The sequence below is a fragment of the Corvus moneduloides genome, chromosome 23 (assembly GCF_009650955.1).
Source record: "Corvus moneduloides isolate bCorMon1 chromosome 23, bCorMon1.pri, whole genome shotgun sequence".
Taxonomy (NCBI): domain Eukaryota; kingdom Metazoa; phylum Chordata; class Aves; order Passeriformes; family Corvidae; genus Corvus; species Corvus moneduloides.
In genome coordinates, this window is record NC_045498.1 from 3,414,119 (window position 1) to 3,544,829 (window position 130,711).

The 130,711-nt window shown below is 51.8% G+C and overlaps 4 protein-coding genes across 13 annotated transcripts; 3 read left to right on the forward strand and 1 right to left on the reverse strand.

The window, feature by feature from the left end:
* The first annotated feature begins 4,824 nt into the window (after positions 1 to 4,824).
* EPHA10 (EPH receptor A10) lies at positions 4,825 to 32,549 on the forward strand. Of its 2 annotated transcripts, XM_032132393.1 has the most exons (18): positions 4,825 to 4,948; positions 6,011 to 6,075; positions 7,368 to 8,037; positions 8,449 to 8,508; positions 14,991 to 15,146; positions 15,892 to 16,233; positions 20,691 to 20,815; positions 23,485 to 23,647; positions 24,742 to 24,850; positions 24,942 to 24,997; positions 25,751 to 25,876; positions 27,021 to 27,206; positions 27,894 to 27,955; positions 28,043 to 28,246; positions 28,723 to 28,872; positions 29,057 to 29,265; positions 29,350 to 29,514; positions 29,865 to 32,549. In XM_032132393.1, the coding sequence occupies exons 1-18, from the start codon at positions 4,846 to 4,848 to the stop codon at positions 29,977 to 29,979; spliced, it is 3,066 nt and encodes a 1,021-aa protein (XP_031988284.1). In that variant the 5' UTR covers positions 4,825 to 4,845; the 3' UTR covers positions 29,980 to 32,549. The 2 variants fall into 2 exon arrangements, with proteins under 2 accessions (XP_031988284.1, XP_031988285.1); XM_032132394.1 differs by lacking the exon at positions 8,449 to 8,508.
* Positions 32,550 to 45,731: 13,182 nt separating this feature from the next.
* Positions 45,732 to 49,635, reverse strand: CDCA8 (cell division cycle associated 8). Its single transcript, XM_032132695.1, has 10 exons — positions 49,506 to 49,635; positions 49,272 to 49,400; positions 48,964 to 49,004; positions 48,363 to 48,438; positions 47,892 to 48,028; positions 47,554 to 47,627; positions 47,132 to 47,230; positions 46,816 to 46,942; positions 46,291 to 46,377; positions 45,732 to 45,957 (listed from the first exon to the last, which is right to left on the reverse strand). Exons 1-10 carry the CDS (start codon positions 49,585 to 49,587, stop codon positions 45,901 to 45,903), a joined length of 909 nt encoding a protein of 302 aa, XP_031988586.1. The 5' UTR covers positions 49,588 to 49,635; the 3' UTR covers positions 45,732 to 45,900.
* A 57-nt stretch (positions 49,636 to 49,692) lies between these two features.
* On the forward strand, positions 49,693 to 51,643 carry C23H1orf109 (chromosome 23 C1orf109 homolog). Of its 4 annotated transcripts, XM_032132604.1 has the most exons (4): positions 49,693 to 49,956; positions 50,023 to 50,202; positions 50,295 to 50,413; positions 50,791 to 51,643. In XM_032132604.1, the coding sequence occupies exons 1-4, from the start codon at positions 49,694 to 49,696 to the stop codon at positions 50,856 to 50,858; spliced, it is 630 nt and encodes a 209-aa protein (XP_031988495.1). In that variant the 5' UTR covers position 49,693; the 3' UTR covers positions 50,859 to 51,643. The 4 variants fall into 4 exon arrangements, with proteins under 4 accessions (XP_031988495.1, XP_031988494.1, XP_031988493.1 ...); XM_032132603.1 differs by having other exon boundaries at positions 49,699 to 49,956; positions 50,023 to 50,413; positions 50,791 to 50,899; XM_032132602.1 differs by having other exon boundaries at positions 49,699 to 49,956; positions 50,295 to 50,883.
* A 51,435-nt stretch (positions 51,644 to 103,078) lies between these two features.
* RSPO1 (R-spondin 1) lies at positions 103,079 to 127,537 on the forward strand. 6 transcript variants are annotated; one of them, XM_032132506.1, is made up of 8 exons: positions 111,951 to 112,439; positions 112,564 to 112,639; positions 112,770 to 112,888; positions 120,317 to 120,415; positions 122,334 to 122,525; positions 123,335 to 123,484; positions 123,855 to 124,043; positions 124,590 to 127,537. In XM_032132506.1, exons 4-8 carry the CDS (start codon positions 120,373 to 120,375, stop codon positions 124,739 to 124,741), a joined length of 726 nt encoding a protein of 241 aa, XP_031988397.1. In that variant the 5' UTR covers positions 111,951 to 112,439; positions 112,564 to 112,639; positions 112,770 to 112,888; positions 120,317 to 120,372; the 3' UTR covers positions 124,742 to 127,537. The 6 variants fall into 6 exon arrangements, with proteins under 6 accessions (XP_031988399.1, XP_031988391.1, XP_031988397.1 ...); XM_032132505.1 differs by having other exon boundaries at positions 112,564 to 112,888; XM_032132508.1 differs by lacking the exons at positions 111,951 to 112,439; positions 112,564 to 112,639; positions 112,770 to 112,888 and adding an exon at positions 103,079 to 103,216.
* Positions 127,538 to 130,711: the final 3,174 nt, after the last annotated feature.

The window sequence follows — 130,711 nt, forward strand, 5'->3', positions numbered from 1 at the left end:
ACGCTCTGACTCCTGAGCTCAGTGTGTGCTTCCACGTGTCCTTCAGGCTCTGTCACCAGATTGCGACACCTGGATCCCTCCTGTCTGGTTCTAATTAATAGTATGTGGTAATTTGTCTCTGGTTGAGTTGGAGCTTAACACCAAGTGGATCCATGCCCCAGCCAGAGGCAGGGTTCATACTGGTGATGACAGAATGGGGTATGACTTATGTAAGTGTAATGCTACTATGCTGCCTGGAGCTCAGGATTTTCTCAGTATATGATGAATGTGAGGCGTTTAAAAAAATTAGACACTCTATTTTACATTGTTTGCTAGAACGTGGATATCTGTGGGCTCTCTGGAAATCCATTAGCAAGAAATGTAAAGATGCTTGAAGGCATTTACCCAGATTAGCTGCGTTTATGCAGTCAAGGGTCTTTTATGTGATTACCTTAAAAGCTAAAGAACTGCTGCAAAACATTTATAGTGCAGACATCCTGAAGCAAAGAGTACAGATCTGACAGAAAGACAGAGCTGTTAAAAAGCAAGTGCACAGCTCTGGTTGCTTTGTATTTGCAGACAAACAACCCAGAAGGTAGAAGGGTTTTCTCTTTGCAGCACTGAGGCTGGGCTATGCAGCTTTGAGCATGAGATTTATGGGGAAGCTTTACAGTAACTTTCATTTTCACTGTGATTTCTGCCAGTTAGCAGGAGGGGATGAGCAGGGATGGGCCAGCACTGGCTGTGATGGAGTGTTGTGCCCCTGGGAAGTGGTGTCTGAGCCCTGCAATCAGCTAGGGGTGGCAGACTGGTGAGGTGCCATTGGGACGGGATTGCCTGAGCCGCTTTTCTCTGTGGGATATTCCCTAATGCCAGGCACACTTGTGGTGTATTGCTGCGACTTCCTCTGCTCTGGCTCTGCCCTTGTCACAGCAGAAGTCCTGGAGCATGTTTGTGTGACATGCCCAAAACAGTACAAAATTGCAGAAATCCTTTGTTTTTCATTGTATGAAAATAGTTTCACATGTGGAAGAGAAAGAGAAATGCAAAAACTTCCATGAGGTTTCTGCCTACTCCATCTTTTGTTAAGGGTTGCTCTTTCAGGTGTACATTGAGGCCTGCATTCTCATGGCTCCTTTGTCCTTTAGCATAAAAAGTAATTTGTCAGCAAAAGAAGAAAAGTTTTGTTTTTCAGTACAGATCTGGCTGTCCTCCCGCTGAGACTTTCAACTCTTCATCTCAGGAATTGATGGTCTTGGTTTCTGATTCTCTTTCCTTGGTGTTTGTATTGATTTTTTTTTTTCCAGGAGGGTTATTTTCACTGTGGTGTCAAAACTGTATTTCTGTCTCCATTTACAGCAGGTAATAGCTCAGCTCAGCCAATTATACATTTTCTGGGCTGGCCCCACTCTTTGTAGAAGTTCACCTGACAGTCTGGGGCCTGGATGACCTGACGTCTTTGCTTTCCCTTTGCTGTTGTCTCTATAGGCACCTTCTGCAGCTGCGGCAGCAGTCAGGAGTAGGTAAGGGCAGCAGCCCCAGAGCTGGATGTGAACAGCAAAGGTGACCAGACAAACTGGGTATTCCTCTTCCTCCACCTGCAGATACTGGTCCCTTGTTGTGCTGCTCAAGGAGCTGGTCGGCTGTACCATCCCAGGGACAGCATCCCTCTGTCCTGTCCCTGGCTTGGCCTTGGGCTCGTGAAGAAATCCAGTAGTGTCCATTAAAGGCTGCTCTGTTTTCTTCACTCCAGCAATGGCTTTTACAGTTATCTGCTGTTGCTGAAACAAAATTCATGAGATTATTTCCCCAAAACCTGATACTTAAAATCTTAATTAAAATACCTCTGGCTGTTCTAGTACCAAGATTTTATAAGTGCTTGGAATAATATTTCAGATAAATGGAAAAGCTGTGTACTTTTAACATGACAGACCCTTCTTCTAGTAAAACATACCTAACATCAAATCCTCCATATACTTCCAAAATCCTCTTCCCTGCTTGGCTCCTCAGTGACAGGAAAGTGTACACGCCTGTGGAGCTTGGTGGTGAATGGAGCTGTCCCAGGGGTCTGGACTGATTTGCTTCATGACATTGATACCTTCTACTGTCCCAGCAGTGAGACCCAGTGCGTGGATACTAAAAGGAAGCTGCTGTGCCTGGAGGCAGGCAAGCGAGATCCTGTATATTACACTGTGAGAGTTGTGTGTCATATTAGAGCAATCTGGCTTTAATGGGCATCTTTCAAGCACAAGCTAGCTTTTTCCCACACTTGACTGATCACACAAATAACTGTGATTAAAGGTCAAGTGCCTGGGTTTTTCTATTTTCTATGCGAAAGAAAACCTAGAAGTTAACATAGCATGAAATTGTTATGCAGTTCTGAGCCTTTAACGACAACTAAATATCACTTTTCTTCCTGGGTGGCTTGAGAAATCTTCAGTAACAACGGGTCACTTCTTTTGGTTTCCACTTGAGGAAGATTATAAATAAACCCTGTCTTTTGCTTCCCTGCTCCGTAACATGATGGAGGGAGGGTTTTGACTGTATGAACTTGTGCCCCCAGTCAGCGTGGCTGTTCCTGGTCTCACTGGGAGCTCCTGAGCTGCAGGTGTATGGCAGGAGGGGCAGCTGGGCTCCAGTGCTGGTGCAGCAGCACACAAAGCACTGACCCATGCTGAGCTCTCCTGGATGGGAAGAACATTGTTAAATAGATGGGAACTTCCTCACTAGTAAAGTTAACACAGAGAGAAAAGGCAATGACCATGTTTGCAAAAGAGCTGAGAAATGAAGGGAGAGTTGGAAACATCCTCTAGCTCCAAGTGCCCAGCTGGGCTTGGTCTGTGGACCAAGTACCAACCCCCACGAGCAGGGGCTGGCCATGGGGTACCATAGCCTGGCTGGGCTGTGCTAGATGGAGGCTCAATGTTTTTACTTCAGACTTGCAATATTTTACATTTGACACATAATCACAGCAAAGGGAACATCCCACAGGAACAAATGTTTGCTTTGGTATCATGGTATCCGCCACTGCGGGAAAACTGGCGGGCGTTCAGCCTGACTAAACTTTGCAGGTACCAGCAACACCTAAAATTAGTAATCATCAAACCTTGTTGAGTTTCTCCCCCGATGCAGGAGGCTGTGGGCCTGGTGGCAAATACCTCAGCTTCAGTGAGCCAAGAATTGCCTCCCCCAGCCCAGGCAGCCCCCCTGCAGCCTCATGGTGCTGTGCCTGCTGCCACAGCACTGTCCTGAGTGTGGGTGTCATGATCCAGTTATTAAAAGGCTATTAGAAATGCCTCTGCCCAAATTAAGGTGCAAACAAGACTATATGCCAATGTCAATAGTATGGGTTTTATTTGATAGTAAATATGAAAGAGAGTGAGGAAAGAAGAGAAAGAAATAGAAAATAGGTGGGGGAGACAAAGAGGGCGACAGAGAATATCACCACTCCGTGGATCCCAATGGTGTTCCATTGATCCTCTCCAGCTGGTCTTCTTAGTGGTGAAGGTCCCCCTGGAAGGCATAGAATCTGAAGGCTTAATATACGCTCAGGCTAGGTAGGAAAACTCAGGCACTTTCTTGGGGGGCGAGTTTGCCATTGTCTCATACAACAGACTCCAGGTTTGTTGCATCACATGCAGTCCTGCAGTGCAAGGCCTCAGGAATAGCTCTGGGGGGCACTTCGGGAGGTCCTTGATGGATTATGACACCCCCTCTGCTGCCTCTCATGTGACTGTCCCCTGGATGTGGCCTCTGGGGTTGGGGGTTCCACAGCTGGGCCACTTTGTGTAAGGGAGGATGGGTGTTCACTGTCCCTGAGCAGAGGTTATGGCAGACTGAAACTTCCTCCCCCCACCTCGGCTGGGGGAAATCTGCAAACCTGCTCCCAGCAAATGGGTCTGTGGGCTATGGCCTCCCCCACCGTGAAGAAAGCCAGAGATGATTCTTGGCACGGCTGCCGGGTTTGGCTCACATTCTCTTCCTTGTTTACTTGTTTGTTTCTCCCCGGGCCTGAGGTTGATTAAAGAAGAGTTTTCCCGTTATCTAATCTCAGTAGTTTGACTTAAAGTCCGAAGTTCTTCAAGGAGGTTTCTGTGGTTGTAGCTTCTTTATACAGTTTTTGCTATAATGAGCAAAACTTTGTATCAATATTTGAGGCATGAACTGTTTCAGTCTCTGACAGTGGGTCTGGCAGGACCCACCCTACCTGGGGCTGCCTTTTCCTGGGGTTTCTGTCTGGGCATTTTTGCTTTCACAGCAGTTGCTGGGCTTGGAGGACCTCGACATGAAGCTGGGAATAAAATTTCGACCCAGAAAGGCAGGACAGAGGGCTCGACAAAACTGACATTCCTGGGCATCACTTGCAGGCCAGGGCAGGGATGAGACCGGCCCCACTCCTGTCCTGGGCCCTGTGCTGCGGGAAGGAGGCTCTAACCCAACACTCTTGCTCGCTATCGGCAGCAGGAAGCAAACATCATCTGGGCATGGGGGCGGCACAGCACTGCTGATTATGGCCGCAGCATCTCGGCAACACCGAGGGCTGCCCGTGCCCCAGCAGCCCTTTGGCTTCCATGGGGAGGGCAGCAGTTCCAGGCAGCCCAAAGGTCAGCACCGCCGCGTGCAGCCGCTTCCCTCAGGAGCCAGCCCCGTCACCGAGCCCGGCCCGCGCCGGCCCGGGGCCGCCCTCAGTCGGCTCCAGAGTGACCGCCCGCCCCCGCTCGCCCCGCCCGGGCTCGCCCCGCCCCTGCCGCCGATTGGCTGCGCGGGCCGAGGCCACGCCCCGGCGGTAGCGGTTGGCGCGCCGTGGCGGGGGCGGGGCGCGGAGCCAGAGCGCGGCGGCGGCGCGGGGCGCGGAGTCGGGGCGCCATGGAGACGGCGCAGCCGCCGCTGCTGCTGCTGCTGCTGCTGCTGCTGCCGCCGCTGCTGCCGGTGCTGCTGCCTCTGCTGCCCCGCGCTGCCGCCGAGCAGGGTGAGCCGGGTGGGGCGGCGGCGACTGCTCCCGGTGCTCCGGCAGCTCCCGGTTCTTCGGCGCCCCCGCGCCCCCAGCCGCGCCGTGTCCCCGGTGCTCCGGCACCGCCGTGTCCCCCGTGCCCGGCTGCCTCGGCGCGCGGTGTCGCCGCATCGGTCCCGACGTTGGTTGCCCGCGGCGGGTCGGGCTGCGCGTTGCGGTACCGGGAGCGGCCGGCTCGGCGGGTCGCTGCGGGGCTGGCCGGACGGGTTGTGAGGCGGATGTGCCGCTCTCCAGGGCGCGCCCTGCCGGAGGAGCGGGAGAGGAGGGACGGGTCCTTGTGGAGTGACCGGGTCAGCCCGGGGTGTCCCGGTCCCCGCGATCACCGGAGGCACTAGGCAGCGCGCTGCCGGTACCACGACAGGGAGACGGTTCGAGCCGTGGGGTCCGTGTTCGTGGAGTATGCGCTGCCACGGACGGATCCGACTGGTCTCGGAGCATCCCGGAGCGCTCCGAGCGGAACGGTCGTCAGGGATGTGCCCGCCGGGGATGCGCCGCCGCGCCCCTTGTTACCGGTGTTTGAGCCCGAGAGGAGGCTCAACCTGCCGGTCGGGAGCTGTGGCTGTTTGCTGGTTGTGGAAGGATCGTGAAGCTGTGAACTGAGGGAAATAGCTCTTCCTGTCAAAGATAGAATTGGCTGTTTTGTGGAAAAAGGGCGTCGTTTGCCAGGGAAATCCCTCTTTCGAAGCAGCTGCTGGTACCTTTCATTTCCAGTATCCGGACGCTATGGGCATGGTACAGTGGCAGTGTTGCCTGTGGTGTCAGAGGGATCGTCCCTGGGATGGCACAGTCGTTAGGGCACTGATCAGGTACCTGCGAGGTTGTTCTGGGTGTGCAGTGAGAGCTTCGTGGTGCATGGTGCTCACACGGTGATGCCATGGCTGGTGGAGCCAGGGTGGGAGCTGCTCCCACGCCCTGGCAGCTGGCACAGCGTGGCACTAAGCTTCCCAATGCAGGGACTGTGTGGGTTTTACTAGCATTTGCTGTGTCAGTGGTTTTCCTAACATGCTATCTTCCCTGCAGTTGTCCTGCTGGACTCAAAGGAATCGCAGGTGGAGCTGGGATGGACCTCACACCCATCGAACGGGGTAAGCATGGAGGTGGGACTGTCCCTCTGCACCACTGGAAAGGGTGAAAGGGTCTGTCAGCCTCTTGGTGCTCAGCAGCATTTGAAGTCCTGCGGTATGAGTGCTTTGCTTACCACGGAACTGGGGTGGGGGCTGGCAGCCACAGGACCTCCTCATTCAAGGTTGGTGAGTAGCTTGGCATGATCAGTGCCGGGAGCCGCTGGGAGCAGAGCGGGAAGTGAGGCATTGGCTATGTGAGCACTGTGACTGGTGTGGAGTCCCTCCTCAAAATGATTTTACACTACTAAAACAAGCAAATAAACACTGGGTAGTTAAGGCTTTGTGTTGTGGTTTGCACACCAGCATGAGCACCAAGGGTCAGTCAAGCCCTTAAAATCCGAGGGCTGTGGCTGGGGAAGTCATTGGGAGCTGCGTCATGTAGCACTGTTTGATCAGCCCCTGGCTTTGCTGCTGGTGTTGGTCTAAAGCTGCCTTCAGAAAGCTTGGAGTTGTGCTCCTTTCAGCTTTGGGTTCATTTTCCTGAATGGAAACAAAGCATTCAGGGGGAAGAGAGATAGGTCCTAGAGTCATCTGTGTGGCACAGCTGTTTGTTTGCAGAAGAAACCCTGTTTTCAGTATGTTTTGACTATTTTGCATAAATTTACCCCCAGAAAGAATTGCTTTGGGAAATTGCCAGGTCGTCATTCAGGCTGTGAGGGTTGAATCATCATTTCACTGATCAGAATCTCTGCTGATAGCTTTGGGGAAACGCTGTTTCACTTGCAGTCAGAGGATTTGTCCTGTTGCAGCTAAAACTTCTCCTGGCAGAGAAGCTGCTGCTGCTGTTCGTGAAGGCATTTGATGTCCTTGTGCAATGGTGTGACTGGTGTCACATCTCCTTAGACATCTTGGATTTCTCTGGGTGGCCGAACCCCATCCAGCATTACACTGTGTGGTAACACTGTGTGGATGCATCTTCCCGGGGATAGAAAATCTGAGGAGTATGTGGGAGACGAAGGCTCTGGCTCCTGAGTGGATGATGTGTCCAGAGTCAGGCTTTGTTTTCCAAGATCTGCTGCCAGTGCTGCCTTTCTGGTTGCATCTTCATGTTTGCACCTCTGCAGAGAGCTCAGGTGTTAGGTGGTCCAGGAGCAGGGTTACTGCAGCTGGTGGTTTGGTGGTCTGAGGACTCCGGTGCCTACGACATAATGCCCTGTGGTGGGGAGGCTTGTGGTAGTGACATTTATACTGGTTGGTGTGTCTCTGCTGGGGCAGCTCCTGAGCTGTTACAGCCCTTTGTGTTCTCTCCCCAGTGGGAAGAGATCAGTGGCGTGGATGAAACCTACAAGCCAATACGCACATACCAGGTCTGCAACGTCATGGAGCCGAACCAGAACAACTGGCTGCAGACAGGCTGGATCGCCAGGCGTGACGGTCAGAGGATCTTCATTGAGCTGAAGTTCACCCTGAGGGACTGCAACAGCATCCCTGGTGTGACGAGCACTTGCAAGGAGACTTTCAACTTGTACTATGTTGAATCTGACTCTGACTTGGGCCAGAGTGTCCGTGAGAGCAAGCACACCAAGATCGACACCATTGCTGCTGATGAGAGCTTCACCCAGGGGGACCTGGGCGAGCGCAAGATGAAGCTGAACACTGAGCTGAGGGAGATTGGGCACCTGAGCAAGAGAGGCTTCCACCTGGTCTTTCAGGACGTAGGCGCCTGTGTGGCGCTGGTCTCCGTGCGGGTCTATTACAAGAAGTGTCTCACCACTGTGCAGAACTTGGCCATGTTCCCAGACACAGTGGCGGAGACGGCCTTTGTGACATTGGTGGAAGTTAAGGGCACTTGTGTTGCTCATGCTGAAGTGGACGTGGATAATCCCCCCCGGATGCATTGCAGCGCAGAGGGCGAGTGGCTGGTCCCCATAGGGAAATGCATGTGCGGCCCTGGATTTGAGGAGAAGGACGGGGGATGCAGAGGTAAAAGTGGCCATTGGTGTCCTGGCAGTTTTTGTCTGTGTCAGTCCGTGCTGCTGCCGGAGCTCTCTGGTGCCTGAGCACAGTTTGGACAAATGGAATTGTCTTTTGTCAGCAATATGTTTCTTTAGGTGATGGCAGCTCCCCAGTGAACCACCAGACCTTTGTTTGGAGGGTGGCAGTTGGAGGGCATGGGGCTGCTCTGCAGCGTGGTGCTTGTTGGGCAGACATGTCAGAGCTCTGGATGCTGGCAGGCATTTCCCACAGCTTTATCTGTAATGTTAAAATTACTCTAGAACATTAATATCCCTGTTGATATGCTTTGGACACAGTTTAATAATTCGGTGGCTTTACAGCTCACAAGGTTATATTTAAGGACAGCTGCAAAAACGGATGTACCCTCTGCCTTAACAGGTATCCATCCCACTAATGAACCTGGGGCTGGGACCACTTCTATCTCGCTTTCAAAGGCAGGTGAGACCCAGATGTGGGATGCTGGCTGTCATGCTCTTCCTCAGAGTGTGTGACCCTCCGAATGGAAAGAGTTGCTGGGCTAATGCCACCCCTGGGCACCTTCTTGCCAGCCAAGACCTGGGAAAGGGGATGCATTCTTCAGTAAAACACATCTGAAAAGACCCTTTGCTACCCATGCCTGGTGTCCAGATGATGCCTTGGTTCTCTCCCTTTTCACCTCAAAAACAGATTGACAGGAAAACAGCTAAATAACTCCCAGGCAGGTAGATTTCCCCCACACTGGAGGCAAGTGGTGCAGTAGGACGAGTGAGCTTTTCCCACGGAATTGGATCTGCCCTCCAGGCTTTTCAGTTTTACACTGTGCTGATGGTGCTGCCTTCCTCCAGGTGGTGGGATGCCCTTCCAGGTGCTCTGGGCAGTGGCTTCTCCTTAAGAAGACCTTATTAAAGCTATCAAATTGAAATCTCAGTGCTGTTGATTGCTTCAGTGGCTGCATGGCAGCTTGCCATGCTTTCCACATCTGTTTGGAGTAGAGATTTACATAGTGAGTCCCAGAAGGCTTTTGCTAATGTTTCAGGTTTCTCTGTGCTGAGTTTAAATAGTTCATATTCTCTGAGGAAAAATATTTGAAGTAATTTAATGGACATAATTAAGTTTTTCTCCCCTCTCACAGAAAGCCGGTCATTAGTCATTCTCTGTGGAGCAGCGTCTGATGTCTGGTCAAATATCAGAAAATAGTTTTTAAGGGTTGAAAGTTTTGGGTTTGTTTGCAGCCCTGCATTAGCATAGTGCTAAGTGAATAGCTTTAAAAGATTTCTGATGAAAGCAGCCAGGGCTGTGGAAATTCTTCAGTGAGGACAAAAGCCCTTGAGCTGGAGGCAGGTGGATACTTTAGGAGTTTGGGGATGCTAAACCAGCCAGGTGATGGCACAACACACCTGGCTCCACCACTATGATCCTGTGGTGGTGGCTTTGGAGGGCTCAGTGGGTGTGAATCTGTGGGATCCTGCTGGCCCATGAAACTTCTTGGCCACAGTCTCTGTTGCAGCTCTTGTGGGCCTGAGAGGTCTAGGTGGTGGACTTGGGGTGGTGGGGGCTCTGCTGCTGGTGCCTGTGGGGTGGCATGGGGGCCAGGGTCGTGCTTGCGGGTGGTGGTGGCAGCAGGACTGTGGCACTGGTGACAGCTGCAGCACAGCTGGAGGATGCAGGAGATGAACTGGCAAAGGTGTTTAAACTTCGTTGCAGAGCTGTTGTCCCTGTAACCCTGATTTAGCTACTGAAAGCATCCTGTGCCAAGAGAAGGTTTGTGTCCTCTGAAATTAGGAGAGATGAAAAAGGCCAACAGGACTTATGACTCTGCTAATTCTGGCTGCAGGAAAGCTAAGTCTTTCCATGTCCATCCTCCTGTCTTGCACCACTGCTCCAGAGGCACCCCAGCACTCCTGATAACTTTGCATGTTTCTGATGAATCGCTTTAGTGTTTGGTGGAGTGCAGCCATCTCTGGGGTGGGACTGCACAACTTTAGTTCTGTTTAACATCCACTCACAAAGAACAGAAGAGTTTGTCACTGAAAATGCACTCAGACTGCTTGTCTTGTCTGATGTATCTCTGTAGCCAGATGCTGCTCTGTGCTTACTCTGACCATAAAACCCATTCCCAGAAGATGCACGGCCGGCAAGTGGGCAGTCCTGTGCTCTGTGGATGATCCCTTGCCCCTCCCTGTTTTGTTTTCACTTGGCTTCTCACCTTTGATGTCTTTTTACCATTAATTTTGTCAGGCGTGAGCTATAGCCCCTTTGTGCCATTTGTTTTGTGATGTGTAGCAATAGCTTTTGTGTAAATGAAGCCATGGTAAGGGGGATCTGCCTGACATTTTCCTTCAAAGTTGTCTCCTGCTTCATCTTTTCTATCCAATCCCTAGTAATATCTGCAAGGAGAATTTCAACAAAGCTCAAGGTTAATATTTACCCTCCAGATTTGCTGCAAATGAGACAACTTAAACCAGACATTGAACTAATATGATGGAGACCAGTTACCAAAAATAGCTGCCAGCCACTCTTCTTTGACAGAAACGTAAATTTGTGCTCTGATGAAGTTTCCTCCTCAATTCATTTTCCTCCACTTCTGACAGCAGTGGCAAGAGCCAGCTCTGCACTGCTGCTGTGTCCCATGCTCTGCTCTCCCTCACCAGCACCTGGAGCCCTGCTCGGTCTGGTCAGTGATGGTCTAATTAGTGGCCATGTCCTTTGTCTGAAAACAGTTTTAGAGTTGAAATAGTTTCTAGTGCTTTGTCAGGATTTTTAAATGACCTTTTAAAGAGACAAGTGTTGCTGCTTTTCTGGGGAGGAAAACCTCGCACAGGAGGTGGCTTCAGTGACAGCCTTGTGGCAGCATGGGGAGCAGCTGCTGGTGTCCACGGTTGCTGTTTGAAATGGGGAATAACAGAAATTCCCCCTCCTTTTCTGCATTACTGGATGGATTTTTGAGCAGCATGTTGAATTCAACCTGCTATGGACAAGACACAAGGAAGATTTTTTTGTATCTCTCTTTGGGAAAAAGCAAAGGTTTAAGGTGGGGGTGGGATGTGGGGTGAGTAAGATGCTCTTCTGTCCATTGGGTATGTCCCACCACATCATTGGGTCACTGCAGTCTCCTTGAGTGGAAAAGAAATAGTTCAATTGAAAGTTAGAGAAATTTAAAATAATAAATTACAGTATTTTGTCATTTACTGCAAAGATACTTCCTGAAGCCCGAGGTCTGCTTTTCTGTTTAAATACAAAAAAGATGGATCCAAATGTACAGCACTTGGAGCTTTTGATTTGTTTAATCTTTTATACATTAGCTTGCAAACCTGTAAGTGCTCCCGGAGTGTGTTTTATGTGCTGACTGATGCTGGAGGATTATGCATACGTTTATTTTTCCTCCTGGGACTCTGTAAGTTGCACAAAGCACCAGGTTTTACTTTCATCACAGATGCAGCCACAGGCATCCCACAGTCAGGCCCTGCACTCATGGGGCCAGCACTGCTGTGTGGAATTGACCCTTGGTAGGGCTGGAGCTGGGGACATTGCAGGGGGGTTGTGAGGTGCGATCGGCCATAGTGCTGGATGGTGGGTGCTGCTTCCCATCAGCTGTGCACATAGAGCACCCATGTAAAATGAGCTCTCTTTTCAGTCTCTCTGGAGTAATGACCAGGCTTGGAGGTATTTATCATTTGGGATTGCATGTTACATTGCTGGTTCATAGTGTGTCTGAAATAATTATGGCTATGGAAGTTGTGACAGATTCAGACACAAATCGCTCCATGACATTTAATTTCAGAGCAAACTACTCTGACAATTACAAGATCACAAGTTGTTTGGAGAATTCCTGTGAGGTTAAGGTCATGGATATCTGGCTGCTGGATGAACGTGTTGGATAGGCTGTTGAAATGCGGAGAGGACGTGTCTTGCCCACAGCTAAGGGGGTTTGTGTGAACTGAAGTGCTCGGCAGGCACGGGGTGCCCTGGAGAGGCCAGTCAGCCAGTCCTTCACCGGGAACTGTTTGGTGGATCCATTAGGGAACTGAGAGAGACAACAGTAAATTGCAGTTGGCTCAGCGGATGTGCCTGCTTCAGTGTGTCCTTGAGGAACATTCTGGCATAAATAGCAATGAGGTTCTGTCAGTCCTGGCTGGATTAATCAAATGCACTCTGTTAGATATTTCATGACTGTCTTTCTTCTGGACTAAATCACTAAATTTAATTTCAGCTGTTAAGAGCTCATTGTTGGGGATGCACAAAGATCTTGCCCTTAGACACAGGTTTTTGTTTTAGTACTCTTCAAATTATTTAACAAGGACAGAAATGACAGAGTAGCATTGTCTAGAGGTGTCGGAATTGCTGGGAATGTGTTGGATCATAGGCTGCTTGTTAAAAACCAGTTATTAAAACACTCCAAACTGTGTGGAAGGCAAGGTGCTTTTGAATTCTCTCAAGTGGTGCAGCCCAGAGTTCCCATCCTGGCAGACATGGAACCAAGGTGAGAGGAGCCACAGCCCTATTCAGTGCTTGCACTGATCCCTCCTCATGCTGACTTTGTCCCTTTCACACTGTCACGGAGACTGGACACGATTGCTGTCCCTTCTCTCTGCCTGCAGTATTGATTAGAGCTGGTGCGGTAAGGCAAGGCGAGATCGCAACCTCAGTGTGGAGGGGGCAGGAGCCTCTCTGCTACCCAAGGACATTTGTTGACAAGGCTCTTTGGCCACCTCAGTACACCACTGAAACTCTATTCCATCGATGATTTACACAAGGTGCCCTGTCTGGTTTGGGCAGTGCATCCTTGTCCATGGGCACTGCTGGCAGCGTCTGTCTCTCCGTGGGGCTGCTGCCCCCTTCTTTCCCACTGCGCTGGCCTGAGGCACTTTGCCTTGGAAGCACTGATGAAATGTTTGGAACATCATAAACAGTGACTTTCTTGGCTTGATAATGGGATTAAGATAGATGGGGTATGGCTGTGCCGGCGAAGTCCAGTGGGGGGTCAGAAGGAGCAAGAGCTCCTGGGAAAGATGCACTGGTAACAGCTTGGATGATGGTGATGAGATTGCTGGTTTGAGTGTTGCTCAGGGAGGGCTGGATGCATGTCTAAGGGCTTGAGGGGCCCAGTGCTCCCAGTCTGTCCTTTGCTGGGAGGGACTGTCAGGCTGCTGGGGTGCCTCAACCCATGGTGCTGTCCTGCTTCTTGCTGTGGCACCCCCAGTGCCAGCTGTGTGTTTCCCCAGCTGTGGCTTTCCTAAAGAGCATTTTTATGAATGTCTGCTTCAACAGAGAAAATTAACACACATTAAAGCAGATGAACTTTGTCAAATACAATTCCATGACCAAAACTGGAAAGGAATCGATTTTGGAAGACAACAGCGTTGTAGTATTAATTATAAATGCCTGTATAAGGGTTTTGAGTGAGGCTGCGGCTGTTATTGATTCACACTGGCACACATGACACTGGTGCTGGTAGGACTTCACTGGGAAGGGAAAATGAAAGCTGTCCCATGCCACTGGAGTAGGAAACCATGCATTTTCTAGGTCTGCATCCTCAACTGCCCCTGCTTTCCCTATGGCACAGGCTGGGAATGAGAGAGGATGTTGCTCTCTCTCAGCTGAGACACCCACTCCTTTCTGAGGAGCCGTGTCAGATGAGGTGGTAAGAGAAGCCTTTCCCATGGTTACTTCATGCTGGGTAATCAGCCAACCTGCAGCACAAGTCAGTGTAGCTTGTTCTGCTGCTGGTTTGACAGCGTGCAGACAGTGTTACATTGAGGAGGGAATGTGCTCTCTCTGTCAGTGACATGGATCAGGCATGCTTGAGGAGCTTCTGTGGTCAGCAGTGGTGGAGCTGGAGAGAGGCAGTTGATCCATCTGACCCATCCGACTGGGACAACGAATTATTGAATTTTATTGTTTACTAATTTAGTTGTGATAGTACCAGAGGACCAGGAACAGGATAGAAAGCAGTGTACAAAAAAGAGAATTTCATTCTATAAATTGATGACCTAATCTCCCAAGAGCTGTCACATACCCACTGTAGAAATAAGCGCTGTGAAATGGCAGGGAAACCTAAACCAGCTGGAGACCAAGAAAAACTCGTAGGATGAGGCAGAAGAGGGTGGGAGTTTGTCTGAAAAAAGAAACAGTGACACACATATGATACATCACATGTGTTCTTCTCAAGGGTAAGTTTTGGACAGCCAAGAAAAAAATTAGCAAGTAAAGCCCACGGCTCCTCATGGGACACACTCACATGGGGTTGTGGTGCCTGCTTCTGGGACACGCAAATTGGGGTATTTTGTGCTATTAATAATGACAGACACTTCTGTAAACTTACATCTGGCTGTTAGAAAACAGGGAGGAATAGTCTGAAAGACACTTCTAATTGGAAATGTTCCGTTTCCTATGATGAGATGTCAGATTTGTGTGACAGGCACATCTGAGGGATGGGGGTTCTGGGCTTAGTGCTTGGATCCCATCATGTTTGTAAAGAGGATTGATTTTCCTGTCCTGTCTGATGCAGTGATATTTCTGCCCCGTATTGTGGTCAGTGCTGCCTAACTAAAGGAAAAAGCAAACTCTGTCTCCGTTCTATGAATATACTACTAGTTTTTATTTGTTTTCTCAAATGTAAAGAGGGAACTGGAAGTTTCAGGAGCAATTTTAACATTTGCTATTTTTTCCTGGTTTATCTAGCACCCTAGATAGGGAATGACATTTACTATGAAAGTCAGTGCAGAGCGACAGCACCCAAATGTCTCTTCTGGGTAAAGCTAAGGGACATCTCTCTTGGTGCCGGGATCATGTAGGTGCTCAGGGAAAACAGCTTAGAGGGTGGTGTCTGCTGGCCAGTGGCAGCAAAGGAGTTCCCAGGAAACAGGGAAATGCAGTCACCAGACATGTCCCCCCCATTCATCCTGTGCTGCTCTCCCCTTAACACCCTCTCTCTCTTTCAGCTTGCCTTCCAGGGTTTTACAAGCTCTCCCTCCGTCTCCCTCTCTGCTCTCCATGCCCTGAGCACAGCTTCACACATGAAGAAGCCTCCACGTTCTGTTTGTGCCAGAAGAATTACTCCAGGTCTCCTTCAGACCCACCATCTGCCTCCTGCACACGTATGTCTTGCTGGAACAGCGGCTCTTTGTGGCGAGGGAACAGTGTCCAGGCACTTTGTCTGTCCTGCAGCACAGAGCTGGGTGGTGCCCAGGGCTGTCTCAGGCTCCCACTGCCTGCACTGTGTGCTCACCTGTGGGAGCGTGTTGCTGGGGGTCCCGTCTGCGCTGGGGTGAAGCTGCAGTGGGGAGGGGATGGAGGGGCTGTCCCTACAACCCAGAGCTTGCAGGCTGAGGCTGCAGGCTGATGAGGCAGACGCGCAGTCAGGCTTGCAGACTCCCTGGTAAAACTGGGGCACACTCATTTAGTCACTGTAGTTCACAGGTTTTAATTAAATGGCCTCTAGTTAATTGGACTGGACTCCAGCTGCTCTGGTGATGGATGCTGTCCAGCTGCCAGCACAGGCAGGAGGAACCCTCCATCTCTGCTGAGCATGGCCAGGCAGTGTCTGACCGGCAGCAGGCTCCTGGGCACCAGTCGTGCTCAGGAAAATGCTGGGTCCAGCCAGGTGCTTCTCATGCACAGTGTGAGCTGTGGCTTGTGGTGCACACACATCCCTACGGCTGGGATCCGCTGTCCCATGTCCCTCTGCGTTGCATGCACCAATGCCTCCATGTACCCTCATGCCACCCCTCAATGTGGCTGTGCAGGACTGTGTTCTTGTGCTCTACCCCCAGTGCCTTTGCTGCTGCTCCCAGAGGACCTTTAGGTTTGTCCCAACACCTGTGCACAGACTTTTGCTTCCAGGTCCACCCTCTGCCCCAAGGAACCTGGTCTACAGCCTGCGGCAGTCGTCACTGGTGCTGGAGTGGAGTGCCCCTGCCGACGCAGGTGGCCGCAGCGACCTGACCTACAGCCTGTGGTGTGGCCGGTGCCCGGCGGTGCTGCGGGGCCGCTGTGAGCAGTGCGGCAGCAGCGTGGGCTTCGTGCCTCAGCAGACGGGGCTGGTGGACCGCACCGTCACCCTGGTGAACCTGCTGCCTCACGTCAACTACACCATCCGCGTGGCGGCCCTCAACGGCGTCTCAGCCATGAGCCCACTGTCAGGCCAGCAGTATGCCGAGGTCAACGTCTCCACCAGCCGTGCAGGTACGGCTGCGGTGTGGCACACGTGGACAGGGCTTGGTGCTTTGCCCCCATTGCACCAAGGGGGCAGTTGCTTTTGCTGTCTTGCTCTGGCACGTCAGCTCTGGGGTGTCGGGGTCTGCTCTGGAGCCAGGTTGGTGGCTTTGCTGCTGGGAGGACATGGAGTCTGGGGGTGGTGTGGTCACTGTCCTGGGGCTCCACATGCCTGTGCCATGGCAGTGCCCCGTTTCTGCTCGGTTTGTCCTGGTGGCGCAGACATGATGCTTAGACGTGACAGAGGGGCAGATGAAGACTGGCCCATGGCACTCTCAGAGGGTTCCAGTTGGTGCCACTGGGAGGCAAGGAGTAAGCGTGGTGACAGCCTGGGCTGTGAAGGGACAAGTCTGCTCTGTAATCTGGCTGCAGTTTGAATTTACAAATCACAAAAAAATACCTTTGATGAAGCAACATTTTCAGGCCATTCATAAAAAACCCTTCTTAAAACAGATAATTCAAATGTTGGCTATCCTTCAGAAACAAAAAAATTGATTTCCTTTCTCTATTCTGCGCTAGTCTGTGACACTATTTTTTACTGTAATTGTCCCCTTCCATTTCCAGTTTGGCATTTCTGTTCCCTCAGGCAAGGGGAAGCAAGTGCCCATGCCTGTGGACAGGTCCCTGACCAGAGGGGTCTGTCCCTCCTCAGTTGACTATGCTGAAGGACAGTCGGCTCTGGCTTGTTGTGTCCTTGTCTGTTCCTCTGCGGTTACGTTATTAATTTGCATGAAAACCCTTTTCCAAGCCACAGGTAATGGAGACAGATGATCCTCATGTACCTCTTGGCAGGAATTGGCCAACAATTTCATCTGAAGAGATTAAACTTTGATCTTGTTATAAATAATTTTCCCACCACTTGATCAAATGTTTTTGTGCATGTTGTTGCTTTCTCTTCCCTCATACCATAATCCCTGTGGCTCCATTGGGGGATGCTGTGCTGCAGACGGCTCCTCAGCGGAGGTGTCATTCCTCATTAGGATCTTTGCTGTTCAAGGATGGATTTAGCTCTGGGAAGATCTTCTGCCTCCTGAGCTCAGGCCAGGGGGACAGAGGACAGGCTGGGGTGGTTTGAGCTTAGAGAGGTCGAATAAAAAGCCATTCTTCCAGTCTGGTGCAGACAGAGGGGCCAGTGCTCTGGAGCTCTCACCTTGCCTGGGCCCCCAGGTCTGAGCTGGGCACAAGAGGGCAGGTGTGGGAGTGCCCCATTCTCTTTGGGAGTGAAGCAGCGAGTCGGTGATGCTAGTTCATGCCTTGGCTGCTAAGAGCAGCTTTTCCCCTGGGGAAGGGGGAAATCTCAGCCCTTTACTCGATACTGTGTACTCCCGAGGGAACAGAAATGCACATAAAGAATGTGGATAATTAATCCTGTAATCTGTTCAAAATCAATGTCTCTTGTTGAGCTGTCAAGTCTCTGGATGCAGATGGTGGCTCGGAATTACCCAAGCAGCTGAGGCTCAGAAGTTTCTTGGAACCCTGGCAGTTTTTTATTGCTGAAAGTGTTCCCTCCCCTGCAGTGCCAGGCCAGGGCTGCCCTGTCCGCAGGCACCCGGTGCCCTGGTTCCTCTTGCCTTTGCACCGTCAGCAAGAAGCGACAGTGATGGTTAACCCATGCCTATCAGCAAAGAAGGGGAGAAGGTGGGGAGAATGTAGTTTCCTGGAGGGGTGGCTGCACAGCTGAATTTGTAAGACCCCACTGCAAGAAGGGGACCCTGTGTGGGCAGGACGCGGAGCCACAGCTGGCAGGGACAGTGTGTGGGGAGGTGCTCCTCAGAGCACATTGTCTCTTGGAGTCCTGACTCTGCAGCCCCTTGTCACTAGAGCCCACCACAGAAGTGCTGGATATGGCCAGAGGTCAGGAGGAAGAAGACTCCAGGGATGCCCAAGCAGTGGTGACTTCCATTGTGGCTGTCATGCTGTGGTCTCGGAAGTTGTTTGCAGCAGCAGGGGAGCTCTGTCTGCTGCTATGCAGGTTCAGAGGAAAAATGAAACAAGAAACAAGACCCTATTTAGCTGTCAGATCCAGCTCTTCTAATCCAGCTCCGAGTGCAGCTCCATGCTGTCCTTCCCCTCCAGCAGTCACTGGAAGGAATTGTCCATCGTTCCTTGTATTTGCAGGGAAAAGAAGAGATGCAATTTAGTCTGCAGGTGGCAAAATTAATACTGTGTTTTTTCTAATCTGTCCCCAGCATGGGACTAAATAAAAGTGTTTGAGGAGTGAGGGAAGCTGTTCACCTGCAGGAGCGGAGCTGCATTAGCCATGTAAATGTGCACTCCAGGCCCATGTCATTTGTATTCCCGGCAGGAATACAAGGCTCCTGCCTTAAAGAGCTTTTAAATCTGCTGCTGATTAATAATGCAACCAGTGCCAGAATGCATCCTCCTTCCTGATGCCAGAGAAGGGGTTTGAGCTGGATTTGGTCTTCCAAAGTAGATTTGCCTGTGTGTGCCCAGGGCTGATGCAGTGACCATGGGACAGTGGGGCCGCAGGATGAGCTGGCTCTGGGGCAAGTGTCTGAGCTCCTGGGGTCTTTGCCCTGAAATGACTGCCTGCTGACTGGTGAGGCGGCTTCTCTGCTTTGGAATGGAGATCTCTTAGGCAGGAGCTGCCTGGGATGGTGCCCAGGGCATGTTCTGTGTTGGGATGTTAGTAACTGGTGAGGGAGGAGAGAGGTGGCTCTATCTGGCACAAGTGGGGCAGGGTGCAGGGGCATTTGGTGTCCCTTGCCGAGTGCAGGTGTTGGATGCAGCAAATCATTCTGGGGAGGGACACAGTGCCACATCTAGTTTTATGCCTGTTCTGCTGCTACGCTGGTTAATCAAGAGGAGAAAACACACATACAGGGGAATGGAGTTTATAAAATCAGGCAGAGTGGTGAATAATTTAATGTTTGCATTTTCGAATAGAGGCAATGTTAGGAGAGCTTAAAATATTGATGGGAAACACATTTTTTTCACAGTGTGAAATGATTTATAACTTGTGTGATTTTCTTTAATGCTTTTTCAACATGTGAGGCTGGCACCTGCTTTTCTGTCATGTACCATGGGCTCTGCTCTAAAGCACATCCCTGAGCGAGAAGGATTTTTCTTGATGACTTTGTTAACAGTCAGGACCATGCGTTCAGGTCTCTACAGTCCATTTCCTGGATTCAGAGATACAGGAGGGCAGCTGTGTGATATTTTATTGATGGGAATCATATAACACAGTAAGGAGCACTTAGCTTATCTTACAGGAGCAGGACCCAAGGCAAGTATTGGGGGAACCTTCACCTCAGGCAGGTACTGCCAGCACTGGCCCTTTCCCACCACACAGACAGAGTGCTACTGACCTTCCTGCCATGCTTCATGCCAGGATTGAGCTTACTCCTGTTCCTTATAGGGTGAAACTTTGATGTCCCCTTAAAGGCCGTCTCTGGGGCCAGTGAATTCACTGGGGGATAACGTTTGACTCTGTCCCACACCATGGGGTGGGTCACAGCAGAGGGAACCGTGTGTGGGCACTGGGAGCTAGCTGCACAGGAGCCCCTTTGGCTCCTCTCATGCTCTCTTCAGAAGCCGAAGGGACTGAGAATCAAGGAGCAAATCACCATGAATAAAACATCATGAGAGCTTTTTATTTCAGCAGAGATTAATGAGCTAAGTAATAAATACAAAATTTCACAGATACTTAAGTTTACTTTCTAGGGACTTGTTCCTCTCCACAGGAGTCTTGGTGGGACAGAGATGGGTCCAGCGAATGTCCTGATTTGATGGGAAGTGGGACAAGCCGGAAACAGTCAATGTCCCCATGCAGCTTTTGCTGTGCCTGAGGGCTGTGAGCTGCTGCCTGCACAGACTGGAGACTGGTTTGGAGACAAACCTGGTTAAAATGGGAATATTGGCAAGTGCATCTTGCAGTGGATGAACTAAATGGATGCACTCATGTCAGGGAGAGAGTTTGTGCTGACCAGAAATACACAGCCAGCTCATGAAGCACAAACTGCTCTCAGAGCAGGGCGGTTACTCCCAGCAGTCCAGTGGCATGGGGTAGATCCAGTGTGAGGTGGTTCAGGAGGTTCTGGTATGTCCCACCAGCCCTCCTGATCAAAGATTGTGTTTTGCCTTTCCCAGACATCCTCAACAGGGGTTCAGAGCCCAGGACATAAGTCCATTCTCAGACCCCTCAGCAGCACTAAGGGCAGAGGGTGCCATTAGGATTTTTGCCAGTTTTCCATTGGAGTGTTCCAGGCTGCCCATGGATTACAGAGCTGTTGTGTTCTACCACTATCTTCTCCCATTGGACGGTCACCAGCTTGGAGTTATTCCAGCCCTGATTCAGAGAGAGGGGACTGGCGTCTGCAGAAGCCACACACTCTGCAGCTGTTTAAGTTAAAAGTTTTACTGAAGCAGCACCTCAGTCACTGCCCATTTCCTCTCTGCATTTTCAGTGCCAACTCCTGTCACTGACATCCGCATGGATAAAGTGGAGCAGAAGAGCGTCTCCTTGTCGTGGCAGGAGCCAGGCCTCCTGACTCCCAATGGCACCGAGTACGAGGTCAAGTACTTTGAGAAGGTAGGCTCTGGGCACTGGCATGGGCTCTGCTTGTGCCCTGGCTTGACTCCGTGTCCTTCCCTTGCCGGCCAGGTCTGTGCTCAGGAGCACAGTGCCAGGTGCTGTGTGTGTCTGATCCCAGTCACCCATCCACTGTGTGACTTCCGCTAGACAGGGACTGAGATACCACAGTGGATTCCTACATCCTTGAGGAGATGGTCTTTGTATTCCCAGCCTGCTCTCTAGGAGAGTGTTGGACCTTGTGGTCTGCATTGGCTTAGGACTGAGAGCCACAAACCTGTGACTATGGGGAGCTATGAGTGGCCCTTCTACATGGGAGGAGACCCAGCAAATGTTTTTATGACAGTTTCTTGATTTTAAAAATTGCTGCTGTATGACAGGTGCAGTAGGTTGGGAATTTTAGGAGAATTACCAGTGGGCAGATCAGGGACAAGGCTCTAAATCAAAATAAATGCAGTTTATGACACAGTTCTGCAAATTACCTTATCTGCGTGTGCTCAGGCTCATTATGGAGCTGACGGCATGTCAGGCACACTGTGCAGGTGACATGTCAGCATTCTGTATTTAGAAACAAGCTACCGAGAAGCTGATTCATATTAATGTGATTTTCAGCATCTGATAGATTTGAGAGGAGGGATCTGTGGAGGAGGGCAAATGCTGGAGTAATTTCTGTGCAAATGGGCTGCAGCAACATGATACTTGGGGTATGAAATGAGGAACCTTCCTCCTTGGATAGAGAATTTAAATTCAGTTTCACAGTTATTCACTGAAATGAGGCTTTTGATGCTGACATGAATATCAACTTAGTTCTTCATCTTTGCTTTTAAAGCTTTTGTTTTTACAGTGAAGATTCAATGAGGAAAATGTATAGAATGGAAACACATTCGGTAGTGATGTGAGCAGTGCAGTGAGTGGCTGCTGCCCATGCCTGTGCCATACTGTGGGGCCAGGACACTGCCCATGCCAGACTGTGGGGCCAGGACACTGCCCATGCCATACTGTGGGGCCAGGACATTACCCGTGCCAGACTGTGGGACCAGGACACTGCCCGTGCCGGACTGTGGGGCCGGGACACTGCCCATGCCATACTGTGGGGCCAGGACACTGCCCGTGCCGGACTGTGGGGCCGGGACACTGCCCATGCCATACTGTGGGGCCAGGACACTGCCCATGCCGGACTGTGGGGCCGGGACACTGCCCGTGCCGGACTGTGGGACCAAGACACTGCCCGTGCCGGACTGTGGGGCCGGGACACTGCCCATGCCATACTGTGGGGCCAGGACACTGCCCGTGCCGGACTGTGGGGCCGGGACACTGCCCATGCCATACTGTGGGGCCAGGACACTGCCCATGCCATACTGTGGGGCTGGGACACTGTCCATGCCAGACTGTGGGACCAGGACACTGCCCATGCCATACTGTGGGGCTGGGACACTGCCCATGCCATACTGTGGGGCCGGGACACTGCCCGTGCCGGACTGTGGGGCTGGGACACTGCCCGTGCCATACTGTGGGGCCAGGACACTGCCCGTGCCGGACTGTGGGGCCGGGACACTGCCCATGCCATACTGTGGGGCCAGGACACTGCCCGTGCCGGACTGTGGGGCCGGGACACTGCCCATGCCATACTGTGGGGCCAGGACACTGCCCGTGCCGGACTGTGGGACCAGGACACTGCCCATGCCATACTGTGGGGCCGGGACACTGTCTGTGCCAGACTGTGGGGCTGGGACACTGTCCATGCCAGACTGTGGGGCCAGGACACTGCCCGTGCCAGACTGTGGGGCCAGGACACTGCCCATGCCATACTGTGGGGCCAGGACACTGCCCATGCCATACTGTGGGGCTGGGACACTGTCCATGCCAGACTGTGGGGCCAGGACACTGCCCGTGCCAGACTGTGGGGCCAGGACACTGCCCGTGCCGGACTGTGGGGCCAGGACACTGCCCACGCCATACTGTGGGGCCGGGACACTGCCCGTGCCATACTGTGGGGCCAGGACACTGCCCGTGCCGGACTGTGGGGCCAGGACACCGTCCATGCCAGACTGTGGGGCCAGGACACTGCCCGTGCCGGACTGTGGGGCTGGGACACTGTCCATGCCAGACTGTGGGGCTGGGACACTGCCCGTGCCGGACTGTGGGGCCGGGACACTGCCCGTGCCATACTGTGGGGCCAGGACACTGCCCGTGCCGGACTGTGGGGCTGGGGCACTGCCCGTGCCGGACTGTGGGGCTGGGACACTGCCTGTGCCGGAGTGTGGGGCTGGGATGCTCCTTGGGGCTCCACTGCCATTTGCCAATCCACACAGATTTGCTCCAGTACTCGAGTGGCTGCAGCAGGGGAGCAGGAAAGGGCTGGCTGATGCCACAGCTGAGCCTGGCACAGGCAGAAGTTGCTGTGCAGGGTGGCACAGCTGCTCCCCATCACCCCATCTTCTGCCTTCATGTCTTCATAGCATGATCCAGCTCCATCTGCCATTTCCTGTGACCTTCTCATGTAATTTCTGTTCATGAGACATCCAGTGAATGTATTGTTTCTTTTAGAGGCTGGCTCTTTGGACAAGCTGTCCTGATGGGGCCCAAAGCTGAGGATACGGCTGTGCCGTGCCGCCTCCATGGCACAGCTGTCAGTCCAGCTCCATCTCAGGTATCTCATTATTTCACAGGATCAGAGAGATCAGAGTTACTCAACTGTGAAAACCACATCAACGGCCGTGACGGTCAATAACCTGAAGCCTGGTACCCTCTATATTTTCCAAATACGAACATCTTCGTCTCCAGACTACGGGAACTACAACCCTGGCATTGAAGTGGAGACACTGGCAGAGTGTAAGTGCAGCAGGGCTCATGTCCCTGTCAGGGCTCTGAGCTGGGCCCTGGGGACACTGTGCTTGCAGCTTGTGCCCCAGCTGCTCCTGGTTTCGTGAAGCAGCATCTGTTCCTCTGGTTCTGCTTCTCCAGGTCTAAGGGCCACTACTGTCCAGGAGCTTACTTTCCCTTGCATTTTCCCACTAGATTTTGATGAGGTTGGTCCTGCTGCCCTTCCTGTCCTGGGGGAGCCTGTCCTGGCTCTTCCCAGTGAAGAGTCAATGAGGGCAGCTACTCTCTGGCTTCTTTCTCATGAGGAGGCTGGGACAATCTCTGCTGTTCGGCTGAGATTGCCCAAAAACATGCTTAGCTCTTGACTGCTCCCTGCCTCCCGCTGCTGTCCTGGCTCTGGAGGCACTTGGCTTGTCTACTGCTTGGCTGGCTCAGGGCAGCCAGCATCAGTGTTATCTGCTGAGACTTCTTTTAAATTCCCATTCGTAACTGTGGTCCAAAAGCTTCTTATTTCACTAGAAGAGGGCTCGAGGGATGTTGGGCTTCAGCACAATCCCCCATGCTGGCTGGAAGTGTGAGGCTGAGCTGGCTGGCTCAGAACAGCTCCCACAGATTGTGTTTAACAGGGCTTTAAATTGCCTTCATTTGCCACACAGAAGACATTTCAGAATGAATTGAAGCCAATAAAGATTTTATAGAGAATGTAGCTATCCAATACCCCTGTTTGCAAAAGCAGGAGGAAAAGGGATTAATGTGATGAAAGAAAACTATTTGTAAGCCATAAATTTTGATATGTTCCTCTGATAAACAGGAATCTTCCTCAGCTCTGATTAACAAAACCAGGAGCTGGTGCAGCAGTGCTGGGTTGCTCCGTCTGTGCCTGCAGCACTGCCCAGCATGTTGGGCTGATACCACCAGCTTGGGCTCTTAAAGCTGAACCAGAACGTGAATTGTTGTGAGGATGGTGAAAAGCAGCTGGGTGGCTACTCCCACAGGCCTTCTGGAGGGCACAGGCTGGCCATGGGAGCAGTGACCAAGGCAGCTCCTCTCTTTGAACCTGCCCCAGAGCACGCTGATGACTGGCTCTGCTTCCCTCCCGGCAGTGACAGTGGCCTCCAGTGAGCAGAAGCCTGTCCTCATCATCGCAGTGGTGGCCATTGCGGGGCTGACAGTGCTGGTGTCCATGGTGATTGGTGTGATGGTCTGGAGGAGGTGAGCAGGGCCAGGCACGGTCCAGGAGGGTTTGAGCTGGGGTAAGGGGCTGCTGCCCAGGTGCTGGTGTGCATCTTCATTCTCTTTGCAGGCAGTGTGGGTACAGCAAAGCCAGCCAGGATGGGGACGAGGAACTGTACTTCCACTGTAAGTGGCCCAGCCATCGTGACTGGTGTGACTGTGGGGATCCCTGTATTTATCATTGTTAATAACCCATCAAAGCAGCCCTGAGTTCTCACTTTTGAAGTGTTGTCATCCTGTGTTATCCCAGAGCAGGGGCCAGCACAGCAAGGCTCTCCAAGGACCATGGTCTTGACAGCTTCATGTGCCAATGTCTGTCCTTCCTGTGTGTGGGTCACTGCGTGCCAAAGGAAATGGGGATGCTTGCAGCTTTCCATGGGGTGTATAAATTATTCCGTCAGTTTCTCATGAACATGAGCAAAGAGCTTTGTTTTCTGGGGCTACTCTGGATTATTGAGCAGCAATAATTTTACAGACAACAGTTGTCAGAGGGAATCCAGATGTCGGGATTGATGAGTTTATTTGATTCCTGGCATATGCCCATGGAGTGCACACATGCTCTTCTGTTCCCCAAAGCACCTCGGAAGTAGAAGGCCCTGCCTTGACCATTTCACCTGGCTTTGGAGGGTGAAGGAGCGAAGGGGCTGCTCTCCTTTACCCAGGGGTTGTGGTAGTGGAGCAGAGCAGTTGGATTCACTTAATCCTAAAAAAAATTCTTAGAAACCTTAGAACTGAGTCTTTTGCTTTGCTTATTGAAAGGTGGCACATTGGTCATGCCCACAGACCAGGAGATGGATAAGCTGGGATAGTGTTTCCCAGGATGGGTGGGTGGAAGCTCTGATGAGCCCCTCTCATCTGCCCTTTTTGCCTTTCCTGCAGTTAAAATACCAACCAGGAGGACATACATCGACCCCGACACCTGTGAAGACCCCATGCAGGCTGTGCACCTCTTTGCCAAGGAGCTGGATAATGCCAGCATCAAAATAGAGAGGATTATCAGGACAGGCAAGTTCCACAGGGTGGTGACCGTGCCATGGGCTGTGCTGGTCCCCTTTTGCTCCCAGCAAATGGCAGTGCCATGACATTGCTCCAGTCTTGGGGGTACCTGCCTGCAGTGGAGGATGGGAGTGGGGCTGGTGAGGATTTTGTCCAGAAGCTTTGTTCCACATTCCTGGTATTTTCCTGAGGCACTGAACACAGCCAAGCAAATGCCACACGGACCAGAAAGCATCCGCAATTACCTGCATCTGGGCAGTTTGACAGCAGCATGAAAACTATTTATAAATATGTGAACCTAATGATTTATCGATTTTCATCAACTTCACTGCCTAAAACTTAAAAGCAAATTAAAATCCCCTGACTGGACTCTAGAGCCTTAATGGCTACTGTGTGCCAGAACGTGAGAAACATGATCATTCTTTGTCATTTCTTTTCCTAAAGATAAATTCAGCTGTAGCAGCAGCAGAGGTGGAGGAAGGGAGGAGGGAAGGGCTTTGCCTGCAGCTGAAGGACAGTGTTGAAGGGGAGAGGACACAGAGGAGGGGACAAGGTTGCCTCTGAACTGCAGTGTGGAGCAGCTCAGAAGAGTCCTGTGTACCTTTCATGAGCAAACTGGTGTTTGAAAAATCAAGAAAGAAACTAGTAAGGAAGACATTTAAATCTAAGGAATTTGGGATTGTGTTTGTCTCACTGCTGACATAACAAGAACCTGATTTTCAAATCAATAAAGCTGTTCATAGCTACACACTTCATGCTGTAAAGCCAATAGTTTTTTTATGTTGGGAATTCCGTAGCTCCTGTTGTGGAGTGCATGGCTGTGCAGTGGGATGTTCTTCCTGCAGGAACCCTCCAGCCCTGCTGTGTCCAGCTCTGTGGGAAGTAGACCCTGCACTGCCAAGCCAGGAGGCAGAACTAGGCAGGCCCAGAGCATGAGCTCAGTGGCGGGGGGTTCCTCCTCCTCTCATGGGATAAAACATGATTATGCACTGAAGCAGAGGGTGGAGAGAACAGCTGAGAGGCTCTGGAGATGGCCGAGGGTCAGTGGCCATGCAGAGGAATGGCACGATCCAGGGCAGGTGCTCAGGATGGCGTGGTGTGAGTGGCAGCTGTCCTGCCATGGATCTGTTTAACCCGTTTCTCTGCTGCTCAGGAGAATTTGGGGAGATCTGCCGGGGGTGCCTGAAGCTGCCCAGCAAGCGCGAGCTGCCGGTGGCCATCCAGACGCTGCGGGCAGGCTGCTCGGAGAAGCAGCAGCGCTCCTTTCTGGCTGAGGCCTGCACCATGGGCCAGTTTGACCACTCCAATGTCATCCGCCTGGAGGGGGTCATCACCAGAGGTACGCGGGTCCCGGGAGGCTCCTGTGCAGGAATGGGCTTAAACTGCTGCATTGGAGAGGTGACCTGGTGCTAGCGGTGCAGTTGGCTACCTGGAGACCAGCTATTCCCACGTGTATCAGCTGGGTTTGCATTCTGGTGATTAATAAAAAGCTTCCAGCTAGATTAATAAATGCAGGTAGTGGGACCGGCTTAGCAGCCAAACATGTATGCTCTTAATAAAAGTAAATTGAAGTGAGATTCTACAGGTAAAACAGATGAGACTGACTGCTCCAGCTCTCTCCCATGAGCGTGTGTGGAACCAGGCTATAGATGTGATAGTTAAATGGATATTCACATAAATCCAAAGAAACCAGAGCACGTGAGCTGATTCTAACTAGGCTTTTTATTAGGAAAGGAAGTATTCTGGCTGAGCTGGTTGCTTTTGCTTTCACTGGGCTGTGCTGTCCTTTGTAATGTGCTTCAGAGTCCTGATGAAAGGAACTTCTGATACTGGAATCCATTCCTAGCTGGGAATGACAGGGAAGCCTTGGACCCAGTGCTCATTATAACCTGGCTGAGATAATGTCCTTATCTCCCCCAAAAGCCAGGCAGTGCAGGGCTTGGCACCTGGATTTCTAACCCCTGTGGTGTCTGAACTGCCTGAGTGATGGCAGCCCTCATGCGGTGTTGCTGGTCTGTCTTTGCAGGGAGCACCATGATGATAGTGATGGAGTACATGGGGAACGGCCTGCTGGACTCCTTTCTCAGAGTGAGTACTGGGGTGTCTGCCCAGCTTGGGCTCTCTTGGCCATGTTCCCATTGCTGACCTTTGGCTTTTTCTCCTCCGCTTTCACAGAAACATGAGGGGCAGTTCACAGTCACCCAGCTCATCTGCATGCTGCAGGGCATAGCCTCTGGCATGGCGTACCTGGCAGAGATGGGCTACGTACATAAAAGCCTTGCTGCCCACAAGGTCCTTGTGAGCACCAGCCTGGCATGCAAGATCACTGGCTTCAGACGTCCAAAGGAAGACAAGATGGAAACCATCTTCTCCACCATGGTGAGCTGCATTTCCACATTCTGTTGTCAACACTTTTCCTAGGCTCCCATTTCCTTCTTCAAGTATGAACAGGGACTCTGCATACTTGAACTTCTTTCTCAGGTAGAAATCCAGTATGTTTGGCCAGGGAACTGCACAGCAGTGGCCTGGCACCATGCCTGCTCCGGCCACAACGCTGCTGCAGAGGGACTTGTGTTTGTACAATTGTGAGGTGTTTTCATTAAATATGAATGTACAAAATGCCATCAGCTCTTCCTGGGGACATTCTCCTCTCCCATTAATATTTCAGGACTCACACTTCCATGTAGCATACAGTTGCAGTGACATAAATGTGCTCGTGGCACATGGGTTTGCTCAGTGTCCACCCTGTGATGCCAGGCAGGGCATGATGAATGGTGAATGGCTGCCCGGGAATTGCCAGCATTGGCCACATCCCACTGGGCAAGTACATCATTCCTGCCCTTCTGCCTGTCCAGGGTGGGAAGAGCCTGGTGCTGTGGTCAGCCCCTGAGGCCATCCAGTATCACCACTTCAGTCCTGCCAGTGACGTGTGGAGCTTCGGAATCGTCATGTGGGAGGTCATGTCCTATGGCGAGAGACCCTACTGGGACATGTCCCACCAGGATGTGAGTCCCCTGCAGCTGCGTGGTGGATGATTGCTGATGGAGTGTGGTGGCTCCGTGATGTGTGGAGGAGCTGTTACTGCTCCTGGGTGGGATGTGAGGAGGGAGGCTTGCCCCAGGGGTTCGCCCCAGGGTTTGCCTTCGATTTGCATCGCAGCACCTGACCCCAGCGCCTCACGTCCTGCAGGTGATGAAGGCTGTGGAGGATGGGTTCCGCCTGCCTGCCCCGGCAAACTGCCAGCCACTCCTCCACCAACTGATGCTCAACTGCTGGCAGAAGGACCGCAGCCAGCGGCCCAAGTTCTCGCAAATCCACAATGTCCTGAGCAAGTTGGTGCAGAGCCTGGAGCCCCCGAAGTGCCCCAGCTCCACATGTCCCAGCTCCATGTGCCCCAGGTGACCACCCTCTTGCCACACCTGCCCATCCCCCCTCTGCTGTGCCATGCCCCACTCCCTCTTCACCACCCTCTCTGTTGGCAGGTCCCATGGCATGTCCATCCCCCTCTCCGAGAGAACCTTCTCAGCCTTCCCATCTTTTAGCTCTGTGGGTGAGTGGCTGGAAGCAATAGAAATGGGCAGGTACAAGGACAACTTCACTGCTGCAGGCTACTGCTACCTGGAGTCGGTGGCCAGGATGACGGCCCAGTAAGTGACCTGTTCTTCTGGCTGTAGCCTTGTGTTGTGGGTGCAGTGAGAGCAATGTTCCCTGCCCCTGCCAGACAGCAGAGCCAAATCCAGTGTGATTTACTGATAAGCTGTTGTGCTGCAGCACAGGGCGGCGGGGTCAGAGCTGTCCCACGCATGGTGTGCTACAGGCTCCTGTTAGCCCGCAGTGCCTGGTCAGCGTCAGTATTGCTTCGGCTGGGACAAAAGGTTGGGGATTTCTTACTTGTGCATGTCTGGAACATGTGCTGTCTGGCCTGGAATCAGTCAGTGTTGGGGCATGTGGTGGTTAGAGCTGGTTTGTCCTGGCTGATGTGGGGCTCATTTTGCAGAGACATCCTCAGCCTGGGGATCACGCTGGCAGAACACCAGAAGACCATCCTGAGTGGGATCCAGACCCTCCGGGCCCAGGTCATCCAGATGCATGGCCGAGGCGTGCAGGTGTGAAGCAATGTCCTGCAAAGGTGCAGAGCACCGGCCCAGCACTCCCGGTGAGGAGCGGCCCGCTGGCCCCAACCAGCCCCATCTCTGAAGCCTGGTGGTCTCAGATGGGCTGTGGGAATAGCTGGGTGCTGCCAAACACGTGGCAAGAAAGCAGGGCTTCTGTCCCCTGTGCCGGGGCAGCCCAGGATTCCTGGGATGGTGCAGCGTGCCTGGGTGGACATGGCTCTCCCCAGCACTGTTTTGTAAGATGAGTCAAACTGTATTGATGCCATTTCATGTGGTAGTTGAGTTCACAGGGTGAGATGGACCTTTTTGCACTGTCTTAATCCAGAGCCAACATTTCTGTATCTAGCATTCTGCTGGTGAATCCTTGGGTACTTTTATGCAACCTGACAGATCACAGCAACCCCACAAGGAGTTTTTATTGCTTTTATATTTAGAGAGCAGATCTCACCCAATGCCCAACTCCTGGAAGGTGACTTTCCCCATCTGTGCTGAAGGAAACTCTTTCCAGTCGCATCCCTTCTGCACCGTGAATTACTTTGCCAAGTGTTGACACCTCAGTTGGTGAACAAAACTAAATATTCTCCAGTAAAGTGTGGAGGAAATGGTGCTGCATCCATGCAACCCAGGGCACACCCGCACTTTGTTTTGTGAGCATGGTGCTGCCTGCCTGGCATGCCAGCAGCTCCCATAGCTGCAGCCTGATCCCTGAGAAGACATAAATAGCATCTTAATAATACAACTTTCCTGGAAGTTAGTTAATTAAGTGGGTCTTTGCAGCTCTGTGTGGAGTTTTGTAAGGCTTTTATTATGATCTGTAAGTATCTCAAGTGAGTTATTAAAGCTGAAAGGCAAAGATTTACATAGGGGATGAAGGCTGTGGGAGATGCTCAGAATCTGGTTGGAACTCTGCTCCAGTCAGACCCTCCTGTTAGTCTGCTCCAAGAGGATTAGGATCTGAATGAGGATTGAGTGAAGGGCCTCCTTGGGCTGGCATGGTGACCACTCTGCCCAGGTGAGTGCTGCATATGCTCTGGGGAGTTTGTTGCTCGCTGGGGAAAACGAGATCTCTCCTTCCTGCCCCCTCTGCAGTTCAAGCTATGCTCCCTCCCCAGTGTCTCTTGGTTAGTATTTTTAGCAGAAATAAATTCTCTAAGTTTGGCCCATGTCCAGGCAGGTTGGTCACTTGCCATCCCGCTGTTTCCCACCCTGAAGAGGAATAGCAGTGAACCGAGCCCTGCATTTAGTGAAATGCCTGATCCCAAGGATCAAGTGCAGTTTGTGTACTCTCTGTGTTTACATTTTATCTCTAGAGAAAGTATATTACAGGTCTCTAGGCAGGGGGTTGAACTAGCTTGATTCTGGATCTTCTCTCCCCTCTCCCTGATCGTACTGTCTGTTGGGATGCAGGAGCCATGCTGGGAAGTTGCTACTAGAGGAGCTGGCTCCAGGCTGGTTCATCTGCTCTCAAGGAGGTCTGGAGACATCTAAGGCTTGGTGATGAGATGACAATGTGCCTCAGTTTGGAAAACAGACCTGGCCATGAGCAGGCAGCAACATGTTCCCTTGAGTCCCCCAGAACAGACCCTGTCTCCAAAATAAGGAATGTGACAAGGCGTTGGCTCTGGGTGCCACTTGTGGCCACTGGAATCTGCTCCTCTGTCCCTCTGGATGTTGCCCAGCTGAAAAGGGATAAACCTTAACACAGTTATCTATGGTCATGGCTGTTTCCCTGGGCTGTGGTGGCTGGTAGCTGGCCAGGGGCTGTTGCTCCTGTGTGAAGTAGCTGTGGCTGTGTGGAGGGGTCCCACAGGAGCTGAGCTCTGGGATGGTCTCCAACTCAGCAGAAATGGGAGTCATCAGCTTTCCTGGTCTCTCTTTCAAGAAAGGAAAGGAAAGCCCCCCATGGAAGCAGCCTTCTAGCCCAGCTTTTTGCAACAATAAACACTTTTAATTGATCTCCTCACCAATATGAGATAACAAACTTTGTAGATTAAGCTATAGATTGTTCTTACGATATTAAAATTAACTTGCATCCTCTCAGCTTCTCTCCTTGGGGAAGTAGTATAATTAAATTAATCAGCAATGCTGTTTTGGATCTGCAAGGGAAATGCCTCAAAATGACCCTGGTCTCTTCCCATCCAGCCTCTGAAATGTCATGAGGCTTTTGCCTCCTCCAAGGGCCAGGAGAGCCCCAGTCCTGTTGGAGCAGCATCTGCAACACTCCCCTCACAAGAAATCAAGTGGGAATCAAATTGGTTCATCTCCAGATGCTTTTATATTCATTAGCCACATGTTAAGTACTGTAAATACACACTTGAGGAGTCAATATATATTTTTATAAGCTTGAGACAAATGTAATATTATAAGGGACTCTGTGTGCATCTCATGTTTGAACTATAGTCAAACATCTCCAGGGAATCAGTTGGTTTGGAATATTTAATAATTATAATAATAATAGTTATTATAAATGCTAATAAAATTTATTGACATTTTTGTTAATTTTGTATTTATTGAACTACAGTTGAAGCTGGCAATAAAGAGATAAGTAAATATCTGAGTAAAACCAACCAGTAATCCTGCCCTGGTTTGTCTATGTGGGTCATTTCAGGGGGAAATGCTGCCTTATCAAGGGTGCCATGTGGAGTGTAATGGACAGTTGTAGTAGCATCAAGGTGTGAAGTGATGCCTTGTTTTGTTAAATAACACCTATGCTAAGGTGGGAGCCTGTGCTCTGGCTGTAGAGTGGCTGGAGGGGGTAGTTTCTTGCTACTGTCACTTTATAGGGGGGACAAAAGCATCTTTGCTGGTGTATGTTGTGTGGTCAGAAAGGTGCATGGCCTGGCCTGTGGGCCTAGGTGCTGTTCAGGCAGGTGGGAATCCCTCCCATCACCCCTGGGACCGGATAACCTTGGACATGCTCGCAGTGTGGAGCTGTCAGTGTAGTGGTCAGTCTGATACAGGTGCTAGTGTGTAAGTGTGGAGATGTTGCTGAGCAGGGGGAAAATGCTGCAGAGTTCCTGCACTCAAAGCATGTAATTAATTGTTTTATTGAGTAAATGAAAGTTGTGTATGGCCAGCACATTAAATGCAAACTCAGCACAAACAACGGTATTTAAAAATGATTTGATGTGACTCTCACTCGTTCCCATTTCTTTTTTCCGGGCTGTTCAATGCCCAGGAACAGGCACAGGCGCCCTGGTTGGTGTGGTGACAGCAGTGACAGCTGCTGGGAAAGGACTGAATGGGTGCTTAGAATGGGTGAAGTCTATTTGCCTTCTGTCAATCAATTAATTCAGGCAGCCTTCGCTTGGAGCCTGGCTGGGGCTGTACTGGCACTATAAAGAAATAATTAGAGTTCTGGAGCAGAGTGATGAACAGTGGATTCCCAGTCACAGCCAACCAGAGGCAGATTTTGCCAAGTTATTGGCAGTTGTGCCTCCTTGTAAGATGCAGAGATGGGTTTGTCTCTCTTCTGTGACCTTCCTGGCACCGTCTCTGCTGGAAGCTGTGGGACACCTCCTGTCCTGGCTGCACTGGAGGCTGGCACCCCTGTGCCAGCCCTGCACACTCTGTGCCAGCCCTGCACCCCGCTCAGCCCCACAGTGTACCAGAGGATGTGGCTCTGGTGAAAGGGGAGTCAATAAGCCATTATGGCTCAGACAGGGAACCCCAATGTGCAGCAGTGCTGTCAAGGACGGGCTCAGCACTTGGCAGGTGCTGATCATATGGGGAATTTTTAAAATAAAACATTCGTTGCGTGGTACTGGTGAAAGCAGCTGCCACAACATCCAGCTGGCACCACCAGCAGGTCCCTGTTTTGGGGAGAGCAAGGGAGGAGTGAGGGCTCCTTCTCCTGCTCCTCACTCCTATGCAGCAGCCTCAGACAGGAAATCCATCACCTTCCCCCTTCCTCTCCTGGACATTCACTGCAGAGAGGCTGCGCAGACCCATCTCTTCTGTGGAGGCCAGGATGAGCCACTGCTGCTGTGAGAGCAGAGTGCTGGGGTCAGATGAGCTCGGCCTTGCTGCCACGTGTCCCCATCTTGCCCATACAGGAAGGATATGGGTGAGAGGAGGGCAATGCCCAGGGAATGTTAGAAAGAACCTGGGTCTGGAGGAAGAGCAAGATTTGAATATGAATAATTTCTAATTATCAGGAAGAGCAAGTGCCATCTATCATGGTGTAGTGGTTTGGTCCAAAATACTCATTACTGTTTATCTTCTGTGAGATAAGAATTAGGAGAAATGCAAAGCAGGCACCAAACTTGAAAGAATATAAAGAAGTCTATTAACAGACCTAAAAGAAGGGGAAAAAAAAATTATGCCACCTTCAGAACTCTCCTCCTCCCCCCACCTTCCTCCCTTCTCCCACTGACAATGTAAAAAGACAACCCTTAAGATGTTCAGTCTGTTTACCACTTCCATAATAACCTTGTTCAGTCCATTTAGAAAGAGAAGTCTCTTCTTGCTCATGCTATGAAAACATTATCACAACGAGACAGCCGCCCACTTCCAAATATTGTTCAGTCCATTTAGGAAGAGGAGTCTCTCTGCCTGCGTGTGAGTCCTTTCCCCCGACTTGCAGCTTTTCCCGCAACTGCTTTCGGGGATCCACTCTTGAAGCTTTTTGGGGTACAATTTTAAGGTTGAGCCGTTCAGAAACAAAAAACAGAGGCCCTTCTCCTTCCCTGGGAGCAAAGGGTCTTCATCATCTTCATCGTTAGGACTATCTCTGGGAGCATCTCTAGGAACTGAGGTTTTCTCCTTTCCCATTTGGAGCAAAAGTCCTCATCTGGTCCATCTCTCCCTGTCCAAACTTCTCATGAAATTACAGCTGCGTCAGCATCTCCTATCTCAGCGCAGGTGCTTTTGCTTACGAGTTGAACACTCCACCCCCCATATCTTCATGAAATTACAACAGGATACTCTGATATATCATAGCTTCACAACAGAATTTCAGCTTTAAGCATCTCCTCTCTCTCTTCCCTCAGGTTTTCAGCTCTTCACAGCAATAAAAGGGTTAATCTCACCTCGGCCTTGCAGCTGGAATGTCCCTTATCGCTGTTGGTTACCTGACCTCTGCCGGACAGAGGTGCGGCTTTTGCTGAAATCTTGGCCGCAGTGGAGAGGGGGTGGTTCCGAGCCGCTCTGGCTGCCCACAGCCCTGCTGGGGGGGTCATCCTGGAGCCGCGGCCCGGCCCGGCCTGGCCCAAGCAGGGCCTGGGCCGGGCCCGCTGGCCCCCGCATTGGGCCTGCAGCCACCTGTCCCAGCGCCGGAAACGAGAGAGAGCTTGGGGGGGAGTTTGTCTATTCTTAAGTGTGGATCACAGAGGCGGTCACAGCTTTAAGTGGCTTAGAGAATTGTCCATATTCAAACTGGCCAGCTGATAGGTTCTATCAGGTCCCAGAGGAAGCTGTAAGCACCCCTTAGCAAGGACATCCCTTCCGGGACTCTCCTTGCTAACCTATGACACATGGTAATCAACGATCTGTCAGTTCAAGTGTCACCAGGACGGGTGCTTCTTTCCTCCTTCTATTCATCTCCCGCAGTCTCGGTGTGCCTGAAGAGCACTGCACAGGCTGGGACACAGCCAGACCTGTGCTGCTCCTCCTGCCCCAGGAAGGACAGGTTCCCAGTACCACACTGGGCTGTCCCCAGTGCTGTGCACCACCCACCTCGGCCGGGACAAGGTGGGTGCACCCATGCTGGCCAGCCAAGGGGTGCCCATGGTGACACAGATGCTGGGGTTTGTGGCCCAGCTGAGGCAGCCTTGGCACAGAGCCTCGGCGCAGTGCTGGGTGAAATTTTCACAGGGCTGAGTGACATTGGCACAGGGCTGGGTGCCAGCCAGCAGCACCCACCAACCCCGCCATAGGTAACCTCAGCTGCACCTGCACTTGCGGCTTGCCACTTAGAGTGGGGCCATCTGCACAGTGGCAAGAGCCACCTGGAAGGCACAGGAGCCTTTTAATTACACAATTATAAATAACTTCAGCCTTTTTATCTTCCTGAGGCTGAAAAGCACCTTCAGCGTCAGACAAAGCAGCTGTTATCACTCGGTGCTACTCCTGGGCAGCTGCCACCCCAGAAGGGGCACAGACAAAAGCAGAGGAGCCGTACTGTGTCAACAGGTCTAGATGTGTCCCAGAGTCAGTCATGGCATGGGCATAGCCACTGCTGAGGGAGCTAGAGCTTCCTTTTTTCTGCTACCTCAGAGCCCCAATAGCAGGAGCAAAGGGGAAGGAGGAGAGACAGGAGGTTGTTCAGAGGTGTCTGGAGTTTCTGTAACAATGAAGAGCACTTACACAGTGTTCTCCCCAGGCACCTGCTCCCACACCCCTTTTTTTAAGGATGATGTCTAACTTAGAGGATGTCAGTAATTAAAAAGTCATTTTAATGAGCTCTGGTTTATTGACAGACCAGACTTTCAGGAGTCGGTCGTGCCAGGAGGACTGTTGCACCACTGTTCATAGAACTCTCTGAAGAACAGTCATTTCTGGTGGTGCTGCACAGCTGTCAGTGCTGTCCCCACCACAGTGGCAGTGCCAGCTCTGTGATGTAGAGCCAGGGTTATCCCCCTGCCTGCTCTGTTGCTGGGCACCTCCTTGGGTGCTGTGACAAACCCCTGGCACCTGCAGCATGTGGGGAGCTGCCCTTGCTCTGTCCTGTGTGGTGGAAGCCCAGCTTACTGGTGTATGTGCAGCCATAAACATTTCCATTAACTCCCACAGGATTTAAATTCCATAATGGGGCTGAAATAAAGCAGCAGCATCTCCTCCCTGTGGTAGCCCTCAATCATCTGTTCCAAAGGCATCCTGGGGAAACGTCTGGAAAGAACTTAGGACTGGGCAATTCAGGTTTTTCTTGCAAGTCCTTTCTGTATAATGAAGCCTGTTCCTGCTGACATGTTCCCATGGGAATACTGTGTCTCAGTTCGCTGGAAGCTTAATACGGCTCAGGTGTGATGGAGCAGCAGTGGGGCAGCAGCCAGTGCTGCCAGGGCCTGTCTGACTCAAAGCCCTGTGGCTGCAGGGCCAGGGACTAGAGCATAGAGGAGACATGCACTCCTGGAGTCCTGAGCATGGAGGTAGTGGGGCTGTCCCTTCAGGCAGCCATAGCGATGGCAACTCAGCCCTGGGGGGTTATGCTGTTAAATATTTTTAAGTGAGTTCTATTAAACACTAGGAGGCAAAAAGATTAAGAGGGCAATGAAAAAGCTTTTTGTGAGATTTAGGTGTTCCTGGGTGATGGCAATTGTGTGTTGGATAAATGGCTGTTTGTGACTGTAAATACAGTCTTCCAGGGTAATGGAATGTACAGCAGGAATGCTGTACATCCTTAGGGAAAAACAGGCTCAGGGACCCCCAAAACGATGAGAGTTTCCCTGATCTGGTTAAAATAATTGTTAGCAGTGTTGTATCTCCTGAGGAGAGCCGGGTGGATCTGTGAGGCACACGCTGTCTCACAGCCATGCACAAATCCCTGCTTTGCCTCACGGGAAACAGGATGTGTTAGGTATCACATCACATTGCATCAAAATGCGAAGTGGCACAATAAATTAAACTCCCCAAAATAAAACTTTCTTCTAGAAATAAGCTTGTCACTGTCAATTTAAACTCTTGCCAAAGAAGAGTGATTTGATACAAGTTCCTCTTGCCAGCGATTTACAGTAGTGGGTGGGTTTAATCACTATTTATAATAGCAAGAGTCTAAAGGGAGAGCGGAACGTGTCTCTATTCAAAGGTCCAACATGAAACCCAGATCCTAAATGCAGCTCTGATACAGCAGAGCTGGGAGGAGAGAGCACAAAGCACAATCCACTCTGGGCACTGAAGGAAAAGGAGTGTTTCCTCCATTTCCACTTCCCCAACACCATGGTGGTGACACAGCAGGGCTCTGAGCAGGACTACTGCCCACCTGGCCAGAGCCTCACCTGCACCTCACCATCCTGAAGGGTTTTAAGGGGTTATTTAGCGACAAAAACTTACAAAACTCTGCAGGGACGGAAGGGATCCTGCCTGGTTAACAAACTGCGAGAAAGGTATCAGACTGCCAGCCTCGGGAAGGGCATTTGTCTGGAGAAAGCCCTCATGAGCCATGCATGGGCACTAATCCCAGTGGCTCCCTTATTCCATCACTAGGGGATGGGGTGGTGATATGCTCCGGGGCTGTTTTGCTGCGAAGACAAAATCCTGCCATGCCCCCAGTGCAGCACAGGCAGGTGCCACTGGCTCTGCCCAGGGAACCCCACATAGGCACAGGCCTGCACCAGCTCATGGCTGGTGGGACCCTCCGAGGCTGAGCTCAGCAGTGGCTGGGGCCCTGTCATTGACTTGAGGAATGTTTCAAACAGATCATTTATTTTCATTAGACTTGTACCAATATCTCTGTTCCAGTGTCCCTGATGCAGGTCGACAGCTGTCCTCAGGAATGCTTTAATTGTGTTTTCCTCGCTTTGCACAGCTCTTAGCTAATGCGTTCTGGCTTCATTAGATTAGACACCTCTTGTCCCGAGGATGTTGTCATGTTTTCAAATGGCTTCAATCAGCACCTCCCAGGCTCTGGCTATTTCAGGATACAATAAAGCTAAACCTCATCCAGGCTGGTGAGTAATGGAGGTGCATCTCCCACCCCCATCCAGCCTGGCTTTAAATTTGCCTGGCTGACATCCCGTGACTGCTGGCAGAACACAATTAAACCTCTTGTCTTGCAGGCATCGTCCACGGCTACACACAGCTCGGGAGGAAGAGCTCAGCAACAGCAACTGGGTTTCTACTGATCTTGTCATCAAGAACAGCATAGAGAGATAAATGAAAGAGTGAGGGAACAGCCAAGATCAAAACTCAAATCTCCAGATGTCTGGGGCACGGCAGGTTGCAGGCTGGCCATGCTCATCTCCTCAGACCCACGCTGGCACAGCACTCAGGATACAGGGACAAGTATCCTCTTAATGTCAGAGAATGAAATGCAGAGGGACAGAGCCTAAGCCCACCCAGCACCAGCGCTGGAGGCTTCTTTCCTGAGCATCTCCAGGCATGGCCACTCATAAACTTCATTCTGCACAAGCATTCTTCCTCTTGGGATCCCAGGATCCTTCACCAGCTCATGTCCCCACTGCCCAGCTGCAAAGTGGCCACAGGATCAGGAAGGAAACCGAGGAGAGAAGGGACCAGCCAGACCCCGGGTTGGAGGCAGAGACCTGCTCCACTCTCTGGGGGAGGGCTGACGGCTCTAGGGCAGTCCCTGCACTGTGTCGCTTCCTGGACCCCAGCACACCTGTCCCTAGCACACCAGTCCCAGGCAAGGGCTCTCCTTCCCCAGACACTCTCCCCCGGCAGCAGAATTGCTTCAGCCCCATCTTCTTATCATGAGCCACCACAATTTCTGCATCGATCCCTTTCACCCCACAGGCAGTATTTTGACTTCTGGAATTCATCTTACCTAGCAAGGGAGTCTAAATATATACCGGACAATTTCCTCTCCTCATTTTTAATAATCTCTTTCAGCTTTAGATTAGTTTTTGAAAATATGTATTGGGATGATAGGCTTTTTATCACAGGTGATGGACAATATTCATCACACCCGTGTCTTACTCCTCACAACGCATGCACATTCCTTACAGCAGTCCTGCATCAATTTTAACAGCACGTAATTCATTATAACCCCATCACTGCATGTACGTGCTCCCCTCAACAATGTCACTAGTGATTTGTCACTTGGGTCTCTGTGGGCAGATCCAGTCCCACCTCGCAGAGCCACTGTCTCTCCTTGAGCCATGGGACAGGATAGAATGGCCGCGTTCAAACACAGCGGTTGAAGGACGCTTCACTGTCCCCCACCCCAGAAACCTTTGGAAGGTGGCAGGTGGAAGAGTAGAAGCAAAAACCCCTTTTCTGCCCAGGATCTCTTTGCTCACTGGGCACAGCAAGCCTGAGACAATGTGCTGGGGCTGTGCTGGCACATCTTCCCAAGCCCTGGTAACACCAAAGGGGAGCCATGGGGACAGGATCAGTGGTACCTCGCTGGGCCCCCAACTCAGTCAGGGACCACAGGACAGCAGCTCCTTTAGAAAAACTTCTCCATCAAATTCCCATTTTGCTAGACACTGCACCTAGGCCCTCACCCAGATCCTGTTTGGGTGCTCACACCTGAGTTGGGCATTCAGGTACAAGGGAATTGGGCACACATGCACAAATTAATCCGGTGCTCAGGGCTGAGCTGCAGCCCCTGATCAATGCTCAGTTCTCCCAGCCTCTCCCCTCATGGAGCCCCAAGAGCTGAATGTGCTGGCCTGGGGAACGTGCTGAACCAGCCTGGAGGTTCCCATTCTGCCAAGGCAAAACAAGGCACAGTAAGGCCTGGCTGCTGCCCCGTGCCCTCGGCATTCCCTGACACCTGGCAGCTGCGACGTGGTCTCTGAGTGCTCTGCTCCCCACTGTGCTTCCATGTGCTCTTGTCTCTGCACCCTGGGCTGTAACTGTGAAGCCATTGTGCTCCAGATCCCTGTCCTGTTCCGGCAGCGTGGCAGGACATTTTGATCTGCCGCAGCAGCTTCGCCAGACCAAACTCAGTGCTGGCAGCTCTTGGCAGGGTTTCTTTGTCCAGCAGATTCCCATGGAGCTGCATCCCATCACCTTTCTGAGCAATAATGAAGGAACAGAACGACAAAGCAGGAGTGTCTGAGTGGGCCTGAGCTGTTCGCTCAGTGCTGCCCTGGCCAGGGCCCCTGCTGGCCACATGCTCCAGACAGAGGCATTTCCAATTGTGCCTTCCATTTGGCATTGATTACTATCCAGTCTCTTGTGCCTTCATTTGCAGTCAGCAGAGGCGGCTGACTGACATTGAGAGAGAACGACTCCTCAGATCCCATCAATCAAGTGCCATCAGGATCCAGCTTCCTGGGTTCGAGGGCCACAAGGTCACCCTCTGTGGGAGATCAGCTTTCCAGCTGAAGCAGAGCCCTGGTCCTACCCCTCTTCCACCACAGCCCCATCTCTGCTGCAGGGTGGACAGCGAGAGACCTGGGGCTGCAAGCTGCAGTTGGTCACTGTCTCCTCCATCCTGCTTCATGGCTCTCGGACTATTTCAGGGATAAGATGGAAGAAAATTCACAATTTTTTTATTTTGGGAAATAGCGTAATACACAGGAACATGTGACAGCATCAGATACAGAGCTTTCCCCCAGGGGCTGTAATCAGGTCCCAGTCCAGCTCAGGACTCAGCAACAGCAGGTGAGACCTTATAGACATTTCTAGCTACTACCCCCACAGCAAAGGAATTAAATTCAAATTATGTATGAAGCCCATTGGCTGTCCTGCTCAGCCCAGCCCTGAACTCTGCACCATAAGCAGGGTTTGTACTTTATAGGGAAGATTGACCCATAACTATTGACCTTTCCCTGGAAAGCTGCTCTGGTCTGGTGGCTGTGGGGCTGTGTGACCCTGACAGAGCAGCCACAGACACCGGTACGGCAGCAGAGCACAGGAGCACTGACAGGAACTACAGCTGCAGCTCCAGGCACTCCCTCAGGGAGCCCTCCGGAGGGATGGCCTCTGCTCCAGCAGCCTTGGGAGCAGAGTTTGGGGCTGTTCATGCCCTGAACATCTCCCACCCCATCCCCTGAGCACCCCCTTCCCCAGACTTGCAGGAGTGTGACTGTGACTTGCTGAGCACATCCAGGGCTGTGACCCTTGCTGGGAACCCTGCACAGAAGCCCGAGCCCATTGGCATCCTCCAATGGGTGTCAAGCACATGGAATCACTCCTGAATTTGAGGACATGGCTTTGCTGTCTCACCCTTATTAAAGGGAATTAGTGTCATTACAGTGTAGCAAGCACAGAACCTTCCCCTGGAGAGACAAGGGGGGGTGCCTGGGATTTTGGTGTCCGTGTGCAATGTTAAAATTAGCAATTCTGTCTGATCCTGCTTTTCAGAGTAATAATGCTTCTGGGTGAGGGGAATGAAAAGCTCAGTGGCTTATGGGCAGTAATTTTCTGAGCTAGACAATTTATTCCCTATTCTTATCAGAGACCAGGCTGAAATCGCTCTGAAGCTGCACCCTGTAGGCTCTGCTTCCACCCTCTGGATTTTAAGAGGACATTCCTGCTTTCTCTAGCTCTGGTGACAGCCAAGCAGGACCTCCCCCCCCTCCCCCCCCCAGTTCCGCAGCTACAACAGTTTCCATATTATCTCACTGCAAATGAAATTCACAGCCATCATGGACTGGAGGTGCAACCCAGCTGAGAGAGAAATCCTGCCTTTAGCAAGCTCCCATCTATGAATAAATTGGATGAAGTGATTTTGGTCTCCTGAGAGGCTCAAGTTGTGAGGCTGTGAAAGCCACAACCCAGCCTGCCTCCTGGACTCAAGGAGATCCTTGACATACACCTGGAAGATATGTATGGAGAGGTGTGGATGTAACTTCCAGAGATGTATTTCATTTCACCTTTGAAGGTACAGCTCCCCAGTCACTGATTTAGAAAAAGGAGAAGACTTATGAATTCATCCACATCTCTTTCAGTGATGCTAAGGGATATTTTCCCTCCTTATGCTTTCAAGCTGACCCAGGAAACATGGATTTTTGGTGGAATTATACAGGTCAGGGGGGAGAGATGCATGTGCCGTTCTGCACCTTCAAATCAAGAATTCCTGCATGAAAAAAATTGCCTGGAGACACCTCTGTCTTGTTCCAAACCATCCTCCCATCAGCATGCAGGGAATTGCTATCTCTTTATGTCTTTCAATGCCATTGAATCAATGGCCATCTGGAAGATGTTGAGGATGACAAACCTGGCAGTGCATGTTTGTCAGGCTGCTGGGAGCCGCTGGTCAGGGCCTGACACAGCCCCTGGCGGGGAGCTCAGAACCAGCACAGCCCGAGGGAGGGGCCTCACTGGCTTCCTGCTCGGTTCATTATTTCTCCAGATTAATAGTCCCACATTTCCATTATGAATTGGGGCAGAAATTTGGAGTTCTTATGCCACAGCTCAGCACATATGCCAAGCTCCCCAGGTCACAGGCACTCCTGCCTGGAGCAGGACCGAGCTCTGGCACAGCCAGGGGAAGCAGGAATGCTTTTTCCCTGCCAGGCTGCAGTTACCCAGCACTACATGAGCCCTGGTGAAATGGCCACATGCTTGCTCCCTGTGCTGCTGGCAGCTCTCCCTCTGCAGCCTGCTCTCTCCCAAGGGAAACTTCTTTTGGAAGAGCTTTGGTTCAGGGCAGGAGCTCTGATCTTAAAGATTTTAACTAGACCTTTAAAATCAGACAGTGTTAATTTAAAAGAAGAATTCTCTAGGCAGGCTAAAAATTCTAGTTAATTTCATTTTCCTGGTAAAGATGTATTTAAAGTAGAATCTCAACTTACACATCCATAAACACATAAATTTTTATTTACAGCTCAACTAATTGATGCTTTTGTTATAAACATATATTTTAATATTGGCTTCTCGCAAAGTATAAAGGTAGATATTATATAATGTTAGAAATGCTGTTTGCTGTGTGGATGTAGTTTTCTCTCTTTTTAGCAAGAATGTTAGCAAGTGTGAGCAAGTAAGATAACCTCCAAGCGAGCAGAAGATGAGGCCCAAGGAGCTGCTAATCAACACTTTTTCCAGGGAACAAAAGGGCCCAAAGGCTGCTCCGCCCGGAGAACGGGCGGCCAGGAGAGTCCGAGAGCCGTTATCACCGCTCTGCCCGGGGGGCAAAGAGGCCCAAAGCTGCAATCAGCCCTGACTGTCTGGAGAATTAAGAGATCCACCCTACCATCGACTCTTACCTAGCGGGCCCAACCCCAAGAATCAAAAGAAATAAAACCGCAAGGCAGAAGACTACGCATGCTCTAAAAAGGCGGACCCAAGGAGTGGCCATGCAGAACAGCTCCGGGAAAAGTTTTAATATGAATAGAGAACAGACAGTAAAAATGGTATAAAAAGGACTCACCTCGAGCATCAGGTGTGCTCTTGGCAGAGCGCCAAGGCACCCGGCCATTACCCCTTTGCTTTGTTTTATGTGTCTCTTATTGTCTTTATATTAAACCCTTTAAATTCTCACAGGAGAGTGAACCTCGTTTTTCACACTTTTAATTAGTATGTGTGGTGGCCGGTTAGCCTGTGGTACAAGGGACAAAGAGTTCTCTGGTAAGACAGTCCCTGGCACCAGAGACTTATGCCGTGCTCACGTTGAGAAAAGAAGCCTCTGCCAGGATGCTTTGTTCTGTTCTGGTAATGTACCCCACTTCTGTGTTCCTGGCTGGCTGTTTCATGCCCCAGAAAGTTCTCCACACCAGGTTCCCCCCCTTGGCCTCTGCCCCTCGCCACTGCCCCAGAGCTCCCCCACTGGTCCCCATTCCCTGGTCCCGCCTGTGCACCGCCCCCGTGCCCTCAGATCATTGGGCCCTGGCGCTCGCCCCGCTCCCGTACTTAAACCTGAGCTCTCCGTTGTCTCTTGTCTTTGCCTCTTGATCCCATTGTGGTGTGGATGCAATAAACCTCCGTCCTTGTGATGCCATGAAGATTTTTTGCCTTTTCTTTTATACCCCTGTTATACCTTTTTACAACTTCTGTATTCCCAGTGCTTTTTGCCTCCATTCTTGGACTTGCTTGTCAAGCTGAGAGACTCAACATTTTAGAAGCTTCATAGCCAGGGATCAGTGTGTCCCAGAGCCCAAGGTCCTCTCCAGAACACATTCTGTAAACCAAGATAGAACCAACCAGGGGAAGGTTCCTTGGGGAGGGGGGCTCACTGGAGCCTCTCCTTGAGGAATCTTTGATAGATCTGCTAATTAGTAAAACCTATGATGTTATACCTGATCTTTGAGGGAGACTCGGTGGGGTGCGTTTCAGTGCATATGACCTGGACATGTGCACCTAAGGATCCTTACAATAAATACCAAGGTAAAATCCCTTTTCCCCTTCTAGCCGTGTATGACTCTTGATTTTAAGACCAGGAAAAGGCATCACTTGGAACTCAATGCAGAGACCCCTCCTGCCTCTTTGCCGTTGACCCGTACTACTGACGCTACCCGTGCGTTTGTGCGTGCACGCGTGTGAGTGTGTGTGGCTGATCCTGCCGAGCGGCTTCGCTAACGAGACGCTTTTGAGAGATCGCAGCACCTCGCACTCCAGCACAGAGCCTGCGGAGCTCAGGATAGCGATAAATATGTTCACAGACTAGCAAGGCAGGTGTATGTGTAGCTGAGTGGTATATAATATTGCCACCTGCAGTTAGAACCTGCCAGAACCTCTAAGAGAGATTTGCAAATCCATGGTATATACATGAGGTCTTCCATACAGTAAAATGTTTGCTCTCCAAAGGAAATTCATGTATGAATGCTGTTCTACAAGCTTTCTCCCATGCCACAAGCTGCACCAAAGAGCTCTGACTGCAGCTTGTCTGTCTCCCTTTTAACCGTGCTGCAGGCCTGGTTTTGCCAAAAGTAGAACTTTTGAAATACAGAAAAGCTTCCAAAGGCTCAACATCCTCGTTTATTAGCCCCATAAAGAAGCTTAAATCAAGGACAAAGGGCATCTTTGGAAAGGACAGTGCACCAGCTAACAAAGAAACAGGCTTATTTTTAGAAAAAAAAATTCTAGACAAAGAGAAGCAGAGTTCTTTACTCTGAACACGGCTCTTAACATGCCAATCAACAGGCTTTCTGCCTACTTGCTAATCTGCAAGCCCAAGAGAACTGTGTCATGGTTTCAACCTTAAAGGAAATAAAAAATAAGGACTACTTTTTTTCTCCAAATTAAGAAAAAAATTCCATTTATTTTAATCCCATTACATATTATAGGTAGAAAAACTAGTTCTTAGCTTCCATTCTGTATATCAATGGAAAGAAGATACAAATTAGAGCAAGAACTAAATGAAGGTAGCAGTCCTAAATATAAAATATATTTACAGAGGGATGTCACTGCTCACTGACTTCCCTCTAGGGGTTTTTTTGCCTCGTTGCAAGCCTGTGCGAGACAAACCTGAAAGGAAAGAGAAATCAGTCAGTATTCAGAGACACTGGTACAGCCCACAACCACCTGCAGCTCCAGCCTAAAGGACAACTGTGTTTTTCAGAGCATTGACAAAAGCTCTTTTCCTCACTGTGTATTCAGCCAGATGTGATGTAAAGCTCCTACCTCTCCTTCCCTGCTCCGTGCTGCTTCTTCACCTCTGACATGAGCCAAAATTCAAGACAAGGGGCTGGGGGGAACTAAGGAGTTTCTATTGCAGCTTAACAGTCTCCTGACTGATGACAGAGGGACAGCACTGCCTTACAGCTTCGGGTCATGGCTGACAAAAACACCCAGACTTACTGACAGCTTCTTCATGAGCCCTCGGGCCTTGGGGTTCAGCTGAAGAAAATTCTTCTTGGTCAAATCCTTTGCTGTCAAACGTATGCTCTGTGGAAACAAACTCAAATCTCAGGTTTTCTGTTTGGTAAGCTGCAGCAGCTGGAGGCAGTAAAAAAATTTAAAAATAAAAGAAATTAAGATCTAAGCATAATAGATAGACTGACAGAGAACTATATTCAGCTGGACCAGAAGCTCATCTCACACCTTTCCTGCAGTGCATTAATGCACTTTAAGTGTTTTAAAGTGAATGCACAGCAAGACTTCCTTCTATTCTGCTTCAACCAGCTTGAGCAGCTCCCACTTCTGGCTAAGAGTCTCTTAAGGTTCTTTTTAAGCTCAATCATTCCCCTGATAAACTGCAGTGACACAGCTAAAGAGACAAGAGTGGATGAACTGAAGCTGGTGAGGCACCAGGAAGTTCAAAGCTTCAGCCTAGCCTGTACACCCCTCCAGCCCTGCCTGTGCAGGTGAAGGGTGGGGAATTACCTCCCCTCCGCCGAGGGGCAGGGTGAGGACGGCGTCCCCGGTGTCAGCGAGGGGGCTGCCGTTGGCAGAGATGGTGTAAACGCGCTCATTGAGGGCAGGCGTGCGCAAACCCGGTGTCTTGAACACCCTGAAACAACAAGTTATGAATGAGTAATATTTGCTCACAGCACTTCTAGTCAAAGTCCTTCATTTTAGGTTCAAAGAGCCACTAAAGATTGTGTTGCAATCAGATGACATAAAGCAGATTATAACAGAAGGGAAATATATTTATTTTCAGTGTTAGCAAATTAACAGAGAAATCTAACAAAATACAAACCTGGAATCAAATCTGGGTGTAACCATGGAAGTGCCTCCCCGAGCACAGATATCAACCATTCTGCCAGTAGCTGGAGTGATAAAGCTATTTTTGCTTTCTCTGTTAAAGGGAAATAAACATCTGCTCATAAGATGATCTTTAACATCTTTAACATTAACAAATGTACAGGCACTTGTCAAAGGCTTGAAGAAGGTGATCACCACTAAACCCAGGGGTTATTACTAACCAGTAACCTCCAAAACTGGGGACAGCTGGTCCTCACAGGAAAGGCAGTTGTCCATCTTTCATTCACATCAATTTTTCCCTATAGTGTGGCACAACTCTCCCCCCCGCTCTACTGAACCAAAGTCCATCCCAGGAAAGAGAGATATTTACACTCTTACTCTCCATTTTTAGAGATGGGACAGAGACATCCCCATTACCTCTTGCTCATGCGCTTCACTCTTGCTGAGGGGGGTCTTCTGGCCATGGGTGGTTTTTTGGTGGATGCCTTCACCTGAAGGATATATCACTCACTAGATCAGTTACTTCCCTCTCGTGGGACAAACAGATGATTCCACACAAAATGTTTGACTCAGTCCCTTTTCATGGCACAAGAGCCCATAACAAACACCATTCAAGCCTTTCGGACCTTCTCCCATTGCTAGAATTATCTGAGAAGCAACAGCTGTTTGAAGTCCCCCTCAGAGCATCCTAGTCATCAGCTTAGTCAGGAATTTGTGTCCTGAAAATAAAGTCATACCAGAGAACAGCTATTCACCTTGGCAGTTCTTGGATTCACATTCTCAGCCTCTGTCTCTGAAGGACACTGGCTGTCAACTCTGGATTTCTTTGGCAGAGGGAGCGATGGAGGCTCTGCTTCCTCAGTGGCTTCAACACTCCTTTTGAATTTCTCCACTAGAAGGAGAAAGTGTTATCTAAGTAAATAGTAACTTTAAATTATTATTTAGCAGGGGAGGCAAACAGCAAACAACTACAAGTGGTTTTGGCAACAATTTGCTTCAGAAATCCAAATTCCAATCCAATCCAAATGGTTGACAGAGCACTACTTCAAATTATTTTTGATGTTTTAATAAAAATTAGAGGTACTGCAGGTACTAGGGATAAAAGTAGGATTATTTTCCTGGTTTAAATATGCTGAGGGATGTGAGCAAAAACTGAATTATTATTCACATTAAGTAACTGCAACATGCTTCCACCTCACCAATCACATCACAATGCTTAAACTGACCTTTCTTGACGATTTCAAACGGGGCATTGATAACTCCTGCTGTCAGCTTGTCTATTTCTGCTATTTCCAAGTCTGCCTAAAATTAAAAACAGTTGTGGCACCATTAGGATTTTTGGCAGCACAAAGTTCTTGTAAGTCAAAGTTGTAGAGCAAATCCCCAATAATTTTACAGCCAGATCAGCTCCACGTTTGCTGTTGTGCTCAAACTGGGCCCTTTCATGCTATCCTGGGAATGACAGCACACCAGCTCTGCACAGCCTCAGGACTCAGTGCCTGGTTGGCAGCTGCACGTGTGCCTTGTCTATGCCCTGCTGCTCAACCAGTTTGGAAATGCTTTCATTTACTGCTAAGTGTGTGTGCTCTCAGGGATTTGGGAGTGCAATCTAGCAGGTAAGAAAAGATCAACATGGAGCAGCAGGACCATGTAAATCCCACGTTTGGTACAACGGGCATCTCTTATTGTTAAGTTTTAAAGAAACATTTGTGAAAATATTGATGTAACTGTTTCTCTTGTAATGCTCCAGCACGTTATTCCAGCGTGAGGAGCCTCTGCTGCAATGTGATGGCTCTAGAGAGCTTTATGTTTGTGCTGGAAACCTACCATGGCCACCTCCTCCAGCGTCTTTCCACTTCCTTCTTTAGCTAGACAGAAAACATTTCAGAGAAATCAGTACATGTCCGGGACAGCTCACACAGCACAGTAGGGCTGTCACCACTGATGTGCAAAACCCAGCACAAACCGGTTTCCAGCCTTAGAGAATAGGAGCAGCACCCCCGACCAGCTCGTAAGTTGCTTCCCTGGGGATTGCAGGCACAGTAGATCCCAGCTTTTCCCTTATTCCCATTGGGGTTTATCATCCACGGGGGAACGCGCCCTCCAGCCCAGCACCTCCCGGCTCCGCTCCGCACCGTAGTACTCGAGCCAGTTCATCTGGCGGAGCTCCACCGGCAGCCGCAGGATCGCCATATCGTACAGGTTCTCTATCTCCTTCACCAGGCACTCCCCGTCCGCCCGCAGCCGCTCCAGGCGCCGGTTCACTACGGGGACACGCGGCGTTAGCCCTGGCCGCGGGCCCGGGCCGCTCTCGTTCCCTCTCCTGCTCCCGTTCCGCTTTCCTCTCCTTCCCCCTCTCCCGCTCCTACCTTCGCGGTCGAAATCCTTCAGGAAGGCCGCCAGCTTCCTGCTGCGGGAGCTCGAGCCGCCCTTCTTCCTGGCGGGAGCCATGGCGGTGCCGGGGCCGAGGCGCGGCCGCGCGTTCGAACCAACCGCCGCCGCCGGCCGGCCAATCGCGGCGCGGGACCGTGACGCGGCTGCGCAGCGCCGCCGGGCGATGACGGCGATGGCGGCGGCGGTGGCCGCGCTCCGGGCCTGGGCGGAGGCAGCGGCGCGGGCGGAGGCGGCGGCGAGGGCGGCTCTGGCCGCCTGGGCCCCGCTGCTGGGCGCGCTGGCCGCTCTGGCGGCGCAGATGCGGGCGGTGCGGCGACTGCCGTGGGTCGCGACGCCGCTCGGCGCCTTCCCGGAGCTGCGGGCGCGGCTGTGGCGGAAGCAGCGCGGCGCGGCCGAGGCGCTGATGGAGCAGCTCGGCGGGCGGCGGTGAGGTGGCGGCTGGGGCCGGGCGGGCAGGGGGCGAGGGCCCGGCTGACCCCGCTGTGCCGGCAGGGAGGAGCTCCGGGCCGTGCGGGACGCCGCGGGGGCCGCCGCGGCCGCTGTGCTGCGGCTGTACGAGGAGCGGGCGGCCGAGCTCGGGCTGGCGGGGGTTCTGCGACGCGGCCCGCGCTGCCCCTCGCTGGCCGACGTGTTGGAGGGGCTGCAGGACGTGGAGCGCTACTACCGGCACCTGTATCCTGCTGGGGTCTCTGGGCAGCGCTGGGGAGTGTTAGGACAGCGCTGGAGGGGCCATTTTCTCGTTGTGGTCCTTACCAGGCACGAAGGTACTTGGAGAGCAAACTGCTGTTGCAGCGCCTCAGCTTGGGCAGCCTGGCAGACATGGAAGCCCTCCCGCAGTCCTGGGAGAGGATTTTGGAACGCTACAAAGAAGACGTCATTCAAGGTAGCTCCGTGTACAAAGACCCGAGGAGTCTTTCCCAGGGCTCCGTGCTGATGTCCCCTGGGAACAGCACACAGACCTGGCCGTGCTGGCTGTGCTGGTCTCAGCAGCAGTGGGTGACCCCACTCAGTTGATCTTTGTGACCTTCTCTGAAATCTTGGTCAGCTTCAGTTGAAAGTACTCACCATCACACCTGGACGCAGTTGGAAGCACCATCCTCTCTCACAGTGTAGCAAGGGCTCAGTGACCCATTTCACTGCTCAGTCAGTTTTACCTACGCTTTTTTTTATTGCCTTTAGAAACAAGTTAGGTTTTTGGGAGTACAGAATACAGGTAAAGTACATTAAGCTGACAGGGTTGTTGTTTTCTCTCCAACTTAGATACGCTCCTGAAGGTCTCGCTGTTTGTGGACAACCATCGGGAGGTGAGCTGCTCACCTGGCTCCTGACAGGGCAGCAGGGACTGGCACTCACCAGCTTCTGGCGTGCTCTGGGATGCTGCAAAGGGAATGAGGAACTGAGGGAGCTCTTCTGGTGCTTTTTGGAAGCTGAGTGAGTTGATTCTTGGCCTCAGCATGAAATGCTTGAATTGTGCCATTTTCGAGTGGAAATGGCCTTTGTGTCTGAAGAAGGGGCTGAGCTGAAAAAGCCATGAGAATAAAAGAAAGTCACCTCCAGCTGTGGAACTTGTCCTTTCCTACTCCTGACATGGATGTTTTGTATCATGGAAAAAATATTGATACTTACTTACATGATGTGCTGCAGATGTGTAACAGAGTCCTTCAGGCTGGTGCCATGAAAGATATTTGGGGTCCGTTCTTACAAATAAAGAAAAGATGTCAGATTAGGGCTTAAAAACAGTAGTCGCCTCATGTCCTTGAGCAGTGTGTTTGCATTCATCCCACCTGGGCATGGAGTAGAAAGGAGCAAATCTGGCTTGAAAATGTAATTATGGAGGTACATGGATGCCTGAGTTCTGACATGGGCAGTTTTCAAGGATGTTAACAGTACACTGCTTTGTTACCTCTGCCAGAGCCCACTGAAATCAGTCTTAAAACATCACTCTCTGGTAGCAGCTGCTGCCAGTTCAGGGACACCTTTTGTTGGCCATGGCACTGATCCTCTGAACGTTCCCGGGAAGCAGTGGGATATTGATGTTTGTCTCTAAATAACGTATTTGGTAAGGAGCCGCAGCTTCTCAGAGAAAGCCAATAAAGAATTGCATTGGACACATTGTGGGTGTGTTTGTGCTCACGTTTCTGTGTCTCCAACCTGGGCTGTCCCTGCGGCCACCTGAGGGCACTGCGTGACCTGCGAAGAGCGGTGGTGGGGGCAGCAGATGGGGTGGGAGCAGATCGGGGTGCCAGGGGTGGGAAAGTGCTGGCTTGGGGCTGAGGCTGCCAGTGCTCCCATCAGGGATAGGGGCTTCATGAGGTAAGGCTTCACACACAGTTCTAAGTGTAAAGAAAACCACCTGCAGAGAAAACTGCTGTCCTGCTCCTGGCGCTGGGTGCTCTGCCCAGGGTGGAGGTGAGGTGGGTTCTGCTCCTGGCAGGGCTCAGGGTCCTGGTGGGGGCTCATGTGGCTGTACAGCCTTGTGCTCCTTACACAGGGTTTGAAGTGTGCCAAGGCTGATGCCTCAGAGTGAATCAGGGATGTCATCCTTGCTCAGGCCTTGATGTATCATCACAAACCAACAGATCACGGTGTGCTTGGATACAGAATTGTCTTTACATGTGCACATGCTATACAACCCTTCAACACCCCTCTGCTGTCAGCCTCTCTTCAGGACAGCTGCACAATGAACAAATGGGTTTAAATGCTGGAAGATGTTCAGCACAGTTCAGTGGTGGCCCTTCTGCTTCTCCCAGATGTTTGGCCCCTGACGTCTGTCTTTGTGCTGACAACAGATGAAAGTGCTTAGGGAACTTCCTGCATTGAAAGTGGCTATGCCCTGACTCTGACTGACTGAAATAGGGTGAAGGAGGTGCTCATTGAAGTTTTGGTGTGATTAATTGCTCTGTGCTGTTCCTGGTTGATGGGCCATCTCATCTGTTGCATTTGTCTGCAGTGTTCTGCAGGGTGCGAGTGAGTCTCTGCATCAGAGCGCTCTAAGTGGGATCAGCTGTGGGCTTGTTCCATTCCAGATCTGGATGTTCTGTCAGGATGGCTGCCAGGGGCCCCATTGCTAACAAGGACATGGATCCTTGCATGCGCAGAGCTCCCTTCAGTTGCCATTTGCCTGGGAGGCACTGGGGATTTGAAGGTTCCCCCACGAACACAGCCAGGGTGGGCATTCAGTCTTTCAGTGGTGCACTTGTCAGCAGGCAGGTGGAAAGGCCCCTCCTGCTCCTCCTTGCCTGGCAGCCTGCATGGCTGAGTCAGACACCTGTGTGCAGCATGGGGATGTCTCTGGGTGCTGGATTTCAGCACCTTCCTGAGTACCGGGACAGGAGGCAGGTGAGTGAGAGCAGCACCTGCTGCTCCAGCTGCCTGGGGAGCCAAATGTGGGGTCAGGGACTCCAGGCTGTGCTGCACCGTAGTGGGGCTGTGGGTAAGGCAACCCTAAGGGCTCTGAGACCAACTGGTAAAAAATATGTAACCATAAAAATAAATCCAAGTACCTTTATTTTTGGAATAGAGCTCTTAAAGTATTCTTGCATGGAGATCTGTCTTTGAGGAATGCAATAAAGTGCAGCTGGAGCTCCCTTAAAGGTTAAAGGAAAATTGTCAGGAAACACAAAGCTCACGCTTTGATTTTCAGCTTTACCTCCTGCTAACTCCATTGGAAAACAGTTATTCTTCACTTACAGGAAAAACACAAACTAAATTCAGTTATTAAATTCAAATACCCACAAACATTTATAAGGAGCACCTGACTCGTATATGGTTGTTTTGTTTTCTCCCACAAGGGTGAGTGTTGGCTTCTGGTGCAGTGGGACCTTTGCAGTTCTGCTCAGATATGGGGACCTGGTGTTGGTAACACCAGACTTCCAAAACAAATGCAAAAGCTTTGCTTCAGCATAAGCTCATGGATTTGAAACAGATTCCAAAACTGAGTGTATTACAAGAGTTCACAGTTATGGAAAAGACAAAAGATTTGGCACCTGAACTGAAGTGTAAAAAGTGACTCGGAGGCAGAAATATGTGATAAAAAGCTTTGTGATTCATTTAATAAACCAAGCATGGGTTTCACAAGTCCCTATGGTTTTTGTGCTTATTCTTTGAGACTTTCACCTTGGCCTGAAGCAGAACTCCTTTGCGACTTTGCTGATGGTCTGCCTGAGTACTTACCTGCTCCGAAATACAGCAGACATTCTCCACTCCCTGTTAGCTGGCTGTTTTGCTCTGTTCCCCACTTCCAGCTCAGTGTTTCTCTTGTGCTTTTGACTTTGTCATAGCTTTTGCCCTGTTGAGCAGTTGAGCTCCAAAGCAGGGCAAACTCTGCTGATCTGATGGGTGTGCAGTGAGCGGGGACACATCTGGCCTGCAGCAGTGATGAGCTTTCCCACGTGGGATATGCTCAGCACAGGGCCCTTGTCTGCCCTTGCAAGGACAGGCACGAGCAGCTACCTGGTGAGCTCTTTGCCAATGTGGACTGGCCCCTAACCCCCTACCCCCCACAGACCCTCTAGGGCCGCCTGTACTGCATGTGGACAGAGCCTGTTCTCATTGCCTGTCCTGCAGAGGCTTTATTTCAATCCTCCCTTCCTGCTTTTCCCCCCAACCCTTTCCCTCCTCCTGGGGACACAGATCTGCAGTAGGTGTCTCCTGAACTTGCCTGAGCTCCCTGTCCCAAGCATCTTCCTGACTAATTCTTTCCAGATGTTCAGGAATTTTTATGTTTAGCAGTTTTGCTCAAGTTCTTAATTCATTCTCTGAAAGAGCAAACGTATTTTTTCAAATAGTATTATTTGAAAATTCAGACTGATTGTGGCTTCCCAGGAGCTGCTTCTGCCTCCCAGTGAAATGTTTTAGGCACTGCTGCAGCCTTCCACCCCTGAATCAGAGCACAACAGATGTCCATAAATAGCACAGAAGTTTATTTCCCGTAGCTGACAGCTCCGGGGCTGTCTATGGAGTCTTGAAAACACTCCATGCTGCACTTGTACCCAGCCAAGTGTCAGGTTGTTGGCTTGGACTTTCCCAGCTGCAGCAGTGTGGAGAAATTAGGGCATCTGTCCAGTGTTCCTCTGACTGGGACCAACAATGGAAAATAAGCGGCTCTGCCCATCCTCTCATCTAGTTTCCCGCTTAACTTTGTTTTTGGGGAGATCCCCCAGTGGTGGCACTGCCCAGGTCACGCCAAGGGGACAGGCAGAGGGTTTGTAGCAGAAGCCTCTCCACTCAGAGCAGGAGAAGGGGTGGCAGGAAAGCTGCCAGGGCACGGGAGCTGCCCAGCACAGCTTGTCCCCAAGGCCACTGGCAAGCTGCAGACATTTGCCATGGCGTGGCACGGGAGGGCGAGGTGCCAACAGGACTACACTGTATCCAGGGGAATATCCCTTCTGCTACCCCCCATACGGATTATTGCCAGGTGCTCTTGGACATGAGGCCATGAGGTTTGGCCGGCTTGAATTTATCTCCCAACCTCAGGGGAGCAGAGCAAAGGTCCTGTTGGGCTCAGTGGGGGGCTGAGGCTGGTCCCTGGCTGACAAGTGGCCATGGACTACACACAAAAATGCTCTAAAGCTGACAGCACCAAATGTTTCTTCTCCACCTAGCACAGTTGTTTAGGATTCAGTTAAGAACAAAACTGCATCTTGTAGGTTTTAATAAAGCTTTTGGTGAACAGTTCAAACACCAGGGGAGAAGCTGGAGAAAGAGGTTGAATTTATGGGAGCGGGAGGAGATAGTTTGCTTTCTTAGGAACTGGAAAAGATTAATAGTGTGCAAAGGCTCTTGGATTCATTCCTCACATAGCAGAATGGTTAGGAGACTTACTGGCTTGACGTTCTCCATTCTGCCTTCCCCAAGCAGCCTAGAGACTGTCTGGACTGTGGAGAAAAGGACCAGGGAGAACAGGGAGCCATCCCGTGTCAGCCCCAGTGAAGAGGCGGCTGTGGTATGCTGGGGGACAGAGGGGAACTGAATCTCACAGTACTTTGTTGGGAAATTAAATAGATGCTTAATATTTCTGTATGTTCTGATGTGTGGGGAGGCGCTGGTACCTGGGGAGGGGGTGGGAGTGCAGGGCAACAAGGCAGGTTCATCTTTCCAGCACATATCCACTCCTGGACCCCAGGGTGCCAACAGCACAGAACCATTTCATAACAAGAATCTGAACCCAGGGAAGGTCCTGTCTCTCTCCCACCCCAGGCATTTTGCAAGCACCGTGTGTGCCGGTTCAGACAAATTTGGAAGAAAAATATCCTCTGAGAGAAGGCAGGTCACAACCAGCCCTCCCCTACCAGGTTCGAGAAAAAATAAATTTTCCTCGGAGGAAAGTGAAAGAGATAAAAACTATTTATTTAACAAACACACAGGAAAAGGATAATAATGCTAAATAATAAAACCTCTCACTCTGCTGAGAGAAACCTGGGAAAATTTCAGAGTCCTTCTGTAGAGGTGGTCTCTCTCCTCCTCCTCGGAGCTGGGCCTCGGTGGAGGACTCTCCCGAGGTGTTCTGATGTTGAAACAGTCCAGAAGAGAAGTAAGGAAAAAACCAAAGTTCCAGGAAAACAAAGTTCAACTCTCCATCTCTCTCTGGAGAAAAGAGGCCAAAAGCTGGCTGAAAAGCAAGCAGGGTGCTTCCTCCTGCTCCCGCTGCTGCTGTTAGAAGCAAGAGGAGTCTGTATCTCTGTGTCCTTGAACAAACTGCTTTGAGAAGTTTGCTCGGTGTTTTTTTTCCTCTCCCCCCTCTCAGGCTCAGTTTAAAGGCACAGAAAGGCACAAAATTAATTTCTAGGCATGGAGTAGCAATAGGGGATACACATCATAAAGTCACCCCAAGACATCATGTACCATGTGAAGTAAATCCTGAAGCAAGTTAAAATTCAAGAAAAAAGACAGGAGTTTCCTAAGTTCCACTGAACAGCCCAAAGCTTCTTTCCAACAGCCAAAACCTGCTGCCTCACTGGAGTGCAGGGCAAGGATGAAAAGCCACTGGACACACATGGGAAGCCACAAGACATGACTTCCAGACAAGCCAGAGTTTGTGCTGGAGAGGCAGACTGGCTCAGGCATTGCTTCAATGCTACATTCAATCTCATTTGGCTCTGGGATGACAGACAGCCTGTGTCCCCAGAGGCCCACACCAATGCAGCCTTTAGCATGGCCTGTGAGGCTGCAGCAGCTGTACACTCCCAACAGCCAGGACAGGACACAGCTCACCCAGACAGTGTGAGCAGCAGAAGCCACTGACCATGTGCCCTGCCCAGTCATCTCCCTTTGGAAGGAACAGTCATCGGGGCAGTAGATGATGGTCCCCAGCTGCTGGTGTGAGCAGAGAAGCTGGAGCTGGTGCTGGACAGCTGTGGCTATGCTGGGACAGCCAGGGTGAGGGTGGCAGGTCCTGTGGGGGCAGCAAAAGTGAGGTGCACACCAGAGTCCTGCCAGCTGCCATGCGTCACCACTGGTCCTTGGCACATCATGCAATGTGTCACAGCCTTCTCCCTTTCGTTTCCTAACATTCCCTCAGTCTGAAACCCATGAACCAATGCTGAGAGAAAACATCCACTGATGAAGCCAAAGCAGAAGTGAGCAAAGCTGTTCCTTTGGCTGGATTCCTCCAGCTCCTTGTGTCCCACTATTTGGTTTGAGCAAGAGCCACCTCCTCCTGCCCTGTGTACCTGAGCCATGGGGAGAGGACAGCAATCTTCAGTTGCTGTGAGGGAGAGCTCTTGTTTGTGGCTTTGCCAAGGAGAACTCCCTTTCATGGTACAGTTCTGGTACCTCTGCCCAAACCCCAAGGAAGGGAGTGAGAGCAGGCTGTGTGAGTGGGAAGATGAGGCTATGGAGCATGGCTTGCACAAGGAGTGCTTTTAAACTTCATAAATCTACTTGTGAGTCAGATAGCAGGAGCAGGAGAGAGGAGAAGTTAGGGATAAGAAAGTTGGTATAGTTGTGCTCGGAGGAGAAGCAGCCTGAGCAGCTCTGGAACCAAGAAGCCCACTGGTCTGCTGGAAGCAGGCGCTGGGGGGCACCTGAGGCAGTGACAGAAAGTTCTGCTCAGGAGGAACCTGAACAGGAGCCCCTGTGCAAGCCCCATCTGGGAAGCCAAGAGCTCATGTGGGCTGAGTGGGGTTTGGGCAGATGCCCCCCATCCTGTGCTGCATCACACCTGGCAGCTGGGGTCCCACACCCCGCTGCCTGTGGTGGGGGAAGACAGGGAACCAGGCATGTGGAAAAACACCAGAAGTGAATAATCCACCCCAGCTTTTGGTTTGACATGGCTCCCCCAGCTCTGAAAGGCTTCTTGGTCGGGTTTAATGAGATTAGTCTGTAAGTTCTGGAGATGTCAGCCTGCTGGCAGCTCCGTGTTCAGTAGTTCCTCATGCGCCAGGGAATGATGTTCATTTCATTGGCCTTGACTCTGCTGGATCAGGCTGTTGCTCTGCTTCTCAATTAGCTGCATCTGCGTGGCAGTAATGAGCTGGAGGTCAGACAGCCCAGAGAGGGGTGCCGAAAAATTCACTTGTGTGGAAGGGAGCTCTCTGTGCCCCCCATCCAGTGGATGATGGGGCTCTGCACCCAACTTGACCCCTGTTCCCCCTGGGAGCCCCACTGGGCTCTAGCCCCCCCTTATCACTGTAGTGGTGACACTATAGAGCTTGTTCTGCTGCTGGAGAGGCTGTGTTTCTGAAAGCTCCAGTGTGGGCCTGTGCTGACATTATTGAAGCTACTGGTAATAAAACATGTCACTACAGGGGCCAGGGCCACATCTGATCCTGCAAAGGGAAGGCAAAAATCCAAACAAAACCCAAAACCTCCAAAAAGCTCTAACCAAGCACATGCTGATGGGAGGGCTGCATTTCCAGGGATGCAGACACTAGTCCTGTCACCATGGCATGATGAGAGGCATCTCCTGGCCCTGCTGCGCTGGCCCTGCAACAGGGACAAGTGGCACACGGGAGGCACAGCTTCCCGGTGCCACATCCTCATGTATGTGCCAAACCCTCCCGGTGCAGGGAACTGCAAATAAATGCTGTTGATGCCTCTGCCATCCCGTCAGGGATTAGGACATGCTGGAGCAATTTGCATGGGGATGAAACTTGGAAGAAATGGCAAAGCTGAGGGAATATGATATTATTTATTATTGCCAGTTGCAAGGGAACAGCAGCAGCCTCCAAACTTGTATAACTCTGGAACATGACTATTATTAGAACGCAAAGTTAGCAAGCAATTAGCTAATTGCAATTCACATTGTCTGTTGGCAATTATAAGGAGAACAGTTATAAACCCCAACAGATGGAACTCAAATGGGTCAGTGTCTCTTTTTTTAAAAATTTTTTTCCATCCCCAAAAGGCATTTGCTGTGAGCTAAACTCAGGTTCTCAGCAGGGTTCATGAAAGCAGCCAGCCTGGGAGTCAGTGTGTGGCAGGGTCCCCACAGGCCACTGTCCTGCACCCCAGCCCTGCACATGGAGCTTGTCCTGTCCAGACCTTCCCAAATTACACAGTTTTGAGGCTGGAGAGTTCAGCTGATAGCGCTGTGGTTTCTGTCATTTACCCTCTGTGGTGGTGTTGTTTTAGGAGCAGTGGAAAAGTGGGGAGCAGAGAAATCCAGCTGCAATATGTATTTGTTCTCATCCAGTTCTTCATGACTGTACAACTTCAGGTAATACCTTCTCTTCTCTCTCCAGCAGTGACACAAACCGATGTCTCCCTGAGCATGGTTTCTGAATCTTTTGAGTTTATTTGAGGGATTTTCATTCCCTATTGAGGTTGAGTCAGAACAGGGATCTCTGCAAAGATGAGCAGGGGATGAAGCAGCGCTCTGCTTCCCCTCTCCTGTCACAAGAGATACCGGTGGAACAGCTCCCATAGGGCAGAAATTATCTAATACTTTTGTTACAAATGCCTGGGTGATGCAGCACCAGGACATGACAGAAGGGTGGAACGTAAGCCCTGGACTCGAGGTATCACTTAGTGCATGGTTTACATCTGTTTGAATCAAACACAGATGCTCCCACCTGTGACACTTTGCTATCATCTGGGTGGGTTTTCTGCTCCATGAGCTCAGTGTTAAAGGGATGCTGTGACAGGTGTCTGCCGAATGGATGAGAAATCATCATTTACCTGTAAAGCATTTCTCTGCTGAAGCATGTCAAGGTCCAAGCTGTGCACACAGATCAGTGTGTTTGACGCCAGAGGCATACAAGGGGGCACACAAGGAAGCCCGAAGACCCCAGGTGTTGCAGCCTGGCACATGCCAGTCTGTTCCGCAGGTTTATAGTGTATGCAGGAGTGTGGCAGCAAGGCTGCTGTGATACATGGAAACTCATTCTGCATTTCAGATTCCTTTTAAGAGTAGGGACCACTACAGACAGATTTGGCCTTAAAAGGAAGCATCACAGAAGGTATTCTGAGGAAATATTTCACTAAAGAACCTCATATCTACATTCAGACGCCTTGTGGCCATGGAAGGAGCTTTGCCCTTTATCCTTCCTGAATGTTGGTGATGCCAGTGACTATGGCAAAAGAACATCCTTGTTTTGGGTCAAGCTGATACAGACACGGAGACAGCTGGGCGATCTGAAACAGATTAAGCCCATCAATATGAATTTCATAAATAGCGATACAAACCCACTGCACACCTTCAGCTGATATTAAATGGGATGGGTTGGAATTCATCTCAGAGCAAATGCATTATAATGAAATGGAAACATCAGGTTTTGCTTAGAACCCCCAGGTTTCCCATAGGGGGCAGTTTATGTAGCGCCCATTTATTAAAGACAAATGCTATAATTTGGAACATATCTCATGGAGAGCAGGGGACTGGATGATGCAGGGAGCAGTAACTGGAGATGGGGCTCTGAATTTACAAGCCGTTGTTTTCAACAGGCTCTGCATATACTGCCACGCGTGATGAGAGCTGCCAGGTGCCCCAGTGTGCGCCGGGAGCCCTGGCCCCGGCCTCCCACCGTGCACAGCCCCACGAAGCACCAAGGGCCACGACCCAGGCAAAACATGCTGGGCTTCAATGTATATTTAACAGCAGACAGAAAGATAGTCCAGTTATCAGGAGTCAGGCAATCATGGACTATAAAAAGCAGGTATGGAGGGGAGGCCCGGCTCTGGCCCCGAGTGCTGAGCCCTTCTCTCTGCTCCAGGAATCCCCTGAAATGAGAGCCAGCTCCTGCTGAGCATCTGCTGGGGCTGGAAGAGACCTTGGCCAAGGAGCAGCAGGGATAAGGATTCCTCACCTCTGCCCAAGGACAGAGGGCAGCCTCCACATGTCCCCTCCTCACAGGTCCCGAGGCTCTGGTGTGTCTGATTTGGGGTTCTCACTCAAAAAGCCCTCAGAGGGGTGTGCCTTTTGGAGGGAGATCCTCCCCAGTTTAGCTGGTTCCTTTTGAGGCCCACTGGTGTCAGCACCCACTAGTCATCAGCCTGATGTTCCTTTCCTTTTATCAATGAGTGGTTCTGAACTGCTGGGCAAATGCTAAACAGTAACAACTGCTGTTATAGTCACATCTACAGGTAACTTTGGTGTCCAGTCAATTAACTAGAACAGTATATATTGCCTTTCTGAAATCTTTGTGGATAGGTCCTGGCATTGTGACTAGATGGTGCTGTTCTTTACTTTTGAAATCAGAAGTCCAGGACAGACCCGTCCTTCCTGGGCAGTAGCAGGCAAAACTACATGCATTGGGAAGCACAAATTCTACTCTCTGCATGTAGGAAAACTTTCTGGCTCAATGCAGGATGACATCTGCAACCATTAATTTGAATAAATTCCATTTTTATGCTCCATCCAGCTTTTAGTATGTCAGACAAAGCATTCATATGGGACAGAACATAAGTCCTGTGTGTGTTTCCCCTCCCGTGTGATCATCAGGGATCTGACATCTAATGCCACTGTTTCTTTTTCTTACAGAGCTCCCAGAGGTCAGCAGGTCAGCTCCTGGAGTCCTACCAGAAGCCATGGATTCCTTTTGGGTAGAAAGCCCCTCTGGAAAAAGAGGACTTTAGGATTTCTGCCCCTTCCTCATGCTGGGTACTGGGTGGGGAGGCAGATCCCACTGCAGTGTGCGGCAGGGACTGTCAGGGAGGAAATGTGCCCTGTAACTCACGGAAGAATATTGACATTGCTGCAGATGTGATCCACCCAGTGAGCACTGCAGGTATTGAGGAACCTCCTGTCATGATACAGGCAGAGGCAAAGGTGCTAGGCGCAAAAGCCATCACTCAGCATCCTTTAATGAGCAAATCAAATCTTGTGCCACAAAACTGCCTGTTCCAGGTGGCTTGTTCCTGGGAATGTAGCTGAGGGAAGATGTCCATCTGTGCTGAGCCTGCCTGGCCTCTGCACAGAGTAGAATAACCCCCAAAAAGGAAAATGGTATCAGACAAGTGATCTCCTAATTGCCTTATCCTGGTAGCTCCACATCTGGGAGGAGAGCAAGAGGGCAGGGAAGTGCATTGCCTGCCTGCCTGTACTGTGCAGACAGACTGGTGACAGCTCAGCAATGGAAATGATGCATAATAAGCCCTAAATAAAGTGTGAGGAACATGTTTGGGATCAGCAAATCCATTCTGACAAGAAGAAGCAAAGGAATGAAATCCCTTTTCCCAAACAGACTGCTAAGTCATGGACTAAATGTAATTTAGTCCCACTGAAAAATGGCTACTGAAGACTTATAGTTGGGGTCTCCCTGCTCTGATCCATGGGGACACATGCAAGTGTGTACCAGGGAACAGGGGCAAGGAGCCCTGGGGAGGAGGAGGCTTGGGAGTGGCAGCCACATTCTCCTCCTCAAAATGCTCAGGTTCTATTGAAACCACTTTGTCCACTCACATTTACAGCCAAGTTTGTCCCATTTCTCTACATCAGCCATTTATCATCTGCAAGGGGTGGCTGAAGCCAAATGTTCCCCTGACCTTCAACAGCCCCGTGAGCCTTTCTTCTCTGCTTAAGTGGGAGACTTAAGATAAGCCCAGAGTCTCTTAAACCTGCCTGCTCTGAAAAAACACAGTGGGCTGATGGGTTACAGGCTGCGTTGGCCAGCTGAACAGAAGGGGACTCTCTTCACAATTCTGTTGGTGCTGTAGAGTTTCTTGCCCTCACAGGACGACAGGCAGGCCAGAGAGCCCACTCAAGCATGTCACAGCAGGACGAGTGGAGGCCATGATCAAAGGTAAACAGCCCCAGAGCAGCCGTGCTGCAGCAGCAGTGCCGGGAGGAGCCCACGGGAGCAGCTGTGGGACCGCACAGCTTCAGGGCTGCTCCCAGGGAATGGAGACAGCTCCATGCTCTGTGCAAAGCATGATCTGATCCAGCTTGCTTCAGCTTTGCCCTGTTAATTTTCCATGTGTTTCTATGCCCACTCCCTCTGCTGAGCCACCTCCAGCAGGTACATATTTTCCAGGGAAAACACATTTTTTGTCTCTGTGCCCATGCTGGGAGATGCTGAGGCTGTTCCTGTGGAGGCCTGGGTGAGCTGCAGGGAATGGTCCTCCCTGGAGATCATTGGAACTGTGAGTCTTTAAGCAGTTGTTTTATGTTTTTTGTTGCTCTTTCACTTGAACAGGGGCGAAAAAGGTGGGATCCAGATTGCAGGTGTGTTTCTGGTACCTCTTTCTGTTTGGGAGCTATTGTTCCTGGTCTTTGTGGGCTGCAGTGAGGTTCTCTCACTGTCCCCAGGCCTTGGCAACCACAGTCCTGCCAGGCTCTGCAGTTTGGGTGCTGCGGGCCAGGCAGTAGTCCCAGGACACACATTGACAGGGCTGCATTGACAGCACAAGATGCAACGTTGGAGCACAGGAGGCTGCCAGGACACCTCACCAGATGAAGATTGCCTCTTTGTTCCTCTGAAAACCACAAAAAAAGTTTCTCTCTTCACAGTTCAGTGATGCCCAGACAAAGATGATGTGAAATCTGTGGGAAGACTTATTTTATTACAATATAGGAATGCACAAAACCAGATGTTTAAGCTTAGCTGTGGCTCCTCCATGTCCTGCTGTCCCTGCTCAGGGAGCTGCCTGCAGGGTGATGTACAACATCCCGAATGTGTTCGCTGATGTGCAGGTCTCCAAGAGCTGCTTGGAGTTCATGCCAATGCCACAGCAGGTCCCCTGTATCCCTCTGTGCCACAGGGCCTGGTGCAGAGGTGGCAATGTTGACATGGTGGAAGAGCAGGTGTCCCTTGGTGACCCCACCACCACTTGCAGGAGCAGCCCCCAGTCCTTGCCCAGCCACTGCCCGCGGCCCCTGCAGGTGCTGCTCCGTGGGGTCCCAGGGTGTGTTGCCTTTCTGTGGTCTCCTGAGGCCAAACCCTGCTCCTGGTTTGCTGGTTTTCTCTGCTGCTTCTCGGCTGAGTTAAAATGATCCAAATCCAGCCAGAGATGTGTCCTGGTGGGAGCTGTGAGCCGGAAGCTGTTTTGCAGCAGCCTGGGATAGCCTCTCCAGCCCGCCAGCCTCTGAGTCAACCCCAGTGCCATGGCTCCAGGTCCCCAGGCTGGAACAGGGAAGCAAGGCTCACACGCACGTCCAGCCTGGCAGCCTTGTTTGTTTCTCCAGCAGCCAGAATTTCATCTTTTCCGCCTCCACGCTGCCAGCAGAGCCCTTATCCACTGCCCTGACACCTCCAGGGTTTATTTCCAGCTGAACCACGCTCCATATGTGCTCCTGCCGCTGGCTGCTGGTTATTAAATTGGTGGTGTTGTTGCTCCTCCTGCCTCCATTCAGAAACTGGCAGTCCTTAAAAGCTCATTCATCTTGGGAGCCTAGTGGCAATTATAGCCTCATCCTGCAGGATGGGTTAACTCCTGCTCCCCCACCAGCCCAAGGGGCAGCAGTCACGCCTGGTTCCGATTAAAGTGATGCAGAAAATCCAGCGTGTTCCCCACACTGCTCACAGGAGACATGGAGATGGAAAGGGATAAAACAGTGAAAATTGCCTGGAGGCAGGAGATATGCTGGAATATTGTGACCCTGCACAGAGCTGCAGGCACCGTATCCCCTCGCTGGGAAGGACAGTCCCCACAGAGGGACAGCGACTGCAGGAATAATGGGAGAGGACATGGGTCTTTCCCCAGCAGGCCTTGTAAAATTTAATTGTAAAATTGTAAATCTGATCACCACTTATTGCTTTCCCACGTGTCAAGGTATTCCTGGCTATTGGAGGAAGAATTGGCAAATGTTTGTGGAGAATTTCAGGGACCATTCTCTAGGAGGTTTAGGCTGTGAGTAAGGAATAAGAATTCACTACCTGGAGAATTGCAAGGCTCACACCGATTCCCCCATTTCCAGTGACAGGAGGGGCTGCTCCCCTGAACGTGGTCACTGTTTAACAGAAAACTCCAGCAAATCAAATGCTCTGAATTGCCCCTTGCTACAAAACTCCTAAAGCACATGGGTTATAATGACCAGGAAAGAGCGAGCCGAGGGTTTGTGGCCCCTGTTTGAGCAGACTGTTTGCAAATCCTCCTGCTCCAGAGGTTCCCTCCAGTCTGCAAGTCAGAGCTAATGCTATAAAAATATTTTTTATGCAAGATCAACTCTGAAGTGAAATAGAGAAACGTACAAAGGAATCTCAATTTACCATCTGGCTCTGATGCTCCTGAAGCTCATTGCCATTTATCTCTGTCCAAAAGTGTGCTTTAAAGACACAATAGGAATCTTCCTTTGGGGAGAGAATGCATGTTTGGCCTTGAAATGTCAAATCGAACACCAAAGCTATGAGAAGCACATAAACACCAGAGAACAAACAAGCTCACTCCATACCTGAGATAAAGCTTGATTTTGGATGCAGAAATGTGTTTATTTTCTTGGAAAGAAGAAGGCTCTGGCCTTTCAGCAGTTACAGATTTTCTCAAGGGAATAATTTTCCTAGCAAACCTTGTTCCTTCTGTAATCCTTCGTAGCAACTCACCGAGTCATGCTGCCCTTGCTTAAAAAATAAGTTTTCAAAGCCCATTAGCAAATTCACAGGTTTTTTTTATACACTGAGAATTAAAGTGAAAACATAAGACCCAGCAAATTATTTTCACTTTATATACAGTCTCCCCAGTAAACAAGTGTTGCAAGAGCCTGTGTGCTGCCGGCAGAGCAGAGGGATGGGAAACAGAATGTGGTCACATGTGGTTTTATTCAGTGAGTTATTTATATAATCTGAAGTATAGTAACAATATCCTTGGATCCGGAGTCTCCCAGCTCCGCAGTCTCTGCTGATGGTGCCTCTTGGCTTTCCCACTGTGTCTACAGAGACACCCCTGAGCTCCCAGTGCTTCACGTCCATATGACACCGCTCCATTCAAGATCCTTATTCCTGGGAGTTTGGATCTGCAGGGCTCTTAGGCACATTTCCAGAGCTGCATCCTGGCACTGCCATAGTACAGCATCCTGCATCTTGGTACTCACTTGGTACACTATCCTGCATCATGGAGCCCTACTGGTATGTCATCCTGTGTCCTGGAACTCCCCTGGTACATCATCCCATGTGCTGGTGCTCCACATGGGCATTCAGCATCACCTGTGCCTGAGGCTGGCCAGGAGAGTGCTGTGGAAATATCTGAAGGACAGTGTGTCCCAGGAGCCTCATGCTCACTGGTTCTTACCTCCCTCTGCCTTTGCAAAGGCCCAGTTTTGTGCCTAGAGATGTCCAAAAGCACCGTGACTCTGTCTCCTCACTTTCTCTGCATCCGCTGGCATATAACGTATCTTCCTCTGCCTTTCCAAAGCCACCACACAAAGCGATGGTCCCTGTTTCCCACCCACCCTTGCCCCACAGGCCAGATCCAACTGCACAGTGATAGCCTCTGCTGCACCGTGTCCGCATCCTCTGGCACGGGGAGCCAGCACATGCCTGGGTTCTCTGGGAGGGCACAAGACGGGCATCAAGCTCAGCTGCTCGGCCGCAGGGTGGACTGCGCAACATTGCAGACTAGTGGCACAGGAGGAGATCAGCTGGGGCTGGGAAGGGCCAGGCGAGGCCAGAGCAAACCCGAGGCCATCAACAAGCACCTGATCCATTCCCTCTGAAGAAATCTCTTTAATCTTGCTGGCATTAGAGGTTACGGTCAGCCATCCTCCAGGCAGGTGAATGGAATTCTTTATTGTGCCTATTTGGTTATATCTTGGATAGCAATAAGGATTATCCTCCAGATTTTTGTGTCTCACTCGGAGCCCCCAGCATGTGTTTATAATTTTCTTCTCCCTTTCAGGCAATGCCAGCAATCTCCTGAAGTTCTTAAACTGTACCTGTGAAATTTAATGGCTGGACAGTGTATCTGACATATACCCCTAAAATTCAAGTGTGCTTCTCATGCTGATTTATGATCTTTTTTCTCCAGCAAAGTATCCACCATATTTTATCTCTAGTATTTGTCATGTGATTCTGTGTCAGAAAGGAAGGTCAGGCATGATGCTGTTCTGAATTTCCAAGGAGCAGCAGTAGGTGGCTGGCTTGGATTTCTTTAGTCTGGTTTGTGCTTGTTTGTGTAGGCAAAGGCTTCCTCATGGCAGGGACAGTCAGAGCACTGGGCTGGGCAGGTCCTGCCCCTTGGCCCTGGTCCTGCAGACACAGGGGAAGGCTGGGGTCCAGGGCAGTGGTGCTGGCACTGCTCAGGCCCTGCTCCCCTGCTTTGGCGATGCCGGGCCGGTCCTGCACAGGCGTTGGTGCTGTGTCCCAGTGCACGCAGCTCAGCCATCCTGCTTCACTCTTGGTTGCTTTCCTGTTATAAGCCAGGAGTCTAAAACTTGAAATAACCAAGAATAATTGCCCAAATTGAGGGGGAGGATGCTACTTCTCTTCCTGAACCAAAAGAAAGACAATTTATCATAAAAATTCTGTGGATTTTCCTACACACACACACACACGCAGACCGCTCCTGTGGAGCTGGCTGGGTGTCCCCATACCAGATTTTGGGGAAGATTTTGTGTCATGCTGTCCCCCTGGGGTGCACCCAAGGCTGGTGCCTGGCATGGCGTGGGGGGCAGCCAGCTTGGCTCCGGGGCCACAGAGGGGTTACAGGCAGTGCTTGGTGGAGGCGCAGTGCTGAGCTCCATGAATCTGTAATTGCAAATGTGGAGTTGTGGTACTGAGGGAATTCAATGAATCCACAGATTTCATATCTCCGCTGACCTTCTGTGGTCCATCAGTGGTCTAAATACTGGTTCCTCTTGTCTGTGGCCAAGAGTTAGCTCTTGGGTTTCTGAACAAGAACTGGCATCATCTGGCAGTCGATTTGAGGCTGTATGGAGTCATCAGCTCTGTTTTCTCAAAAGCTTTTTTCAAAAGTAATTTCTTTCACTGAACCTTTAACTGCTGCCCTCATCCCATCACAGCCCTTCCCTGCTCCTGTTGCACTCCCAGTCATCTCGTTCTTGCCTGGTGTGCGGCGCTGCTCCTCTGCCACGCAGCGATGACGGTGAGTGGTTTAAGGCAAACAGGCTCTGCTTCCCAGCCCGGGCACTGTGCATGGATCCCAGCTCTCCTCCACTGAAGAGCTGGAAGCAGGCAGGAGGAGGTGGAAATGCCAAGATAAGGAGCTGCCCCAGGACGTTGCACAAGTGGAGGGTTTGCAAGAGGGATCCAGTGGCACCACCACGCACCAGCGTATGCTGGGAGGAGGCTGGCAGAGAAATTTCTTTTCTTTTCAAGTGGTCATCCCACCCCTGTCTCTGCTGTGGCCAAGCGTTTCCAGCTTTCAGAAGAAATGGCACAAGGCAATCTGCCGCTATCCCCTCCACTGTGCCCTGGGGCGAGCTGTGGTGGGCACCGGCACTGCCACCATCCCTGCTCCTGTCTGGCAGCATGGGGCTCCTGTCGTGCTACTCCTGCATGTCTCTCCTGCCCTGACTCCTTGTGGCCTCTCCTGCCACCCAGTGCCCATGGCAGAGGGGTGGCTGCAGCCTCCTACAGGTGCCCAGCCCAGTGCTCACTGCCCAGTGCCCGGCACTGCAGCCCCAAGCACCCCGACACAGCCTCGGTAGCCATTGAGCCCAGGACCCGTGTCCGGGGACAGCCAGGCTCTTTTCCAGCCCAGCAGAAATCCATGGCTTGGCTCTCCGCTTCCTCCCATCTGCCCAAGTTTATTTTCCTTGTTTTCTGTTTATGAGCTAGGGGAGTATTGAATTTCCCGAAGTCACTGCCATCCATTGCCACAGGTCTCACACACAAAGACTCCCTCAATGCCAGGATCCAAGTTTTGCAATTGGACCAGTTCCCTTTCCCTTCAATCATTGTGGAAACAGCCTTTGTTTTGCTTCTGGATCTTGTTCCTCAGGCCCAAATCAAGGGCCACTGTCCAAGCCTGGGTTTTTTGAAATCCGATTTCACTGCTTTAATGAAAACAGCACATTTCAGGGGATGGGGCTGAGGTCCTTGAACAGTAGGATTTTTTCTGCAGGACTTGTATATCTGCAAATGCTGTGCTGTCCAGCCTTGCCAGTTCCCTCCAAACAGCAGGAACTGGAGGGGCAGGGCACAAATGATCCTCAGGGACTTGTTAAAAGAGAAAGCTGGCTCGGAATCTCCATTCCAACTGCAGACTGACAGCCAAGGTTGAACATCCTGTGCCCTCAAAGGGGCTGGGGAGCTTGGCAGGTGTGGGAGCCTCCCCACCATGTGTGGGGAGCAGGCTGTGGCAGTGGCTGTGATCAGTGGAAACCACCATCATGCTCTGGCTCCCCCGGGGCTTCTCTGGGCCCCAGGAATGTGGCTCATTTCACTAGAGTCACACGTTGCCTCCAGTGGGAGATGCCTCTGCACCATGTCCTGGCAAAAAGCAGCCGTGCTCCTGTGTTCTATGCATGGAACTCGCACCAACCTCAGCCTTTCCTGATGAAAACTCCATTTATTCTGGGCCTGTAGGAGAGGAATCCCCTCTAACTGTGAGCTCAGGCATGTGCTGAAACTGCTCTTGTGTGTGTCAGAGCCAGGGAATGGTTCTGTAATCACCCATTTTTGTTTAATTGTAACGCCCCTGTCCCACTAACTGTTCCAGATGCTCTTATGGGTCCTAGCTCTGGGCTCTAAACATGCTGTTCTCCTCACCCTGGTCCCCGCCCTTCAAGCACAAACAATGGTTTTGCTGGTTTTTGAGTCTTTTTTGTGCCAACGGGATGTGGGGAGAGAATCCCCTTCATGCCAAATTCAGTTGATAATAAAAAACAGGAAGGGAGCTGGATGCCAGCTTCAGAGGAGTTGGGCAGCCCGGGCTGCTCACTGTGGTGTGTGGGTGCCACCATCGAGCAGCAGCATCCCGAGGTGGGATGAGGGGGCAGGTGAGGGGAAAGTGGTGGGGTGGAGGAGGCTGGAGTTTCACGGAGGGATATGAAGGGGAGGCTGCACACCCCAGCAGCAATGCTCCCAGGGTCCCAACTGCAGTGCCTAGCGGGTGCTGGCTGCTCCCGGTGAGGACTAGGGATGCTGCAGGGGCAAGGCAACCTCCAGGCTCCACATCAGTACCACAGGGCAGGGCCCTGTGCTGGGCACAATCAGTGCTGCCATTATGTCTCAGGAAGGGTACTGAGGGCTGTGAGGATCCTGCATCTGGCAGCGCCAGGAGCACTCTGTGCCATGGCAGTGCCACCACCTGCACATCACAGCCTGCCCTTCCAGTGCCTGGCAGGTGCTGTGCCCACACTGGTGGCACCACTGCCCTTAGCAGTGGCTGTGGGCAGGTGGCCCAGAGGGCCCCTGACCAGTTGCTCCATCCTTCCCACCGCACAGCTGCTGTGGGGAGCCCTGGTTAACAGCCCACTGTCACCTTTGCTGTTCTTCAGGGGATCCTGCTGATTTGTCCCCATGCTGATGGCAGAGGTGGGGAGGTGCAGCTCCAGATGCAGCTGGGAAACTGGTGCCAACAGTGCTGGGGCCACATGGGGCCAGTGGCCAGAGGAAGGGGACCCTTGCTCCCAGGACAGATTGTCGCTCTGGTCTCTACAGGTTCCTCCATCTCCTCTTTTATCCCTTCTTTATATGTATTTCAGAATGATATAAATTCTCCACTGTGGACCCTGCTGGGTGAACACAAAAGAGAACTTGCAGGCAGGCCCAAGAGAAAGGGAGGATAAAAAAAACCACAGGAGAAAATTAATAAAGCATTTGAGAAAGGGAGAGGATGCCTCGCTGGGAAAGTGTGTAGCACACAGGGCTCCCCAAAGCACATCAAAGCCTGACTCTGAAATTAGCCCAACTGATGGGAATGTAAAGCAGGGGATTCTCCCACTGAGCTGTGGATTGAGAGTCCCCCCACAGGCTGCGAGGCACTGACATTTGTATTTATCCAGGCTCGACGCTCCATCATGGAGCTTTTCAAAGGGCACTGCTGGGACCCAGCAGGCCTTCTCCCCAGCGTGGCAAACATGGCACTTTTAATTACTGCTCTGTGCCGGCACATGTGCCTGACCCCCACACTAATTCTTGTTGCAATTACAGCGATCTAATTGAGTTTATTCACTCTCTGAAGCTTTTGTGTCTTTCTTCCTTGCACTCCCTGCCGGTGAGAGCTGGGGCCTCCATTGATCTGGTAGGTAGGGACAGGGGCAGTGCCTGGTGCTGGCCCTGGGGCCTGCTGGCCTCATTGTGTCCATTGAGCTGCCACTGCTGCTGGGAAATGCCAAATCCCCCCCGAGGCAGCGCCCTGGTGACCCCAGCGCTGAGCTGCTCGAAGCATTTCACCACACTAGTGAGTGGCGTGTGTTTGATGGCTCGTTTGGAGAAGCAATTTTACATTTTTATAGGAAAATTACTTCCAATTGACAGGGAAATGATGCCATGAAAGTGACAAATAGACACTCCGTGGGCAGGGGGGATGAGTGTTCAACAGAGACCAGAAAGGTCTTCAGACATGTTTGTGCAAATGGGGAGAAGCCAGAGACTCTTGGCCCCAGGACATCAGAGAGCTTGTGTCCCCATCTCCCCCCACACTCTCTGCAGCTGCTCAAGGGGAGTCTGAGACTCGCCAGGTTTGCAACATGAAAATGCACCTGCCCACCAGGGAGGAGATGCTTTTGGAAGGGCGTTCCTGCCTGACAGTGGTCTGTTCCCTGTGAGCACCAGCCCCATTATCAGCAGGTGCCCAGCACTGTGTGCCCCACAAGTGCCATTAGTGTCTAAATAATGACCTTATTACAGCCCCCAGCTGTGCCTTGCACCTGTGGCAGGTGTTGAAAGGTGGAGTCAGGAGCCGGCAGGGCCAGGCAGTGTCAGGGAGTCCCAGGCGAGTCATTGGGAAGAGCCCCTGGATGTTGCTCCTCCAGCTTTTTTTATACAATGGCAAATGTTGATGTCTACTGAAAACAAACAAACCAACCCATTTGCAAATTTCTATTGGAAATATTTTGTCCAGAAAACAAATCAAAACCACTTAATATTTTTTAAAAATCTGCTTAGCTTTTGCATCTCTTGGGAGTGAATTTTGCCTTCTCTTTTCCAGCACTCACCTGTTCTTTCTGTTTTTTCCCTTCTTGCTGTCTCTCTGGATTACAGGGCCATGGTGGGACATAATACTCCAGCTCCAGGGGCTGCTGCCACTGCTCATCACAGTGACCTCTTGCTTTTCAAGGTTACTTGATTAACAATAAGGAAAATAAAACTTGTTGGTGCTTGAAAATAAAATTTCCTCATGCAATATCAGCTGAAGGAATGCTGGACCTTCTACAGGGAAATGAACAAGGCTCCTACCTGAGACAGTGCCAGGGCTGAGCTGGGGCCCCAGGGGCACCTCCATTCCCAGGGGCTCCTGGAGGAGAACCTCTTCTTGGAGAGCCTGATGGGAACATCTGCCATGGCTTCTGCGGATGCTCTTGAAGAGAGAGTGAAGCAGACACATGGTGACTGGCACCCGGCCCAATGAGGGAGGAGGGAGAGGAATTAACTCTCATTTAAGTCCACTTTTGTTGTAAATAAACTATAATCACTTCAAACCTTTTGCTTAATCAGAAAAGGCTGTTGAACATTAAGTAAACCGTCGGCAGACTTGTCTTACTGCTGGATTAGAGATATTAAATGCCAGCAATGCTTGATTTTTTTAAGCTGTCCTGCAGCTGCATTATTAAAACAAACACATTTGCAGACCTGCAAAAATCCAGAAATGAAAACAAAAGATGAGATTGAAGCTTTCCCAGAAGCAAGATCTGCAATCTGGATAATTTTAAAATCTACGTTTAGTCTTCATCTTTTGAACCAAATAATGGAGGGAAATGACACATAATGAAATTACCACTGGAATTAGCAGCACATTCTCTAAAAAAAGCCAGGTTAAAACTTAGGAATTCCTCTGTGCAGAGACAACAGCACTGGAGCCCTCTCAGTGCCCTGCTGGCACAGAGGACTCCTCTGCAGCCCCAGGTTTCTGCTGAAGAGAACAAACAGCTCTGACTGTAACAACAATGCCATTTTTTTCAGGAACTGGTGGGTTTTCTGAAAGTTCCAACTTCTGAACTCCAGTAAACAAGGCCAGGCAGGCTCTTGCAGTTCATTAAGTCTCACCTGTATTTGAAAAAATGAAGGTTTCTGGTTACCTTGGTGTCAGAGAAAAGCTTGGAAGTGTGATGCCCAGGAGCCCGGCTGGAGCCAGACTACAGCATATACTCATCATTTACTCAAGGTTTGAGCCCTCGTGCTGGCCAGGGAGCAGCTGATGGTGCCAGGAGCTCCAGGAGGCCACAGGGAGAGCGACCCAGCATCTGCTGGGGCATGAAATTCCGCTGCTCCAGAACTGCCCCCAAATAGGTACTGGGGGGCCCCTGAGGATGAGGCATGGCCGGGAGCAGAGGGTGGAGTCCTGCCCTCAGCCAGGGTGTGAGCAGGCCCCTCCTTGCCTCTCCGGAGTTACGGAGTTACGCAGCCACTGCCACCCTGCCCACAGCTCTGGCATCCTTTTGTTCCTCCCTCCAGCCCTGGGGACAATAAAACCCGATTTTAAGGGAACCAGAGGAAGAAGCCAGCTTGGCAGGGCTGGGCACGCTGGGACGTGCTGCTGTCTCAGGACAGCAGAGTTACAGTGAGTGTCCGTCACTGACAGGGATGCCAGCCAGCAATTTATTTTCCACATTAATTTTGATTATGAGTTCTTATATGGTTGCAGAGTCCAATTTTCACAAGGGAAGTTTCCCCCCCTAAACACAGGACAACAAATCAGATTGACCTGAAGTTTTTCTTTCCTAAATTTCTTGTGGAATCTTGGCTGGATATAAGTTGTCTCAAATGCAATTACACTGTCATAAATAATTTTCCACCTCTTTTTTCCATCTCAACCATTCCGCTCCCCTGCGGTCAGTGGAAATTTCCCCCTTTTATTAGGTTAGACTCATTGGCACTGAGAAAAACTGTGCTCATGGCATCATTGTCTGTTCCGAGCCAAATCCTCGGAGATTTCCCTCCCACTGACACAAAAGCTGGGGCCAGGGCTGGATAACGGAGCCTGTAGCTGGGTGACAAGCTGCCGTCCTTCCATGAGCCTGGGGTCTCATTGTCCTGACTCAGGCAACACCCACAGGAGTGTCATTGACCTGAGCACCCGCACAAGCCTCGGGAGGGGCTGGAGCAGCAGCTTCCCATGGAGTCAAAGCTTGCGGTGCCTCCAGACAAACGCGCTAGAAACGCTTTGTTGGGGTGAGATGCTGGCGAGGGGTTATCACACACAACTCTCAAGGTTTTGGCCGAAATAAACCATTTGCTCCTCCTGCTCGGCTCCCTGCGCTTTCCTTGTGGCAGCGCCGGGCATGTGTGGCTGAGTCCCCCCAGACAAAGGGCCCAGCAATGTGACTAACAGCTGCCACATGTGGACATGTCCTTCTGCTATTTAGTACTTGACTGTGCTTGGTTTTACTGTGCTTTTCATACGAGCTGCATCCCCAAACCACTTCACAGAGCAGGCTAATTAGAATCATGGGTTCAGGGCCATGCGGGGAGGAAAAGCTCTTGGAGCCCCGCAGAGAGAGGGCGGTCGTGCTCCGCACCCGGGCTGCTCTGCAGGGCGAGGGACAGATCTCGCCCCGGGCTGTCACACCCAGGCCACGTCTGAGCAGATTCCATTAATTCAGCTCCTTCAAGGGCTGGTAAGCAATTTTCAGGGACCATTAAAAGTATTATTGGTCCTCAGCACGCTGTGTTGCTGGGATGACCAGTGGGAGCCAGGGCAGGCACAGAGTGGGATGGCTGTGGGGGGACAGTGTAGGCTGTGGTGCCCCAGGTTTATCCCTGACCGTCTGCCCAGCCCCTCCTCGTTCCAAACACGAGCACACTGCCTCTCCCGCCAGATGAAGCGGGAAGGACTGAGGACCCCAGCCCTCTCTGCCTGCTCCCAAGGCCTGCTGGCAGTCTGCAGGGCACAAGCAGGGCGTCTCAGGCCACAGAGCCTATTTTGCAATGCTGCAACAAGCCTCAAACTGTTGGATGTATCTTCTGCTGCAAGAAGTTTGTTTCTTGACACTTACTTCAGTGCCTTCCCAGCGACGAGACTGTCTCGCTCCAGCCTGACAGGGTTCTGGTTTCTGTCTGAATGAGGAGCGCTCATCCTTCTCCTGCTCCCGTGACTGCATGTTTTGAATTAAATCGTATCAGAGACACTCAGGAAAGTGTGAAGCTATTTTTATTTAGAGGGTGAAAAAGTCTGGGGAAACTAGAATTTGATGAAATTGCACTGTCCAGTATTAGTAACTGGTTCACAGGAAAGTAGAGAGAAGTCTGCAGCCCCAAGTCATGTGAATGCTGCCAGGACTTCAAGCCATATTACTCACTAAGTGGAAAGTCCAGGTAAAGCCCAACCCCTGGCTCCACATGTGGTAGTGATTTGGGCAGATCCTCTGTCAGAGTGGCTGACATCATGACGAGAGGTATTTACAGCCGACAAGGAGAACTCTACGCAGACCTTGGCCCCCCCTCCCTTTTTTTTGTTTTATTCTGAGCTGTTATTATAAAGTATTATTTATGAAGTGGTGAGAGCATAAGCAGCACAACCCTGCCAAACTTAAAGCACTTTTCATTTAACAGAATGAAAATTATTTTTACATAAGTATCTGAAGGAAAGATCCACAGATTCTGGACAGCTTTATGGAGGCAGGCTATAAATTCTGAGCTCACAAAACTATTTTTCTCACCAATAGGCTTCCCTTTACCTCTGAAAGTTTATTTTCAATAAACACAAATTGGATCCTCAGCAGTGTCCAGAGGAGGATGTTCACAGCTATCACTGTATCTAATCCATGTGACCTGTGGATCATTCCAGTGAGGCACTTGGGAACACGTTTCCATGTGTCCCAGCACTGCTCCTGCATGAGGCCTGAGGCTGGGGCGAGCATCGCAGCGGGCTCAGCTGTTACAGACCTGACCCAAGGCCACCCGAGACAGCAGTGCTCATCCTGCTGACATCCCTGAACCGTTCATTAGCTGGAACAGGACAAATCTCTCTCTGGGTCACCCACTTAACTCTTGTAGCAGAGGTCAAGTTCCAAGCCCGTGGGAATGAGCCAGACTGGGTGGTGAGCAGAACCCGCGCCCACCTCGAGTTCAGCAGCACTGGCTGCACTGGCCCCAGTGAGAGAGAAACCTGCTCAAAGAGGGGAGGGAGAGGCACCCATGCCCCACACTCCTGTCCCCTCCCCGTGCTGCTGTCTCCCATCGCTCAGGCACGCTCTATGATCTGTCAGCAGTGGTGGGCCGCTTGCCCCTTGTGTGGGGAACACCCACACCATCCCTCTCAGATACTCGAGGTGACCTGCTGACACTGGGGGTTCTGCTTTGCTGCCTCACCTGGCCAAATGCAGCCAGAGGGGGGTTGTGTTTCTTTCTCACATAGCTCAGTATGCCAGTTGCCATAATATTATTTTTGTTTGCGATCTCATGTCAGCTCAGAATGCTACTGAAATGTGTCCTCCCCTCAGATGAGGGCTGTAGGGAAACCACAAGCTTTTTGAAATTCAAAATTGGTAAGCAACGAAATTATGAAACCACAGGAAATGAAATGAGCAATTCCTGCAGTTCATGCTTTTCCCCTAAGCTTCTCCATTGCTCTTAGAAAAATGTGCATTAAATGGGGTGTTAGCAAACACTTCCTGTCCTCCAGTAAGATTCCCAGCTTCCCAAGTGCAGAGCGGGTGCTGAGAAGGATGGAGGGATGAGTTGTAGAGGGTAATGCTGATTCATTTTGACAAATACCACAAATGAAAAAATACATCAGGACCACTGGGCAGAGGCTGAAAAAGGACCCCCACAATGACAATAGGCAGTGACATCTGGGACCCGCCAGCACACACACTGATGGCAGCCCGGTGGCATGGAGAGCCACGGCTTGCTTTCTGCTCTGCTCCACATTTGTGGGGTGGTACTTTGTCTTGTTTTTGGCACCCCAGAAGTGGGACAGCTCCACACTGGGCTCCCTCCGCCCACAGTCTCTGCTCACACCAGGGTGCAGGACAGCTCCATGCCATTCTTTCTCTGCCTACTGCCAGCCCTGGGCCTGGCACTGGGCAAGGGGCCTGTTCTCCTGCTCAGAGGCGTTTTGACCCTTCCTGACCTTGTGGGGAGAAAGCTGCCCATTTTGGGAACATTAGGCACTGTGAAGTGATAGAATAGGTACAGCATGGCCCACAGCATATCCCCCTGCCCAGTGAGCCTTGTCCCATGCCGTGGAGCCCCGGAGTCCTTCATCCTCCATACAATCTTCGTTGCAAGTGCAATTACAGAGGAAGTGCAAACCAGCCGGTGCAACACTGACTATGGTTGACTTCACTGTCATGTAGTTTGTGTTTCACTGATGACACATTTATGGGCAGAGCAATGGCCCCTGAGGGTAAGTGAGAGGCGTCAGTTTTTTCTCCTGTTTGCAGAACACACCAGTTGCATGAATGGCTAGAAGCTGGAGGTGGCCATACTATCAAGCCCAGTCTCCAGGATGCTTGGAGGCGTGATTCAAGCTGCTCCATAAAATCAGTGACCAGAGCAGCTTCAGCCTTTCAATCTCCTCAGCAGGTACAGCTCTGCTGGCTCCAGAGCAGCAGGCCCATACCTCACAAGTGGGCAAACTGGCAGGGGCTGCTGGCAGTCCTTATCACACTTCATCTTGCTTTTGGACAGTCAGAGGTTGATGGTGCTCTGCAGATCCCTCCAAATCCTTTATCAAGCAGCCCAGCAAGGGCAGCTGCCCTTGGGAAGGTTCTGTTCCCTTGGAGGAACGGTCACAATCCATGGAGAGTGAAGCAGCAGCTCCCAACCCCTTGGCAGCATGGCAGGAGAGCAGCTGCCTGCACATCACACTACTGGCTCCAGTGGGGTGTCCTGGTGCCTCCAGTGAGCTATGAGTCTCCAGGATTTCCCCAAGAAATGTCAAGGGACAGTGCAGAAAATGACGCTTTTCAATAATAAGGAAATATTCCATGAATGAAACCAGATCTGTTTATTTTGAGTTCACTGTTGCAAATCATTGCAAAGAGAACCCAGTCCTACAGAATAGATCCAACATGGATGTGAACCACATGAGGTGCAGGTTTGATCCAGCACAGAAACTTTTTGAATTTGCTTTTTTTAAATCTAATTTCTTATTGAAACAATGTGGTTTGCATTAAGGTTTTGATGTTTTGTTTTAAAACCACACATCTAATTTTAAATGTTTAAGACTTATAAATAATACAGTAATTTTGATGCAGCCAAAGAAGATCTCATGAGAGAAACAGATAAATCAGTAAATCAGTACCTCATTTACATGTTTAACATGTGCCACATTTCATTCCCCATCCTCCTTGGATAGGACTCAAAAGGACTTTCCAAAGAATTTGCCCCCATATCCCTGCTTCATCCTGAGATAGAAACAAATTCCAGTTTGGAAAAAAACCAGCTTTTATCACAGATGTCAGCAATTAAATTGTCCATTAAATAAAACATTCACTCACCTTATTTTTCCCTTTTCTCATTTGCTGAGGAATATTTCCTTCCATAGCTGCATTCCTCTTTCAGCTTTCCACCGCATCCCTGGGCAGCGTGGGGCAGCTCCCTAGGAACGGAGCTCTTACGAGGGAGCCAGAGCTGCTCCATGGGGCCAGAACTGCAGAGCCCATCACCCTCCCATGGGGTCTGCCTGGGGTGTCGGCAGCAGTGTCAGAATGGGAAGTCCCCTGTGAGTGGTGCTGTGACACCCTGGGAGCCAACACCTCCTCCAGGGCCACCTTCGCCCACACAGATGCTCCCTGGATAACAGACGTGGCACACACAAAACCTTCAGGGAAGTAAAGAACAAGCTAAAGTTGCTCAGAGTGCCCACACATCCTTCTGCTTTCCATGCCTGCCCTCGCTGTCCCTCTGCCCTCCATGACTGTCCCCAAGTCCCTCTGCTCTGTGTGCCTGCACCCATCTCCCCAGCAAGGTCACCCACGCCAGCGCTGCTGCCACAGCAGCATTTGTTATTACCTACCTATGCTTGCACCTGTCCTCAATCAGATGATAACCACACCAAATCAACTCATTTCTTCCTGCTTCCCCTCACGAGAGCTTCTGCCTCCTGCAGAAGAATTAATTCCAGTAATTAATTCAGCCACTCTAGCCATGAACACAAAATGCCCCAATTACTGTCTCTCCTCCTGCGGTGTCACAGTGAAATCTCATTAGCACTTGATTACAGCCAGAACTGCACTAACGGGGGTGTTAGCTGTGTTAATGGAAAACACTTTCCTTTATCCTTTGGCAAATCCAGCTGTTTCCACCAAATCAATGTGGAATTTGATCTGGAAGAGTCTGCATGGCCAGGCTTTGGGGTCGTGAAGTGTTAAAGAGAACAGAGCTCCGTCAGTGCCCTGACCTGGGCTCACCCAGCACCCCTGTCTGCCTCAGCACCTCTGCACTCCTCATCGGTGCTGTTGGATTTGTTCAAGGTGCAAGGACCTAAATCTTGAGCCATTTTATCGGCTGATATGAATCAATGTGCAGCTCTCAGGCTTACATGAACAGCACCCTGCGTGCTGAAAGGGCTGACTGCCAGGGGAAGGTGTGGCAGGAGCTCCAGGAGCCATGGGACGTGGCTCCCAGTCAGGGCCTGGCACAGAGCCAGTGGCTGTCCTGGGGATGCCACGGTGGTGGAGAGCCCAGGCAGTCTCCTCCTGCCCATCCTGCTTCTGGGCATGCCTCCACCAGGCCTGCTGGAAAGATTAAAAGCATTCTTGATCTGACCCCAGTGCACATCTGAATTAGAAATAAATGAAAAAGGAGAGAAGACAAAACAATCATTTGACTTTTATTAAAGTTTCAAGAGGGATATAGGCCAATAATTCCTTTTTATTGGTAAAAGTACCATTAAACAATGCATTCCCACATCCCTTTCCACTTTTGGCTGTAAGGCGTCTGGCAGAAGAAGGCACTTTCCCTCTGGGAGCAGAGACATTTTGGGCCAGGGTGCCCCACACCTGCCAAGGGCTGCTGACCCATGGCTATGGCATGGAGAGTGTTGGGAGAGCAGGGAATCACGTCAGCACGATGCCCCCTGGCACTAGTTTCACAGGGATGCTGCAGCCCTGACCAAAAAGATAGTGTTTGTTTGGTTTGGCAGGGAAAACTGCTTCTCTTCCGCTGTTTATTGACATATGAATCAGAGCTGGCACTGGGAGCGAGGACTCCACAGTTGTGTACAAGCACGAGAGCGTGTGTCAGGCAGCGCAGTGAAAGCTGCAGTAATGAGCCCATTAATCATGTAATTCCCAGCCAGGGAAACCCCACAGTCCCCGGTGCGTGGGACACTCACTGCTCGGTGAGGGGAGCCTGTCACGTGGCTGCTGCCGCTGCCTGCAGACTCCCAAGCAGTTCAAGACATACGGATGTGAGTCCCTGCCAGTGCTCCCCATCACTGCCCTGCCACGGCCATGGGGGTCCCAGCAGACACCCCGGCCTGGCATGAGAGCATCCTCAGCCGCTGGTGTGTGGGTGCCTAGCTTGGTGTGCCGCATCCTCCAGTGCTCCTCTGACCTTCCCTAAGGGCTGAGCTGAGGGTGCCCCTGACCTCCCACTGGCAGGATCCTGGTGCTCCTTCTGCCCTCTACATCTGCAGCTTCATCTCACCCAAGTCACTTGGGTCCACATCCCTGTGGTCCTCGTCCACAGCTCTGCCCACACTGGTGACCCTTTCAGCTTCCACATGACCACAGCACATGTGCTCCTCACCTCTGCCTCCACCCCTGCTCTGCCTGTTCAGAACTAGCAGGACAGCTAGTAAAGAACCCAGCAATTTTTATTCAGGATTAATAGACACTTTTAGTCATTATTTTTCACAGCTTGAGAGGATTTATTTTGTTTGATCCTGGGATATAAAATCTTCCCCTTCAGGGAAATTCCCACTGAAAATACTAACCTAAATAAGAAGTTTTCTTGTAAAATCTCAGAAGGAACTTTCTTTTGAAAATGATGACACTTCAGAGAGAGTTTGCAATGAGTTTTACTTCGAGTGAAACACAGCCTGACCTTAATTATGGAGCTGTCCCTGCTGCTTCGTTAAACAGATAAATAACAATAAGAAGCAGATTTGCTTAATGTCACTACAGAGTTTGTGGGCCAAGTTCAGTACATTAAGTGCTACATCAGTGTCTGCACTGACACTTCAAGCAGGATAAATAACAAGAGACATTACATATGGGGGACATGGTGCTGGCGGAGCATCCTTCCTCCATGAGGTCTCCAGGAGCCGGTGCAGGTGGCTGTGCCTCAGGAAGTGGGTACGTGTTTTGCTGCATTTCTACAAGCTGGTCTGTAACCCAAACCAGGCCACATGCAGCACAGGAAAGCTGAGCTCCTCGTGACACAGGAAAACTTCTTTTTCTGTCTGCCCTGTTGCCAGTAGCAAGATTGACCTCTCCTCTGGGCTGCAGCTGCCCTGGTGCTGCTTGGTATCAATAAACTACTGGAGGAGGTTGGTGAAATTGGGAAAACACCAGATCGTGAGCACTGCACTGGGTCACCCATCAGCAGCCTCTTGGCAAACGGAGCAGCCAGCACAGCGTGTATTTCATTTGTGAAAGCAGAGCCCTGGCATGACTGCTCGTAATTTGGTCAGGGTGAATGAAGTGAGATCCTGCTCTGCTGAACTGCAGTCATACAAGGACAGTGCTGTGCTGAGTGCTGTGCCCGTGGCCTGGCTGGGATTAGGGCTCAGCCCTGCTTCGGTGGCCTCGCACAACCCTGGCTCATCACACATGGCCTGTCCAGCCTGCCCCTGTTGGGGCTCTTGGTGCACATCTCCCTCCCTGGCTGCAGAGCTGCATCCTGGGGAGGGAGGATATGGACCAAGGAAGAACAAGGGGATTGTCATCTGCAACAGTGCATTGGCCCAGCACCTGCCCTCCCATACCCAGAACCAGTTTCAAGAGACAAATGCCGTCGCTGCTTCTTGTGTTCTAGATATTCTGATTAAAGGAATGAAGCTGATTAATGCAAACCAGAAATGAAATTCAGAGAGAGGAGGGGGAGGATGAAAACCGCCCATTACCCCAAGCCTCCCGGGATTCCGGGGAGCTAGCTACAATAACCAGCTCCTGCTGGGCCCTCCTGCCCTGAGTGCCAGGTGTGTGACACACCATGAGGGCAGCGCTGGTGCTGGGGAAGCTTTGAACACAGATCATGCACCAGGCTCCTGGCTGGCAACAACATTGTGTGTTTGATTTTACTACAGCAAGTACTTCCACGAGGTCTGTGCTCTAAGGGAGTACAGAATACAGCAGAGATGCAGCCAAGAGCATAAAGTGAAGAAGATGTGAGGCAGGGAAAACCACTCATTCCTGATCTCATTCTCTTGGAGTCAGTGCAAAATCTGTCCAATCTTAGCATGTGAATTAACTGATAAATTAAACATGAATTTTAAGTTGATGACATCTCTTTAAATAAATAACAACATTGGTATCTTGCTTGCAATCAGCTCCTGATCAATTATCTGTGTTTTCACCATGCTGTTGCATAGTGTCTGCAGTTCCTTCCTGCACTGCAGCATCCTGAATCAAAGAAACCTTTCACATGAACATCATGGGCTGAAAACAATGGAACTAAACACCACTTCTTCAACTTAAATTGCTAACAGACCGCAAAATTAAATAGAATTTTTCCATCAGAGAACTCTCGGCAACAGAGTCAATCATGAGGGACCCAGTAACATCTCCGAGTAAGTGCTTAGGTAGTGGATCTTATCCTGAAGCTCTTGCTCAGGCACTGGGGAGCTGCAGCAAACAAACCCCAGAGCTGCCACGTGTCCAATGCCCTGACATCTGTGTATTGCTTGTGGTGGGTGCTCCTTCAAGTTCCCTCAGGGATATTGCACCTCAAAACAGCCCTGGTGATGGCTGGGGTAGCCGCCCCCGCCTCCCGTGGGGCTGGAGGTGTTGACGCTGTAACCTCGGGTCAGATGGATGGATGGACAGAGGCCATGGGAAGGTGTCGGGCTGTGGTGAAGTGTGGAACGGGATGGGAGGTGACATCACTGCAGTCCTGCCCCGTGCCCAGAAGTCCCAGGGGACCCTGCAGTGGTGGCAGCATCCACAGCTGGCCCAGCGCCTGGGTGTGGCTGGATCCTGAGGACTGGGGGCTTTTTTGTTAATCTTTGGTCCTAAATCTCAAAATAAAAAATAAGTTGAGTTAAAATTTATCCTTCCCCTCTGAATTACTTTCTTGGCAAAAGTTTGAACTGTGTGACAGCTGCTACTTCAGACACTAAAAATGCTCATTCATCACAGAAAATAAAACCCTCGTTGCTGTTCAGCCGAGAGCCCATGTAATCACCATGTAACTGAATTAGAAATGGGTGACTTTGCTCAGCTTCAGTTTCACACGATCCAGACAAGACCTGCTTGATTGACTCTTCTGGGAACTGCACTCTATTACAGCTTCAAAAATTCAATAATGTTCTGAAAAAAGCTAACTTTTATGACCTCAGTCAGTGCCCACCAGGCCTTGTGCCACGTAATGTTTATATTCTGAATTTCCAACATCAGCATGAGGCTCTTTGAACTCAGCCTTTGCTGGTTTTCTCATTGTTGGGATTGGCTTTCTCCTGTTTAATTGGAGGTGCAATGTCCAGGATCCGGGGTACAACACCCAGGATGGGGGCTGCATCATCCAGGATCTGGTGTACAGTGCCTAAGAGCTGTAAGAGCAGTGCCCAAGAACTGGAGGTACAATGCCCAGGATCCAGGGGTGCGCTGACCAGGATCTGGGGTGCAACACCAGCAATAGGGGGCTGCAGTGCCCAGGGCCCAGGGGTCCAAGGCTGCGGCCTCGCCACCGCTGCGGGGCTGAACCGATTGACAGCAGCTGTGGAGGCTCTGGCTCCGCATGGCCGCGATGGCTCCGCGCCCCACAGGGAGCTTTGCGCAAGGCAATCTGCTGTCAGGATTTGCACATAAGTCACAGGGTTTAACCGAAATCCAATTTGCCGGAGAGGAGTGTTGGTTTAGATTATAGAAGAACAATTCACTTGTGGGTGTGCTGGGAGGGGAGCAGGGAGGGCAGGGGACTGGGAAAGGCCCTTCCCTTCCCTGCCATCACCAGGTTTGGAGGAGACTCACCGAGCCTGAATGAAAACAAATGTAAAACTGATAGGTACATTTGTAACCCATTACCAGGCTGACTTTATGAAACTCTAAACTTGCTGGCAAGCGGAGGGAGGTGGCGGCTTCCAAAATATTTTTTCTTAAATGAGAAAGTTGCTTCAGATTGTGCTGGTTCATCTGTGGGCGCCTGGCTGAGGCTGAGGCCGAGCCCCCACACCTGGACCCTGGCTGCACCTCACTCTAATCACCTGAGGCAACACTTCCAAGCCCCTGGTGAACGTGTGGGTGTCACGTCCATGTCCCCCAGCCCCTGATCCCCACCATAAGGAGAAGCTGATCCATTGCCATGGGTGGGAATTAGCCAACAGGCCCCAGGGAAGTTTTAGGCAGGGAAGCTGGAGGCCATGGATCCCTGCCCATGCTTCCTTCACAGGAGGGGCACCACAGCCTTCTGGCATGGCAGCGGTGTGTGAACATCAGTATCCCATTATGGACATCTGTGATAGCCCAAGTACTCCCCAAGCCTCACCACGCCACCAGCTCGAGAGCCGCTGGGGAATGGAGACATCAAAGGTTTCTCCTTTATTAATGAGTCGTGTTCTGGCGACTCATTCTGCTCAAAGCACTTGTAGGCAATGCTTTAGCTGTTCCAATAATGTATCTGTCTAAAGCCAGTACCCAGCTGTGACGTAACACAGCATGTTCCCTGCTCTCCCAGGGACAGGGATGGTGTCACTGTAAAGGCACCACAGCCCAATGCTCTCTCCAGGACAGGGGTCCGTGGTGAGGTGTTGGCAGGGGGTCAGTGTGTGCCAGCATGTGTCCCATAACATCATTTCCACCTTTTCCCATCAGGGTGATGACATGATGGTGGCAGCTGAAACTCAGAGCTTGAAAGCACTGGCAGCTCCATCCAGACCAGGGGATCACTGTGGGTCCCTGAGCACAGCCAAAGAGACCCAGCTGTGGACTCGGTCTCTGTTCTGTTTTCATATTTACAGCTCTCAGTGCAGATTCTGAAAATCCTTACACCTGTCTTTTCCTTGGTGGGAGCACAGTGAGGAATCACATGAGGAGCAGGAGTGAAATTTCCCTGGAGCACCAGGCCTCCTGCAAGGTGGCATCTCCCTGCACTTGTGAGCAGCAGCGCAGGGTCTCGTATCGGGTTCCCATGTGCAAAGGAAGCTACCTGCCCAGGCAGGAGCTTTCATGGATATGCTCACACTTGAAAATCTGACCCTCAAATCTTGTGCAACCCACATGAATTTTGAAAGAAGAAATATTGGGTTTTATTTCTTAAAGGAAAATAGATGTGATTTCAGAATAAATCAATAAAACACGACTTTGCTCAGTGGAACAAGCCACGTGGAGACATGGAAAAATAAACTCTTTTTGATGGCTCCTGCTGAAAGATTCTCATCTCTGTAGGTCATGGGATCAGTGCTGGAGTGGCAGCACTTGAACCCTGGCAGGCAGCCTGCAAGCTCTGACAGATGTTCCTGGCACTGAAGCATGAGGATGCTTTGCCGATTGCTCCTGGGCTGGACAAGGCTGGCTCCTGGGCAGCTGCAGAACCCCATGTACCACGCTGGGGGTCAGCCTGAGCCTCCCCCTGCATCCCACCCCAGCATGGAGGTGGTGGGCTGCAGCAGCACTGGTGCCCCAGGGGGTAAGGCAGGTGTCAGAGGCAACAATTGAAGAACTGGGGCCTCACCAGCAGCCTCTGGAGATGCTGAAGCATCAGGAAAGGCTCCAGAGACACCAGGGATGCATCTGCCTCTGTCTGTCCCTTTCATGGATGTGGGTCCCAATGTCCTGGGAGACAGCAGCTGCCCACCTCTCTGCAGGAGCACCTGGTTCCTGCCCTTGCAGCTACGGCAGGACTTGGGTGCCCTTTGGGGCCTCACACCCCCTGGGGTGGCCCCTCTTCTCCATTCTCTTATGGGAGGTGACAGTATAAGACCATGAAAGAGTGATTCGAGAAGGCTGGCAGGACAGAGGGCCACTGCCAGCTCAGAAGGTGATACCTGGAGTCCCAGCAAAGTCACTAAAATGGGGAGAAAATTCTCATTTAATTTGGTTCATTTGTTATAATGATTCTTCACCGTGGTCCATATTAAACACTTCAGTGATTTTTGCCTCTAAAACCCTCTTGCAGGGATCGTGATGAAAGGTATATTTATTGTACTTCGGCTTGGAAAGTTGTTTCAGATGTTTCCAATTCATCAACCAGTTCAAACATCTGTTCCTGGTTGGGGCAGAAAAGCTTAACTCACACACACACACAAAAACTGCTCATTTTGGAGGGTTTTATGATGAGCTTTCTAATCCTGACAAGTTGTCAAATAGTGCTAATAGCCACATCACCTGTGGCTCCATCACCCCTGGCCCAAGGTAGGAGCCTGTGGCGACTGTGGGGCTCAGGGGGCTCGGTGATGTCCCCAACCCAGGGCTGCCCCTGGTGAGACCCCCTAGTGCTGCTGTGAGGGGCTGGTCCCAGCAGGACGTGACCAGGACTGCACAGCCGGACTGATAGGCCCTACTTGGGATTGCAAAATCTGGCTCTGAGTTGGAACGAAACTATAATATTTAGAAATACTCTGGTACAGCAAATCAAACCTCAAAGAAGATTTGGGGGAGAGGGTGGAGATGTTTCAGTGAGGCAAAAATCAATGACATTTTTTGGTTACAGCTTGTCAATAAACACAATCCATTTCTGTACCAAAAAAGGCAACGAGGTCATTCCAAACAAAAAGTCAAAGTGATTCATTCAGAAAATGTCAAAACAGGATGTTTTGATACTGTCAGAATCTATTTCCAGATTTCTTTTGAAAGATATTTTGGTTCAATGGACCAGGTTGCAGGAAGTGCTGGGATTTCAGAAGAAGAACCACATGCTCTGACAGGACAGGGCAGACACATTGCCCTCCCTGTCATTGCTCTAAGATTTTCTTCCAGCTCGCATTAATCCCGGCTGCTCGGCAGGCTGCGATGGCTGTGAGTCCCACAGCTCTGGCCCAATGGCTGAGCCCTGAGGCCAAGGTGACAGCAGCGCTGCTGGGCCGGCACAAAAATGAACCCCTCGAGTCCAGATAAGATGCACGCACATGGGTACACAGGCACACACATGGACACACATGGACACACACATGGGTACACAGGCACACACATGGGTACACAGGCACACACATGGACACACATGGACACACACATGGGTACACAGGCACACACATGGACACGCATATGCACCCACATGGGCACACACAGACACAGGTACACACACATGCACACAGATGGACACACAGGGACACACATGGACAGACATGGACACACACATACAAATATACGCACATGCACACACATGGATAACGCATGTACACACACATACGTGCACACAGACACTCACAGGCACACGTGGGCACACATGGGCACACACACATGGACACACAAGGACACACATGCACATGCACACACATGGACACACGTATGTGTGCACACACACACAGATGCACACGCACACATGGGCACACATAGGCACACACACATATGGACATATACGTACACAGACACACAGGCACTCGTGGTTTCTCCAGCCATGACAAGGGGTTTGGTGGTGGATGTGACTTTCCAGTGTGGCAACAGAGAGTGAGGAGTGAGATGCCACCCACAGCCCCCCCCCAAGGCAGGAACAGGAGGCTGGGGACACTCTGGGTACCCTTCTGGCTGCACTGGCAGCTCTGGAAAACAGTGGCTTTCAGCGCCAGGATGCTTTCCCAGGAGAGGGAGGTTCTGGGAATGTCAGCTCCTTAATTAATCTTGAGCCTTGTCACCTTCCTGGGGCGTGAACCCCTGGACACACTCTGCATCTGGCCCAAAGGGAAAGCAAGAAAAGTTAATTGAACTACGTTCTTCAGATTCACATAGAAGTTGCCCTGTTTCCTTGTGCCAAGCAACCTGAAAGATTCCCACAGTCTAATCTCTGGAGAGAGACAGGCTGTCTCATGACTCGGCAAGTGCCACAGATCCCAGACGGGTGAATCTGCCCTCCGGTGCCATGCAGAGATTCTTTAATTAAAGCCAGTGTTGCCATGGTGGGGTCCAGAGAGCTCCTGACATATTCAGGCTGGGGAACAGCAGCCAACACACAATCTTATTAGCACCTGCAGCTCCAGATGGTTATTGGATTGGGCTGCTTTGAATTTTTATTGTGTAGCCTCCCTGGTTTTCACCCCTCTGGCAGCATGAGGAGCAGGGTTGGGGCAGGTTGCAATCAGCCCTGCTCTGCCTGGCACCGGCACGTCCCAGCGTGACAGGACCCTCTCTGCGGGTGTTGGAGGAGCAGCAGCTTCTGCTTGGGCCTTGGGAATAAGGCAGGTTCTGGTGAGCTTGTGCCAGGCATGGACATCTGTTACCACAGCAGCTCTGTGAGTGGAGGAAGGAGCAGATTCTGCCCTCAGCCCAGGGAAGAGCTGCTGACAGACAGCAGAGCATCTTGCATTCACCTCTGGAATGGGAGAGGACAGTTCTCTCACAGCTCCCAGTGCTGCTGCCCATGCTCCCAGGCAGTGGCTGCCCTCAAGATGACCATCCCACACGGGACCAGTCACACCTGTGGAGTTGGAGCAGGTCACACTGGTGCACAGGCACAGAGGGGCTGCAGGCCAGCACATGCAAAGTGACAGGATCCAGAGGTGCCTCCCATCCCACCCCATCCTGTCCCATCCCATCCCATCCCATCCCGTCCCGTCCCGTCCCGTCCCGTTCCATCCCATCCCATCCCATCCCATCCCATCCCATCCCATCCCGTCCCGTTCCGTCCCGTCCCATCCCATCCCGTTCCGTCCCGTCCCATCCCATCCCATCCCATCCCATCCCATCCCATCCCGTCCTGTTCCGTCCCATCCCATCCCATCCCGTCCCATCCCGTCCCATCCTGTCCCACCCCGTCCTGTTCCGTCCCGTCACATCCCACCCTGTCCCATCCCATCTTATCCCAGGATGGTCACGCTGCAGTTTTCCCTGTCCACCAGCACACAGCCCATCTGCTGAAGCACTGATGAGGTCTCTGGGTCTGCTCCTTCTCCAGATTCCTGGCAGACAGAATTCACCTTTTTGCAGTATGTCCCATATTTTCCAGCTTTATTTCTGAACTGAATGAAAATCAGAATGGCCCAACTTCAAAGCCGAGCCAAGATGCCAGGAGCATTGGGGCACCACCCTGGATGAGTAGAACTTTGGTACTCACTGAAGGGCAGAGACTTGCTGTTCTGCATCCTGCACGCCACTCTGCCATACCTCCCCATTCCCAGGCTCTCTCCGTGGCCAGTGCAATTTCCAAACAGGGTGTGCTGAAGCCTTAGAGGCACCCTGGGCCTTGAGGAGCCGGGCAGCACTTGCTGTCACTGCTGTTGTGCTTCCAATTAGCTCACATCTGCTCCCGCTCTCCCTGCGCCCACCCCACCTCAAGCGCCTGCAAGTGATTTTATGCAGCAATAACAGAAATCACGAAACCTGAAATGAATCTAAACAAAAGGAATCATTCAAATTATCCTTAACCCGTTGAAGGCCAGGCCCTGTGTGCAACCAAAGGCTGCTGTTTTAATGTGCTCCATGACACAGAACCAGCTCCTCGACCCAATGCTTGATGACCTGCAGGAGCACCTAACGGCACAGCTGGCCCAGGCTCCCAGCATGATGGGTCATTTATGTTGGGTGTGTCTGACGCAGATGTGTGGGGCAGTCCCCCACAGCATCCAGCCTCTGCTGTGCAAACTGGGGGTCCCACAGTGACACTTGATTGCAGGTTCTAGAGTTTTCCAGCTGGAAGGAACAGATAGATTTGTATTGGGAAAGTTGCTGGGGCATCCTGTTCTGCCCTCCCACCCATGTTATGTGATGTAAGATTTAATGCCTCCTTAGCTTATATATGCTGCTCCAGGCTCCACCTTTCAGGCCAGGCTCCTCCTGGGATGGTGAGATAGCTTTCACACTGGATTCTTTGGTCATCAGAGGATCATCTGGATGCATGCAACTGCTATGACTGAGCATCGGAGAAGCAGCAGAGAGCAGCAACCCTGACCTCAGCCCATGAATGGAATTGTCCTATTCCACGGCCACTCTGGGGTTCCTGCCCTGGAAGGCTCCAGATGTCCACAGCAGTTTTATTACTCTAGTCCAGAATTCTCTAAGGCCCAAATACATAAATAATAAAGAGCCCTTTTTTTTGTTTTTTCAGATTATTTCAGGAACGCACCAGCTTCTTTCAATATAGCCCAATTCTGAGGCATTTCTGTGGGTTGTTGCAAATGACCTCCAAGCAGGAGGTTAATGCTGGTGGTTGTGGTTAGCAGTCACCCACGAGCTGGAGGCTCCTGACACTGCTAACAAGGCACATGTGTGGGAACGGAGGATGCGGCGTGTGGCAGCACCAGGATTTCCTGTGTTTGGTGTTGACTGAAGCTCTCTGGCAGCATGAGATGCCAGGGCTCAGTCTTCTCTGACCTGCTGCAGCAGGCTCCGAGTATATGGCACTGGGCTGGCAGCAGGATGGTGCTGCCACACCAGCCCTGTGCTGACTCAGGGACTGGGGCAACGAATCCTGGCATGGAGGAGCCTCATGCAGCCACGAGCCTCTGAAAGGGAAGCACATGGGTGGGCAATATATTTTCTCCCTCTGCCCCACCAGTGGGTCGGCACACAATCTCTCCTTTTCTGATGATCTCCATCAATAAGGGTTGGAGGGCTCAGATTTGGGCTAAAGATCCACCTTCACCTAAGGCTGGTTGTGATCTAATATTGGTTATTTCATTACAGAACCCCGCGTCCAGGGACCTGCCCTTGCAGCTGACATCTTCTCAGCCTTTCTGTTCCAGCAGCAGAGGTGCTCTGCACACAGCAACCCACCCTCTCCTGTTCCCTGCTCCACTCATTCCCAGGCTCCAAAATTCCCAAATAAGCTCAACCCCAGCCTGTGTGGCTGACTGGGGACACAGCTGCAGAGCAGAGAACCAAGCACCATTTCCTCGCTGCTGGCATGGGGACCACAACCAGCGGTGGCTCGTACTTCTGTATCCCTTTATGAGTATGGGTGCCATGTGAACACCTGATAATTTGATGGGTAAAAAGGAGCATTAGAGATGATTTATGCAATAAATTAATGTCCACCATTCCAGAGAGGTGTCAGATGAGGAAAAAGTGGAGAAGGATGAAGGGCAGGAAGAAGGTAAGTTCCCCCACAGAAAGGTGGCTTGTCACCACAGATCTACATATTTGTGAAGCCCATTCTCATCTGTCTCAGTCAGATAAATCACTCCAAGCCCAGAATTTTCAGGAATTCTCCTTACAAGCTGGGTACTGCTTTGACAAACTGCACTGCCAAAGTGATGCCATTTTTACAGCAGCAGTGTCATTTTACTGTCATGTTGTAGCAGCTACTTTTGCAGAGGGAGACCTACACTCCTCTTCCTCAGCAGTCACAGTAAATGTGTTTTTCACTTTCTTACCATGCTTAAAAATAGCATTAAGTTTTTGCTGATCACATGATTAAAAAAAAAAAAAAGACAAACTGAATGATGCAGGGAGTAAAACCATGTGGCACAGTAAAAACAAATTAGGCTCACATATGTTTTGCGTAACCCTCAAGACTTGTCTGTATTAGATATTGGTAATGAAAAGAATATTAAACTCTAACAGCACAGAATGCCATATGCTGAGGAATTCAAAGAGGAACAATGCATTTGCACAGGATGCTCCTGAATGGAAAATGCCCACAAATAAGCATTTTTTTTTCCTTAGCTGCGGAAAAAACCCTATCACACTTCTACTTTTCCATAACTTTTTAGCAAGCTTTTAGGCACTGCTGTCACGTCACTGGAAGATCTTTGTGCAGTCATCCCATGATGCACGGGAGGTTGGGATACAGGTCAGGACTGGCCATATTCATAGCAGGGGCAGCAGTGTGGACCAGGGGCAGTGGCAGGGGTCAGGGTCTTCTCTGAGCCCCGGCTCAGTGATGGCCACCAGGAAACAGCCTTGGTTTTGCCCTGCATACTAGGGAGAGGCACGGCCAGCGGTCCATCCCCATCCCTGTCCCTGTTCCCATCCCTATCCCTATCCCCATCCCTATGACTCCATTCCCTTCCCTGCACCATCCCCATCCCACCCCACTGCGAGGCCCCCGGGCACAGCCCCGGGCAGGAACTCGTGTTTCTCCCTCCTGTTTACGAGCTGTGAGTGGGGATCCTCGCCGTGACTCACCGCCCGCAGCCACGGCTCAACCACAACTGTAACTTTCCAGTTTGCCTCAGAAACAGGGGGGAGGGCAGCATGGAGGGGGAAGAGCTGGAAAATGTTAGGAAAAGGCAGCAAAGTCTCTAAAGAGACCAGAGGCAGCTGAGAAAAACAACAAACGGTCTTAGTAGGATACTAACATTTTAACAAGAATTCCTTTAATTTAATCACAGTAAGATTCACCAAGAGGAGGAAGAAACAGAAAGCTTCATCTGAACATTTAATGAAAAAATCTTCACACTACGGTCCAGTGCTCCTGCAATTAATTCCCCTTGGTGGAGAGTTTCCATGTGCACCGCTGGAGTCAGAGCTTTCACGCCTTGGCATTTGCAGAGGAACCAAAGGGTTGGCAGAGATTAATTCACTTTAATCTTCTGCATCTTCCTCTGATGTTTGTGGCATTGCAGACATTGCCACAGCCACTCCCTGGGATGTCCCAAGCGGAAACACAAGAGGTAGCAGGAGGCTCTGTTGGTGAGAGCAGCATCCATGAGGGCTCCGTGTCCCTGACCCATGAGACCCCCAGGGTGCTTGCAAGGGAACTTGCAGTGCGATGTCTGCAGTGGGCAGGGTAAGTCTGCCCTGGGCAGTGGGGTGTCACAGCTGGTAAGTGCTTCTCTTGCCCTGCCCTGCAAATAAAATAAACTCATTCGGGTTTTACGTGGAGAGCAGTTTTTACTGCCGCTGAGCTCAGCCGTGGTGCAGAGCAGCCCGAGTCAGACAATACAAATGACACATCCTAAACGGCATTTTTAAAGGCTCAAAGCAAGCTTGTAAAGATTTTATTTGTGTATGAGGCTGTAATGAATAAAGGAGTTGGCATTGCTGCCTCCACCACCCTCCAGGAGCCCTGTCTGCCTTCCTGAAGGGAACGCGCCAGGGAGCAGTGACCGTGACGCCAGGCCCTTGGTGCCTGGGCAGCCATGGCACAGGGCTCAGGGCACAGGGCTCAGGGCACAGGGCTCAGGGCTCAGGGTGTGGGGCCCAGGGTGTGGGGCTCAGGGCTCAGGGCACAGGCAGATGTGGCTCTGACGGGATCTCTTGCTCCCCATGCTCGGGGAAGCAGGGCACCTCTCCCCATCACACTGCAGGGGACAAGGTGCCTGTTTACGGGCTTGCTGCTTTGGGAAGTATCTTAACAGAAACCTACTTTGCATTTAACCATTTTCCTTGGGAAAAAAGCAGGACACGGGGATGGTGAGAGGCCAGGGAGAGCTGTCTGGAAGCCCTTGCCCAGGACAGGCTGGAGCAGCTGAGCATTGACCTGCTCTGAGCCTGGCTGCCCCCCATCAGGCCACACCCAGCTCCCCAGGCAGCTCCTGACCCCCCCAGCCTCCCCAGCACAAAATCCAATGCTGCTCTTTCCCAGACACCCTTCCCAGGCTGCACACGGTGATTTCACCAGCTAATCCTGGGCAAGTGCTGAACCATTGTCTGCCCAGCGCTGAGCTAGGATATTATGGCTGGGAAAACTTCCTTCTGATCTGCAAGCTGTGTGAACAGAACTTGTTTAAAATAGCTGCTTTGACAAACAAACAGAGCCAGCTCCATTTCCATCAGCATCTCCCCTCCTCAAATATCAACATTTGCGTTTCGGTAACAGGAGATGGCCTTTGGAGCAACCACGGCCGAGGCCATGCGGATCCTCGCCAGCATTGCTGGCAAAGGGCAGGAGTGAGGAAGATGCTCAACGGCCAATTTGGGCAGTGACAGAATCCCTGGTGCCCCAGCAAGGCCCTGCCAGCAGCCACTCTCCCTGCCCGGATCGTGGCTCCACAGGGTGCCTGAGTGGTGAGAGGCACCTCAGGCACTTCAGGAAGGGACTGGTGTTCCTGGGTGCGTTCCCTGGGATGGAAAGGAGCATTGCTGTCAGAAAGCCCGTGAACCACAAAGCATCCCGAGGACAGACTTTGAAGCCCACGTTGTTTTCATTTGGATGTTATTATTAAAAAAGCCACTTGCGTGTTTTCTGGTAAAATGGTTTGCTGCAATGTTTCCTCTTCTCCTCCCGCTCCAAGATGAACCCGACAGGAGCATACATGGGGCCTGACTGTGTGGATGGGATGGGATGGGATGGGATGGGATGGGATGGGATGGGATGGGATGGGATGGAGGTAGCTGTCTCATCAAAAACCTCTGCAAGTGACCAGGGTGGAGGTGGGGGCAACATCCTGGGCACATGATGTTGATATATGATATAACAGGCCTAGTTGATGCTGGGTGCCCAACCTGCCATCTCCCAGAGCAGGGCTGAAGCTGAAAAAAGGGCAAGAACTCTCTGGGTTTCCAGTAGCCTTGCTGCAGGCAGTGCAGAGGCAAAGGGAAGAAGTTCTGTGGAAGAAGAAGGCCGAGTGGCTGGACTGCTCTGCAGCCACTGCTACTGCTCAGGGGGCTGTGGGGTTGGGCCACCCACCTGGCAGCACAGCCCTGCATGGCCGTCACAGCTGTCCCCATGGGCAGGGCCACGCTGCAGAGCTACGCTACAGAGCTGTGTACCATGGTGCTGCAGAGAATCGGGTTGTATCTAGAGGTGTTTGATAAAGCCAGTTAGGCTCATCCAAAAATGAAGCAGCATGGCATTGGGACAGGAAGGAACCTAGGAGTGCTGCTGCTGCCTCTCCAAGACAGTTCTTGAGAGGAAAGGTTGTCCTGTGCTTTGGAAATCACTTTCTCTGACTTTTAAACCCAGAGGATCCCTGCTTAGCTGGAAACTACCCCTCCAACAGAGAAAATTAATTATGTCCCAAAGACAGTGCGAGAAGCAGCAAGGAGGCCAGCTGGAAGCAGCCCGAGTCCTCTCGCACCCAGGGCCAAGTTCCATTTCACATGACATCAGTGGGTGCTTTGGCTGCGATGCCAAAGTAATCAAGGTCTGTCCCGGGTGCAGACAGCTGCCTTCATGGAGAGGAGAAAATCCAGGCCTCTGGATGGTGCTCCCAGTTCCCTCCCTGCTCCTTGTTTGTAGGGATTTGGAGTGTATTGCCCTGAGCCACAGTGCAGGCTGGTCTGTCCCCAAGCTGTCATGCGGAAAGCGGGACCCACCAGGCCTGTGCAGTCCCATCTCCCAGAGAGCCCCAGGAAAGAGGAGCTGGTTTGGGACTGGGCATCCTCCTGCCTCTTCTGTTGCTGGCCACAGGTGGCAGCCCCAAGGGGCTAGGGAAAACAAGGGGCTGACTTGGGGGTGGTGGGTGACTGTGTGCAAAGTCCCTTTGCCCTTGGGTGAGGGCAAGCGTGGCCATGGGAGATGCTTTCAGCCCTGGGGACTGGGCATGGACTGGCAGAGAACTGTCTCCAGGGCTTCTCATCCACCCAGATCAGTAACAGGACAGGACCCTCACTGAAGGAGATCACTTGACTCCAGTAACACCCCTTGGAGACAGCTCCTGCTGGGGTCAGTGCCCTGTTGGGTGACTGTGTGTGCAGCCCATGCGACGCACAGCAGCCCAGGAGAGATGTGTGCAGCCTGCTCCTTCCCACACTGAGACAGCAGCACTAATCCTGCAGACACTGTGAAGAAGGTGTGAAGTGATACAGCAGAGTGAAGAGAGGTCTAGGGACAGCCAGGGGGACACCACCATCCTCAGCTGCAGTTGTGTGTCAGGGATGGTCCCTGCTCAGCTTAGGTATCTCAGCTCCCTGCACCCCTCTCCACTGCTGCACCAGTCCTTCAAGCCCAGTTCACCATGTGGTATGGGGCCATTCCTCCTGGGACTGAGCAGGGTCACCGGCAGAGGTTCAACACAGCTCCTCTGAGTCCCTCCCTGTGCAGCTCTCAGGCTCCAGCACAGCCAGGCAGCCTTGCCACGAGCTGGGGAGGCCTCGCACCATGCGCTGCCTCCCCTGCCAGCAGTGTTCAGGTTACACTTGACATAGTGAAGTGGAAGCAAAATGGATTTAATTTATTTACTTTTTAAATGCAATGGTGGAAAACAAAACATGTTGCAAAAGTTGTTTGTTTCGTACCAGCTCTGCACAGACCCACTGCAGAAGGAGTGGCTCCTGGCAGCTCAGCTCTTCGGAGACTGGCGATTGCTGGGCTGACATGCTGTGCCGAGGACCAGACGGCTGCTGGAGACACCCTCCCTCCCTAGGGGCTGCGCTGGGCACAGCCAGGCCTTGGACCAAGCCAGCTCCCCGGCCAGGGTGCCTGTGACCACAGGGGCTCCTGGGACCCCTGGGCTGCAGATCCAGTGCCAGGCAGAATCCGAGCAAATGGTGAGGCAGAGGTGCTGTCAGTGGGGGGCAAGCTCCTGCCCACCCTCCAGCAGTGCCCTTGAGCTGTTCTGCCCCATGCCTGCTGCCTTCCAGACCAGGGGCAGGGACAAAGAGGGGGTACCCCTGTCTGGTACCTCTGGGGAGAAGGGGCACCTACCGATACAGCTAGCACCTCCTCAGGCGGGACAGAGCATGTGCATGAGGTGGGAGCCATTGGCAGGGCTCACTCACCCCACCAGCAGTGGGGCAGCTGCTCTGGCAAGGGGCTTGGCAGCAGCGGGGCTGGGGGTGGTGTGTCCAGAGAGCCCGGCCCCGTGATGCACCCCAAGGCACCAACCCCCTTGGTCTAAACTTCCCCGTGGAACCATCAGCGCTCAAAATTTATGAGGGACCACCAAGCCTGGGCATTGTCAAGCACCTAATTGAAAACACTGTAAAGGCAACACGGCAACATGTCCTGAGAGCTGATGCTGATGGCCACCCAGGTGTCTCATGGCACCCAGGGTCCCAGCACAGCATGGCTGGCATGCAGTGGTGGTGCCAGGCCAGGATCCCACTTGGTGGGCACTGCTTGGCTCCGGGTCCATCCCTGTCAGGCATCTGTGGAAAGGGGAGAGGCCCCAGGGAAACCTCCCACAGATGTGCTGCCTACCACGCAGGAGGGTGCTCTTTCCCAGAACTCTGGTTAGGAGATACTCATGAGTTAATTAATTCTTGAGTTTTTAAGCAGAGACATATTTATGAGCCCTGTAAGAGGCTGGGGCCCAGAGAGACATTTCTTTATTCTTTCTCCAGCTCAGCTGAAGGAAACCATAAGGGGAAAGAGCGACTGAGCCACGAAAGCATGGAAGATGGACTTCAGCCTGGTGATGGGGAAACAAACCCCAACTTGCCAGGGTGGGAACAGTGGCCAAATGACTGCTCCCTTCCCTCTCCTTTGTCTCCTCGTCCTTTGTTTACACTTGGTCAATGGGTGCCGGGGTATCTCCAGTTTGAAGTGCAGATGTGAAGCCCACATGGGGTTTGAGTGCCCACCATGAACCTCTCCAGCTCCTTCAGCTGGAAGAGAGATGTCATGGTCTCATTTGTCCCCTTCCCTGACACCTGTGGGGAGCACTGGCCCCAGAATTCCAGCTCCCCATGCCAAGGGGATCTGGCAGGCTCTTGTGTCAGGAGATGTAGGGCATGGCTGTAAGTGGAAGTTGCTGTTGGTGCCAGCAGCCCAGGGAGCAGAGTGCAGCAGTGCTGAGAACATCAGCCAAGGCACCAATGTAAAACCAAGAGTGGAAGACACATCCACTGTGCTTTTGTTGGGCTCTGCTGCATCCCAAGCAGCCGAGAAAATGCGTGATGGGGACAACCAGATCCCTTCCTGGGCAGGGCACATTTTTCCAGGCTAAAAGCTTGGAACAGAGGCTATTTTGCTTTACCCCTTTCCTCAGAGTGAGCTGCTTATGGCATTCCCTGTCTCTCTGCAATCACCAGTTTATCTATCCACCTCAGATGATGCTTCCTCAGCTTTACTGCGTTTCTTGGCCAATAGTGGTGGAGAAATGTGGCCACCACATGTTGGCAGCAATTGAATCCTGGGCACATTTTTTCTCTGCGCAGCCTTTAAGCTGTGGGAACCATTTCAAAGGAAACCATTCCCCCTATAACATGCTTGTGATCTGAAGATGTCTATTTAGATGGCAGCCCGGCATTAATTTAGCAATTCACTACAGAGTTTGGCGTGATGTTTAAAGCACTAAAATAAATTGTGGTGAAGTAGTTTCCCTCAAACCAGATTGTGTGGTTTACATTATTTGTCAACCTTAAGTACAACTGGCATGTTTGTATCACTCATGCAAAGCCCCATTGTGCCTCTCTAGAAGGGGGAAGAATCCACACAGAAATGCATCCAAGTTCCTGCCCCGGCAGTTTCATGTCCCTGGGAGATCTGCCCCGGAGGCACGCAGCCCAACTGGCTGGAAGAGAGCCTGGGCTTTCCTCAGGATGATGGGTGTTAAGTGCAGGCTCATATAGGTTATATTACAAAGGGCCGATTTAATCAGAGGCAGATTTGTGCTCTCTCCCTGCAGTGCCTGAACTCCACCGAGCCACGATGGCTTTGACACACACGCGAGCGCACACACGCACGTTGCCATGAGAACCGGGCTGTAGGGTAACCTGGGCGGCTGCTCGCCCACCGAGGAGGGTGCTCACGGCCAGAACCAGGGACAGCCTGCCCTGCTGCCCCACCGCTCGTGGCCTCTTGCCCTGCCCGATGTGCCCAGGGTACGGTCGTGGCCAGGAACGGGAGGGAGGGAATGAACAGGTGAGGGAAGGCTGCCCCGAGCTTCTCGGGAGCTCGACGGGGATCTGGGTCTGCCTTCTGGCAGCTCCTCTCTCTCCGAGGGGCTGATTTGATGATATCCCAGGCATGCAGACAGCCAAGGGGAGCCGGGACAGGCTGCAGGCTGCCGGCCTCACGCAGGGGACACCTGGAGAGGTGTTCGCCTCTGTTCAGGCTGAGATGTTGCCCCAGCCTGGCTGGAGCACCAGGCACCACTGCGGGGTCCCCTGTCGCTCCGGCCGTACCTGGCTGTCCCTGCTGCCCTTGGCTGCCGGTGATCCGTGTTCCGTGGGGACGGGTGCGGGGTCAGGCGGGGACAGCACGGCGGCACTTTCGCCAGCGCCGCCGGGAGCAGGTTGGCGGGGCGTGCTGTGGTGCTGCGCCTGCCCCTGGGCGAGCAGGCGGGATCTCGTCTGTGATCTCAGTGCTTTATCCCTTCCTTCCCTTCTCTCAGTCGCTGCAGCCAGAGAAATCCCCGGATGGCTGTCACAGCTCTCCGCACACAAGCTGGCTGGCAGCGCCGAGGGTGTTTCATTCCTCCACCTCCCAGCGACTCCCCGATGCCAGAAGAGCCGTCCTGCGGGAAGCGGCCGAGGCTCTGCACTGACACAATTGCACTCGCACATCTCTTCCAGCCCCCGGCAGCTGTCGCAGGCTCCCAACTGACGGTTCTCCCTATCCTACTGAGCTCACATCCCGGGACGTCGGGACCATAGGGCAGGTTTGCTCTGCAGGATAGAGGCTCCCTCCCCTCTTCCTGGATGGTGTCATCACAGGCCCTTGGGATCACTGTCCAGTGACCAAGGTTCTGCTGTTCCACTCTTCCCGCCTGCCCCCCGAGCCCCTCTAAGTCTCCCTCCCTCCACCTGCCCCCTCCTCTGCAGGTCTCTGGGCCCTACTTGGAGCATGTTCCCCCACGGTGCCTCCAGAGCAGCTTGGTAGGCGTGTGACCTCCATGTTCTTCTCGCAGGAGCTCCTCAGCTGCAGCTTCTGCAGCATTTCTGAATTGTAAGAGACACCCAATTTTCTGGAAATTAAATTGAGACAACCAAAAGCTCTGTTGCTCCCCAGAGCCGCCTGTGCTCTCTGGCCGTGGACATGTTTGTGCTTTCACTGGGTGATGGTAGAAACTCCTTCGCTGGAATGGGAATCCCAAGGGACGAGCAGAAGCCGAGCCAGGCTGGGCAGATATGTGGCAGCACCGGCTGCAGCCCGCGGATGCAGACGCCCGTCCCCTCTGGTCCCAGGTATCCGGACAGCGCCTGTTCTCGGCAGCGTCTGTCGACGAGACACTGCCCAGAAGGGCTGCACAAAAGCTCCCAACCACGGCATTAAGTAATCGTCACATTTTTCTTCTGTAAGGATTAACGTTCCTGCTAACCTTGCAAACCTTCATTGAGCCATTGTCACCCCCCGATTGTGGCGGCACAATCGCCAAGGGATTAGGGTGTCTGCGGAGCAGCCTGTCCCCGCTATTGTGCGCTCCCGGCGGGGGGAGGAAATCCTGCGACATCAGCCGATGAGTCCTTGCGGCGGGGACGCCAAATTCACTGCCGGCCGGGCACACAGCAGCCCCCGGGGTGCCGGGGGCCGAACGCCGGCGGTGGCACCTGGGAGCTGTCCCTGCAGCGGGTGGGTGGCCGGGAACCCGGCTGGGCCGATGGCACCCGCGCGCGGGGCTGCCCTCCCAGCACGGGCAGCCCGTGCCCTGGGCACCAGGGAACCAGGCGGTCCCCAGCCCTGTCCCCTCTGGGCAGCAGGTCTTCCTGCTCAGCTTTGCCAGTGACTGGGTTCTCGAGTGCCGAGGAAATCCCATAAAAATTTAACAGGAAATACAGAGCCATAAAGGGAACTTCCTGGCATTTTTGTCAGCTGTCGGCAGTGCCCGCTGTGTGCGCTGTGCTCAGACACCTGGCAGCCACAGCGGGACTGTGGCCAGGCCAAGATGGATTAGCAGCTCATTCCCAAGGCCCTCCCTTTGGAGCAAGAGCAGATGAGCATGGCAGCAGCACAGACCGATGTTCTTGGGAACAGGACTCCAGATTCTGCAAAGCTCAGGCTTGCAGACAGGCAGGACAGGCAGAAGCTGTGTTGCAAGGATGCAAGAGGAAAAAGGAATGCTAAAGCAAACCCAAGATTTATGCATGTAGGTCCCAGGAGGGTCCTACAGAGCTTATAAATGACAATACATATTGTCATTCCAACCCCCATGCTCAGTAGCAAAGGAAAAGGAGTGGGAAGTGTCTCCAGCGCTGGGGCCATTGCACAACAAAAGAGAATGGAAAACAACCTCATCTGCTTCTCCCCAGCATTTGGGCAGTGCATCAGCATCCCTAGTCCCATGGTGCTTTCCCAAGAGACAGAACCATCCCTTTTAGAGAGCCATGGGGAGGATGAGGACAGGAGAGTCCCGAGTGTGGTGCTCAGAGAGCAGAGCCCGGCATCCTCCTGTTATGCCCAGTTTGGACTGCTCAACCAGCAAAAACCAAGCTCCAGCCCTCTGCTCCATGCAAATAAGGACTCTTCCAACCAAGAGAGAGTGAAGTCTCCATCATGGATGTCTCTGAGTCCTGCAGGTGTTCATTTCTGGAAAAGAGTTGGAACAGGCTTATGGGGAGGCTGGGCTGGGGCTGGTCTCCTGCAGACCTGCACCAAGAGGATCCGTCATGCCAGATGCAGCATCTGCCCAGCAGGATCTGGACTTGCCAGCCCTTTGGCAGGGCACTCAGTGTTTGGAAGCCAGGATTGTTACTGCTGTGCAGTGGGCTTTCATGGCAGCTTTTCATAAGCTTTGCACGTGTTTGATAGTACAAATAGGAACTGAATCTCCCCACAAGTGACAGCAGCCTGGCTGCCTGGGGCCTGCTGGGGCTTGAGAGGAAAGATGTCCATTTACATTCAGAAACTCTCTGTACCCACTGGGCACATGGGGACAATTTGGCTTCTCTTCTCTGGCATCATGGCAGGGGAAGGGCTTCTCCCTCTACCTTGAGGATGTACAGGTGATCACACATGGAAAAACAGCACTCCTAAAACCAGACAGCAACCTGGAGCTCCTCTGCTAAATCCTGCAGTGGGAGCTTTCCCTAGACACCTCTGCTGAAGGCAATAAACGGGTTTTGCATTTTGATCTCTTTTGCTTCATCTGGAGTAACTTTGAGAAACAAGTCCTGCAGTCAGGCTCTCTCTTCTTGATCTCATCACCGGAGGCTGAAATGAGCCCCCATGGACAAGGAAGGACTGTTGAGGGCACTCAGAGTCTCCCTGTGCCTCTGTGGGGCTTCTTCTTGTTGAATCCTCCTCAGATCACACCCTCTGTTCCATCAGAGTGTCCATTTCCAAAAAGCAGGTGGTGACTATGGTGACCAGGATCCATCCCGAGACATCTGGAGGGATGCTGATCTTCAGAAGGCAGCAGCAGATGGGCCTAGTGCCTGTTGAAAATTAGGCTCTGACTGTATAGACTGTCCTTAAAACACAAGCAGCTGCAAAATTCTCAGTCTTCCAAAGACAGGAGGTGGTGATGCCTCCACTTTGCTGTCCTGGCTTGTTCTGCATGGGGCAGAATGTGGCCACGCACACTCAACGGCTGCAGTGAAACTGGGAAAGTTTCACTGGATTAATTTTTCACCAGAAAAGGTCATGAGGTCCAGGATGGGTGTACCACCTTGGGAGCAAAAGTCGGCTGATGCCAGCGCAGCCACCATCACGGCGGTCCAAGCCACCGCAGTCTCCGCTTCACTAGCTCAGCGTGACCCATGGCTATTGGCTATTCCGGAGATGGTTCCCATGAGGACTTTTTTTTTTGGTAAAAATGTTGAACAATTCTGGTTTCATCCCCCTCCCCCCCCCCCATGTGGAGCGGGAAAAATTTTGAAATCTTGAACATTTTTGAGGGCTTAAAAACAATTTCCCACCCAGTTATAGCCACCAGTCTCATCAGGATGTGTTTGAAAACCCTCCAGCAGGAGCTGAGCAGAGCTGGTCTCAGCTGGATACCACTCTCAACGAGAAATGCCGTGGCAAAGGGTCATGTTTCTTCAGAAAAAAAGTATCTTCAATAGCTCAGGAAGTTATTAGTGTCTGCTAACAATAAGAGCTTTGGATTGATTCAATAGATGCTCATTTTAATTGTAAAATGCCAGTAATGAGAAATGTGCCATCCAATGACTCATTTTTCCCTTGTAAAAATTATTGGACATTTTTATTAGTTTTACAAATGACAGGACCTCGTATTTCTGAGAACGCTTTATACAAGCCTTGCACAAGCCCACTCTCATAAAAGCGTGTCTGTGGTGACATCCAGAGCCACAAGAAGGGGAGCGGTAGAAAGGCCCAAAGTGGTGAGGACAGCCCACAAGTGGAACTGGCAGGACCGAACCCCAAGAGGGTGGGAAGGGGTGGATACAGCACCGGAGACATGAGCCCCGGCACTCCTTCCCAGCAGTGCCTTTCTGGAGAGGCACGGGGCAGGCAGGGGGATGGGTGCCAGTCGGCGCCCGGAGGTCTGCCCGGCGCGGAGCCCCGGCGCGGGGCAGCCGCCGCGGCGCTGAGCGGCCGCCTGGGCGGGCGATGTGCGGGGCGCAGGGAGGGCAGAAGCCAGCCCCGGCCGAGCAGAGCTGAGCCAGGTAAGCGCCGTCCCACGGCACCGGGCAGAGCGGGACCACGGAACCTCCTCCTGCGCTCCCACGGAGACGCTGCTTCGCGCCGCTAGCCCAGCGCCCGGCGTGATCCATCCTGGCGTTATCTGTGCTGGAGACAGCCGGGCCCCGGTGCGCGGTGAGCGCAGAGCTCGCCTGCCCTTGGTTTGCGAGAAACACGATAAGGGGTCAAGCGCGGCCAGGGAGACGGGGCAGGGACACCGGGAGATCCCGGAGCAGCCCGGCTGCAGGAGCAGCGCTGCTGGACTGCGGCTGGACGGGCTGGAGGGGAGCGCCGGCAGCAGTTCCTCCTGCTCCGGAGAACAGCAGAGCTGCTTTGTCCAGACTGCGCTCTTTTAAAAAATCCAAGCGATTTCCCATGGAGAATCAATTTGCACAAGGGGAAGAAAAGTAGTTTTAGAGAATTTGTCATTTCAGCGTTTCATTTCTCTTCCCTTGCTGACATTATTTGTGTTTTTGTTTACATATCCTCATGAGAAGTCATCTGTGACTCTGCGTAGTGTACCCGTGAGCTGGCATGATATGACATAATGCAAGAGCTGAGATAGCCCAACACTTCTATTTTAGTTTGGAGGATATTTTAAACTTTATGTTATCCAGGGAATTTCTGAAATGTTTGTCTTCATTCCAAGCCAGAATGAAAACAATTTTTGAAATGTCGGAAGTTCCCGTGAACCAAGTAGCGAGAGCTTCCAGCTCCACCATCGTGCGTGACAGGGTGGCTGGGGGAGAGGCCCCAGCCTTTTGCAGGAGAGTGGCAGTGGGCACTGGAGAGCAGGGAATGGGTTTCTGTGCACCAGAACACCCCAGGAGGGACCTTTGGTCACTTTACTAATTCTCTCTGGTTTGTGGGGCACCAGTCTAGAAAGGGAGAGGCTCAGCAGGGCTGCAGGCAGGAGCCTGCTCCGAGTCACCAGCCCCAAAGCTGCATTTGCCAAGGCTGAGCTGCTGTGGGATAGGCAGGGCTCTGTGGGGGCCGCAGGAAGTCAGGGTCCACATGTCCCTGTGTCTGGGTGGAAAGCGCTATCAGGTTCCCAAAGTCTTTGCCTTTGCCTCTGTGCTGAGACACTCAATCCTCAGAGCTTTGTTTTGTGTACTCTGGGAACTGACAATTTGTAAAGACATGCTGCTGGGCTAATCCTCCATCAGCTCCTGGAGCAGAGGCCAGCTGGATCTGGCAGCTCCCTCCCTTCTCCCACTTCAGCTTGCTAAAGCAGTGAGTGTCTGTAACCAGTAGCTCCCAGGTTTTGACTTATACGCAAAGCAGAGCAGCAGCTTTCCCAGCCGGCAGCCGGGACTGCACAAGGCACCTTGTGCCAGTGCGGTGACCGCAGGGCGGCAATGCCGGCCCTGCCAGCGAGGTGTGTGCACCATGTGGACCCTGGAGGTGATGCCAGCCTTGGTGCTGAACTCATCTTAGCTCTCCACGCGCCTCAGCCATTGCTATGCCCTGAAAATGCTCTCAGGGAAGGGAGCTCTTTCCACAGCATGGTTTGCTGTTGTTGCACTCCACAAGCTGATGCATCAGGGAAGTGATAAAATTAGGCTCTAAAAAAGACACCTTCCTCTTTGCATGCAGGAAATCTCACAAAGGGCAAAGGGCCAAGGGTCCCTTGCCCTTCACCCCATGCACAGAGCTCACCCACAGCACAATGGGGTCTCCTGTGTTTGAGGGGGCCCTGGGAAACTGTGGGAGCTGGGTGTCCATCAGACTAGTCCCTGGAAAATGGGATCACCCTGCAGCCCTAGGTGAGAAGGTACCAGTGCCATTGCTTGGCATGTACAAGGCCTCAGATTTCAGGAAAACTCATTTTTAAGCTATTTGGGATCTGTCAGAGCAAATGAGTTGCAGTTTCTTGGTCCTGGTTTAACTCTGGGAAAGCAACTGTGTTACAAATATTTACCTGATGAGGTAAACCATCAATATCCTTGAAACTTACATTAAAAAATACTGGACTAGAGCATCTTGTGGGTTTTTCTTTTTTCCCCTGCTGATTTGTTTCACAATATGCCAGAAGCATGGCTTGAGTTAGGGCTTTGGCAGGGGCTTTTATCATGATTGATATAGTGGAAGATAGAAAAGAAATTTGGTTATCAGAGGATGCCAGAACTCAACTTCCTAGCACATACATTCAATAATGCAAAAGTTCTCCTTTAAAGGTCTCCTTAGAACAAATCCCAGTCATCACAAAACTCATGGAGATCTATTAAATTACATTTTAATAGTGGAGAACTCATTCCTGGGCCAGGTGCAGCAGTGAAAGTATGTTCTCTCTTAGGCAAAAGTAGCCTCACCTCCCATCAAAATTCTGAATGTTACCATGTGAAAAACTTACTTGGAAATGAAACCCCAAAGCTCTCAGGGCAGAGGCGCCATGAGAGACCACCCCACCACCTGCTCCACTGCCCCACTGCTTCTCTGGCTGTCTTCTTGATTCTCCTGCCCTGTGCTGGGATTGGTGTGCCTCCTGAAAAAGCCAGGCTCAACCCATCTCTTCCTCATGTGGTCATCCTGTAGATATTGAAAATATCTACAAATGCAGACACGGGTGTCTAAAGTGTCTGGTGTGCGCACTTAGCGCCGCGGTGCGGGGTTATCGGGGGTGGGGATGCAGGGGGATGGGGGATGACGGGCGGTGATGAGGGTCAGTGATACAGGGTGATGTGGGGTGATGTGAGGTGATTCAGGGTGCTGATGTGGGGTGCAGGCTGGGCCAGCCTCACCTTGAGGTCCCATATAATGAACGCATCCAAGAACTGAAAGGGGGAAAAAGGCAGAAAGAGAGAGGGCAGAGCTGCCATAGTTGTACGACCGGTCCCTCCCACCGAGGGAGCCTTTCACTCCTCATCCTCCCCATCTTGGCCTCCCCTTGCCCTGGCTCCAGGAGCCTGAACCTTGAACCTGAACCCAGTTCCTCCCTCCTGGCCTCATCCTGCTGGGCCTAACTCTTCTCTGTGTCCGTACAGTGACCAAAACTCCCAGGCAGAATTAGCTCGTTGCTCAGCACTGCATCCAATAATTATATCGTTTAAGATACAGTATGTAGACATTTCCCATCCACACCAGCAAAGCTCTTGGCTTTGCTGGAAACCTCTGCAGAACTGCTGTGTGGCAGAAGGTGGCTGGGCACAAGCCGAGACATGCGCCCTGGGCATGGGCACCGGAGAGTCCCAAGCTGTAATTAAAGTAATTACAGGTGTTCTGCAAATGGCTCAGATTATAGCAGAGCAAGCACATCACTACGGCTTTTGCTGCACAAGGTTTCCCTCCACGTGTTTTCTGCTGATCTATTCAGCTGCTTTCAGTGCAATGATGCTCCTGGGCCAACCTGAAAATGTCCCTGCCCAGGGGACAAGTCTATTGTTAGTGAGGACATGCAGACAGGCACTTCCCACCCACTGGTGTTGTGTCAGTACAACCCAGAGCACCAGCAGCCATTCTGTGGGTAAGCAGGAACATCCAGCTCATGCCTGGGGCATTTTCAAACTACCTCAGCATTTCCAAACTATCCCAAAATGCCCCCGGGGTCCCAAAACTGCCTCGAGTCCCTTCTGCTTCAGCCTGTTCTCTGTGGGCACAGCTGGGCCAAGGAGGAGCTCTGTGTCACTCCCAGTGCCAGCCCAGCCTCCAGGGCTCAGCTCTTGCTGTGGCAGGTGACCCACGGGGCGCTTGGGACTCCCAAGGTTACCAGCCTGTCCCTATACAGTGATGGGAGCCCACATCAATTACAGGCTTCCTGCATGTCCTGCCTGTGGGGTTTTGTCACACATGATGTCCCACATCTGGGACTCACCAGTTGGAGATGGCAGTGCTATTTCCATGTTGAACTGTAGCTTTTTTACCCCCAGCCGTTCCAGGGCTTACAACTATTGTGTTGGGTTTTTAATGTTGCAAGAATTTATATTGGGAAAAAAGTGCTTTTTTTTCCTCTATGCCTTGGGAAATGTCATCCAGCAGGAATGTTCCCAAGAGCCGATCATGGCTGAGAGAAGGATGGGTTTGAGCAGGGGCTGCATGTCCAGCTACCATCCCTGTCCCAGTCTCCCAGGACTGGCTCACAGGGCTGTGGCTCCCTTGGGTGCCCCATCCGTGCTCCTCAAACTCTGCCCCATGGTCCTGGGGGACATCAGCAGCAGCAGCAGAGGCAGGAGGGAGGGAGCAGATGCCGGCAGAGGGACAAGCTGCTCACAAAGCCACTCCTGCTGCAGAGGCTCTTGGTTTCATGTCCTCTTGGCTGTGCCAGTGGCCTCTTCCACTTCCAGCTCTGGATGGAGTTTACAAGAAATGCTGGGAGTCCCAGCCCTGTGGTGTGTCATCATTCAAGCTTCTCTTTAATAGCATCCCAAAGTAATTTATTTTTCCCGAACATCAAAGCCCCCCGAGTGACGCTGGGAGAGGAAGGGCTTCCCCCCAAACCCCGGTGGCTCCTGCACCCCTCTGCCCTGCTCGCGGGGGCTGGACACCCTCCTTGGCTGTGCTGGGGAAAGCGATGGTTTCAGGTGGGGCCATGGAGCCAGGGGAGGCAGAGCTGTGACACTGCACGCAAGGCGAGAAGGCAGATCTTCCCCCTGCAAACACAAGTGAGGTGTATACATATTGCCCTGCTGTGAGGGTGCTGATGCCTTTTCCAGGCTCAGCATCACAGCACAGGCCGCTTTCAGGAGCAGGTACCAAGGGAAAAAGAATTATAATGAGAAAAAAGTATCGAGGAGATGCGAGTCTGTATCTCCTTCTCTTCTGCCAGATTTCAGAGCCACCCTCCACTCTCTGGCATGCCAGGCGCACTGCACATGCAGGCAGAGCATCTCCTCAGTTGGCCCTCTGTGCTCAGGGTATCCCCCTGTTCCCCCGTGCTGCTGTCCTCCCCAGCTGCATGAGTTTTGTAGAGAGAATTTAACAGAAAAATTGCAGCAGTTCCTGCCTCTACAAACACAGCGTGCTGCTGTCCCTGCCAGCACTCCATGCTGGTTGGACTCAAGGAATCTGTGACATCCGTCCTGCTGTGATCTGTAACAATATTGGGATTAAATTAGCTTCCCTGAGCTGCAGAGAGGTCAGTGTGTAAGGCCCCTGGTTAATCCAGCAGGCCAGAGAGAACAGAAGCCTCCCTGCATTGGGAAAGGAAAACAACGGGGTCTGTTTGCAATCCATGGAGCTAATTCAAACAGCATTCCTCAAACAACAGGGGAAAAGGGCCTTCGGAGCAAATGGGAAAAGAGCGTTTCCCAACATGCGCATAATGTTGCTCCTTGGGGAGAGGGGAAATGTACAGACTGCACGGACGAGGTGCCAGAAAACCTGGCAGGCACAAGAAAGGGGTTTGAATAGCCAGACAGCTGGTGGGGCACACAGGAACTACCCCCTGCCCTCGGCATTGCAAGCCTAGAGCAGGTCAGTCCTGCTGGACCACTCCTGACCGGCCCACAGGGAGCGGGAGTGCAGGCAGGCACCCGGCTGCTGCCTGCACCACATCTGGGGCAGGATGGGGCAATTCATCCCACCCACCTCTGGGATGACAGGATCTTGCTCTCCTGTCACCTACGGAGAGTTTTACACTGAAGCAGTTTGTATGGCTCTGCAGCTTGTGGCTCTCAGCACCAATCTGGATGACGATCCAGGGACAATCCCAGATGGAGACGCTTCCAGCATGGGCTGCTGCAGGCTGCCAGTGCTGCCACCTCTGAGCGCAACCCGTGAGCAGCACTGACTGGATGAAAGCCCGGGCTTGCTTGGGAAGCAGAGGCATGCCCTGGTGATCCTATCAGGAAGTCAGCTCCACATCCTCTGGCTCTCACATCTCCCATAGAAGGCATGATCTCGGTGCCCCTGTGCCTGACCCTCAGCGCAGGCTGTGCAGCCCCTGCCAGCAATGCAGTCGTTGTCTGGCATCCAGAGCAAGTGTTGATGCAGTGAGCAGGCACTGGCAGAGCCGTGTTCCTAGGACTCAGGCTGCAGGTGTTCAGGTGTTATTACAAACAATTGCCTGGGCTATCAGTCATCCTGCAGCAGAGAACCCTCAGAGCAGCAGACCAGAAAAGACCTCATGTCCAGTCTGGGAGTGTCACAGACACTTCAGGACATACTCGCTTTCCTTCTGCTTTCCCTGTGAGTGTCTTTTCTGCTTTTTGCTTATGCTGAGATATTATCAAAGGCTGATGAGGCACCAGGGATGAGTAATGCACCCTCTGTGCCAGCTGGGAATTTGTAGGCACTGGTAGGGTTAATGCGGGTCTGAAAGAAGCTGTGGTGCTCAGTGCTGGATCTGCTTGGTGCAGACCTGGGTACACCCACAGCCCCCATGTCCTCAGCTGCACCAGGGGTGAGGGACATGGCTCCTAGTTGTCCCTGCAGTCCCCTGGGCAGGGTTGGCCTTCCCTGGATATGCCTTCCCCCCCTCATTGAGAGAGGCAGAGGGTTTTGCAAGGCAGGAACTATAGAGGGATGAAATTGGACCAAAATATGGCAGGTTTTTAATGTAGAGGAGAACCACGTACTTTAAGGGTGGGCTAGGGGATGTGGGGGAATTGGCGCTTCCTGTGCAGAGACAGAGTGAGCTTTGTGCAGAGCTGCTGCGCCTATGTCCCCACCAGAGGAGCCCGGGGAATCTGCTGTGGGTGTCAAGGAACCCTCTGAGAGTCAGAGCTCTGCTTTCAATCTGAAGTGGCTTGGCATCTTATCCTGCTAAAATGTGGAACTTCATGTCCTTTTGTACAGGAGAGAAACAACCTGTTTGAGATTAATTTAGGATCAGCCTCAACAGTCATTAGCTAAAGAAAACCAAGCCTGTAAATGAGCTCCTGTCAGAGGGGGAAGAAATGTAGGACTTGATGGTGGATTTTTTGTGCAGGGCATTAAGGCAGGATTTAGTGTGATTTACCATCCTCTGCAATGACACCTCTGGCACCAGGGAGCTGTGAGTATGTCCCTTTGCCTTCAGCCAGACCCATTGCTCTGTTGGCTAATTACTGCTGTGCTGGTAGCCCTGCTGCTGCGTCTGGGTCTGTCAGCATTGCCAGTACAGAGCTGTGACTTCGGGGTTTATTGCTCACTTAGAAACGTTTGCTTCAGACTGAAACTTGATCTACGGCTGTCAACTGAGGCTGCAGCACTCCAGTATCAGAAAGGAGGTTTGGCTGTTCAATGTGCATGAAATACAGATCTTGGGTTCATCAGATTTTTTACTCATACAGTCAACGGAGTGATGGTGTCCCTGACAACATTTGATGGTACTTGAGAATTTCCTAGAATAGAAAGTAAAAAAGCTCTAAATATAAATAGAAAAAGGTCTTTGATATGGAGACTTGCAGCAGTGACGGCTCAGCATCTGCCAACAAGCAGAACACATTCACAACACTCCTATGAGATAGCAAGGATCTCAGTGACATCATTTGCAAATAGGAAATGAGGGACATTTAACGAGCTGCCAAGGAAAATTCAGGATGAATAAAACTTCCATGTACATGAGCACTAACACATACAGCACAAAGGAAAAGCTGCAGAAAGGGTGAGTTTTCCCTCTTGCCTGTGTTTGGGTTATTTTGCACCTTTGTGTTCACAGCTGCCCCCACACAAGCGCTGTGTACAGCAGAGAACATGGTAGGTGTGTGAAGAATTCATGAGGCTCTCTGAATCTCTGTGTCTGGGGGGCTGCTTGATGCCATGTTCTGTATCCATAGCCTTGCCCTCCTCTTCCTCAGGGCTGTTGGGTCCATACCGAGTCCCAGTGAGCACACCAGGGCTCATGCCAGCAAGCTGTCAGGGATGCTTCAGTGGGGGCTCGTGGGCAGCAGAGTGTTGAAGGGGAACTGCCCTGGCCCCAGCAGGGGATCCAGGAGAGATTCAGGAGCCACCATACGGCTCATGACATCCTTTGAAAGACCCTGTGCCCTATGGCTTCCAGCTCAGGGCCCTGCAAGCTTGGGGAATCTCCCCCAGGAGACTACCAGGGTTCATGGGCATGTCATGCCAAGGGACCACCTGGCCGCTTGTCACATACCCCCGGGACAGCTTGCCAGGGCACCAGGGCTCTCAGCAGAGCACCATGGCCTTGAGCATCACTTTAGCCCTGCGAGAACTGGGGATGAGGGTCAGTCATGGCTGGGCACCAGCTGCCGCCAGCCATGCAGCACTGCTGGCCCTCGGGAGGCTGGTGGACACCAACTCCTCTGTATGGCTTGTACAGGGACAATGGGTCCAGCACGGCTCCTGGGAACACCAGCTGCCGCCTGAGCCCTGGTGCAGGATCTGCTCATCCCACCAGGTATGATGGGGCTCAGGGAAGGTGCCTGAGCACTGATGTCCCCTGTTCACCTGCGTGAAGTGGGGTCTGTCACGTGTCCATCCTGGAGTGCAGGTGGAGGAGGGAAAGGGAGCTGACAGCACAGGGAGGAGAGCTCCCAGGCTGCTCAGATGTGCCGGAGGGCAGGTGTCCCAGGCAGTCCCACTGCAGCCATGCTGTTCTTCTGAGCAGGAGTGTTTCCTCCTGCTGCACAGCCAGCAATGGAAAAACAACCAGGCTCTGAGCTCTTCGCCTTCATGCCTTCCCCCCTCCAGAGGATAATAAGCTGCTTTTAATATCTGACATGTTTATTAACAGATGCAGCTGTGACAGCTGATGACTTCATATGCCACTTACCACTAAAATGTTAGTAATAACTCAGAATTAACTGTCATAAATAAAAAAGACTACAAAGACAACTTGATGGTGTGTCACTCTGCAGTAATTTACTGAGACCCTGTTGGCTCTGGATGCGAGGCTGGAAGGTCCTTTGTGGAGCTCCAGTCCGGGTTTTGCAACAGTCACAATATTTTGGCTGGATATTGTCTTAGGAGGTGGTACTAGTGGGGTGGAATTCCCTCATGCAGGAGTTTGCACTGGATGCCTTTACAAAGCTGGATACTCTGGTAATAATAATAATAAAAAGCCCCTACCCAGTGGATGGGGACGGAGTCTACAGATTGAGCCCAGGATTTATTAATGTGCAAATTGCTCTGATATGATCACATATTTTCTGCTTTGCATACGCAGGGAGCAGCGTGGGCTGATGGAGTAGGAACTAGCCTGAGCAATCTTTACGAACTGAGATCCTGTACATCGCAGAAGGGTTTGTTTCTCCGTGCAAAACCTGGGACCCTGTTAGAAACCTGCTTTAAAAAACGAGTGACCAAAATACCCAAATGCACCAGACTTCTCCATGAACTCGCCATGAATATATTTTTCATTTTTTTTGACAGAAACGTGTGTGTTACTTTCTCTGGAGGAACTGAGGAATTTTGTAGTTGGGCTTATAGTATTTTAAACCTGAGAACCCCGTAAGTCTTTTCTGCAATGATGAGGGAGTGACAAGTTGGAGGTAAGGGCTTCAGCATGCATGTTTGTGTCGATGGAGCTTTTGCAATGTGGCTGCTAATGAGGAACGCGAGCCGTGTCAGCATCTGACTGCGGGTTTGCCTTGTGCAACGTGGATAATGAGTTCAGACAATGAGAGCTGTGTGAAATCACAGCACGATCTGTGGGATCCCCTTTCTCCCCCCCTCCCCCGAGGTGCGTGGGGCTTGCAGGGAAGCTGGGCTGCTGCTCGTGTCCCCTGCCACTGTGTTACCGTCCCGTTTTGGGGAAGGGGACATGGAGAGCTGGTCGGCACATTGATCAGCTTGCTGGAGCTCGTAACCAATTCTGGACCAGCTGCAGGGTCCCTTCGACCACGGTGCAGCGGGTGGCCGTGCCCTACTGCCCTCCCACTGATCGCAGAGACAGGAGCAATGGGAGGACGGGACAGTTAAGCTGCTGCTGTCTCGGTACTGTTGTAGCTACACCTAACCCAGCCTCCTGCCACGCACCCACGGGGGCACAGCAGGCGCTTGGAGAGCGTGGGGTAAGTACAGGCTCTGTGGCGTTTTGAATGGGGGATCAGTGGAGAAATAGTTAATAGCGATTACGGCAATAATTAGACGTGGTGTGAGCAGCTGGTGCCGATGTGCAGGGGAAGTGCTGCTGGATCCAGTGCTGGCTGCCATGGGTCAGTGAGGGCTCCCGTAGCTGGGCTGGGACGCAGCTCCCCAGCAAGGGTGTGGGTGAAGGTGATGCCTCAGCCTTGGTTCTCTGTGCTGATGGAGCTAGGTGCTGCAAGATGTGAGTGTGGGTGACTGGGGATTGGTCACCCCTGGGCTGCTGGAGTATTTTATAGGCTCAGGCATGTATGTTCCCTTGAACGGCCCTGGGTATAGAGGATCACAGTGTTCAGGTGATGTGGTTTGGGTTTAAAGAGGCACCTTACAGTAAAAGGCTTTGAAATAGCGTAATACTGGCAGCAGAAAATGCTGCATGACAAGGCACACATGGAGCCTCCACTCTGTTGCACAGGGGTCAGCAGGTACTCACGCAAAAAAATCCTGCCACATGGAGGTCTGTGAACTTGGGGCAGCGCTTATAATGCAGTTTGGGATGGCCAGGTCTGCGCTGATATCCTGTAGGGACTGGGCACTTGCAGTGAAACGTCTACCTGGAGGGTTCTCCATTTGGAATGATTTTGTCTGAAGTCCATTGGTGACTCTGGAGTGGATGAACTCCTGACTCCATCCTCTCACCCCACTGTGGGGCCAAGATTGTGAAGGCTGGGTGGGAGGATGGCAGCAGCACTGCAGGCCTGGGAATGCCAGTGCTGCAACATGCCTGGAAACCACCCTGGAAAAAAGGCTCGTTTCAGCTGGATCAGCTCCCTGGCCCCGGCGCAGCCGCTGCGAGAGCAGCAGCACCACCCTGAGGGACGCGGCGGGGAGCAGCCAGGGTGCAGGCACCCGCTCTGGAGATACGGGGCAGTGATCCCCTGAGCGCAGCCAAAACGAGCCGGCCGTGCCAGCGTGTGCAGGCAGCAGCTGAGCCCAGCATAAACCCCACGTTTCCATCAGCCGAGCTAGATGTGAGCTGGCAGAGCTCTTCCCGTACCGTGAGGCTGGGGCTGCGGTGAGCAACAGAGCCGAGGGCCGGGTCAACCCTCCTGGCCTATGGGGACAGCCCCGGAGTGGGACAGAGGGGACCATGCAGCTGAGAGAGGTGGCACTGGCAGCAGAGACCCTTCCTCTGTGTGGTGTGAGGGTGACCTGTCATCTTGCCAAGGATGAAAGTGCCTGTCTTTGCCTAAGGCCTAGCAAATACCAACAGGCTTCCTGTCATACCCACCACCAACCTGCCTTCAGGAAAATCCTCTGGGACTGCAGCTTCCCCACATGCCCATGGGCAGCAGGGTGGCAGGGGCTGGCTGCAGGATGTCCTTCATTGCAAACCACCCTGAGCACTGCCAGGCCTGCAGAGCTCTGAACTTGGTCCCCCTGTTCTAGTGGTGCAGGGTGCTGTCATCCCACAAAACAGCAGAATTTGGATGGGCTCAGTCCAGGCTGGCAGCAGCAGCTGGTCTGGAGGACACCCTGACTGCCTGCTCACTCCCTCCTGCTGACCGCGTGCTCCGTCCTGCCACACGCCCAGAGCTGAGGCTGCGGGTTGTTTTTCCCAGTTTGTTTTCCTCTGTTGCTGGAGTTGATGCTACTCCTGGCTCTACAAGGCTCAGATTTCCCAGGCAGCGATGTCTCCGTGGGAGAACCACAGCACTGGGAATCCCTTCAGGAAGCTCCACTTGGCAGATGGTTCCTGTGCACATGGCCAAGCAGAAAGCCCCAGGTGCTGCTCCGGGCTTTGCCCTGGGCTTCAGGCTTTGGGTCTGCCTTTGCAGATCAGCACAGCAGCTCATGGTTCACCAGGCTCCTGTGAGCCTGGAAATATATGTTTACAAAACTGGCAGGAAGGGTCTGGGGTGGAAGGAGCTGTAAGCCCTTGTTTGCATGCATTTACATAGAAATAAGAGGGGAATTGCTATTGAGCTGAATGTGCACACTTGTTGTAGGATGAGCCTCAGCACCCCTGACTGTGCTTCCTGGTTTGCGTCAGACACCCCTGCTCCCCACACCCAGGGCTATAGCTGACATGGTGTGTGTCCCCCCCTCACCTCCTGGGGCACCTGCTGAGCATGTCCTGGCTCAGCAAAGGGCCTTTAGGGAGCCAGCCCTTTTGGGGGAAGAGCCAGATTTTCAGTGCTCTGGTCTGTGCTACCCCAAATTGGGCTGTTCTGTTTCCTGGTCTGAAATTTGGTTCTGCTGTTCTGGTGAGTTACTGATCTGTGGGAGGCTCAAAGCCACCCGAGCTGTACATAAGAGACACAGGTTTGCTGCTCCCAGGACTGCAGTCAGATCCCCAGGCAGCATCCTGGTCTCAGCACAGAACTGTGCCTGCCAGGGTGATTCCAGTGCAATTCCAGATGCTGCTCTAGTTCTGTGGAGAAGCGGCAGGCATGGATCCTGCACCCTGCTTCAGGGCTCTGCCTCCTCCTCCAGAGCAGCGTGCTGCCTCTGCACTGGCATGAGGGCCATGGAAATCCCCCTGTAAAACGTTTCCTGATGTTTTACAGCACTGAAGCACAAGCACTCCTGGAGGGAGGCCTGTGGCACTATGGAGCACAGCGTTACTTGGAGCAGCTACTGTGCCAGGCACTGTGCAAGGCGGGCAAAGAGCTGGTGCCGAGTGGAGCCACGGCTGGAGCTGGGGGCTGGAGCTGCAGGGGCTGAGGGGCTGCTGACCCCCAGAGCAGCTCCCACTGCCAGGCCAGGGCAGAGGGGTGGTCATGAGCAGCAGCCTCTCCTCAGCGTATTCACCATCAGCGGGTCACAGCATAGCTCCGCAGATGCGGGGAATGCAGTGCAGGAGTTAGTGGAAGAAGTCAGACCTCAACAATGCTGTGGATAGCTCTGCTGCCAGATTGGGCTTTATTATTTTATTTTTTCAGTGAAGTTTATGGGTTGGGGATTTTGCAGAACTTGGCACTAGGATCTAATATCAAATGAAGACCTTCTGGTTCGGAAATTTGACTTAATGCAGCCTTCTTTTATTGCTTCAAGGATTAAGCAGAACAAAGTGGCTCTGCCTGTGCATGTGCAGAGATGTTTGCTGGAGGCACGTGAGACACCCTGTGGCAGCTGTGATGGCCAAGCCAAGCATGGTGGGACCTTCCACTGAAGAGGGTTTCACAGTGCTGCTCCTGGAGCATTAGCCCTGCCGACAGGAAAACAGCCCTTGGGAACACAGCAGAAGAGAGGGACTTTCCCAAAGAGAACAAGGGCCCAAACCTGCTCCCTCAGCCCTGGCTGCTTCTCTCCCACGGTGGGGCTGGCAGAGCAGGCAGGGAGCTCTGCCATGGGGTCACCAGCGCAGGCAGTAGGGTGCAGGCAGAGCAGACAGCGGGCTCAGGGAGCACCAGCAGTGTGGGCACATCCCTGTGTGCCTGTGGAACAGGGACAATGGATACCCAAGTGCCATCATTGGTATTTGAGGGGCCTGTTGAAAGCTCCACAAAGGCAGGCTGGGGAATGAGCCGGCAGCACAGAGCTGCTGTTGCCACCCACAACCTTGCAGAGCCAGACTCTGCCCTGGGGCTGGGATGGCTCAGGGTGGTCTCTCCTGGGTGCTGTCCCCTGGTGTGGGGCTGGAAGACATGGGATCAAACTAACCCGTGTGAGACCCTGCAAAACCATGACTCTTCCTGCAGGAAGCCAGTTTCTGCATATTCACACCCCTCACTGACTACCAAGAGGAAATTCAAATTCTCTATCCAGCTTCAGGACCTGGAAACCCAAATTCCCCACCTCACAGCTGGTGCCCAGCTGGCTGTTGGCAGTGACCTGGCAGTTCCCAGGAGTTCATTCCTAGTGCTGCTGTAACCAGGTTTGTCCTGCCTCCAGCATCTGGTCCTTCTCTCCGAGGCTCAATAAACCTTTGGAGAGCCCGTTTACATTTCAGATCCCTGGTACATCCAGCAACAGGCAATATATCAGCAATTTAGTTATTGTGGATTACGTCTCAAATATCCTGGGGATATAATGTTGGTCTTTCTCACCTTGTGTGTAGGAGGACTAATGGCAAATTATCTGGATGGTTTACATTTTCTGGTTTGTATTGGAGCTCCCAAGGACCAATTTATCCTGATTGAATTGCAAACAAGGCTTAGTGCCATCTCAGATTCAGGGGCCAGGTCTCCCCATAAATGAATTCAGAGCAATTCAGGTTACCCCAAATTCTTCCTGTAGATGGGATAATGGTATAAATCCTGCTGATGTTTAGACTGGAAATTGTTTGTAGCAACCTGAGCTTGACTGATATGACAGAACTGCTTGGCTGCAGTAACAGAAAGAATCATAATTCGTGTCCTGTGGTGAGGATGGGAAGAGCTGGCAGTCCAGCCAGACGGCTCACCACAGACCCCCAGGTGCTCGTGGGGGGGATTTGGAGACCTGTGGATCGTGTGTGATGACCTGCCAAGACACTGACTCTGCAGCATCTAGAATGCCAGTGGCCTTTCTGTGCTGAGGGAACAGCTGTGGCCAAGCCCAGGCTCTCTTTGGGCTAGAAAGCAAGGAAACAAGGAGGAAAAAGCGTGTGCTTGCTCGGTTTGTGCCGCGGTCTCAAGGTTTCCCACGGCACCTCCCTGCCCTGACTGCCCAAGCCCTCGGAGATGGGGTATGTGGTGGTGGCACAAGCTTCATGCTGGCTCTTGGCACGCTGGGGCTGTGTTTGCTCCCTCCGGACATCCATCCCTGCTGCTGTCCCCACGCTGGGGGACTGTGCCCAAACTGTGAGTGTTGTGTAAACACGGCGTGTGCTTCCTGTGAACGCGCTTCACCCGCAAAGCCGCCGTAATTAAAAACCGGGGGCCGCGGGAGCAGGGGCGGCACCACGGTCCCTCCGGAGCCGCTGGCACTCGGCACTCATTTGGGGAGAGTTTGGGTTGTGCTGCACTGACGTGCCTGCTCACGCCCGCTCGCATCGCCAGGGTCCTGTGGCTGTGCTATGCATGGCCGGGCTATCCCACACCACCTGTCCGGAGGGACCCTCCTGACCCGCTGCCCCCACCTCGCAGGGAAGCCCGGCGCCGTGCCCAGGTCCCTGCACAAGGTGCAGAGGAGCTGCGGAGAGCCCCGCTCTGCACAGCTTCCTGCTCCGTAAATACTCTCGCAGCCCGGCTTGAGCACTTGACAGTGTTTATAAAGCAGCTTGCAGCAAACAGGCTTGGAAGTGCAGAACAAGTTGGTGTTTACACAAGTGACTAATTATTTATTTGAAAATCCTGTGGACGAGCCGTGGGCTGTAACGACAAGCACATGGGGAGGGCTGGGCTCCTGCCCCGGCAGTCGCAGCAGGGACACAATGAAAAGTTCGGAACCACCAGGGCGGGGGGGACCAGTGGCTGTGGCCCCACAGCGCCCGATGGCCGCCAGCTCTGCCGGCACAGGTGAGCCAGTGCTGCTGGGAGGTGCTCACAAGGGCACAGCTCAGTGTCATGGCATGAGCTGCCACAAGGTCACATCTCCCTGCAGCAGCTGCCGGCCCACACCTGCTGCTGGGGCAGCCCCCTCCCTCCAGGTGTTCTGCTGTGTAGCCATAAGCACCCTTAGGTGGGCCGGAGCGGGGGGCTGCTTGGGCCAATGGCCTCTCAGCAGGTCCCTCACCCAGGGTGGGCCAGGGAGGGGACCGGCCCCCTGGGGACCGAGTCCATCCCAGGCTGAGGCCGGGCTTGCTTCCAGCACTGTCGCCACCAATCGTTTGGGGCATCGGTGATTGCGCAGTTATTATAAAGGGATTAAAACAATTTTCTGTTTCATTTGACTTCACAGAGCAAGTGTTGTCGCCTTTATTTCCACACAATGTCTGCCGTTGGCAGGGCTTTGCTCTGCCAGCTGTAGAGAAGAGTGGGGCCTGGCTTGGCAGTGCCAGAGCTCTTGGTGCAGCATGGAACTTACCCTTCCTTCACACCAGGCACAGGGAAAACCACTTGAAATCTATAGGGAAAATGCCCTGTCAGCAGCCAGCTGGAGCAAAGGCTTGGGCACTCTCAGGAAAGGATGGTACATGTGGAGTCCTGGGTGCTGGCTGGCCGTCAGGCAACTGGGCTTCCTTTCTCTCTCCAGAAGTTCACGCAGAGCCCTTGGTTTGCTGCCCAGCCCGTCCTGCTGGTGTTGCCATCCCATCACTCTGTCCTGCCAAGCATGTTGGGCCTCTCTGCGCCATGGGTTGGTGAGGGCAGTGCGGCACTCGCAGCCGCACTCGTTGCCCAACACAGCCGTGCTCGCTGCCCCACACTGGGCTGTCTCTGCTGGGGGGCCGTAGGAGCCGGTGAGCCTGGGGCAGAGCAGCTCCTGCACTCGGCCCTGTGCAGGCACAGTGCTGACCCTGCCCTGTGCTTCAGGGAATGGGAGATGGGAGGTTTGGAAATTGCCTCAGAGCAGAAACACAGCATTTTGGGTAGCTTGCAGAGGATCCCACCCTGTCCCCAGACAGTCCCAGCCCTGGCTGGGGACTGCGGGCTCACTCTCTGCTAGGCTTGACTACCAGCCCCAGAGGTGCCCACTTGATGGGAAACATCTTGTGTGCCTGGCACCCGCAGCAGCCATCTGCTGCTTGGGGAGGGTGGCCCAGGGGTCTGGCTCTATTTTAAACAAGTTCCAGCTATAACTCTTTGCAGCACTGGCAGATGGCAAAGCTGCGCTGAGCATTTCGACGGGTGCTGATTATTAGCAACAGGGACTTATGGATGAGGCTGGAGCACAGTTCTCCCCATACCGTTCCGGATGCCACTGTCTACCAGCATGTTCAGCTCACCCTACAACCCCCGTGCTCGCCCCCAGCCATTGTGGGAGTGATGCTGTCTGTCAAGTTAACCTGTTCTCCTCTTCTTTTGCAGTTCCTGCCAGTGTACTTGGAAACTGCAAGCAGCTAACGCCCGCTGCCAAGCCCCTGATGGGACTAGGGCCAAGCTCCTGCACTCCTGACAGGGATGAAGGTAGAGCCATGTTACCTGCTACCTAAGCTCGCTGGTGCTGATGTAGCTTGTGGATATGGTCCCAGACCCGGCTCTGTGCACAGACTCTCAGCTCTGATCCCACCTGAGACGATTTAGCGGCAGCAGAGACCCCAGCTGTGGAGCACGCTCCCACGACCACCCCACGACGGAGGGGTTGCAGCACTGGAGAGTTACTATGCAGCTTGGACTGCTTGTGGTGGTGGTTTTTCTAAGCTCAATGGATCTAACAGGCAGCAGCAAAGTGGTGAAGGGCAAGAGGCAAAGACGAAGTATGTATGAAATGCTTTTCTTCTCTACTTCCTCTCATGATGCCATGAGGGTCATGCTGGTGTGAATGTGTTTATAACACAGGGAGCTGGGCAGGGCCTGTGGTGCCCCAAGAGCCCACCGAGCTCCCCCAGTCCCACTCCCAGGCAGACACGCACTGCCATGTCCCCTGACGTGCCACAGCTCTGAGATGCAGTGTGCCCTGAGGTCACAGGGGCGTCAGCTATGCCTCCAGCTCAGAGGGTCCCTGGTGGGGCTTGTGCAGGGCAGCCAGGCAGAACTGGCACAAGAGCAGCCATGGGCATTTGCCCTCCTTTATGAAAGCTCATGTTAGAACTGTTTTACATTAAAACTGTTTTAAATTAAATTATATAAAATTGATTTTATATTAAAACTGGGACTGCTGAGCCCTGGAAGAACAAGGAAAACCTGACGTCATGGCTAATGCTATAAAGGGCAATTTCCAGCAAGGGCCCAGTTTATACCTTTGCCATGGATGCTGAGCTTGGCACCAGGGCCCAGCACTGCAGGAGGGATGGGGCTGGATCGCTGGGGGTCCCTGTGTAGAGGGGCCAGGGCCCACAGTGCCAAGGGGGTCCCAATCTAGACCAGTGAACCCTCTTGGCAGCTGGGGGCTGAGGACCCTCCTGCCTTGAGTGTCTCTTCCCAAGGCTGCAGCAGCCCCCACACCCACAGGCCCGGCAATGGGGCTGGGGCAGGCTGCAGGGACTGCCAGGCTCTTGAGTCATGGCAGGGGGACAGGGCAGCTCTCTTACCTCTAGTCCTGGCATGTGAACACTGTGCTGCTCCGCGCTTGCTTTTGAAGTGTAGTAAACACGGTATTTAAAAGAATACATCTTTTAAATACACAGCTTTTCTATAAACAAGGACATGGCTTGCATAATAAACTAATAAAAATAACCTGCATTCTAGCCTGCAAAGAATGCGATTGGTTTCAAAACAAGCAGCATTTTATATGATAATTAAAAGCAGAAAACTCTCAAGACATGGGATTGAGTATTTTTCTTGGACTGAACGCAGGAGCTGAGAACACATCTCTATTTTGGGGGCAGTGACACCTCCCACTGCCAGAGAGAGTTTAACATAGGCAGGGTCAGAGTGAGATCCAGCCTGGGACGCAGCATGGATGGAATTAGTCAAACAGTTTTGCTCCAGGACCGTGCAGTCTGGTCCCTGCTGGTCCTTGGCATGGAGGCACCGCCAGCTCCGAGTGGGGAGGCAGCAGGAGGTGCAGGACCCCTGGGCACTTGCCCGTCATGAGTGTCTCCCCGCCGTGGGCATCAGGGCTGATGGGCAGGGCTGGGAGGCAGTGGGCTGGGGTGGACAGTGCTGGGGCTCCGGGCACAGCTGGTGGCTGCTTCTGGGTCCTGCTCCTCAGCACGGCCACTGTCGTGACTCTCATGCTTGTGCTCGGCACAGCGCCGGCGCCTGTGGGCATCAGGGAGTGGGGCCATGGTGTCTGGCCGGAGCAGTCCTGGGAGTGTGTCAGTGCTGCAGGACCCTGGCCCTTGCTCTGTCCCAGTTCCTGCCCTTCCTGCCAGTGGTTTGGGGTCACAGCTGGTGCCTGCAGAGCCCAGCACTAACCACTGCCTCTCTCCTGCTCTTCCAGTCAGCACTGAGCTGAGTCAGGGCTGTGCCAGAGGTTGTGACCTGTGCTCTGAGTTCAATGGGTGCCTGAGGTGTTCCCCCAAACTCTTCATCCTTCTGGAGCGGAACGATATCCGACAAATTGGGATTTGCCTGCCTTCTTGCCCACTGGGATACTTTGGCCTTCGCAATACGGACATGAACAAGTGCATCAGTGAGTGTGGGGCTGGGAGGGAACGGGCATGGGCAGGTGGCAGTGTTCTGCAGGGCAGCACGTGCCTGTGCTCAGGTGCAGGAGGTGCTGTGGCTGTATGGAAGGGGAGAGGCAGGGCTGAGCATGGCAGCCATCTGCCTGACAAGAACCCCGCTCAGCACCACATGGGCATGCTGTGGACCTGGGATCTTGCAGGACCTCTGGGCAGTTTTGTTATATGGGCTGCCAGACTGGCACTGGTTTCCTTTGGGAGGGGGGAGATCCTTTCAAGCATTTAGTGCCTCTATTGCTTCTCTACTGCTCACCAGACTCAGGCAGCTCTGAGTGAAATCCTTGGCTTGCATCTTGTAGCCAGAGCACCAGAAAGAGCTGGACATGGAAACATGCGATCACTCCCCTGGCAGGTCCATGCACAGCATCCTCATGGCCAGGTTTCCATCTAACTCCCTTTCCATGCAGCCTGTCCTGTAGCTGCAGCTGGAGCCGGGACTGTATCCTTTTCACTGTCCCGTTTGGCTGACTGATGCTCAGCTGAACAGCAGCCCAAAACTTTCCCATCCTACCTGATTCTGTCCTGGCAGTGGCTGCTGCTGGATGTGAGAGCTGCAGCACAGGGCTGTCCTGCACAGGAAATGGTGCAAAGAAAACTCACTTCTGAGTGGCACAGCCAGGCCTGGCAGGACGCTCAGAGACATGCCCTGGCTGCTGCAAGACCCCTGGGAGCCAGGACTGGGCTCTGGTTGGCTTCATGAGTCTTTTGTTCACATCAGACTACATGATGGCTTTGGTGTTTGGTTTTTTTTCCCCAGAATGCAAAATTGAGAACTGTGAGTCCTGTTTCAGTCGAAACTTTTGCACAAAATGTAAGGAAGGTTTGTATTTGCACAAAGGGAGATGTTACGTCACATGCCCCGAAGGCTACGCTGCTGCCAACGGCACCATGGAGTGCAGCAGTCCTGGTAAGCAGCCTCGGGTCCAGCCCTGCGCTCGGCGTGTCTGGTCGTGGGTAGCGCTGCAGGGGGATTTAGGTGATGAACTGAACCCCTCATCATACCCGTGTTGAGGGGGTGACAGCACAGCCCTTCATGGGGCAGAGCCCTCTGGAACCAGCCTGGATGGGGAGCAGCCCCTGGTGTTTGTGAACTGTGACCCAGAGTTGGTGTGTTCTGGCAAGGAAGGGGGTGCTCAGGGACTTAGGAAGCAGCTGAGGAAACACACACTCCCTTGCAGCCTAAGGTGGGGGAGAGATGCAATGGTGGGTTCTGGGATGGCCTGAGTTGGCAACCCAGGAATGGGAGTTACAGCTGGGCTCTCTTGTTATCCTGGCAGCACAATGTGAAATGAGTGAGTGGGGGCCATGGGGGCCCTGCTCCAAGAAAAGGAAGCTCTGTGGCTTCAAGAAGGGCAATGAAGACCGAACACGGCGGATTCTGCAGGCTCCCTCTGGGGATGTGTCTCTGTGTCCTGCAACCACGGAGGTGCGGCGATGCACTGTGCAGAAGAACCAGTGCCCCGAAGGTGAGCAGAGGTGGAGTGTCTCGCCATCCCTCCCCACACCCTATATAGGTCAGGCACAAGTACTCAGCCAACTGTCCAGTGTCACAAATGTGCTGTGCAGCTCCCGACCCCTCTGAAGTGCAGGGGATACAGATGTGACAGCAGCTGGAAGAACTGCAGGTGGAAGGGGCACAGCGCCCAGGGGGTGATCCTTGGCACAACTTGCCATGTGTGCCACAGGTTTCAGCTGTTTTAGCTTCTTCCCTGGCCAGAGAGCAGCCAAGGGTGCATGCCTGCGTGCTGCCATGATGGGAGTTGCCTTCTCTACCAGAATGCTTAGGTCTGTTTTTCCCAGGAATTAGAGTGTCTTCAGGAAGGATGGTGGTCTGGTTATCTTGTTACAGAATGGACAAGGATTGCAGCTGTGTTGAGTGTTCTGAGGGGAAACAGTTCTGAGCAGTAACGAAATGCACAGGAATTAGCCAGAGGGGCAGGGGGAGGTGGAGATGGCCAATCTGTTCCCTGATGCCTCACTCCACTTCACACTGCCCCTTTGCTTTACTGCAGGGAAAAGGAAGAAAAAGGAAGAGCAAGGAAAGCAAGATAATGGGAATAGAAATCGGAAAGACACCAAAGACACTAAGTCTGGCACCAAGAAGAGGAAGAACAAACAGAGAGGGGCCATGGTGCCCACGACGCCCGCTAGCCCTGCCCTGTAGCTGGCCCTGTGCGTCACCTGATGGCAAGACTCCATTGCTGCTATGTATATGAAAGCTTTATTGAACAGAGCACTGCTACACCACGTACACATGTCCAGAGACAGACACATATTCCAGACTGACCCACAGACCGACAGAGGCCACACACACAATACTTAAGGAGGCTGCACACACACCCCGCCCAGGACTGTGGAAGAACGCTGCTGAGGAGTGGGAGCATACACAGAGGCTCCCCCAGGGCTCTGTGGGGACACTGCGGGGAGGAGAAGTGGAGCATGAACCAGTGAAGGACCCAGACATGGGATTGATTTCATGATCAAAGGTCTCAACTGGAGCCCGAGCACACAGCCCCAGCACAGCCGCACTCAGCCAGGGGATGAGACTGAACCCCACATGGCCACTCTCCCTGACCTGGGACCCAGACACACACAGCAGTGGCCTCTTTCTCTTCCTCCACCCCTTATTTTGTGTTTTAAGCTGTATGACTTTATCATTGCGAATACATGTTAAAAGTTTGTGGTAAGAGGTCAGTGGTATCTGCCCTGAATCTGCTTCAAAGAATTATTTCAAATTAAAAAACAAAACAAAACAAAATCAAAATGACAACCAGCTTCCTGAGTGTGTGGTTTCTACCTTGGCCCCTATGGAGGCTGGTGTCCCACAGGACAGAGACTCAGTTGTGGAAGGGAAACTCACCAGAGCTTTAAGAAAATCCCAGAAAATGCTGCCAGCTGCACTGCAGCCACAAATCAGCCATCCTGCGTGAGGGACCCCAGCTGCACCCCGCTGAGCCCCGAGGAATTCCCCACTGAAGGATCCAGTTAACACACAGCAGATTGAGAAAATGAGAGGTTACAACAAACCGCAGGTTGCTGAAACATTGTGACTCTGCTCAGACAGTCACAGCTGTGGGACAGTCTCAGGCTGGGGACAGCTGGTCCGGCTGCTGGACACCACCCTGGAGTATGGCAGGAGGGAGGCAGGTGGGAGGGGGAAGGCACAGCTCAGGTCGTGCAGAAGAGAAACAAATTTTTAAGTTGGGTAGAAACTACTTGTCTGCATCCCACTGGCTGGAATTCCCTGGATTCTCCTGCTCTGCGAGAGCTGACACCTGAGCAGAGGAACTGGGACAAGGACTGTGCAAGACAGACCTAGCGAGCCCTGCATGGGATGCATGGGAACACTGTCTGCTCTGCTCAGGGAGTTCTTCCTTTGGCTGTCTCCCCACTCACTGCCCTGGTACTTTAAAATGTGCTTTCTCTGTATAAATATGTAGAGATACATTTAATTTCTTGAGAGTTCAGCAAAAACTCTCTGGTCCCGAGGGATGGTGCTGTGGCTCACAGAGATGTGCCCAAGGTGGATCAGGGACATGCTGCTGGAGCGCCAACTCCCCCAGTAGGGCAAAGGGCAGGGGAAGCCTCACCCCAAACTAACCCTGGTGAATCCAATCTTCGCTGCACTCACTTCCATACCACCCTCTGCTCTGTGGTTTTGGAGGGCAGAGTGAGCCAGTGGGTGTGCAGGGTAGCCTGCGAGAGAGCACCCTGTCCCTCTGAGGGGTCACCTGCCCACACCCACAGCCCTGGTTCTCTCCTGTGGCTCGTGACGCCCACTGTGGACTCAGCTCCAGCACAGGACACCCCAACTCCTTTCACCCAGCCACTCCAGGGCTGGCTTGGTTCAGTGCAGGGTGTGGAGGCTGCACAGTTGTTTCGGCTCCAGAGCTGTACCAAGCTCTCTGTGACTGCTCTGCTGGCAGAAAAACCTTTCAGCCCATCGTCCATTTTGTGTTTAAGTAAACAAGAAGCTGTTATGTCTTTGAAAGGGGATTCCATTTCAGCACGATGATAAACGACCAGCATACCAAGCAGGGGGAGAAAGAGGTTCTTAAAAGTCATCCTTTCAGTTGTTTATGGATCATGTTCGTATGATTTCTGAAAGCTTAGCTGAATGATCCAATCCTACCCTATTTTCTAGCCTGTGAGAGAAGTATTTTGTTTGTGCCATGGCATGGCACGTAAGCAGAACCATTTTCCCTTCTACTTTTACCAGCACCCACCAGTCACCCATTGGTGAACCTCAGCTCGCTCACTCGCTCTGCCTCCCTCCTGCTGCCATATCCCCATCTAGTTCTCAGCGAGGATTAAGGAAAAGAGAGTGCATTAGGAAAGTTTTCTATATGAGGCACTGGTAATGACTTGATTCTCTACAGTAACTCCTGACACTATTAGCACAACTATTTCAAAACTAAACTGCATATAATAAATCAACAGAACCTATTTTAGAGAACTCTAGGGATTATTAGAAAAACTGACAAACTTCTTTCTGTTGTAGCCTTTCCCCTACTTCCTTCCTTTTTTCATAGCAAAATGGGAAGAAAAAGGGACAAAGGTAACAGGAAGTTTAAGATGCATATTAAGACTATCCAAGATTTTTCAGTAGGGTTGATTTTAAAATTAAATTGTTTTAGAACAATTAGGAGAAAAAATATAAAAAATAAATCCAATTTCTTTTCTTTTTTTGAATCAGCTCAAGAATTGTGCTTATTCCCACTCCCAGAGAGCTAGTTCAGTTATGAATTTAGGAACATTTTTCCTTTGACCAATGTGAACTGCACGCTGAGCTCCCCAGTCCAAGCTGAGATGTCCTTAGCTGGGTGATGTCACCTCAATTCACACACATGTGAACGCTCTCTTTCCACACACTAAATAACCCTGTTGTGGTGTTCTCTCCACGGCATCACTGTAAAATACACATCTTTAAACAAATAAATCAATAAATGGGTTTGCTGAACCAGCTTCATTTGTTTATTCACCAAAACTGGAGTCAAACCCCAACTATTCAAAAATGTCCACAGACAGAGCGAGCCTGTCCTGAGAGCCTTCTGCCTACATCTGACAGCCAAAGGAACCAACATGGATCACGGATGGGAATGTCGCTGCTCCGACTCCTGCACGTATTCCCACCCTGTGCTTCGATCAACTTGGTGCTGAACGGGAGAAACAGCTGCTGGATGGACAGACAGAGAGATCCTTTGTCAGGAACTCTACTGCACCGAAAACAGCTTCATTTTCCCTGCTGAACAATCTGGCGTAATTCACTGGACAGAATTCCATTAACTCAGAATCTGCAGGATGGTTTCTAGCCAGTTTCCTCAGCTTTTGAGCAATCCATCCCATGCCATGGGGGAACAAAGGACCAGGAATAATGGACAGCTTGCAGTTGTGGGTTTGGAACTGTTTAATCGCTCTCTCATTTGCTGAGATTTGGAAGCTAAAGCAGATGAATGTCACCAAACACAGGTTGGTTCTATCACATTCTTAACCCTCTCTGGGTAATATAAGTCTGTATTTTTCATCATCTACAGTCAATGAACTGTGTGCACACAGACTCCTCACACAGTAATTCAGTGATTTTCCACACCTAGAGAGGTGGAGGCAATGTATATACTCCTTAGCCCATGTTTATGTTAAAATGATTTCTCGCTCAGGAGAAATCTTAGCTTTGATTAAAGGAAACAGAGTAGGAGAGTGAAACAGGTTATCTCCAAAACTATTGTTTGGATTATGTTGTCTGAGAACACTAAAAGGGATAGTTCAGATATATATTTACAGATTTTATGAAGTCAATAGACTTCACAGAGAGAGATTATAGGCATCGCGTTTTAAAAAAACTTTATTAAAATTACAGAAATCCCAGTGTATTTAATCAGTCACCATAAATAAACCACCCTGATGGCATTTGAGTACACGGTAATACATCACACCCAACTGAATGCCAAACCATAGCTTGGATGGAGCCGCTTGCTGGAATGTCACGATTTTTGAAGAACAGGAAAAAAGAGGCATCCAGGTAGGTGGTATATTATGATTTACAGCCTGAGGTAAAGCGCCAGTTTAGAGGCACTGACAGGGCCTCAGCAGCCACAGCCCCTCCTGTGCCACAGAGGAGCCCAGCCTGTCAGGGCAGAAGTTACTTTTCATGACTGTTCAAATCAAACCACAAGAAAACATTCATATTTAACTGCTGTAGCTTCCAGAGTGCTGGTGAATTCCGGATCCGCGGTGCTGGCAGATGTTCCCAGAGTGAAGCCGAGGGCTCTGCAGCCTGCATAGCTCTGAGCCCGCTGCACGCTCCGAGGGCTCCATCCTGCTGGCACAGCTCAGCCTGGGCTCTCAAAGTCCTCTTACACCTTTTTGCCTTTTACCTTGACTTTAGTTTTCTCCTCCCTCCCGACTTCCCCTGTTGCTTTCAGTCACCGTTTTGGGAACTCCAAATCCAAGGCAACAATCCAGGATCACTTTGTTTTTCCTATTCAAGAGCTGTCACACCTGGAGCCTTTTGCCAAGGAGCCCTGCCTCCTGCTCCTGCCAGCTGAATCCCTGGGAAGCCGTGCCTGAGGAACGGAACTGGGAAAGCTACTGTGTTGATAAACTGCCTACAATGTCTTCTGCTGTGATTTTGAAGATGAGCTACAAAATCCTTGTGCTCTGCAGGGAATTGCTGCAATAGAGGGAGATGGCTGATGCTGCTTTATCCTGTTAAATAAAACAGAGGAGCTCAATACCACACTGAGAAAGGGCTCAGAGTGCAAGTCCAGTCTTGTTCTGAACTCTTGGAAATCTACTTTTCCTTCATTTAATTGACAAAATCTGTAGATCATACAAGGAAGACAGTCCCTGCCAAAACTCCAACATCACTAGTTTTTAATAACACAATGGGAATAACCCCTCAGAACATATGTAATTATGGGAATGAGTCATTCCGATGGCATCACGTAACCGCATTCACTGGGATCTGACAACGATGAGGCCACATAAAACTCAAAATTATTTCATTTCAGCTCTGGTTGGGACAGTGGTGCTGAGGAGCTGAGGCCACGTAGCAGAGGCGACGGACAATCTGTGACTCCGTTGTCCTGGCTGGTTGTGGCACAGACAGTGTCCTGCTGCAGCCAATGGTAATAGAACAAGAAAAAGCTAAAGATTGAAATGGGGGGGATGCATCAATAGCAAAGGAAAAGCTCTGAGTCATAGAGCAACAAAACATCACTTGAGTGGAGCAAAATATCTGACTGGCACGTTATCAGATACACAGTAAACAGCCGCAGCCTCAGGGATGCTGCAAGTTAAACACCAGCTGCTGGCCCCAGTGATGGAATTTGGGTTAGGGAATATGTGAGAGTGAGGGAAGTGCAGCAGGAAGGTGCCAGTTTGAATGCAGGTCCCACACATTATCAGTAGGATCTTTTCTTGTGAGAGAAAATCCAGGCTCGTAGCCCACCCCAATGGGGGTGTGAGGCATGCTGCGAGCATGGCTGGGTAAAGGGCCTGAGCCCTCCCAACAGTGTTTCCAACCTCTTGGGAATTCAGCACCCAACTCTGGGGCATCCCCAAGACAAGTTCTCCCTGCCACAACCTCCTGCCCAAAGCTGGCTCGCTCGGTCTGTTCTCTCACAGAAAGAGATGGTGACTTTCTGGCTGCACCCCAAGATCTCTTGCTAACAATAAAGAGGGAGTTTTCTTAAGGGAAAGGAAGAAAGAGTGGGGGAGAGCAGAGCAAGTATTACTCAACTATTTAGTCTAAAATTTTGAAAATCAAAAGGCTCTTCTGACAGATTGATATCGACTGTAATAGAAAACACACTTGTCTCGGGAAAACTCTTCTACATGAGCCTCCAGTCTGATAGCTTAAACAATTATCTACAATTTGGAATTGATTTTTTATGCCCACATCAATATGTACTTTTTCAATGCCCAAGGCACAGATAATTCTATTAAGAGAAAAACCAGAACGTGTAGGCTTAAGCCAAACAGCCTCCAACTCCAGACTCTGTCTTACAAAACATGTCCCAAGGCCTGACTCATCATGGCTCCCTTGTACAGCAGGGACTCTACACCTCACAGCGCAATGCTGAAAATCATTAAAAGAACAAAATCCCAGCAGCTCTGTTATTGTTCTGGGTTT

What these genes read in the sequence shown, in the direction of transcription:
- EPHA10 (XM_032132393.1), top strand. Translation starts at nt 4,846, where the DNA reads ATGGAGACGGCGCAGCCGCCGCTGCTGCTGCTGCTGCTGCTGCTGCTG. An exon ending in ACCATCTGCCTCCTGCACAC is followed by an intron (nt 15,147 to 15,891) that starts GTATGTCTTGCT and finishes TTTTGCTTCCAG; the next exon opens with GTCCACCCTCTGCCCCAAGG. An exon ending in GTGGCCAGGATGACGGCCCA is followed by an intron (nt 29,515 to 29,864) that starts GTAAGTGACCTG and finishes CTCATTTTGCAG; the next exon opens with AGACATCCTCAGCCTGGGGA.
- CDCA8 (XM_032132695.1), bottom strand. Translation starts at nt 49,587, where the DNA reads ATGGCTCCCGCCAGGAAGAAGGGCGGCTCGAGCTCCCGCAGCAGGAAG. An exon ending in GTTTGAAATCGTCAAGAAAG is followed by an intron (nt 48,029 to 48,362) that starts GTCAGTTTAAGC and finishes TTCTCCTTCTAG; the next exon opens with TGGAGAAATTCAAAAGGAGT. An exon ending in TGAATCCAAGAACTGCCAAG is followed by an intron (nt 47,628 to 47,891) that starts GTGAATAGCTGT and finishes TATATCCTTCAG; the next exon opens with GTGAAGGCATCCACCAAAAA.
- C23H1orf109 (XM_032132601.1), top strand. Translation starts at nt 49,703, where the DNA reads ATGGCGGCGGCGGTGGCCGCGCTCCGGGCCTGGGCGGAGGCAGCGGCG. An exon ending in GAGCAGCTCGGCGGGCGGCG is followed by an intron (nt 49,957 to 50,022) that starts GTGAGGTGGCGG and finishes CTGTGCCGGCAG; the next exon opens with GGAGGAGCTCCGGGCCGTGC.
- RSPO1 (XM_032132500.1), top strand. Translation starts at nt 103,294, where the DNA reads ATGAGCCCCGGCACTCCTTCCCAGCAGTGCCTTTCTGGAGAGGCACGG. An exon ending in GCCGAGCAGAGCTGAGCCAG is followed by an intron (nt 103,502 to 120,316) that starts GTAAGCGCCGTC and finishes CTTCTTTTGCAG; the next exon opens with TTCCTGCCAGTGTACTTGGA. An exon ending in CATGGAGTGCAGCAGTCCTG is followed by an intron (nt 123,485 to 123,854) that starts GTAAGCAGCCTC and finishes TTATCCTGGCAG; the next exon opens with CACAATGTGAAATGAGTGAG.